Raw genomic sequence first — 144,179 nt, forward strand, 5'->3', positions numbered from 1 at the left:
CAGTGGACACTTCGCACTGTGAAATAGTTACTAAAGTCGTTCAGTCAAAATACATGGGATAAGCCTGTCCATTTGAGTCTCTTCTTCATGCCGTTGGTAACCAAGACAACTCTGTTTATAAGCACTAAAAAGACACACGACATGCTGCAAGTTCATTGACCTGTTTAAAATTCTCATTACGATCAGTGATCAAAAGTGAGGAAACCTTGGTTAACACGGAAATTTCACCCATATTCAAGTATAGTTCTTTGTTATTTTATGTGTTTCTCGAAAACATTGGCTAGAGCTGATGATTGCGAACACTGTATGCATGGTCTCAGTGGACACTTCGCACTGTGAAATAGTTACTAAAGTCGTTCAGTCAAAATACATGGGATAAGCCTGTCCATTTTGAGTCTCTTCTTCATGCCGTCGGTAACCAAGACAAACTCTGTTTATGAAGCACTAAAAAGCAACACGGCATGCTGCAAGTTCATTGCCCTGTGTAAAATTCTCATTACGATCAGTGATAAAAAGCTCGGAAACCTTGGTTAACATGGATGTTTCAACAATATTCAGGTATAGTTCTTTGTTATTTGATGTGTTCCTCGCAAACATTGGCTAGAGCTGATGATTGCGAACACTGTATGCATGGTCTCAGTGGACACTTCGCACTGTGAAATAGTTACTAAAGTCGTTCAGTCAAATTACATGGGATAAGCCTGTCCATTTTGAGTCTCTTCTTCATGCCGTCGGTAACCAAGACAAACTCTGTTTATGAAGCACTAAAAAGACATACGGCATGCTGCAAGTTCATTAACCTGATTAAAATTCTCATTACGATCAGTGATCAAAAGCGAGGAAACCTTGGTTAACACGGAAATTTCACCAATATTCAGGTATAGTTATTTGTTACTTGATGTGTTTCTCGCAAACATTGGCTAGAGTTGATGATTGCGAACACTGTATGCATGGTATCAGTGGACACTTCGCACTGTGAAATAGTTACTAAAGTCGTTCAGTCAAAATACATGGGATAAGCCTGTCCATTTGAGTCTCTTCTTCATGCCGTCGGTAACCAAGACAAACTCTGTTTATGAAGCACTAAAAAGACATACGGCATGCTGCAAGTTCATTGACCTGTTTAAAATTCTCATTACGATCAGTGATCAAAAGTGAGGAAACCTTGGTTAACACGGAAATTTCACCCATATTCAAGTATAGTTCTTTGTTATTTTATGTGTTTCTCGAAAACATTGGCTAGAGCTGATGATTGCGAACACTGTATGCATGGTATCAGTGGACACTTCGCACTGTGAAATAGTTACTAAAGTCGTTCAGTCAAATTACATGGGATAAGCCTGTCCATTTTGAGTCTCTTCTTCATGCCGTCGGTAACCAAGACAAACTCTGTTTATGAAGCACTAAAAAGACATACGGCATGCTGCAAGTTCATTAACCTGATTAAAATTCTCATTACGATCAGTGATCAAAAGTGAGGAAACCTTGGTTAACACGGAAATTTCACCAATATTCAGGTATAGTTATTTGTTACTTGATGTGTTTCTCGCAAACATTGGCTAGAGTTGATGATTGCGAACACTGTATGCATGGTATCAGTGGACACTTCGCACTGTGAAATAGTTACTAAAGTCGTTCAGTCAAAATACATGGGATAAGCCTGTCCATTTGAGTCTCTTCTTCATGCCGTCGGTAACCAAGACAAACTCTGTTTATGAAGCACTAAAAAGACATACGGCATGCTGCAAGTTCATTGACCTGTTTAAAATTCTCATTACGATCAGTGATCAAAAGTGAGGAAACCTTGGTTAACACGGAAATTTCACCCATATTCAAGTATAGTTCTTTGTTATTTTATGTGTTTCTCGAAAACATTGGCTAGAGCTGATGATTGCGAACACTGTATGCATGGTCTCAGTGGACACTTCGCACTGTGAAATAGTTACTAAAGTCGTTCAGTCAAAATACATGGGATAAGCCTGTCCATTTTGAGTCTCTTCTTCATGCCGTCGGTAACCAAGACAAACTCTGTTTATGAAGCACTAAAAAGCAACACGGCATGCTGCAAGTTCATTGCCCTGTGTAAAATTCTCATTACGATCAGTGATAAAAAGCTCGGAAACCTTGGTTAACATGGATGTTTCAACAATATTCAGGTATAGTTCTTTGTTATTTGATGTGTTCCTCGCAAACATTGGCTAGAGCTGATGATTGCGAACACTGTATGCATGGTCTCAGTGGACACTTCGCACTGTGAAATAGTTACTAAAGTCGTTCAGTCAAATTACATGGGATAAGCCTGTCCATTTTGAGTCTCTTCTTCATGCCGTCGGTAACCAAGACAAACTCTGTTTATGAAGCACTAAAAAGACATACGGCATGCTGCAAATTTCATTGACCTGTTTAAAATTCTCATTACGATCAGTGATCAAAAGTGAGGAAACCTCGGTTAACAGGGAAATTTCACCAATATTCAGGTATAGTTCTTTGTTATTTGATGTGTTTCTCGCAAACATTGGCTAGAGCTGATGATTGCGAACACTGTATGCATGGTCTCAGTAGACACCTCGCACTGTGAAATGGTTACTAAAGTCGTTCAGTCGACATACATGGGATAAGTTAATGCCTGTCCATTTTGAGTCTCTTCTTCCTGCCGTTGGTAACCAAGACAACTCTGTTTATGAAGCACTAAAAAGACACATGGCATGCTGCAAGTTCATTGACCTGTTTAAAATTCTCATTACGACCAGTTATAAAAAGCGCGGACACCTTGGTTAACACGGAAATTTCACCAATATGAGTACACGTTAAATACTTTATACTGCAATTTCGCAAAAGATTAAGATTTCCGAGCCCTCTTTTTCTAAAGAGGACAACCTGAACACTTTAAAGTTGTATTTATGTGACAAGTACAGAATCGATCACACTTGTCTAAAGAGCGCTCGAGTGGAACGCAGCTGCTATAGGGACGATGCGCTTGGGTCTGTGTGGTTCGCATGACTTCGCAGCTGCACTACAAGCATTATCGTTAAGAGTCAGTACCTGCTTTATACTTTTACTATACTTCCGCCGCACAGCACCGCTCGAGCATATTTTGCAAATATATTTTCCAGGTCGATCATAAAACGTTCTGTTGCAATTGGACAAATGCGCAACTCTCTGTAGCATTCTGGCTTTCAAACCATCGTATCTAGCACGTTTTGACACGAAGGAAAACGGCCTAAGACACTAGCTATTAGCTGACACCTTAAGTTTTTTTTTTTTTTACGACATGCTAATCACAGCGATGACTCCTACAGTAATGGTGCAAGCAACATTGGCATGTATTTGCCAGAATTTGCAGGAAGCCAACCGCATTTTACTGTATAAACAGTATATGCAGTGTCACAAGGCGATGAAGTCTGTCCGTTCATACCCCTGCAGCTGTCCTCCGGAAGCACCACTCACCACCCATATCCTCCAAGCACTCTCCCCACAATCCCCACCCACCGCCATCTTTAATCCGCTTTCCAACCCTTCCCGTGCTTACATTCAGCCTCCAAAACCCTTATTCGGAGCCAGCACTTTTACCAAGTCACGTCGCGAATCACAGTGCTGCAATCACTGCGTATTCGGGCGCATAGAGCACGCTGTGACGTAGTAATTTTTAAATTTAGAGAAGATGCATATCTACCGATTAAAAAAAGCCGCGCTAAATTTTCTTCGTCGGAAACATCCGGGTCGCGCCTTTTTCATCACGCTCAACAACTTTCCTATATTTGCACCCGGATGTTTCAACCGGTATTTAAAAAAAAAAAAACGTTAATTATTGTCGAATAACTGTTAAAACAGGCGGAAAGAAAAATAATATTAGCCGGTACTCTACATAACTCCTAAACGCAATACATTGATTCAAATAGGAAGAATGATTTGGTCGTTTTAATTTTTAAATGTTAATCTATTTTAGTTGTGACGCCCTGTATGTGTCTTCTTTGTGCATGAGTACATTTCGCGAATTGCGGTGATCCAATTGGCCAATAATTTGCAGATCACAGCTTCTTTGGAGTCTCCACAGCTCAATAAGCGATGAAAATGTCCGGACAACAGCTACCCAGAAAAGAAATTTTTCGCTCGAAAAGAGTTTCATGGCGCCTAGCATGTCGATGTTTCCCTTCGGATAACTGGCGTCATGGAGGCTGTTGCTTAATTAATATTATTAAAAACTCTCCTCTGACGTTTCGCAATGAATTGTCGCTGCAATAACAAGTATCTAGTTTCACGATTGGCGGCAAATAAAAGGTGTTAACAAGAATTTTGCGGCAGCGTTTTCTTTGATCCAAAGCGTCACTCGTTTCTGCGAAGCGTTTTTACTCAGAGGGTCGCTATTTTCAAAAAGAACATGAATGGCGTCTCTGAAGGAGATAAAATATGTTGACTGCAAATGCGATAATAATGTAACTGTATCGCAGAAACTGCGGCAGTTGGAAGAAAGTCTCTGCTCATACTCATGTGTTATTCTAGTGCATGCCTTCGCTGAATGGTTCTCACTACGGCCTTTAATGAGGTACTTTCTTCAAGCCGCTATAAAAGAAGTCTCTTTCTTTACGGTCAGTGATATCAACGGCAAACGTGTTTTGCGATAGATGCAGGTCACAGGTGACAATGCTAGAAACGAATTAAGTCACCCTTTTCCGGCTTCTTTTGCCCGCGGAAAAGTTGTGCAGGCAATTCCACTCTCTTCCGAAGGAGGCATTGCACTTCTCAATAAATTTAGACCATTAATAGGTGCTGGAGAAAGTACACCAGCCTGTTTACTCTTTTTGAGAGAGTGCCAGTTTTTAAAGTGTATAACTATACCCTCAACGCATTGGCTCTGATCTGCCGACAACGCCGTCTATACCCATCCTTCCTTCCCAACTTTTTCGACTGGCATGCGTGAAGCGCCCTCCCCGTATCACTGTAATGTGCAACCTAACTCCTGCTGGTTCAAGCGCTGGCCTGGAGCCCCGTATCTCCGAACGCAAGAATGAATGTTCTGTTTTCATCCCAATCAGCGTTCATGGGGTTATTGGGTGCCCACCTTTCACTTTCTTGCAGCCAGCTTCCGTTCGACATATTGTTCGACGTTGCGCGTTGCAGAGAGACGTACTTTGCCATTTTTCTAGCTGTGCCGATATATGGAAGCACAATTCACGTACATGCCTAAATGATGACAAAATCGTCATTGCAGTTTCCTGTCTTTCCTCGCACGTGTGCTCGCGCGTTTCCCCGCTTCCTAACTCACCTGCCTCCACAACGTGCTCTCGACAAGCGAGGGTTCTGCCTGCTACATGCCGGTCACACATTTGAGGTATATTGCTCAACCTTGCGTGTGTGCCATGCACGCGTGACTCAAGGTCGCTACGAGTTACGTGGAACTTAGCCGCTGCCATTCCGCGACATCGGCCGCGCTAAATAATACAGCAACCTAAACGGAAACAGAGGCGCCGCAGTAAAAGACTCGCAAGACGGTGCAAATTAAGAGCCCGTGCGCATGGCGAAGTTTCGTAACTTGAAGGCTGAAACTTGAAAACTTGAAAATTTCGTAACTTGAAAGTTCCGAATACAAGAAAAATTGTTGTACTTTAAGTCCCTCGCCTCCTTATTGCTTTGTCAAAATTCGTTGAAATCGATATAGAGGCCGAGTTCGGAGGAGGCTGTGAGAACCTAAGCGTCGCTTGTCATGGCTCTGATCAACAGTTACACTATATCGGTCATTGTTTGCAGCTGCACGAGTTTCGTCACTATGGTTACAAAAAAAAAATAAAAACCTGTCCCCTCGCTTTGGATCGGTTGTTAGCGGGCCTTTTGTGTTTCGCGGCGGGAACGATTTTGTCTGCGTGTAACTCGGCAGCGACATGGTGCTGCAACATTAAAACGACTTCGATCACGAACTCGAAGCAGGCGTGTAGCGCAAGCTCCTCGTTCCGTCCCTTTCGCCATTCGCTCAGAGCATAGGGCCGGCGAGGCAGTGGGCAGACGCCGCGCATGCGTCCGTGGACCGCCTTTCCGCGAAGTCTCTCCCTCTCGCAAGCTCTTGCTCAAGTCGATTTCCGCATCGCGCATAATTACACTCTTTCCAACGTCCGTCCAAGTCGATTTGTACTGCTGCTTCACGCAAGGGACGCGCGCGTCCTTGAGCCAGAGCCAAAAAAAGAACTCGCTACCAGAAAAGTCCACGCTCCGCGGACTATCGCGGCGGACACGCGTCAAGAGTTGCGGGGCACGCGGACGCTGTATGACATATTGCGGGTTCCGCAGTGAATAGACGGCACTCCAGCTTCGATCTCTGTCCGCGCTCAGGCACTCGTTTCCTCACGCGGCAGAAGGTAGAACAGCGGCTACTGTCCGGGCAGATCTTTGGAGACGTTTCTAGACACGACCGTCACACCGCATCGACAGGTACGTCTGCATATATGAGAGAATGAGATTTTTTTTTCTTTTTTGCATGTGGCCCTTGTCCTGTTTTTCTTCTTTGCACACAGTTCCGTCATCTGTTGTTTTAAGGTATTACTGAAGAATTTGTCACTTATGCAATTACTATAGACCTACGCTGTAAATCTGAGCTTTCACGTGAACGATTTGCGTTCACTTCTGCGTTTTTATAAGCGAACCTTGCATGTCTTGCCCGGACAAAGAGAATCCATGAAAGGATTTGAGACAAACAACGTTCGAGGGCTTTAGCGTTGGAGGACAATACAGGCTTGGTGCAAGTAGAGGAACTGACTCGCACAAGCGGCAAAAGTTATTAAGGAAGCAGCACACGCTGTTAAAGAAATGCCACGAGGAAGAAAAGGCACAAAACTAAACGACGTTGCTTTCGCGTCTGTCCGAGGGGGAGTTTTCCGAAAATATAGGCTTTTCAATTGTTTGGTACGTCTGTTTTAATGGCTATTATGGACGTCTCGAACGGCCGAAGCGCATGAACGCGTAGTTAGTTGGAGGCGTGACGCGTTTTTGACGTCTGTGAAATAGTTTTCTGTCGCGCACTCTTATGCATGCAGGAGTGATTCGATGTAACCAAGAAAAGCTTGCGAGCTACAACGCACTGTTGCAGGTGAAATTGTGGTCAAGTTAGCAGAAATTGTGTAGCGACTTCAACGGTTTCCAGCGAAGGAACCCTTAGCTTTTCTGCCTGAAAATAGGTACCATTTCCACGCTTGTTAGCAAGACATCGTAATGTTCAGTTCATGGTGTTGTAGCTGCATGGAAGAAAAATATAGCAGTATAGAAATCTCGACAGCGATGTCGATGCTGCTGGGGCATCGCATCGACGTTGCTGATGTGTTTTAAGCGAGTGCTACATTTCTTACACATCACTTTAAATCCTGGGACGACATTTCAATGCTCTAAGATACTGCTATAACACAGTCATGAAAATAGTGTAATGATCCGATGCGATGCGAAGTATTGCTTTTAAAGTCTATCCCGAGCTCTCATCGAGTAGAAACTGCCATAGAAAACCGATTGGATGTGTTTTTTGCATTAAATAGCACAAAAACTACAAGCGTCCGGAGGGAGGGAGAGGGGGGAAATCTGCGGATATATTGATTTCTATATTGGAATCTTAATGTATACTAAGAGCAGGGCCGGCTTGCACGATAAAGTTGGAGCTAAGTCCAGGGCCGACTTGCACGATAAAGTCCGAGCTAAGTCCAGACTTAGATGGTGTCTTTAGAAAGACCAAGCTTATTTAAGACGGCTCGTGTTCCGAACGTCGAACGCTTCGGGTTCATGTTCACCAGAGTGGCTTCCCAGAACGGCCTCAGCAACCACTTGGGGCATTTTTCCTCGTAACACAACCTTGAGCCGCAAAAAGCAATGGCACGGATTTTACACAACGCAAAATTGACGGAATGTGTACATCTTACAGCAGGGACAGTGCCAGCGCATCCCTGTATTTTCCTAATTTCTCTACTTAGACACCTGGCGTCCTTGTGTCTTAACCAAGACAGCACTAGAGTCGTAATCATACAAGCGACTTATTCAAGTCAGGACTGAAGCCCAGTCTTGACTCCAGTCTTAAGCGGCCATGCTAGTGGCCTATTCTTTAGACTCCAGTTAAGTCTGGACTTAGCTAAGACAGTCTTAAGATTGTTTTGTGCAAGCGGGCCCAGACTTAAACAAGCCGCACGCTTCGGTTCGGCTCGTGTTCACCAGAGTGACTTCCCTGAACGCCCTCAGCAACCACGTGGAGCATTTATCCTTGTAACACAATCTTAAGCCGCAAAAAGCAATGGCACGGATTTTACACAGTGCAAGATTGACCGAATGTTTACATCTTACCGCCAGGACAGGGCCAGCGCATCCCTGTATTTTCCTAATTTCTCGACTTAGTTACCGGGCGTCCTTGTGTCTTAACTAAGATGGCCTAGAGTCGTAATCGCACAAGCGACTTATTCAAGTCAGGACAAAGCCCAGTCTTGACTTCAGTCTTAAGCGGCCATGCTAGCGGCCTAATCCTTTAGACTCCAGTTAAGTCTGGACTTAGCTAAGACAGTCTTAAGATCGTTTCGTGCAAGCGGGCCCTGGTCTCACGAACAACTTCCAATTGTAAAACGCTCTTGTCTAGAATTTTCTGGCATGTTACCTACCAATTACTAATACTTATACCTACTAATTAACTACCTTTCGCGAACGAACCAAATGCTGCAGAGTAGGGCAGGCGACTCTCAATAACTCAGTTGGTGTGAGTGCGGGAGAGAACGCTGTGCGTTTTTTTTTTTTTTTTAATCATTGGTTACACATTTAACTGAGACCTGGCATATAGTTTGATCTGAGCCCACATTTGATTTCTCACTTGAGAGGACGTGTAGTGAGACAGTATCGATAAGGTTCCGAATTATAACGCCGTTAATATTATTGCCACTGTCGGCGTGGCCGGACGTTTAACCTCATGTTTCTGCTGCTTTATATACCGCGGTTAGCCCAAAATATTTAAAAGGTATCTTGCCTCAGATATATTTCAGCCCTGGGGTTGTTTTGGGGGCTATGGAGGGCACCATGCATGATGTAGTATGCTTCAATTATTTCGCTTAATCCCGAAATGTACTAGCTTTACATTTAAAATTTGTGTTTTAGGGGCATGTTTTGTTCGCAGAATTGAAGCTCGTCCTTCAAATAGAAAAACAAAAAGTCGTAAAAATACTGTAGCACGCGTTACGAGGCGCACGGATGTTACCCTGAAAAATGCCTTCACACCGTAACACAGAGGCCGCGCACGCGCTTCGTCCAGAGTTTTCATTACTGGCGTCACTTGAGGCCCAGACAGGCCTCGCGGCGATTCGTCGCCATCGTCGCTTTGCCCACGGCTTCGCTGATTGCGGCCGCGTTGGTACTCATTGCGCCCCATTTCTCGCCTCAAAGGGACCGGATGGAGCGATCTGCGCCAGACACGCTCGCTGGCGCATGTGTTAAGGTGCGAAGCCTTCACTTAGGGGGACATTTATGCACCCTGTACCGCGCGCGGCAAATTTTGAATTTTTTTCCCGGCTGTACTATTTCGATAACGAGTCCCAATTCTGCAAATACAGTATAACCCCAAGAACTAAAATTAGGAAAATTAATAATTATTTATTCAATTCAGTTAATTCGCGAACTAATCAGGTTCCTACCTGACATCCGCCGTAGCCCTCAACAGAGCCCCGGGGCAAAAATAAATTTAACACAAGTTCTCTTTTTATAAATATGTTGGACCTTCTTAAAGAAATAAACACTCTGTGTGTGTTTATATATATATATATATATATATATATATATATATATATATAAGCAGATCAATTAAGGGGAAATGAGGGTACTTGTTATAGTACATGAAGGAAAGAAGCCAACAGTCGGCGAGGCCAAGGAAAGCGTTGGGTATGGTTTACCAAGATACTTTCTTTGTTGGGCGAGTTGGTACTTATTCATTATTAATATAAACAGCGCGAACACGAAGACAAAGGACAAGATAAAAAAACCACAGTACAAGCGCTGACTCACAACTATGCCTAAGCCCTTTACTCCAAGGCCCAGAAAAAAACAAACATGAAGTAAACGAAACAGTCACGTGAAACAACCCCTGGGTTCACCTGCTGCATAAAAAATTACTTAAATAAGACACCTCTTTGCTTGAAAGAGCAAGAGAAGTCTTGCTGACACACTTACTGTCCGTTGAAATATGTTGGGTGTGGTACTTTATGTCTTTTTTTTTTAATGTTTACTTGGATAATCGCAGAAATTAGTAATGTAATCTGTTTAGGGGAAAGATATTTAAACACAAAGTAGAAGAAAAAACAACGTGCCGATGGTTTTTCGGCACGTTGTTTTTTTGGAGCGGGCACCTGCCACAGTTGGCTTTCTGTGTAAATGGATCATGGTAGCGCGTACCGTTCAACGCTAAAGGTTTGTTTATATATTTGAAAACTGACGGTACTGAAGGACTCATATGTGACGTAGTATAGTAGCATATGGTGAATTCATTTCAAGAAATATTTGCATCTTGTGTCCAGTAGTAAAGTAGTGATGAAGGGTGTATTCTTAACCTTGAGGCTGATTGTTTGCGCTAGTATTACCTTATTAAACATGTGAGCCTGCTCTCCGTATTCGGACAAGCGCACTTTTCAAATGAAAATTATATTCAGCCTCTGAACCAGCTTTTTTTTTTTTTTTCTCAAATCTTAAAAATGCTCCCTAACTCTCAATATGCCCGCCAATTTCAATCCACGACGCTTGTAGTTTTGTGCTATTAAAAATCAAAAACACGTCTGTATTCCATGGCAGTCTTAAGTCGATGCAAGCGCAGGATAAATATTAAAAGCAAGAATTTGCTCCGCATATGAAGTTTGAACCATGCCCATCAATATGCTCACAACAAAATCTTACAATATTGCAGAGTTGCATCACAAAATTAAAGGGATGTCCGCGCGAAAGCAGCGTAAACATGAATTTGCTTCGCAGCCAAGCGAAACATCGTTCCCTCGTAACGGGACGTTAAGCCCCTCATGCCCTCGACATGTCAAGCGCACTTCCGCGGCGTTAGTTAAACGCTGCTACGGTACTTCTGGCACATCTCGCATATGCTGCTATTCCTCGATTTAAAGCCGAATGAGTGTACAGTTTTTTTTCTCTCTCTTTCTTTTTTTATCTTTTTGGCGATCTTTCTCGCAGTGACTTTTCATAGCGCCAACAACGAAGTGCGGCGCTTCATAGGGGATATTTGGTCTTGGTTTGAATTGTGAGGCTTCTAAGATCAGACAACCCCGCCCGTGTCTTAAGGATGCACTGTTTTCTTTTTTTCTTTTTTTTTTTTTTTCATATATAGATTACCACCTCCTCCGTTCTACCGCTCTTGGGAGGTTTAATGTCCAAAAACAAATCAAGCAGAGAGACGCCGTGGAGGGCTCTGGAAATTTCAACCACCTGATATTCTTGATATTCTTTAATGTGCACTGACATCGTGCAGTAGACGGACGCCTTGCTTTTTGCCTGCATCGGAAAGAGGCCGCCACGGCCGAGGTTCGATCCTTCCTTGAGTCCTGGACTAGGGACCCCACCTACACATCCCCCTCCTTTATCTCTACTCAATAAAGTTTTTCACTCACTCACTCACTCCTTGGGTTCAGCAGTCGAGCGCCCTAACCACTGAGCCACCGCGGCGGGTAATAGAGGATGCACAAACAGCATTGGGCCACTCCGGAAGCGGTTGTACAAGGTGTTCGTACGATATAGCACCGCCATACCCTCTAACGTTTGCATGTAAAGAGTGTACAGTGTCGGGACTGATGTCTTTATAAAGAAGCTTTGCAAAATCAGTGACGACAATTCTGAGAAACGTTGAAAATGTAAAGAAAAGCTGAGCAAGCCGCAGTACCTTATTACAGCTAACCGAGTTTGTTTTATGGCAGTAAAATTTGGAGAAAAGTAACACAATTATAATCGATGGCTCTACTGTAATTGGCAGTTACTTTACTTGGGCTATAATTGCGCTGTATTAAGTTATATTTGAAATGGAGAGATTGTAATTGTAATTGGTTACTTATTTTCTGTAACGCGTATAAGATCGGCGCGTATCAAGTGCGATCAAGTAAAACGTGTCGACCATCCAGTGATTTTTTTTAATCAATTATAGAGCACTTGTTTCAACTATCTCTCAAATTAAAGGAAGGGCCCGCTTCTCGACTCAAAAAATGTTGTACGGGCTGAGGCCTCACATCGGCGAAAGTTCATCTTATTTTCGCGAATAAAACTATACTCATGGCTTTCATAAAAGTATATGCGACAACCTCATTGATCATATGCCGTAGCGTTGTGAGCACTCAAATTATCGTCAGGCGACAAAATTTAATCCCCAATGGAAAATAGTTAATATTTAACTGGAGGGTTCAGCAAGAAGGGCATCTGGAAGCTGGCACGCGTATTACACATACTTTATTTTTTCTTCTTCTACCTCCTCTATCTTTTTCGAGCTACGAGGAGGAAGAAGAAGATTTATTTCCGCCGAATATGGCGTGGCAGCCACCTCCGGGTCCGCACGCAGGTGTCCGGGTAGGCAGTCTGTCGCACCGCGGCCAGAGGACACCCGGCCCCGTTTAGGAGAAGAGGTCTTCAGCCTCGGCCGCCAAGCGGACGGCGAATCGCTGAGTTTTTTCGTCGGAGCTTCTTAGCGTGGTCTCCCATTCATCACTAGTTTTAATCGCGTTGCGCCCTGGGGCACGAACGCATCTCCATATTATGTGATCTAATGTTGCCACGTGGCCGCAAAATTTACAAATTTCGGTCTCTGCACCGTCCCTCTTCCGCCCACTGGCACCCGTCCAACTCCTCCACAGGGGCGAAAAGAAATTTCGAGCTTGGAGTCTTATCCAGTCATATGATTCCTTTTTACTCAGGGATCTATCCGGTGGCGGTTATATCCTCCGATCTTTCTTCAGGTTGTCGGTTACATCCCTAAACGTACCAATACATTCTTTGCTTTTAGATGTTGTGGAGGCGTCCGCAGCAACCCGAGGTAGCAAGGAGCGGGCGAGCATGTGGGCAGCCTCATTGCCGGCGAGACCGACGAATTCTTTCCGAGAACCTACTGTTTCCGTCATGCTGACCTTGGCGCGCGCCGAGCAAGGTTTTCCTGCTCTACGTGAGAGAGCAGCGGCCGGGAACAAGGAAGCGAGGTGGCATACATGCTCAAAAATCCTGGACAGGTTCTGGAAACGAAGTTTTTTTGAACGTTTTTTTTTTTTCACATATTGTATAACAGCACCATACAATCAATATATCTCCAGATCTTCGCTCAGTAGGGTCGCATTCTTTTTCTTTTTTTTTTTTAGATTTATTTTCACGAACACTCCCAACTGCATGGTTTTCTATGGCAGTTTTAATTACTCGGTGCAAGCGCATGAGGAGCTCCAGAAGCAAAAATTGGCTACACTTCGGAAGCTTAGACATTTTCTAACAATATGTTCAGAAAGGTATCTTAGAATATTCCACAGCTACTTCACAATTATTTTCATAAAAGCAGCCCACTGCTTTTCTATGGCAGCTGTATACTAGCTGCTGCGTAGTGTATAACTCTCCGCGAGCGCAGGAAAGACATTTAAAAGCAATTTTTTGCTATATACGCATCTTGAGCTTAGACCATTCTCATCAATGTATGCATAACAGTATTTTACAATATTCATCAAATGCCTAGCAGTTAAAAGGTGTGCCAGAAAGCTAGATACGTATGTAACAACTGAGAAATGGCAAGTCCGAGTTGAGGCGCTCAAGCAACAAGTCGTGAAAAAATTCATGTGTCCTTAGCTCGGACGTCCAAACTTAGGCGACGCGGCACGCATGACCGTATAGAAGCGACCTCGAACCACACCGGCTATAAAAGAGAGAGAAAGAGAGAGATTTCACTTGCCGGAGGCATAGTGACGTAGGCTGTCTACCGGACGTCTCCAGCGCACGCCATTAGAGAGATTTAACTTGCCGGAGACATACTAGACGCATAGAGTTTCTTATACGTGTACATTAGTACGTCACCGACAAGCTCTAGTTAGCATAGCGGAGACATGCTAGTATAGACGTATACTGCACACGTCCACTGGCATAGGTGTGGCATGGTGCAGCTACTGCGCGTGCGCATCCGGCGTCGGGCAAACCGGCATACGTCTATCACTATTACGTTTCCGCTTCTGTAGGCTAAAGGCTTTCTGGAGGGCTGAGCAAAGTACTTAAAAAAAGTATATTCGATACCGATACTCCATACCCTGAAAAATTGTATTTCCGATACCGATACAAGATGCAGAATCGAAATCGATTTTCGATACAGATATTCGCTACTGTATCGTCGTTACTTCGATACATCACAGAAATCCCAGCATAATAAAGGTGGTAATGTGATTAGCGACGTTAGGAAATTTTACCGTGCTTTCTGCAATATTAAGTGCGTTCCTATAGCGTCGTTTTTCAGAAAGGGCTTAAACGAATCTGACAGCACGGAGGTACTGAACCTCCTCTTTCTGGACAGCTGGCCTTGTCAGACCTTCACATTGGATTGAAGACATGGTAAAAGTGAAGCGATCGCTTCTACGAGCAGCCAAGCGAAAAATTTCTTTAAACTAATGCTCTTCATAGGAACCGACCTGTGGGCACCTGGCTATGCATACAAAAATACATCTGAAACTTTTTCTGTTGCTTTTCATTTCATAAGACACGAAGGAAAGAAGCCTACAGTCGGCGAAGCCAAGGAAAGCGTTGGGGATGGTACTTTGTCTTTTCTTTTTTAAGTTTACTTGGATAATCACAGAAATTAGTAATGTAATCTGTATAGGGGAAATATAATTAAACACAAAGTAGAAGAAAAAACAACGTGCCGATGGTGGGAACCGAACCCACGACCTCCGAATAACGCGTCCGGTGCTCTTCGAACTGAGCTACATCGGCCGCTGTCCCCCCTGCTACTTTCTTGGGTATTTATGTTGTTTGTATACGAACCTTGAGAGTGTTCACCAGCGCCACCCTCAGCCATAGCGGCTGAGGGTGGCGTTACTTACACGTTACTTACCAGTGGCCCCTGTGTTTTCCCTGTGCTAAAAGGTGCAAACTCTTGCTTTTGGAGTACTGGGCAGTTATTTATCATTAGCGTGATAACGAACTTTTAAAGCTGTGTATATTTTTAAAAGCAAGAAGGAAAGCAACAAAACTAAAATGGCTGAACGCTGGTATTAGTCCGGAAAGAGCCCAATCTGAGCGTGCTAAAAGCGAGAGGAATGAGAAATGCCTCTCTACACACGCACACAAGCACGCCGAAGTGTTATATTGGGTGAAGATGCCTTTTATCGGTGCGTAAGAGTGAACGACTTAGGAAAGTCTTACTGGCGTCACCTGAAAACTACGGCCAGTTGTATGCAGATAAAATATATAGAACTCTTCTTTTTTAAAGAGTGGCTAACAATCTTGTGGGTCAATCAATTTGCATGTTTTTTTAATTATAACAGTTCTTTCCTTTAAGGTGCACAGACATCATTACAATTTTTATTCAAATTTTGCTAAAATGATTTTGGCAAAAAAAAATTGTTTTACAACGAATAATTTGTTATTCAAACTTATTTATTGAAAAAGTGCATTCATAGCTTTCATGATGTGTACTTCATAGCATTTTAGACGCAAGAAACAAAGTCTTCTGGAAGCCTCTTCCCTACGCAGTTACAAAGAATAGATTTGTTTTCAATCAAATGGTGGAAACAACATGAGCGGTGGTTAGCCGACTGCATTGTGCCTGTCTGAGGCCTTCTCGTGTTCTTGTCACCAATCAGCGCCGACACGCGGAGCCCAGAGGTTTTGAAAAGGGTCGGGCCTATACTGCATTCGAGAGTACACTGAGCACGCTGCTTGACAAGAATCAGATGCCGCAGAGATGGACGGACGGACGGACGGGGAAGGGGGGGGGGGGGGGGGGGGTTAGGGGTATAGCAGTGTGTCTAGTCCCTACTGCGTGTTCGCCTTCCTTGCGTTTTCTGGTATACACTCGGTGCTCACAAGTAAAGAACCTCGTGAGCACCTACTTAACATTGGCTCCCTTAGTTTTAAAGAAAGGAAATCTGGAATGTGGTTGACGCCGGGAGGACGGGACATTTGGAGGGATCTCAGAGCAGAAGGGCACTCAAACGGTTCAACAAGCCGAGCTGTCTCTGGGAAAACAAGCGTCTGAGCGAGCGCTGTCAACTCAAACTCTCGCAACGGCTTCAATAATTGCAGCTTTCTTCAGTATAGAGTATCGTTAAAATACACGATACACTGAAGGTGCATTTTCGATACCGATACTCCGATACTTTCATTTTCAGCACACGATGCTTAATACCAATACACAAATGTATCTAAAGATATTGTCGAAGATACATGACTCTTCGATACTGCCCATGAATGGAGGAGAGACACATCTTTCAGCATTATTCCACGGACATACTTCCCCTCATCCTAATCGTCTAAACAACAGGCCACGCTTCTCATCCTGGCTAAAAGCGCTCCCAGCGCTCGCCCACCAGCTCGCCCGAGGCCTGTCTCGCCGAGTCCATTAGCGGCGTTTGCATGAGTCCGACAGGAGCAGGTTGAGCTAAGTTATGGGATCGAAAATCGGTTACGAGTTTGTGTAAATGCTGTCGGGTCGGGTCGAGAAGTCGAGGAATCCAGTCGAGTCGACATGGGCGCAGGGGGTTGGTTGACTGGACTCAATCCCGCTGCATGAAGCATGAGGTTGCCCACCTCTGATACTAAGTCTCACAAGCTGTTTGCAGCACTGCTAAAGGCAGGGGCGCCTCGGCCCAGTCAGGATGTTGCGCACTATAATTAATAGGTAATTGTGCTTCCACGCGGCTCTCGCGCCCCGAATCGGCGGGGACGACAATGGAGCACAATTATCTATTGTGTGCCGGGACGACTGGCACGCAAGAGCACAAATATATAATTGCGAATGATCCTGAATGGGGCAGGGCCGGGCTGACAGCGTGCCTCACATAGTAGTGACATGTGAACACGTGCGCACTGGCGGTCCATCGTGTGATCGGCCTTTAAAGAACCCCAGGTGGTCGAAATTTTCGGAGCCCTCCACTACGGCCTCTTTCGATCGAGTCACTGTGGGACGTTAAACTCCATAAACCAAACACACACACACACACACACACACACACACACACACACACACACACACACACACACACACACACACACACACACACACACACACACACACACACACACACACACACACACACACACACACACACACACACACACACACACACACGCACGCACGCACACACACACACACACGCGCACGCAAGCAAGCACACGCACACATGCGCTTTACACTGCAAGGCTTGTGAAAGACAGCACTCCGACCAAACTTCCACTCCAAATAAAATTAAGGAATCAGTAGGAAGCATTTCACTTGTATATAACCCCTAGCGACCAAGTACGTGCGTCTACCTTCGTATATACTCTCTCTCTCTCTCTCTCTATATATATATATATATACATGTGTGTGTGTGTGTGTGTGTGTGTGTGTGTGTGTGTGTGTGTGTGTGTGTGTGTGTGTGTGTGTGTGTGTGTGTGTGTGTGTGTGTGTGTGTGTGTGTGTGTGTGTGTGTGTGTGTGTGTGTGTGTGTGTGTGTGTGTGTGTGTGTGTGTGTGTGTGTGTGTGTGTGTGTGTGTGTGTGTGTGTGTGTGTGTGTGTGTGTGTGTGTGTGTGTGTGTGTGTGTGTGTGTGTGTGTGTGTGTGTGTGTGTGTGTGTGTGCGTGTGTGTGTGTGTGTGAAGAAATGAATATATGAAGTGAAGAAATGCTTCATACTTATTCCTTAGTTTTATTTTGACTCGACGTTTCGACCAGAAGCATGAAGAGAAAAGAAGTATGAAGAGAGAGAAAAAAAAATTAGCTGTAGCTTAGCCCTGGTTAGGCCTGAGTGATTGCGAAAGCAATACCCCCCTGCCTGCGCTTGGCTCTGCTGGTGGTTTGGCATGACTTCGCTTTTTGTGCAACTAAAGGATTTACTCTGGCTCCATGAAACTACTCTCGCTCACTGAAATTGTAGAAAGCCGCCGGGCACGCCATTCTGCGGCATAGGCGCATTGCTTAGCCAACCGCTCTTGCCTTTCTTCGGCAAGGCGCCGGCGTTTGCGCGCAGCACATCGCTCCAACGGCGCCTTGTAAAACTCCTCAGACATGACTTAAAGCCCCTTGATTATCGAGGGGCTTTAACCTGACTAAGCGAAGCTAGAGTTACTGGAAAATTTTCAGAGTACCGCAAAGGTGCCCGCGGGCGCCATTTCCCTTCCAGACCACCGGGCCCGGCCGCAGTCTGAACGGCGATTGACCGCATCCGTAGGCTTGGAGCGCGTATTTAAGCTCAGCAAAACGGGAAGGCTCTGGCACGTTTATTCAGAACAGCGAAAACACTGATTGGGCGGTCACTAACTTTAATACCGTAGTCAGCAATCGAGGGGAAAAAATAAGTGCGTGGGTGGATCGGCGAAAACTGCAGGTCGCCTGCTATTGCAAATCCCCTGCCCTTTGAATCGACTTTTCTACGCGCAGTGCTGGGGTGTTACAACATTATAAAATGACCGAGTGTGAAATAGCATGTCAGCGAAGGTCGCAGGAACGTGTGTGTATATTGTTAAGTCGTGGAGAATGCCGTCCGTCGGCGCCGCGGGGCCGGACATGGTAAAACACGGAGCGATATGCGGATCGTGCACGCTCTGAAACGATGAATCGCTTAGTATAAGCAACGTAAAGTGAAACAGAAGGTTCTCCGAGACCCCCCTCCCCCCCCCCCCCCCTCATCGTAAACAAACTAAAATACAATTTATTATCGCCGTCGCTGCGCCAAGAACGCCAAGCATGCAGGCTTTGTTTGAAGCATATTGTTTTGGGCGAACTTATTTTTTTTTTCGACGCTATCATTAAACGAAGGAAAACTAAAGCACTGGTTTCGCCCATTTTCAGCGTGAAAAAAATATGGCTTACTATATCGCTATCACCGCGCGGTTGTAAATATTGTACTTTTCCTTGTTTCATATGGTATCGCCTGACGCTGTTTCATCGCCGTACGCCTTGTGCCGCCAATTTACCAGAACGTCGCTCATTAACTGCCGTCAGAAAATGAAATGACATCAACATCGTACATTGATGGTTGACACACAATGTCCAGAAGTCGCCAGCTGCGAACACACAACAAATATGGTTGGTTGGTTTAGTTTATTAGTGTTAACATCCCGAAGCGAATCATACTATGAAACACCGTTGTGGAGAGCTCCGGAAATTTCCACAACCTTGGTCTCTTTATCGTGCCACTAGAAATAAATAACTAATAAATATGTGCATAAAGCTTTATGTACGTTTACATTAGCAATAAAAGTAAAAAGGAAGAGGTGCGCGCGGTCATCGATCCGCCTACGAACACGCGCCCATACGCTTTCGTGCACGAGTAGAGTGTGTGATATCGCACAATTGAATATAGATGTATCTGCTGCCAGTTGGCTAGATATTTACCCTACTGTGAGGGTAGCTTTGGCAAAATTCCGCAAGTAAAGCGGATGCTGCATATTCTTGTGCTGGAAGGTAAACACATGTTGTGATCAGGCACACAATGTTCACGTTGAGTATTTCCTACGCTTATTTCGCGGCTAAACGAAAATAATATAAAAGTAATCAACCAGCGTATCTAGCACAAGAGGGTGTTCCTTGAGGCACGAATTTTCGCCGGTCGGTTCTGTGAAGCCACACTGATCACCAGTGCAGATAACTTTTTTCGTTCAGGCACGGAGATCACACCTTTCCTAACTCAGGCCTGGTGCAGCACCCAAAAGCCCAACATAATCTCTCACGTGTACACTGCAAGAAACAATCGAAAAAAGAGGAACTCCATCACAAGACACGTATTCCGCGCGCGCACTTGGAAGGGATATGGCGACGCGAGGTCACGTGACGCGCATCAGCCAGTAGGCAAGCCGGCGACGCACGGAAAACGAATGCGGAAGTTCATGCTTTATATGACAAACTTGGAACGGAGGATACAAGACAGTAACCTAGGCTTTAACCTGTCATATAGATTAGGTGGAAAGGTGGTAGAGCAGTGCCTCCCCGGTTTGATGTATGCAGACGATATTGTGCTGCTAGCTGAGAGTCTGGAAGAATTGCAAACTCTAGTTAAGTATTGCGGAGACGAAGGGGACGCTCTATGCTTCAGTTTCAGCGCGGTTAAGTCGGGTCTGATGATTTTCAACGGCTCAACTGATCAGGGTCTTAAAATACAAGGCCATGAAATACCTTGAGTAGCAGAATATAAATATTTGGGGGTATGGGTAAACGAAGGATAGGCATACATTGGAAAGCATGAGCAATCAGTTAAGGTCAAAGGGCGAAGGAATGCCGGGATAATGAAGCATAAGGCATTGTGGGTATACAATAGTTATTACGTTTTGAGGGGTACTTGGAAAGGAATTATGGTGCCCGGACGTACTTTCGGAAATGCGGTTTCGTGCCTAAAATCAGAGGTACAGTCGACATTAGAAATAAATCGGAGATCCGTTGGACAATTAGCACTAGGTGCTCACGGCAAAACTACAAATGAGGCGGTACAGGGAGATATGGGCTGGGCTTCTTTCGAAGTACGGGAAGCTCAGAGTAAAATATTATATGAGGAACGCCTGAGGAAATTGGACAGTAACAGATGGGCAGCTAAAGTATTTAAATACCTGTACTTAAAAAGCGTTGACTCACAATGGAGGAAAAGAACTAGGAAACCAACTAGTAAGTATGCTAGTCACAAGGACGGAGAAATAAAGAGCATTAAGCAACAGGTGAAAAACACAGAAGGTAAAAATTGGATAAATTCGATAGAAAAGAAACAGAGTGTGGAATTATACCGAAAGTGGAAAATGCAGATCAGGAAGGAAGATTTCTTTGATAACTCAAGAGGCAGTGCCCTACTTTTTGAAGCTAGATCAGGGTGCCTTAAACCACGCAGCTACAAAAAGAAATTTAACAATGGAGATGACGCATGTGCTGTATGTGGTAACTCCAGTGAAACAATTGACCATATTATACTCGAATGTAATGGTATCCATCCGGAAGTTGATGCAGGCGCAATCACTGTTCCTGAAGCTCTGGGGTTTAGAGATACCAGTGGCCGGGTGAATAAATCGGCGGTGGAAACTAGCAAAAAACGACTGGAAGATTGGTGGCTTAAAAGCAGAGAAGTGACATAATGCTAGTAATGTAGAAACAAAAATTTAATAAATAGAATGATGGTTTAGTTAACCAATCTAAATCAATAATTAAGGAATAGGGAGAAAAATGAGCATGATAGCTACTGCTACCACCCCGTTTCAAAGGGGACGCTCCTATATTCCATCCGTCCATCCATCCATCCGGTACTCTGAAATTTTCCAGTGACTCTAAGCGAAGCGCGCCTGCGGCGCCCCGTTTATCATCTACTAGTGAGCGCCCTCACGCGGCGGGCCGAGGAGGCCGTCACGTGGTAGCACGGCCGGTCTCGAGGGAGAGCGCGTTTCTCTCTTCTATTACGGCCTCTCCAATGGGGTCTGTTTCCACCGCCCGCCGCGCCTCGGTGGGGTCGCCACCGCCCCACTGCTGCTCCTCCGCTACAGCCGTTCACGCGCAAAGGAAACGCGCGCTCGCTCTTCGCTCCGCCCGCATCGGTTGCAACCGGCAGGTCCTGATATTTCACCCCTTATGGCTTATAGGAAGAAGACGTAATCAGCGTCTGATTTATCATGTATGAGCAATAAAATAGTCAATAATGCGCGTGCACGCGAGAGCGCGCGCGCCTTCGTCAGTGCTGTCGCGCACGGTCGAATGAAGTTTCGGGTGCACTTACATCAACAATTTTTGCCCCTAAATTTTTCACAAAACTATATGTACCATTTTATGCACTGTGCCTTTGAAAGCTGTAAGCAGGTATAGCGCGACCTGACGCTAGTCTGCATGGCAAACTGTTCGGTGGATATTCAAAGTATTCTGTCAACCGCTGCCGTTTTCGTTTAGAGCAAAGCAGGCACTGACGAAAATTCATAGCACGTCTCAGATTCAGAGTAAGGAACAAAAATTTACGCATACAGTTAAAATTTCAGTTCTCTAAGCGAAGTGGGCTGTTCTAGCTTCGTTTAAAACAAATCAGTAGGTTGAAAGACAGCAGATGTATACGTAGTCTCGCGACTGACGCACACGTAGACAGTCGTAGTCAGTTTAATACCAGTAATAAAAAAAATATTTAATCGAGGAAATATGGGCATAAACAGATATGCATAATTGAAAAGAGCAGCAAGCAATAAAAAAAATATCCTTCAAAGTTACCACATTGCACTCATTCATCAAAACGGTGCATGCGGCTAGAAAATTAAAGACTCAAAATCTTTTTGGGCGGTTTGTGCACATAAGGAGCTGGCCTTTCGTTCCTGTCTGTCACCTTCTTAGCATAATTGACAAGAAGGAGTCTGAGAAATTTCTCACATATTAAAGAAGCGGACCTTGGCTATTGTCAATGCCTTCCGGGCAACTCAGCAAAGGTGAGTTCTCATGTGCTGGCTGGTTTAAGATTTGAAGGACTTCAAGGACATTTGTGTGTGGTAGGTGCACGACAGCTTTTTCAAAAAAAGACACAACCTTGTCCAAGAGGGCTATACTCTGGTTTTGGATAATGCAGTCCGCTAGAATCTTGTCCTCGCAGAATAGTGTACATGGGGCTGCTTCTTTCGCTGGTTTCAAGAAGGATAGCACAAGCGTCACACCCGAAGTCACTGATTAACTTCACAATGTATCCAGCGACGTAAGCTAAACCAGAATACGTGACAGTGGGTAATGGGATGTCAGGAGATACCATCACTTCTTTCAGTTCCTCGGTTACTGATTGCGGTAGAGCTGAAATGATTTCGTCGGTGTCGACACTAGGTGCCTAGGCGCGCAATACGGCACGACATACAACTCCTATAGTCACCTCTGAATAAATAGCACAGAGAAAAGCTTTTATATCCATTATTGAGGAGTGTCCCTTGAGTAACAGTGGCGAATGTGTAATAAGCAACGCATTCTACCAAAATAATGGGGCAGCGATTGCTCTCTAAGGCAGGCATTACTGCACAGATAGTTATAAGGAACTATTAGTTCAAAAACATACTAGAAAAAGAAAGAAAATGTTGCTAGGAATTAGTGCTTGAAATAGATTTCCTTTTTTTTTATGAAATAATCATGATATCATGCAAACATTTCATCAAACCAACGTTTATCTGCAAAATTAAAATAATGTTTATAATACAACATAAAACATTTGCTGGTCTATAAATTATAGCAAAATTGATAACAAAACTTAAAATCGTTTACTCTGACGTTATACTACTAACACTTTATGTCATGTAAGCATTGTGCAACTTACATTACATTTTTATAAAATTATTTTCATCTTCGGTGTTACCTCGATGGTTTCTCATCTAGCGCTGAAAGACGGTTTTGCCATTGTTGCTGTTATGTTTGCCTTGAAGAAGCTTCGATGTGATCACTGCTCATTCACTTTTTTTATTCATCTTCTTGTACAGGCTTGGGCAAAAATTCAGATTAACATGAACAAAAGTAGATACAATGCCGCAATACATGTCATATGCTTGTCGAGCGTTTGCTGAGCGACAGTGGTTTTTAATATAAAGACTCCATTCACGTGTGTAGCACGCTGACAGGATGCCGCTGCAGCATCTACCTTCTGTAATCTCACAAAACCCGCGGGCGACAGCGCGAAACCAGGCAAAAGCTACCCGCCGCCACTGAAGTAGATGCGGAGCGAACAGTGAGCAGGTCGCGCCCCTTGCGGCGGCGGAGAGCGTGACTCAAGGAGAAAAGTTCCCATTGTTCACGCGGCGATTGAGAAGGCCGTAAGAACGAGCGCGCGCTCTCTCCCCCGAGACCGGCCGTGGTGGTAGCCGTCGCGCCGAGCGAAGGAACGACTACGGCTGAAGAGACGAGTTGGGTCCCCTGCTCTCCTCTGGTCCTGACGTCACGCTGTCACGTGGTCGCGCGCCGCAGCTGCGCCGGAGCGAAGGAACGACCTCCACCGACGGCAGAAAAGTGCTAGCAGTATTGCTTTCGCAATAAAAACTTTATTGTCGGGAGTAGTCTCACTTCCTCCCAGGATTCAAGTGAGGGGGCTTCTATGAGAGCCTTGGGAGGCGGGTCCTCTGAGCAGTCCCACAGGATATGAATAAGGTCGGCTTTCTCTCCGCACTTGGTGCATGATGAGCTTATGCTGTCCGGATGTGTGAGTAAACCGCAATGTTGGGAAAGGAATTCGTTTGTAGTTTCCTCCAAACAATTTCTTATTGTCTTGTTAGCGATTGTTAGCGAGAGAGTTTGAAATGTTTTGTAAGGCCGCTGTATGTGAGCAATCCTTCTATTTCAAGTTCCTCGGCATTAGGTCTCACCGCTCGGCCGACAAAACCTCGAGCGTGTTGATGAGCAGCCTCATTGCCTCGGTTCCCTGAGCGGGCGGGTGTCCTTACGAGTTCTATCTCTCTGTCGAGTCTGATATCCGCGAGGATGTTTCTGGCAGTATTTGATATTCTGACACGCGAGAAGTTACGTATGGTAGTTTTTTAATCACTGACAATTATGTCCGCATCTGTTGTAGCGATGGCTAAAGCGACTGCAGCCTTTTCCGCCTGGTCTGAGTCGCGGATCAGTATGAAGCATTTCTTTACTTAAATATTACTTCTAGCAACCAAATACTTTTAGCTCCGTGTTCTACATATATAGTCAAAGGTGTTCCACAGGGCATCATTATTGGTCCGCTTCTTTTTAACATTTCTACTAAGCCTAAATATGTTTTATATGCCGAAGACGCTAGCGTATTTCTATCTGCTCCAGATTGCCATATCACACAGCTATGCAAATTTTATCCTTACCAAGCTTAAAACGTGGTCAATAGTGAACCATTTAAGCATAAAGGTTAATAAGACGAAAGCTGTAATATTTAGACCTAAATCGAGGCAGTTAAATTCTCATGTAACTTAATTTATGGTGAAGCACCAATAGAAATCACGAATAATCTTAAAATTCTGGGTATTACATTTTCTCAAAGCATGCTATGGGATAGTCACATTAATGCTGTTTTAACTAAGTTATCCCGAGCAGTTGGCATCATTTCCCGTTACAGAGCGTATATCCCGTATCAAGTAAATATCCTGCTTTATAATTCTCTTTTTTTACTAGCTCTCATCCTAATTACTGTTTCCTGATCTGGGACACTACCACGCATACAAATTTTCAAATGATCTTCATACTTCAAAAAACGTTTATCACAATACTTTTCAATATACCATACAACAGTCACTCGCAAGGTATTTTCCCCAAAGCAAACATAATACCAGTATTCAATCTTTACAATTATAAGCTAGCACTTGCTTTCCAGCGCAAATTAAAATGTCATCTTGAATTTCTGCATGAGTTGTCGTTACTGGGAAAAAGCACTGTGTGTTACCCTACCCGTCATAAAGAGGAGTGAATTGTACCAACTCCTAGAACCAACTACGCAATAGAAACATTATCCTTCACCCTTCCAACACTATTAAACAACTATACAAAATCCGGGACTTACCTGTTTAAAATATCTAAACACGAATTACGACAGCTTCACTGCACGCATCCTTAAAAACTGCCCCTGTGTTCCTATGATATGTATATTTAATCCTGTGTTTATTGTACTGCTTTGTAACCCTTGTAATTTTCTATTGCTTTATTTTTTTGTATCTACTTTATTTTATTTTGGTTCTACTAATTTGGGAAGGGCTTATGTGTATACTTGTGTGTGTCTTTTCGTGCTTTGTTGTTGTTGTTGCCCTGTAGAGGGGAGCTATGGGCTTTGTCAAGCTGCCGTTTACGAGCAGCTTTTACCCACAACCTCCTCCATCAACCCGATGGAAATGATTATTATTATTATTATTATTATTATTATTATTATTATTATTATTATTATTATTATTATTATTATTATTATTATTATTATTATTATTACAACGAGCTTTATTGCTAGGGCTAGGTCAAGGTAGGCGCTGTCTCGAGCAGCTGGGGCTCGCGTCTCGTGCCGGCGCGCTGGCGCCAGGTCATCTTTACAATCACCACTCAGGAGAAGAGGGAGTCATCCTGGCGACTTAAGGGGACAACAATACGTCTGGGTCGTAGTAAGGTTTTAACCGAGAAACATGGACGGTCTCACGCTCACGTCGTCGAAGGTCTGGCGAAAGCGTGACGGGCTCAAAAATGTAATTGACGGGTGAGGTGCACTCAAGAACGCGGTAGGGTCCTTGGTATTTCGGCAGTAGCTTGGAGTAGAGACCAGGTGATGTACAAGCCACAAGTAACCAGACACGGGCTTGCGGAAGAAAGCTATCGGCGGCGTGAGTGGAGTCAAAACGATTTTTCTGTCGGCCCTGGCCGGACGCGAGTGAACGGGCGAGCTTCCTACACTCCTAAGCGTATCTAGAGGCTTCAGACACGGTGGTGGCTTCAGAAGAATCAGACTGGTAAGGAAGTATGGTATAGAGTGGTGAAGATATGGTTCACGTTCATATATAATAGGAAACATGGTGAGAATCCCGTAGTAGTCTGCGAAGCGGTGTTGTATGCATACGCGACGAAGGGTAGCAATGTGCCCCAGCTGGAATGGTCGGCAGCCACGTACATCGACAACATGTCGCCTAGGGTTCGGTTGAATCTTTCAGTCAGACCGTTAGCCTGCGGATGGTAGGCCGTAGTAGTGCGATGAGTGATGTTACATTGCTGCAGGAGAGATTAAACCACTTTAGATAAAGATACCCGACCACGGTCGCTCAGCAGTTCCCGTGGCGCTCCGTGACGAAGGATGAAGTGGTGTAAGATGAAGGCAGCAACATCGCGTGCCGTAGCAGCAGCTAGAGCGGCGGTTTCGGCGTAGCGGGTGAGATGATCTACCGCTACAATGACTCAGCGGTTTCCGGTTGCAGTGTAGGGAAGCAGAGGCGAATGCCTACTCAGTTGAAAGATGATGGGCAAGGAAGAGGCTGCATGGGGCCGGCGGAACGGCGATGGCCGACCTTGCGGCGTTGACAATTAAGGCATGAGCGAACGAGCTTGCCGACGTAGATGTACTTACATTCCGCGTGCGCCAGTAGAAACGCAAGCGAAGCCGAGTATAAGTCTTGAATGCGCCAGCGTGAGTGGCTTGCGGGTCAGTGTGAAATGAAACGCAGATTTCGGAACACAAGTGTCGAGGAATGACGAGCAGCCATTTGCGGCCGGAAGAAAGATAATTTCGGCGGCATAACAGGCCTTCGCGAATTGTAAAATGAGCAGCTTGGCGGTGAATTGCAAGATCCGTCGACGTGGGCGAAGGGGCCGAAAGGAAAGCGAGAAGGGAGGCGATCCATAGATCTCTGCTGGTCGACTGCCATGTGGGTCAAAGACAAGGAACTGCAGTCAATGGGGAAATCGGAAACACTTTCAGAGGGTAGCGGAGAGCGATACAGTGCGTCGGCGTCGTTATGCTTCTTTCCAGATCAACACACAACAAGAATATCATATTCTTGAAGTCGTAATGCACAGCGAGCGAGGCGGCCAGTGGGATCTTTAAGGAAGGACAGCCAACACAGAGAATTATGGTCCGTAACGACTACGAAGGGTCAGCCGTACACGTAAGGGCGGAATTTCCCTCTCGCCCAAACTATGTCTAGACACTCCTTCTCAGTAACTGAGTAGTTTAGCTGCGGCTTCGTCAAGGCGCAGCTCGCGTAGGCGACAACTTAGCACACCCGGGTTTGCGTAGCGCTAGAATAGCACCGATATCTGTGCCGCTTGCATCAGTGTGGGTCTCAGTAGGAGCATCAGGATCAAAATGCCGCAATATGCGCGGCGAGGTAAGCAATCGGCGCAGTGTACTAAACTTTTCGTCACAGGCAGAACACCAGCTTCCACGAAGTGGCTCTCAATGGCGCGATGATGCATGGAAGCAAAATTGTGGATGAAGCGTCGGAAATAAGAACAGAGGCATATGAAACTTCGGAGTTCCTTCATCGTGGATGATTTTTGGAACGCAGTGACAGCACGAAGTTTAGCTGGGTCGGGGAGCACACCATCCTTAGAAACAATATGACTCAAAATTGTCAATTGGCGTGCGGCGAAGTGACATTTCTTTAAATTTAGTTGGAGGCCAGCTGCAGTAATGCATTCCAAGACATGTTTCCATCGAGCGAGATGTGTCCGGAAATCCGGCGAGAAAACAATGTCGTCCAAATAGCAAAAGCAGGTCTTCCACTTGAGGTTGCGCAATATAGTGTGCATATGCGCTCGAACGTGGCAGGTGCATTACACAGTCCGAACGGCATGACGTTGAATTCGTACAGTCCGTCTGGCGTCACGAAAGCTGTCTTGGTACGGTCTGCATCGGCCAGTGGGACTTGCCAGTATCCAGAACGGAGGTCCAAAGATGAGAAAAGTTCTTCGCCTTGTAAACAGTCAAGAACGTCGTCAATACGAGTCAAGGGATAGACGCCCTTACGGGTGATTTTGTTCAAGCGCCGATAGTCAACGCAAAAACGGATGGAGCCGTCTTTTTTGGTGACAAGAACGACGGGAGAGGCCCAAGGACTGTGCGAAGGTTGAATGCCGCCACGCTTAGGCATGTCGGCCACTTGTTCGTCGATGATTTCACGTTCGGTCGCGGAAACGCGGTAAGATCACTGGCGCAGGGGCGAATGGGTACCGGTGTCAGTCCGATGTATCACAACCGATGTCCGGCCTAAACTATGATGCGACAAATCAAAGGAGGAAACTGCTCAAGCAGAGCACGAAGCTGGGTCTGTTGAGTCGGCGTGAGCTTATTGGCAATAGAGCTGGCGAAGATGTCTACTGGAGATGAATCAGCAGAAGTAGCAGTAAGCGCAGCAACCGGTATATGGCAATTGTTATCATCACAGTTGTCACATTCCAGCATCGAGGCAAAAAGCTGGACGTGTCCCAGACACTTGCCACAAAGAAAAGAGAATGGGCAGTTGAATGGATTGACGATGGCCATGGCGCTGCAGCCAGCTTCAACAGTAAGCACGGCAAACGGCAGGGGTAGACAGTGGCGACGCGTGAAGCCGTCGGAAGACGTCAAGATGACAGATCCGTCGGGAAGAGAGTCGGATAAAACAGAAAGAAGAACGGCAGAGCATTGCGGGATTGAAACATTGTCAGCCACAGTGAGTTTGGCGCAGGTAGTAGCGGTGTCGGTCATCGTGGCATCACAGAGGGGAAACAGCGCTTATTCAGCACGAGTGCAGTCGATAAAGGCCTGATGTTGGGATAGAAGGTCCCAGCCCAAGATGACGTCGTGAGAGCATGATGAAAGGACGATGAATTCAATGATGTAGAGAGTGCCCTGAATACGAACTCTCGCTGTACAGGTGGCCGCAGGATAGATGAGCTGGGAATTGGCGGCACGAAGCGAAAAACCATATCGGCGTCGTTACTTTGCGCATCTGACCGCACAATTTTTCGCTTAGCACGCACACAGCAGCACCGGCGTCAACAAGTGCAAGAACCGATGCCCTCCACGGAAACATTTATTAAATTCGGCAGCGAAAAACGAGGACTTAGATCTTTTTTAATAACGTTGTTTATTGCCTCATGGCTTAATGGAATATGTAAAAAAAAATAAAGGGTGCATTAAATGAAAGAAAAAAGGGTTAGCTGTTCTAATAAAGTTCAAGAGAGAGCGATGATAAGGCCCTTGAGTCCATGCAATGTATGAAGATGAGTTGTTCAGCGAAAGGCTCACTGCCGTCAGGTGCCGACTGCTCGTCGGCTTCAGTGCCGGGAAAACCCACAAGTGGTGAATATCTGCCTCGTGATCTGGTGACTTGCAGACAGGACATCCTGGACGTTGATATAAATATCGATATTGCGGCCATGTTCGTGTCACCGCAGGTGTGAGGGCAACACCGACCCGGATCCTCCGTAGCGCAACCCCCTCAGCGCGGGTAAGACCGCTGGGGAGGGTTACCGCACACGGTGGGACAAGAGCACGTGTGCGGCGCCGGAGGTGCTCCTTTCTTGTGAGAAGCAGATTGGCATCATCCATAGTGAGGAAGCGTGTCATTGATGAAGTTAGAGTTGCCTGGTGGGGTTGCAGAATCTGCAGAGGTTTGCGAACTGAGTAGGTCACGTGGGGCCCACTCAATTCGAATTGTTTGCGAGATGCGAGCCGCCAGACGATGTATATTCTGGCAGATTTCTGTGCTGCGACTGACGCGTCGGAGCAGATGTATTACTTGTAGGGCGTCGGTGCTGATGACAATTTTGGTGTAGGTAGTAAGGTCGTGACGGAGAGAGAGCGAAGAGCCTCTTGGACAGCAACCAGCTCAGCACAGAAAGAAGGAGGTTCTGCAAATTGGTATCTGGATGTGCTGTTAAGAGCCGGCTTACAAGGACAATGAATTGCAGTTGTCGTTTCACATCCGTCAATGCTGGCATCTACATATGCAATTATTGAGCCTTGGAGCAGCTTGGTGTCTTGCTCTGCGATCCTTTCATGAAGGGATGATGCCGCATAAGATGTCGTTGGTCTTTGAAGGCCAGTACGTTTGTTTTAGCTCAGCTGAACAAAATTGCATGGGGAAAGAACTGGCGATGTCGGCGGCAATATGGTGTGCGATGTACCATAGGCCCGGAGTGCTCGCGGTGAGTGCAAAAGGGTCGCCTTAAGGCTACGAGCATCACGGCGTTTCTATACTAGCCCATCTAATGTGTTGAGCTGAGCGTTCTCTTGTAATGCTACGACCGGTGTGATGCGGGGGAGACAAGTAATGGTTCTCATAGTCTCTATATTTACTACTTCTAGACGATCTCATTGAGCTCTTGTCAAGTACTTAAACTGTGCTTGATAAATGAAGCGTGGCTGCAGAACCGTTGTCACCAAATGCCGTGCGACGTGGGAGCGAGCGCCGCCGGATTTAGGAGAAATACGTCTTATTAGGCTCAAGGTCTGCATCGCCTGCTTTTTAGCCTGAGAAAGTCAGGTGGTTCCCTTTCCCGACTGATGAATCGATAATCCCAAAATTTTCAATGTCTCACTTTCGTGAAGGGGGATTCCAGATAGTTGGAGACGGATCGGCGTCGCCACGAGTTTAAGGCGACCCCAGCGGTTGGCGACCGACGTGAACATAGTTTTTCTCGTGGAAAGCTCTAGGCCGACAGATTTAGGTGGCAGTAATATCCAAGGCTGGCTGCAAGGCTGCCGCTTGTGTAAACATGTCATGGTGTGTACTCCACACCGTAATATCATCAACATAGATCAAAAAGTTGACCTCAGGGACATTATAAGCGCCAAGCAAGGAGAATGAAGGCAATAATAAACACCGTTGGTGACAGTACCGAACCCTGGGGTACACCGCGAACGGGGACAAATGATCTGATGGAATCGCCATTAAGCCGTATTGCAAATCTTCGGTTTTCAAGGAAGGATTTTACGAAACTCCGTACCCTAAGAGGGAAATGCAGCGTGTCGATACAAGTCAAAATGGCGTCGTGGCTAATGTTATCATACGCCTTATAGACATCCATCGCGAGAATGGTGCGCACATTGTGGCTGCGGGTTGCCGACAGAACTTGCGAGGCAAAACAGCCAGCCCATCTTCAGTGCCTATGGATGGACGGAAGCCAGTTTGTGCGGGGTGGTAGAAACCGTGCTGCTCCAGCCACCAGGACAGTCGTGTGGCTAACATTTTTCTGGCAGCTTACACAGTGTTGGTGTTAGAGAAATAGGCTGAAAGTTGCTGAGATCCGTCGGTGGCTTCCCTTGTTTTGGAACTGGGATCACAATGGCTGATTTCCGGGTCTCGGGTACAGAGCCGCCTAGCCATACCTTGTTAATGGTGTCCAGAAGCTGACGTAGTACAGCGTTACTCAGGTTCTTGTACACTTCGTATGGGATGGCATCCGGACCGGGTGATGTCTTCCATTTGGCCTCGTCTATTGCCGCAAGCAACTCAGGCATGGAGAAAGGACTGGCAATATCATCGGTGTCGTCTGCTATTGGCAGTCTGCCTATGTGTGCTGGAATCCCTACAACGTTAGAAATGATAGTTGAGGGAGGCAACACATCATATTTTGGAAAACACTTCCGTGCCGCTTCTCTGGCAAAATCGTCCGGAGACAAGTTAGCTGCGAAGCATGTGGTAGTCGCTGCGTCGGGACGACGGCGACCTTGTTCCATTGCCCGGAAAATTCGCCAGAGAGATACATTTGATGATTGGTATTAAACTGCTCACACCAAGTATACCACTGCCGTCGTGCTAGATCCCGTTCATACTTGCGAGCCTTAGCAGTAATATGGTTCACCCTTGTACGTGCCTGAGGGTCTCGTGAAGTCGCCAGCTCAGCTTGTCGGCGAGCAGCCCACAAGTTGAGCAGACCGATATGTCAGGAACCGCTCGATCGACATCTGTCCATGTACTAGTTGTAGCCTTGTCTAATGCGCATTTTATGCGGTCAACAAGCAGTGGTGACGACTCCACAGGCAGATCTTGCAGAATAGTGCGGAAACTATCCCAGTTGACCACCGTGCATTTACGGCGTAACCAGTGGGCTCGTGATGGATGAACACCAAAGATGATTGGGTGATGGTCACTCCCCCAGCAATCAGGGTCAATGCGCCACGAGGGAGTGCCAGGGCCAGACCACCACGTCAGATCAGGAGCATATGTGGCAGTGCTGCTGTTGCAAACAGTCCGCGTTGCTGTGCCGGGATTGTTCAGATGAGTAAATAACGCATCAGCGAAGGCGTCCCGCACACGCCTACCACAAGGGCTTGAAGTAGGATACCCTCAATCTTGGTGTGGAGCATTGAAATCTCCTCCCACTAGAATCGGGCAACTGGGGTATTTCCTACGCACAATCCACAACCAGCCCAGATTAATACGTGAGGGAGAGCCACCTGCTGGCCTGACGTAAAAAGACACTACCACAACAGTTGCCTTTGGCAATTAACAGCAACTGCAACAACCTCCTGGTATGAGTTGCAGTTTTCCAAAGAGAGGCACACGTGAGGGAAACGTGTCTCAACATACACCGCCGCCTTTCCTGGAGGGGAAGCAGTGTGCACACGACGGTCAATCATCGATGGGGACGCGTAACCACTAAAGCCTGGAATTGTTGGCAATGCGTTGGTCTCCTGAAGTAACAGGGCCCACACCTTAAGCTTGTGCAAACGAAGACGGGTTTTGAGCTCCCTCACTTTAGTGGAGATGCCTCTGCAGTTCCATTAGAGCACACCAGGAAAGCTTTTAGAAGCCATCCTTCGTTAGCAGTCCAAGCGTTGCAACAGAACAGGACTTAGATCTTCAGTAGAAAACGCAGTTCTTGCCTCCGGAACTGCAATCACTAGTTTTCCTGCGGCGGGGTTGAACGACGGTGCATGGGCGACACCGAGTGGCGACGCGGAGATGGAGAGCGGCGACGAACAGATGGATGGTATTCGGGGTCGATGGGCTCGGAAGTCGGGGTTTTGGTAAAATGCCGAGGAGGTTCGTAAGCGTATGCTCGGTGGTCGCCTTCGTCAAAAGGGGTGATGACGCAGCGGCGGCAGTGACGCATCACGTGCCCCACGATGCCACATGCATAGCAAAAAGGCAAGTTGTCTGGTGTATCGCATTGGTTGGAAACGTTGGGGGCGCGGCCGAACAGCCGGAGCGGGAATGACTCGAGGGGCAGATCGAAAAGGAGGAAACACTGGCGGCGGCTGTCGGGCTATTTCAGCGTAAAGTAAGTGGCGCTGCAAGAGGATGCGCAGCAGTAGGTTGTGGCACGGCCGGTCTCGAGGGAGAGAGCGCGCTAGAAACGCTCTCTCCCTCGAGACCGGCCGTGGTTGTGGGTGGCGAAGCGGTTGGTTGGATGGCGTCACCTGGCATCGCGGTACCGAGGGTACGACTGCGTAGCTCCAGGATCAGTCCTTGCAGACTTCACCAAAATTATAACGAGAGAGAGAGAGAGAGAAAACTTTCATTTGTCCAACAGAGTGACTATCCCGCTCTTCGGGGGTTAGACCGGAAGGTGGGACAGTCGCCCTAGTTGCAAGCCAGTAGTTCTTGGACTCCGGCGGCATCTTTGGCCAGTCGAACAATTTCTCTTTGGGCTCTTGGGTCTGAGCTTCGTAGAAGGGTCTCCCAGGTGTCTTTAGTTGTATTTTTAGCCCGGTGACTTCGCACATTCCCATATTATGTGACTTAGTGATCCCCTTTCCTTACATAATGAACATAGGTCTGATCGTATTTCTGGTCATATATGGTTGACATAAACTGGGTTCGGGTATGTATTTGTCTGTAGCTTTCTCCATGCTACTGCTTCCTCTTTGCCTAACGTGGGGTCTGGTGGTGGTAGGAACCTCCTGCTCAGTCTGTAGTGCATTGTTATTTCGCTATAGTTAATCAGGTCCTCTTGTTTGCCTTGCTCCGGTGTCACTCCTCCAGCCCGGTGTGTGAAATCTCGGGCTCGTTTGTGTGCCGCCTCGTTTCCAGGTACACCTGCGTGGGCTGGCGTCCAAACTAGGGTGACGCGTCTCTTTCTATTCGCTTTTGATCGAGGATTCTACCCGCGATTTTTGCTATTACTCCAGCAGTTTACTCCTGATTGCGCTTTTGCTGTCAGTGACTGTATTTTGCCTCGGTCTGAGCAAGAGCCAGTGCTATTGCAGCCTAACTCTTCTGCTGTCTGTATCGATTTTGTTTTTATAGACACTGCTGTAACCATTTCTCGCTTGCCATTGAGTACGACTGCATTCATTTTTCCTTTGCCGCAGTATGCAGCGTCTACATATGCAATTCTACCTGAATTTTCCGTCTCGAATCTCCGTGTCTGTGTTCCGGCCCTTTTCTCTCGTCTTTGCTTATTATATTCAGGGTGCATGTTCTTTGGTAATGGGGGGATATGGATCCGTTTCCGGACCTCCGCTCTCATTTCCTCTATCGTGTCCCAGTATTCCTTCGGTTGTATACCTATTTCCCTCAATATGTTCATTCCACCCTTAGTTTTCTCTAGCCTTCTTTGTTGTGTAGCTAGTGTTGCCTCAATTGTTTCATCTAAGGTGTTATTCCCAGCATCATTAGCCTGTCCGTGGAGGTACCTGCCGGGAGGTGCAGTGCTCTTTTCGGCAGGTACCTCCACAGACAGGCTAATGATGCTGGGAATTATAACGAGCTTTATTGTAAGGCGAGCTCGTTTGCTAGGGCTAGGTCAAGGTAGGCGCCTGCAGGTAGGCGCTGGCTCGACCAGCTGGTGCTCGCGTCTCGCACCGGCGCGCTGGCGCCAGGTCATCTTCTTTACATTATTATTATTATTATTATTATTATTATTATTATTATTATTATTATTATTATTATTATTATTATTATTATTATTATTATTATTATTGAGTCTTAAGTGTCTGAGACTATCTTTGCCTCCTGGACCTGTTGGCATCCAGCGGCAATAATAAAAGCCTCAGTTGTATCTTTGTACCAGTACTGACTGCTATATTTAATAACTGTTTGAAAAATGCAGCCTTTCCTCGCGTGTGGAAAATAGCACGCGTGTTTCCTGTCTTCAAGTCAGGAAGCAAATCTCATGTTTCTAATTATCGTCCGATTTTTCTTCTATGAGCAACCTCTAAGCTTTTCGAATTTGCTTTGCATAATGTTCCTTCCATCTCAAACATGTCATCATACCGAATCAACATGGTTTCATATCGGGTCGCTCTACTTCAACCAACCTAGTCTCTCTGCGCCGTGACTGCGACCGCGCTACGTCGACGCTTGAGTTGGCAGCCCAACTCTCATGTCACGTGGGGTATGACGTCACAGCGTCACGTAGGTGCGGCCGCGCTACGCCGATCGGTTGAGTTGGTAGTCCAGCTCTCACCCTAGTGTCACGCGTGGTATGACGTCACAGAGTCACGTAGGTGCGGCCGCGCTACGCCGACCGGTTGAGTTGGTAGCCTAGCTCTCACCATAGTGTCACGTGGGGTGAGACGTCACAGCGTCACGTGGATGCTGCCGCGCCACGCTGAAGGCTCGAAACCTAGAGTAGTATTGCTTTCGCAATAAAAAGATAGTCTTATCTACGCTTTCCTTCACCTCGCCGATTATTGGCTCCTTTCATTATTGTATCGTAACGAGCCCCCTCATTATACACACTAGAGTTACTGTAACTCTAATATACACGTGTATGCGTGCGTGCGTGCCTGCGTGCGTGCGTGTGTGTGTGTGTGTGTGTGTGTGTGTGTGTGTGTGTGTGTGTGTGTGTGTGTGTGTGTGTGTGTGTGTGTGTGTGTGTGTGTGTGTGTGTGTGTGTGTGTGTGTGTGTGTGTGTGTGTGTGTGTGTGTGTGTGTGTGTGTGTGTGCGTGCGTGCGTGCGTGCGTGCGTGCGTGCGTGCGAGAGAGAGACAGATGTCTTAAGGCATGAGCCTACTGCGATGTCTGTCAACAATCGACTGGATACATCGGATGTGTCTTTAGACACTTGAAAAAAATATTGGTGCGCTTCGGAATATATCGTTGGCCAGTAAACCATTATTTAGTTTGTTACTCACGTAGGCACCTTTAATCACTAATTTTGGTCGTTTTAGCCACTACAGATTCTAATACGTTACCTAGCTGGGATGTTTCAATGTTTGTGTCGATAAATAAGACCCAATGAAAAGAATCGCATAGAAACTAGCTTTTAGCGCTTCATTATTTTGGCTTTAAAAAAGGCGCGCTGCGTGTGGAGGGTCCCGCGAGGGGTTGGCCAAACAAAAATTTTGGATTTTAGATACATTTTTGCCTGATATCTGCATTTAGAGATGGCAAGTGAGACATTTCTTTATTTTGTGCAATAACGGGGACCGTCCACTGCCATCTCAGTGACCGATTTGAGACTACGCTATATTTGACGAGAACCAGAGAACTTTACCAACCACATTGAGTGAGACCGTATTTTGTTTAGTTTTTTTGTGTGCTATTTGCGCTGCGTGCGCGCATGTTTGAATGAAAACCATGCCTGGGCAAATTTAGTTTGATGTTATGTAATGCAGTTTAATGCAAATGTTGTCGAAGTGTAGGGAACTGTCAGCCTGAGGTATTGTGGTCAGAATGCTAGGGTACAGTCGTTGTGGCGGTTCAGGTGTGAATCGACATAGGCAAGAATGGGCTGTGAATGTTTCGGCACACTCGCGAAGGGTTGATTTCAGCGGCGGACAACGAAAACAAGCGTTGGTTTCATTAGCGTTGACTCAGACTACAGTCCTGTACTCATGCCATGCCGATGGAAGTTTCAAGCTATCCGGCGTCAGTGGTCCTAATCGTGAAATGCAAATTTTCAAAGGGTATGGTGTGCCTTCGATGGCTTCGCTGTTTCGTGATGACTTGTGTTTGTTTTGAAATTGATACTACAGCGGCTTATTCTTGAAGGCCTTGTTCACATCAGTTTTGTTCACGTAGTTTACTGTGTATTGTTTCACGTTTGTGCGAGTGGCGTAGCCAAAATATTTGTTTGGGATCGGACTTTGGACGAACGATTTGGGGGAGGGAGAGGCATGCTCAAAAACATAATAATAATAATAATAATAATAATAATAATAATAATAATAATAATAATAATAATAATAATAATAATAATAATGAATTTTGATGTGCACGTAGTATTTATGTATTACAAGATGCATGTGAAGCTCCTGGCTTTATATGTGAATTAAGTGATTGGCAAATCAGTATAGTACCGCAGAAGTCAAATGCCTGCGTAGCAATGGAATGCACATTTATTACAGCATGAAATTTATTCATCGTAACACTTTTGCGAAGTGATCAATGACTTCTCGATCTCTTGACATTTGTGTGCTAAATAAATAAATTGGTTCACAGGAAGGGAAAGGCGCAGTAACTGTCACACTTGCTCTGTGGACACCCGAACCGCGCCGTAAGGGAAGGGAGGAAGGTGGGAATGAAAGTGGACAGAGAGAAAGAGGAGCCGTAGTGGAGGGCTACGGAGTAATTTCGACCACCTGGGGATCTTTAACGTGCGCTGACATCGCACAGCACACGACGCCTCTTCGTTTCGCCTCCATCGAAACGCAGCCGCCGCGGTCGGGTTCGAACCCGGGAACTCCGGCACAGTAGTCGGGCGTCTTACCACTGCGCCACCCCGGCGGGGCACATTTGTGTTACTACTGCTTTTCTTCAACCCTTATAAAAATTGCTAGGTGGCTTCTGTCAGTCCACGAAATAAATTTTCGTAAACTGCTTCCTGTTTCAAAGTGTTTTAATCTTCGAAGATCCTCAGAAGATCTCAACTTTCTTGAAATATGCCAGTTTTGGTGTTAGGGGCCCTATACTTTTTTCCCTGAGAGTTCCTTGGCAATTTTTAAAATCATTGTCAGTGTACCAAGAAATGTTGCTTTTATGATGCAATGAAATGTGCTGGAAGTATATTTTCATTTGGCAGGACATTTTATCATACCTTGTTTTGTTGGTTGGACTTACTGTAGGCGGAGTAAGATTTCAGTCTTTGTTTATGTGCGCACCACATTGAATATTATAATCACATGACTGGTGCCGTAGGTTCTGTCTTTTTCTTACCTTTCCTTATTTCGCTATATATAGCATCAAAACGTGCCATATTATTATGCGAATGTTTAATAGGCTATCCGTTCTCTCCGTGTTTCATATTGCCTTCATTGCTGTTGTGCAGGATAAATTATGACTGTGGATTCTGTTCCTACCGTAACACTTTCAACGGGGTACAAGGTTCCAATTATCGGCCTTGGAACATGGAAGGTGAGTTGTTCCTCTGGCTTTGTCTTATTAAGGCGAAAGCCTTTAATGGCTCATACTCACGGCCATGACCCTGTCTATCTGGTCACGAGAAGTGTCACACACTCTTTGCGAGATTCCGCGGGATACCGCGAGAGTGTGACGTCATCACCTGGTGATGTCATCGGCCAGTCTACCGTGAGAAAGATAGTTAAGTAAAAAAGGGTTACGAACATAGGCTAACATAATTGTGAGACATTCTTCCAGTGCACACAAAAACACAGACAAAGGTAGAAGAGATACATTTGTGCTAGAAACCAACTAGCCCAGCTTTCTACGCTTAGGCTAACATTCATGGGAGGAATAGGGCCTACCCTATTTAAAGGTCCTCAGGTGGTCGAAATTACTCTGAGGCCCTCCCCTACTGCATTTCTTTCCGCTTCTACTCCCAACTTGCTCCCTTCCCTTACTGTGTGGTTCAAGTGTCCACAGAGTTGCGTGAAAGATATTGCGACTTTCCATTCCCATAAACCAATTTGCAATCGAACTGCTGCACAGATCATAAAACTGTTCATACATCTGCTGTGAAATGTAAAAATCGGTCAAGAGGAGAATGGCGAAAGCCTACCCTTCCTCACCTATCATTTGTCTCTCATCGTTTGCCTCTTATCAGTGTTCAATGCAGTGCTGCATATACTTATAATTGTTTTACAAGGCACAGTATCCATCACACTTTCTCCAGCAAGTGTGAGTTTGGACGGTAGATCATTGCTCCTGTCATAAGGCGTTCCTTGGCGCGCATTCAAGTGTGGGATTGCAGATGGCAGGAATGCTATACAAGGAGAACACATCTCGCAAAATCTCACACACAGATCCAATGCCTCCTGGAGGCGTTGGGGGCACAACTCTTACACACGGAATTTCGTTTCATGAGCCTAGAAAAGTCTCCTCCGGGCTCAGCTGAGCGCTTTAACCAGCTGCGCCATGCCTGGGATTGTGAAACACACATTCCTTGTCTACCTAGAGGATGATTGTAGCGATGGCAGTGACACTGCAATTAGTAATAATGACAATGATGAAATTAGCAATGATTATGACGGTGCATTTAGTTGATAATGAGAGCAAACGTGATGCACCATGTGCACCAGCAACACTTAGGCTTTCATATTTCTGCAGTGTAGATTCCACAGTGCTCTCGGAATTTTCTTTTAGCTAACCTTAATCTATGCAGGGTGACTTGCTAGGTTTTTAGACTGCTGGCCTCTTATCATAGCTGGTAGATGCAAGGTGCAAGAGTGGACAGGAGGAAGGAACACTGAGAGGGGGCTTATCATAAATTGCTTTGTTGAGTGATTCTACCTTGCTTTTACGTGCATTGTGTATAGCAGTGAGGTATGTCTAAGAAAATCAACACCATCTGTCGGAACTTTTTAACAGACATTGGTAACAAATTAGATCATTAGGTTGCATTGTGTCGTAGTGTGCTGGAGCTAATTGACCCAACCTGTTCCCTTATGGGTCTGATAACATCTACATGATGCATGCCATGTGCCTCATGTGTTAAGGGTTACTGTGCTGCATGCAAAACATCAAGTGCGGGAAGGTTATTCGAACTGCCATTTTGGGAATAGTTTGATTTGTGCTGTATTCCTGATACCCCAAATATGATTATGTATGCAGATGACATCAACCTCTTTTTATCCAGCCATTCACTCCTGGAAATAGAACATGCTGTTAATAGTTATTTGTCCCACCTGTCTGTCTGGTTAAACATAAACAAGCTGCAGTTGAATGTTGACAAAACAAAATATGTACTGTTCACGCCAATAAATAAGCCTAGGAGTATTGGCATAGAGATGTTGTTCGATGGCAAAATAATAGCTCAAACCAATGCGCAAAAATTTTTGGGTGTGTGGTTCGAACAAAACTTATCCTGGAATACTCATGTAAATTGCCTTGTCGCTGACTTCAGGAAAACAGTTGGCTGCCTCTTTAGGATATGTACTCTAGTTCCTCCATGGTTGCGAAGTGGCCTTTACTACTCACTGTTCTTTTCGAAGCTTTGTTACTGTGTCTTACTCTGGGGCACTACATCCAGTCAAAACTACAATAAACTGATAATTTTGCAGAAAAAAAGTGCTTAGAATATTTTAGCCCTATCACGGGCCACCAGAACGACTGCGAACAAAGCCACTGTTCATGAAACATCAAATGTTAAAAGCCAATCAACTTTATTATTTTAAACTGCTACAGCATATTAGGAAAGAACACCTTTACTACAACGCGCATACCTCGAATGTGAATACTCCCTACACATTCCATAAAGAATACATCCGACCACCAAAAACAAGAACAAATTATGGACAACAACATACTGAATATTAGATACCTACCCTTTTAAATCAAGTACGAGAATTAATCGACTTCAGTGTAAATATCTCCAAAAAGCTCTTAAAGCCATTTTCATTAAAAATAACAGCATTACCTTAGGGTGCTCATACTTGTGTCTCTGTGTATTGTGAGTCTTTATTATCTCGTCGGTATCTTGTCTTACATATTGCTGTTATATTGTTATTACTTCTCACATAAACTTTGATAATTATGTGCAGACTGCATTTTTTTGTTTTGCTGATGTGTCTTTCGTGCCAGTGTCTGTTCTTGAGCGCTGTGTCGCATCCACTTGTAATCACTCTTCTGGAAGCTGGCAATGTGAAAAATATTGTTATCAGTGCAATGACTGTCATGTCAAACTGTGTATGGGGCAAGAGCCCTTGTCAGGCATTATTCTGCCTTTTGCTCCTGCTCCTATTTCTTTCTGAGAAATAAATAAATAAATCAAATAAAAAAAATAATTCAGTGGGAAAGTGAAGTTTGGTTCTGCATCATGCTACCTGAATAAGTTAGTTAAAAAGGACCTTGACGAAAATGGGCTCATTATTAATTGCCTAGTAATCCTGCTTGGCATATCAGTCACTGCTATGGTTAAGGTAATGAAATTGCTGCATTTTAACCATTGTATGGACTGGACTGTATATGGATAGGGCCCCTTACTATCATGTAGAAACCACCTTTACGCAATTCTTCCACTGCAAACAGATTTGTTACACATTGGATTAAACGCAGTTTCAACCAGGAAATGTGCTGTCTGTGTGAAGCGCCGAATTCACAGCATGAAAAATAATAGTTATCTTATACTCCTTCTCAAGTGGTGTTTCAGTTGATGTTGGTAATTTTAAACATTTTTAACGCTTGCTATTGTGTAGCTTAACCTAGGGGTAAGGAGGTAAGTTCGTTTTGAAGATAGAGATAACACTGACTGGATGTCCTATTTGGTGTTGTTTTGTGTATGTTACCCACACAACCAGCTTCTTGCTTGAACTCTGCTATCAGAATAAAATGGCTGCAGTGTCAGAACAACAAATAGATGGTATAGGAAAATGACAGAAATACCTTATTTGTTTGAATTTTTAGTGCAACATGCCATTTCTATATGGTATATAAAATGATGCCCAAAAATAATGCAAAAGATTCATTGCTAGTGCATTATTTTTGCTGAAGTATGTAGCACGAAAAAAAAAAAAAGAAATATGGAACTTTTCTACTTAATGATTTGATTTTTGCCCAAATTCGAAAAATAAATGGAATTTTTGCCCCCCTCCCATCCACCAAAAAATGGAGGACCTTACATATATGGGACAAAGAGCCTTCACAGTGCTATACATGTTCAAGATGCTGTATCAGCCACTCGTTGCTGTTAGGCAGTTAGGAGATCTACTCATTTTGCTAGTGTACCTGTAGGAAACAAAAACATTTAAGTGATGTGATGTTGATGTGTGTTTAGATGTAGGTGCTAGGTACTATGTTCAAGTTATTCATGCTTCTCTTATATTTGGATATTTGGGGCTTCTCTTTGTATGGTTGTGCAGTCTGAGCCCGGCAAGGTGGAGCAAGCAGTCAAGATCGCCATCGATGCAGGCTACCGGCACATTGATTGCGCCCTTGTCTATGAGAATGAGAATGAAGTGGGAAGGGCCATCGATGCAAAAATCAGTGATGGCACTGTATGCCGTGAAGACCTCTGGATCACTAGCAAGGTGGTTTCCAATATATGTTTGCTTGTTGAGCTGTTTATTTTTCAGTCCAGACAACTACACATGAAACCCTTTCATTTTTCACCTGAAGCAATGTGTTAGACTAAAGCAAACTGCATCTAGAGTATATGAGGCCCTGCTATTGGCAAGAACAAACAAAAGTGAATTCAGAAAACTATAAATTGATAGGTTGTTATGCCATGATGCATTCTTACTTACCAAAAACTTTTGTCACTTTCTTCCTTCAACGATGGTGTATTGATGTGTGGTCATTCATAAGTACTGTAGGTATTGAATAGATTTCTCTGAAGGACACTGGCTTTATGGTAAAGATGGTATTATTTCTTTTTTTTTTTTTCTCCACCTACATACTTATGAAGTTTCAGAAGCAAAAGACTGTGAAGCTACTAGGCGCATTCACAGAGTGAATTACAGTTGTCTGTAAGTAACAAAGGTCTGAGCAAAGCTGTGCTTAATGCTGTAAATATAACGATACTGTGCTTATTTAATCATTCATCTTCTTTGTGTACTAAAGTTTTGTATGCCCCCGTCATACGAATCTTTCATGAAAGGGCAGCATTGCTATCACAGTGTTGTCCTGCAATAAGCCACTTTAGGGAAAATTAATGAGTACAAGGTGCCGGTATGCTGTCTGCAGCTTACAGCAGTGTGGTGTCTGATCTCAACTTTCCACACACCTTGTTCTGCATCATCTTCCATGGGCACAGCAAAGTGCCAAGGTCAGTATTGACTATGTGTCCCCGAAGCACAAACCTGAAACTTCACACAGCTACCACTTGATAATAATCAGCCTTGTCTCCTTAGTGGGAGAAACCTGTTTGACTTAACCCCTCCGTCATTGAGTGACTGCATTGGAGGGGCTATCTTTGTCACGTCACTGTGCTACAGAGATGGACTCTGTGGCTACGAAAGCACTTCCAACTGACGGCACCTCATAGTTCCTTGCCGATTTCAGAACTTACGAATGTGCCTCACATTTTGTAGAACCACTGAAGATATGCAGTGGCCTGCAGGTTGTTTCAACATATCTCAAAATGTTTTTTTTCTTTATGCCTGATTTTTGCTTGTTCAAATTTGAAATAGAAATTGCATTATGGGGTCCATGTAATTTAGTAATACATATGGCATTTTTATTTACCTGGCTTGTGCAGTAGTACTGGAGAACAGCTGTGTGTAATCGAGGCCCTTAGTAAACATGTTTAAGCCAGCTAAATTGGCTGATGCTGCTGTTTTTCAGGAAACTGGACGAAAATAGTGCTATGGCTGGGCTTTCTGCATTCTGTCCTTTCCCACAAAAAATATCTTTAAACATGACCACGTCGCTGCTTTAATGTGCTGTTCCAGAGGATGAAAAAATTATACATATTCTGGATACAAGAGCTGTTACGTTAATGTTTCTCATTGAGGGCCTGAATGCAGACTTTTGCTTATGTTGACATGCCTTCCATGATCATTGTTTTAATGTTATTTTTAAATATTTAATGCAATGCACGTTGCAGTAAAACTTTCAATAGAAGTGTTTTCTCATATGTGGCCTTAGTGTTGGCTGTCAATAAACATTTTTGCATGAACAAGACCTTTACCTTATGCGGGTTAAGTGGAGAAATATGGGAGAGGCCTTCGCCCTGCAGTGGGTATAGTCAGGCTGGTGACGATGATGATGATGATATGGGTATTCAGTTATAATTTTGCTCTTTTTTTGCGTCTTCCATGTTCTGTACAGCTGTGGTGCACTTACTACAGCCGTGCTAGAGCTGTTGAAGGTTGTCAACTGTCTCTGAAACTGCTGGGATTGAAGTACCTTGACCTTTACCTTATGCACTGGCCCTTTGGTTACAAGGTGAGATGATGTTCTTGAAGTGCGTGCACACTGACCACATATAAGTTAATGCAACTTTCAATGTAAGCAATTTTTCTTTTCTAAGATTTTTGCAACATTTGAGCTGCACATGTGCACTTTTTATTCTGAAAGCATGCCACAGAAGTAGCAATTTTTGCGCATTTTGGTTAAATACGTATGTAAAACCTCACGTTATTTCGAAGGTGCAGTTTAACTTCGTTGTTACATTTTAACATTACATTTTCAAAACTGTTTTTTATGTTCAGCATAATAAATGATGCTTTGATGAAAAAATGTTTAAAATTTTCACACATTAAAACTTTCCTTGGTCTTGAATTAGCAAGCTGCACAGCAGTCCTTTTCGCTACTTGTAAAAAAAAGGTTTTGGTGATAAATTTTTGTTTTTAACTTGCTCTTTGTGTTTAGGAAGGCAGCGAATTGTTTCCTCGTGATGCTGCTGGGGAGATTATTGACAGTGATGCTGATTACGTTGAAGTATGGAAGGTAAGAGCTCTACTGTTACTCTGTTTTCAGTGATGACATATATCTGGCAGATTTTAAGCCATATATCTAAAATAGCACTACCACCTTTGTGACAGGCAGTGAGAAAGGAAGTTTGTTGTACCACTGCGATGCTATATATGTATACTGTATATTTTAGTGCTATTGCTGTGGAGCTGTTCTGGTGTGCCAACTAAGCTTGAAAGCTGCATATTTTTTACCATATGAAGACATTGTTTGCAAACTCAAAAAATGCATCCCTTCTTTTTCTCATTTATTGGCATTTTTAATATAATGTTACTACTGAGTTACACAGACACTACTGGAGCATTCTCATACATGCCAAAGCTCTGTTTAGTTTACTTTGCATGTGAGCATTACGCATGCTGTTTATTGTTTCAAAATATTTGCTGCCCTGTAGTGGGGCTGAATGTTAGTTCACGGACAAAAACTGTTGTGCTGCTTTTTGCTGATAATTGATTTTTTCTTGTTCTGTGCTCGCTTCACATGGAAAATTTTGCAACTTTTGGGCTTGTATAACGATGTTTGCCAGGGTCTTTTTGGCTTGCTGTATTGTATAAATAAATGAATAAAATAAAGAAGTTAAGCTCGCTTAATTATACCTTATGGATTACTCTGACTTAGCATTTAATCTCAATACCACTGCATATGCATTAAGAGGAGCCTGGCTTAACTTTCCTCAATTAAAGGTTGCTGTAAATCAAACACAAACTTTTGGCCCCCTTCAGGTTCATATGATTGAGGTTCGACTGCAGTAAGCCCTTAAAATGGCTTCAAGTAATTTGTCAGTATTTCTTTGCATTAATATTTCGGTTCTTTCCCTCTCAACTAAATATCTGGTGGCTCATTCTTGATAGGTTGGTTCACAAGGTGGTAACAAGAAATAATTTACATTTGGAGGATTGAAATGCTGGGATCCTTTGCATCTATTTCTAGACACTTTCAGTCCTACTGTGATTTAATTCCAATGAAAGGTTACCAAGCAAGCTTTGCAGTCTTGCCTGAATGAATGGCTATTACTGCCAGCTTTATCAAGCTATTGACCCATGGATTTTACATATTCATGGTTCATGCTTTTAACTTCTGACTAGATAAGTACCCCGCCGTGATGGTGCAGTGGTTAGTGCGCTCGACTACTGTACTCAAGGGTGCGGGATGGGACGGGGCATGGAATAGTAAGCACTGCCTACATGCAGGATATGCAGTCTGAAAAGGGACTGTGGCGCAGCTTGCAGAGTTGGATTTGTATGGTGCTTGTGTGTGTTTTCTTTGCCCCCTACGCTACCTTCTTAGGTTGGTTGTTCTGTTTCCAATTATATGTAGTGTGCTTCTGAGGGGTGTATTGGAGCTAAGAGCTTAGCACTGATTTACACTGCCTGATTTTTCCAAAACTCCTTATGGCTGAATTCATGAGCTTTGGTAATATTTAATTTCATTGCGTTGAAAGAAACGTTTTCATTGTCATTAAAGCGCAAAAATCGAAAGTTGTACGTAATTGTAGTTTCCCAACCATGTAAATTTCCTTGGAACAGTATTGATTGCTTGTTCTCTGGGCTTTGCAATGAATACTGGAGTAAAGATACGACGGGCTTCCCAGCAGTGGATCCGTCCGAGACAAATGACACTTGGTGGAGCAGCTTCTTAATGAACCGGAGAACTTTATACAGACTATATACAAGAGATGATACAAGAGTCAAGCCGGATTTGCTTCCCCAAGGGAGCAACAATCAGAGACCAACGGCAACTGGCCGCGCCGGCCGTACAGACTGCTCAAGCAGAGCGACAAGGGACTCCGCGTCCCCGCAGTTGAGCTGGCGCCTCTTGCCCCAGCTCCAAAGCAACCACTACTCCCAGGCGAGCGTCCTATCCTGGGGAGTAGCTCCGGCCAAAAAGACACCCGGGCGCAGTCCCGCGCTCCTGAGATGAGCCGGGAGCATGCCCCCTTTCCACAAGTAAAAAAAAAAAAAATAAAAACACATTTACTGCAAACTTTCTCCTCGGCAACCTTCGCAAAGCGCACCAGATGCACGCTACACATCGCAGTGCAGCGCGACAAAAGCCTGACCCCCCTTCGCGGGTTTTATGGCCTCCGGTCACTCCCACTCGTGCGACGGCACAGCGGGAACCGCGCTAATGAGGTCCGAGGAGAGGCAAAAGAGACGCTTCTCCCATCTCCAATAGCAAAGGGAAAATAAACTCAGAGGGGGGTCCGAAGGAAGCGCTCGCATTTTAGAGCTAATGCTCTCCTTCTAGGAACTAGAACGCGACACGCAGTTCAACACTAGGTCACCCAGCTGAGAAATTCTCCCAAAGCACAAGTACAGATATACATCAACACATACACGAGGGTCTGGCATAGAAACTTACACAGACAACCCAACAACCACTGAGGCCGAACAGAGCACGGGCCTTACAACTGGTGATTGTGGCACTGTTTCTACATAGTACTCAGTCCATATTTTTGTCACTCTAATGTGCCCTCTGCGAAAGGACATAGCAGCCCTTACACCTGCCACGCATCTTGGAGTGTTTTGGTGATACTTTTCTCAAAATCTACTCTAGTCTTATTTTTTCTGTTCACTGTTCTCATTTTAGGAAACGTAGCGCAAAGAAGACAAGGACAAAAGTGAGGGATACACACACGAGCGCTCATGTGTGTATCCCTCACTTTTGTCCTTGTCTTCTTTGCGCTACGTTTTCTAAAATGCAAATGCACCAACTCGCCCAATTCAGCATTCTTGCACTGTTCTCATACTTTGGCGTTTAGCACCCCGCCACAGTGGCGCAGTGGTTGAGATGCCCGACTACTGCTCCAAAGTACCTGGGTTTGAATCCAATCGCCACCAGCTATGTTTTGATGGAGACGAAACAGAGAGCATCTATGTACTGTGCGGTGTTAGTGCACATAAAAGAACCCCAGGTGGTCAAGATTTCCAGAGCCCTCCACTATGGTGTCTCTCATAGCACGTTAAACCCCACAAACCATAAGCCAACCTTTGATGCTTAGCAGTGGTAGTACGTAGCTTGTTATTCTACAACGCTTTTAGACATCATATTGATACCTTGGAGAAAGAGAGCGAAAGGTAGACATGCTGGGGGGAACAAGAGATGATGCACAACTAGCTACCCTGCATGTTGAAAAAGTGGTGAGGATGTGCAAAGAAAAAGGAGAAAAGAGAGCACAGTTAAAATTAAGTAAGGTAGATATAGATGTGTTTCAAAACTGACTGTAATTTTGTGAGGCGCGTTTGATCTCTTTTCGAAACATTTGAAACTTATGTGCTGCACTGATTTATAGAAATATCGTTCAGTGCGCAAAAATTGTAATTATGCCCAGATAAGACAGCCTCGTTCGTGCGGTGATGTCCTGCAGCGCTTCAGTTTCCTGGTAGCCATTGGTAGACAATAATGTGTCCATTATTATTGACATACTGATGTAGTTCTTGGAATTTTTTAGCAGTTGAAGAGCTGCTTGTAGGCCTTGGAAGGCTATTTTTGAGCCTGAGAAAATGGACCATTTTTGATGGCTTTTTTAGCTAGTGTATTCAGTGGCAACATGAACAAGGAGCTCTGCCCCCATTGGAAGAACCTGAGATGGTGTTGTTACTTTGATTATGGTCGGCCTTATGGGGATAACCACAGAGCCCAGACAACTAGCTGGTAGTGCTTACTTAACTGTTTTTGTAGATGGGGCGGGGAAGAGGTGCAGCTGTTGTTTGTGCTTATTATGGAAATAAATATTGTTGAGGGTCAACAGGTTTACTTTATTCCTGATGCTGTGTATAGTTTCTAGCTTTACATTGTTTTTTGGCTACATTATGCATAGGATGTTTACACAAAATGAGTGGTTTATATAAATATAGCGATTGTAAGTTTTCAGCTGAGAAACTTCTTATCCGACATTATTGCGGCTCAACCCTTTCACTGCTTTGACAGAGCTTGGTTCTTTACATCACAGGGTATGGAGGACTGTGTTGCAAAGGGTCTGGTCCGAAGTATAGGTGTGTGCAACTTTAACAAGCAGCAAATGGCCCGACTGCTTGAATCAGCTACAGTGAAGCCATCGGTTCTGCAGGTAAGAGATCTGTTGGATAAACAGAAGATAGCCGTCTCTCATAGTGGATGTCACATTGGGACATTAAACCCCATATGGCAGAGCAGAATATAGGGATGCCGTCTTTCAAAAATACCTTCCTAGCATCAAAATGCATTGTGCAGTGTGCTGTCATTTGCATGACTCATATCAGCATTCATTGCCTCAGTGAGTAAGGCCTGCAAAAACAAATTCCTCTTTATTTGGAGGTGGTTTAGAACTGGGTGGACATAATGTATAAATATGGTAGCATCTGCATGCAGCTTCTTTTTATGCAGTATTGTTTTATATCCTGTTAGTGATGGACATAATCTCTTTACTTTCCCAGTGGCAGGGGCGGCAGGAATGTAAATTGGCAAACAGTTGGTCTGCCCTAACTTGTGGCTTGAAAATAGAAAGCTTTACCCGAGGCTTCATTTGAGAGTGAAAATTACTTCACTAAAAAGAAAATTCACCTAGCAGAAGCTAAATTCTTAACCCAGGCTCAAGAATCTCTAGAACTGCTTGAACTTTGCATTATACTGGCAGTCATGTTTTTCGCATGCTATCTGTGCAAAGTGCAGTTAAAAAGAATTTATTGGAAGTTAGGCTGCCTGTCCTACCAATCCTTTTGCACTTAAAAGTTGAAAGGCAATCTACAAGGCATCCACATCAAGATATCTTACACTAGTTGTGAACTACTTCCTTTTTCTCATAATATGTCATCGATTATCACATGCGGGTGCTGTGTGGCACAGAGTTGAGTTCCTTCAATTCCTTTCTTGTAAATTTGATTTTTGGCTTGCTGTGATCATGTTGCATAATTGCAGTCGGCACTCACACATTGCTGTGCAGGAAAAGGTCTTTAATTTGACATTGTAATTTTAAATGCCATTAAATTGGCCCTAACGCATCCACCTTTGCCTTTATTTGTACATTTTTTTTTTATTGCACCTCATGTTGTCTTCAACATCTGTTGCCTTAGATTCATAAGAGAGTCCCGTTCCTTGCGCTGTTCCTTCACCATACGAAGCTTTTGTCTTTTCACCAGACGTGAAACTCCAGAATGAATTGGACTGTTTACCACTAACACTTAAAGTGAACTGTGTGTGTATCATGGGAAAAAAAAAAAAAAGAAAGTTGTTGCACACAGAGTAATGATATGCCAAGTATTGGGAGCATTACATATGTGCCGCCTGTCTAATTGCTATGCGTAACGTCTGTGCTTTGAGCATGCGCTAGCCCTTTACTTTCCAGTTTACCGAGAAAGCTGAGGAGATATCACCAGCATAAAACTAAAGTTGAAGAGAATGGTATTTTGCTTTTTAAATTTGAACTTTTGAAAAGTATCTGCAGGTAGAATGTGAGTGCATCAGTTATGCCAAGTTCATGAGGACCTTGTTTTAACTTTGTCAGAATCAGGGTGAAATAAGAATGTGTGTAATACATGCAGGTTGATATTTCATTGCCGGGATGAGTCATACTTCCTGCGCACAAAAAAACAAAAGTGAACAAAAGAGGATTGCACACCACGGACACCAGACTTCAGCTTAATTTCATTCCAGAAAACAGGCCTTTGTAGTATGCTAGGCGGTGCCGCTGATGACTGCTTTTCTTTCAACCGTGAAAAATTCTTCATCGACCAGACTGGGTGCTTTATCAGTAAATGCTTTCAAGAGCAGTGGAGGATACGTAGTTCGTTCCTTGAGTGGCGTGGGTCATTTTGCTGACCACATTTGCTGTTGTTTGCACCAGCCAGGATACAAGGCATTTTCTAAATGAATGCAGTGTTGCACACCATTCAGCACTCAGAAAAGCCAGGAAGGTTTTCAAGCTTCTGTAGTTCTAATTTCTTTCTTATTTATTCAGAATACCTTACAGGACCATGTACAAAGAATTGAATAAGGGGAGTAACAGCAGTGTAAATATGCATATTGCAAGTAAATGTTGCAATGAATAACATAAATGCATTAGTGTTCCTTTAGTTGCTGAATAAAAATGAAATAAATTTGTCATGTCAGGCCAGGTGAAAAAAGAAAAGTATGCGCATATGTATGTAAGGATGGCAGTGAGTTTGCTAAAGCATATGCTTCTTTTTTTTTTTTTCTTCCTTAAGAAGTCAAACATTTGGTGTCACCGGCTGCGCCACTAGTGTACATGGAGGCCTGTTTCGTCCAATAAGATTCAGTTGAAATCCTGCATGCATGGTGTCTACTCTTCCTTTGTCTGCGGATTTTTCCTTCTTTTTTTTCTTTGGTACTTGAAAGATGATTTATGATACTATTAACGACACACGAACGCAGCTCTTTGTGCCTGCAACATCAGAGCAGATGACCTATGTACTGTGCTCGTGACAGCACCTTATTCTCACTTTCCTTCAATGAATTCATGTCAGACATCTACATTCTTGCTCTCTTAAAGCTACTTTAACTGCCGTTGCTGAAACAGAAAACCTACTTTAAAAAATGCTAGCAGTGTATAGTGTAGCATCTCAGTCTTGCTAGATGATTTGGGCAAGGCAATGTTTTTTTGTATGCTTAAAAGCAGAGCTTGCACAATGTTTGAAGAGACCTTTAATTCCACCATGAAATAATTTTAAGCAGTCCAATGAAATGTGCCACATTAATTGGCTAACTATGCCTCATAATTTCTAGTTTTTGTTAAAGAAGTCAAAATATGATAGAATGGATGACTGGAGATTGGATCCTTCTGAATGGGTTGGTGCCGCTAATTGTGTGTGATTTTAAGAAAGTAAACACTGAGCACATCTGCCCGCTAAAGTGGCTCAGTGATTAAAGGGGTTAAGACGTTTGGCTACTGAACCGGAGCACTCGGGCTTGAACCCGACCGCAGCGGCCACATCTGGAACACAAAGGCATCTGTATGCCTGTGTGATATCAGTGCATGTTAAAGATCTCCAGGTGGTCGAAATTATTCTGCTTCCTTCTCCTTTCCCTTACAGCGCCGTTCAGGTGTCCACCAAGAGCTATGACTGATACTGCGCCTTTCCTATAAACCAGTTCATTTTACACTTCATTTTACTTTAGCATCAGGTATATCCTGCAGTTCTTTTGGAGCAGTTCTTGCATTTTTTTCCTTTAGTAGTTGTATTTGTTTTGATGTGCTCCCTTGTGTGCTTTTGCTATGTTCACAGTGCATGGAGGTGCCTACTTCATTTTTTAATTGTACTAACTCTTATCATCATGAGTGGTATATGAGCTAGAGTGCAACCATTGTTTGTTAACATGTGCTTCTCTCATGTTGTTTATTTTTAAATGGTAACCTCCACTTTTACTGACTTTTTGTGTTTCGTGAATAATAATTGCAGGTGGAATGCCACCCTTATCTGAACCAAGTTCAGCTGCTTAGTTTCTGCCAGAAGCACAACATTGTTCTGACTGCTTACAGTCCACTTGGCTCTCCTGACCGACCATGGTAAGACAGAACTCATAGGCAGTGCGATAACTGTGAGCATGAACAGTAAAGCCAGTGTGAATATGAAAACTGCCCGAAACCTAAAGAAATAATCTTTGCTGAAATGTTTCTTTAGCTCATGATGATGGCGTCATATGAAAGTCTGTTTATTGTCTAGCTTCTATTGCTTAGGCAGTGCTGCTCTTGTGTGGCACATTCTTATTCCTTTATGGCATTAATTCACTCAGCTTACTTTCTGTAGCACTGAGGATAGATAAACGAATCAAAGCAAACTATTAAAGCTTTAGCAGATTGCTAAGGATCTGCAGAGTCGTATGGGTCAATGTAGCTGGCATGTCTCCTCTCACTCGTGTCTGCGCTTTGTCTCGTCCGCACTCCGAATGCCACACTTCCATAACTCAAGCCTTTGTGTTGTTCTGCAAAGCATGTAGAGTTCGAGGTGGGGTGGTGCACATAACTTAGGCATAGTCTGCAAGCTGCGGAGTCTCTGCGCAAGCCGAGCCATAATGGTGATGGGGGAAAGAACGGAGCGAGCGCATGTCCTTTTCATGCGGTTCATCGCATAATATACGCTGTCTCGGGCCATGGAGATTCTGGGAAAGCCGGGTTGTACGTTTCAGAATGAATGGTCTGCTGACACTTAATGCTTAAAAAGTGCCGAGCACCTTCAGAAGGCATTTCTCTGCAATTGAAAACAGAGGTGCTTTCATATATAGCCGCGAGATAGGAATAGAATATGGTACTAGTTCTGGTGTACTATGCAATCAATAAAAATCTGAAGTGTGTATTCATTTCTGATGGAGCTAAGGTGCGGATATATATTGCCAGGGGGCATTAAGATGAAAAAGACTCCGCTGGTGGCTGTGCGCCCGCAGGATGTGTTGTCAACTTAGTTCACGTGTTGTCAGTGGTCCCTGCCTCCTGTGTTGTCATTTCTGCTCACCAACACCGTGATGATATAGGTTGTATTCACTGTCGGCTGCCGCGTGGAGGACGACGGGAAAAATGAAGCCTTTCCGCTTCCGGTCCGCCATAGCCTTGGCCATCGTCGTCGTCTGTTGAGGTTTCGTTTGGGTAGTTCGGAAGATCAAGATGCTGTGAACTCTGTTTGATTCAGTAAGGGTCAATGCACTGTCTACGGATGCGGCAATAGGTCCTGCAGGTGTAAAGCTCCGAGAACAGCACAGCTGTCAACTTTTTAGGGTAGACGCCTGCTGTGGTGGGTCTTGCATTATTGCTTCTGCTGCGTCATTTTGCTAAAGTATTGCTGTGCTAACTGTCCCGGTGCTGACTGTCCCGCTCGATGTGATATAAACACGGTGGTGTGTGTGCAAGTGATCACGCATACTCAATGACAACTTCATAAACATAAACATGTATTTTCAAACCTTGGAGGAGAACTTTTCGGACTGCTGCCCTTGTGCTCCCGGTATGTGTATGCAGCGTAACCGCAAGCACGCTAAAGCGCTAGAGGAAAGCGAGGATTACCTTCAAGCCGTTGCACGTTACTAATTAGCTCTTGCTAGCTTTTCCCTGTGACTGGGGGTACCAGACCAGGCGCTGACCGGACATACCGCTGCGCGCACTACAAGCGTCGGGCTAAGATGATCGGGATACAGAACAGTGCGACGCCCATTCGTGCCTGCTTTGCGGCTGTACTAGTCACTCCCTCAAAGTCCGCTTTCCTCCGGCGTTTTAGTAGAATACATGTTACGCTGTACATGCTTGGGCACCAGGGTGTGGCTGGAATGCTTTCCGCCACAAAAAATAAAAGCAAAAGGAAAGTGTCATTCGTGCATGAATCCGAACTGCGAAAACGCTGCTCTCGGACGGAAGCAAAGCGGTGGAAATCGCTGACTTAAGGGTCACGTCTACAGTATACTAGAATGTTCTAGCTCACTATAGTCACTCAATGCCAGATCGCGATAGTGCTTCACGATTTTGTCCGTCGTGTGACTCCACCACACGTTAACTTTGGTATGCGACGACCGGGCAGCGTCGCGCCCGTGACCAAAAAAATAGCGGACGGCGCTCATGCGATGACGTCATGTGAAATTAATCTATACAGAACAAGCATGTGTTGGCTGATTCCTTTGTGCGCAGTCACTGGGCTTTTATTTATTTATTTATTTAAGAAGTGCTAACAGTCTTTGCAGGGGACCTCAGGCATGAGTGCAGCGTACTGTAATGATCACAATATTGGGGGACATAGGAGCACTTTGTAAAACTGCATTCCATGCCACTTAATGTCACAAGCCTGCTTTGCAAGCAGCTGTGTACTCTCGCGCACCCTTACATGTGCTGTGCATAAATAGGAACAAACATTAGGTGTCACTTTGATAGCTTGTGCGCCAAGGCATCTAATGATGAGCACCTGCTCTAGTAGCTGGGTAGTAGTACAGTTTCGTGAGACATTAGCAATGCATTCACCTGCTGTGTCCACCTGTGCTTGGCAGTTATTTTTTTTTCTTTCTTTGGCAAGACCTATGAATTACTTCACTCTATTTTGCTCTGCTCCTGGCATAACCTTTAGATGCATTTAAATGCAATATACTGCTTTTTGCATGGGCTCGGCCTCGCCATGTTTAGCCTACTTCCATTTCCTTCAAAGCACCCACAACCAGTGAATGCCATGAAATCAATGCCTACTTTGTGAACACAAATGACGGATCCACTGCCAACCAGTACTTTTGCTTTTTTTTTTTTTTTTATGCGTAAAATGAATTGCACATTATCTTTCTTTGTTGCTTTGCTCTTTTCAGTAGTCCGGCCGTGTTTGCGATGCAGATCAGTTTACTAGCTTGGCATGAAAAATGAAGTTCTTGTGCATGATGCACTCGCTTTGGCCCAGGCTCTCTCACTCAGTGTGCTGGGCTTGTGTGCCATGCCTTGTGCCCTGGACGTTTTGGCATCTGGCCCTGGACCAAGTGCATACCAAGATTTTCATCATGCGTTCCCACGTCCCCCAATATTGGGATCGCAATAGCGTCTGCTTAAAATGAGGAAAAACGAAAGCGAAAACTGTGTTGCTGTATATTCTTGTTACAACAGATCGGGATAGTGTCCGAGATACTGGTATTGCGTACAAGAAATCTGCGGAATCCAAATACTGGTACAACCATGCATCACTCTCTTATAATCAGAATGATCTACAAGCCGTCCATATTTAGACAAGAACTGGCTGATTCAATCCTATCACCTCTGTAAAAAGCTACGAAGCGTAGTGCCGGAACCCGAAACCACCTGGCTATTTTCAGTGGTTGTCACTTTTGGCGTGAAGCCTTATAAAGCCGCATTAAAAAGAAAACCGGTTCTGTGCCACCTAATTCCTTTGGCTGGCAGATGGTTTGATGCAACGCACCACATGATCGGCAGAGGCGGCAATCAGAAGCTGTACTTGGAGACATGCAGGTATGTGTAGGCAGATCTGCATATCCATTTGGCATGGAGCAAGAAGCAGGGCTTGGCCATAGTGGGTTTTTCTGTGGACATGGACAAAGATCTGTGTTGTTGCATTGACACACTTATGTAATTAAGTGTCCCGCCAAGTTTTAAGACTATCACGTTAAAGGCTCCGTTCTCCAGAAGATGGGGCATTGGCATTGTCAGCACTGTTGGCACCAGCATTGTAGTGAAAATACATGCGAGTGCCCTTGGCAGGTGGTAGTTGAGAAGGGAAAATGTTTGGGTGTGTTGGCTCATCGTCAACAAAGCAAAGCACAAAAAAACTACAAAAGGTGAGGTGAGGACAGGACAAGCGCTATACAGTCGAACCCGGTTATATCGAATTTTGGTTATATCGAACTCACGGAATATCCCCTTGAAAATCCCGCCACATATCGCCACAGAAAATCCCGCCACAGTCACATATCGAACTTAATTTCACCGGTCATTCGATATATCGAACTCCGCACCACGCACTGTAAAGTGTGCCTTCCCCAAAGACGATCGCATCACCCTTGGCCGTTTTCCGCGTGACGTTTTCGAGCCACGCGCGGAAGGAATGAGAGGGGACAGTTCAGCGGCGGCTGGTCTGGGAAGCGCCGCGCCCATTCCCCGAAGGCGCGCGCATCTGCAGTTATCTTTTCCCGCGTGCCAACACATGACGTTTGCAAGCTGCAAGCCATGTGCGTGGGTGTGCCCATCCTTTTGCCGAGCTATCTCTCTCCTTCAGCACGCGCTACCCATGCGCCAAGCCAGCTCAGCCCGTTTTCAGACAGGCGTCGGACGCTTTCTCCAGCGTGTGTTGCGAACCCTCTATGGCGCCTGCGGACGTTAAAAAGCGGCAGCTTTCTTTTTTCTTTTTTTGTTTGCGAGTCATCCTTTCTTAACGTTGTGCTGTTCGGAGGCTAAAAAAGAACAGGTTTTTTTTTTATATATATTTTTATTGTTTTTTGCGGGAGTCGTTTATTCCTGCATGTATGAATCAACAAAAGCACATGGTCAGCTGCTGCGATCATGACGCCCGCCCCAAGCGCGGCGTGATAAATGGAACCAGGCTTGTGCAATCAAGCCATCACGGGCACTCTGCCAAGTTCGCTCCCCGCCACCGCAGGAGCTATCAAAAGATAAAACACGCGGTGACGTTATCGCTGCGCAGCATCTTGGCTCACTGCCAAGAAATGAGCTGTGGATGAGACGACCAAAGTGACGCGCGCCATCGACATGCAAGCGAAAACGCTCGCGATTTCTGCCGCGGCGACACGGAAACCTTGTTTTGAGCTGCCGCGGTGGCTCGAGCAGCGAGAGGGACGCAGTTCCAACAAGTTTGAAATTTTTCGCTCTGTCGCTCGTCGCTGAGATTGCTTGCATGTGAGCGAGCTGGCCTTAACGCATTTTTTTTTTTCAAATTCTCGGTGCAGAAGTGGAGGGTGGGTTCATTATGCGAGTGGGTTGATTACGCGACAAATACAGTATCGTTTTTTCGCATCGTAAGTGCCGTCACAAGCCGATATCTGTGTATCGAATTATCGATATATCGAACTATTTTGCGATCCCCTCCAAGTTCGATATATCCGGGTTCGACTGTACTATCAAGTTGGCCAGTGACATGGCCATGCACAGACTGGTTGTCGAGTTGTGTAACGTCACAGTATGTCATAGCATGGCCAATTTGCCAAACGCTGCCGGTTCGCCCTTTGAGATGGGCGGGTATTATCGGAATGCAGCCTTTAATACCTTTGGATCCCTAGTTGGACACGCTGCCCCAAGGCCATGCAGATACGCTCACATAGCTTGGTTAAAGTTGGGCTTTATATCTTCATTGGATAGTCTTTCATTAGCTTATGATCATGTGCTATTTTATATGTATGATAATACAGCCAAAAATTAAAGTGTAAGTGGGATATGAATAGCAAAGTGCATGTGTGTGAAAGAGGGTTCGCAAGGGGAGCAGGCAAATTTGGGCACGCATTCACTGTTCTTTTAGCAGGTAACACTACCAAAGATTAAAAAAAAGTAACTGGCATCTGGAGCTCTACACTATCAAAACACTTCTAAACATAAAGAAATTTCATATGGTTGGCTTGACAGCTAGAGGGGAGACAGCCTGGGCCAGGGGACGCTGCGCCGCTCTGTGCGTCAGCACCCTCTGTGGAGACCTCAGCAAAACCTCTGCGAAGCGTGGCCGCGTCATCTGCTCCACGCTGCGTTCCAGCGCGTTTCCGTGTGCACGCGCAGTTGTTGCTCTCCTCCTCCTGCTGCATCCTGGCCACCGTCATGTTTCATGAAAGGGGCCAAAACAAAGTACAATGATAAAATTAAGGCACACTTTTTCTTACTTGTTTGGTAAACGGTAACGGGGTGGTTGTTGGCCCTTTATTTTAAAGTACCTTGTACCAATCGTATCTCGCACCACTGTTTGTCCCTGGCAGGGCCTCAGCGGCCATCGCGGAACCGAGTTGGCCTCAAATAACAAATATGTCAATCATTCTATCCTCATACGCGATCCTGTTTTGGGAGCTCAAAACTGTAACTGAACTAGGGATTGCACAGAGTAACTGTAGAACTACGAAGACAAAGGTCTTCCTGGAGAACTGTCCCCCCCTCGTCACGCATTTCCTTGATGTTCGTCTCATGGAGAGAGAAAACTGCTGTAAAAATGGCATGCCTCGGCTTCTCTTCAGTGACCTGGGTCATTTGAAACCCCTCATTGTTAAAGGTAGATAGGTAATTGATTTCGGATGGCAAAGCCACAGTAGCGAACTTCCCCTGGCCGCTGTCGGCATGAACCAAAGGGTATGGCAGTATGCTTTGTGCCTTTGTAGGGAACTCGTCCAAAACGCGCCAAAAACAGGCACCACGACGCCGGTAGCATCCTGTGTAGTCGTCACCGTGCTGAAGCAAATGGTGTCATAAGGGTGGCAATGTTTACTTTCATTGACCTTGTTGGGGGGTTGCCTAAAACTTCAGTCTCCAAAGAGTTCAATGGGACCTTTTTAAGTGAGCAGTCACAAAGGGAAGGGAAGCTCCCCAACTGGTGCCTGGAGCATTCGTCACTATGTACACACGTATCAGTGATTCTCCATGAGAAGTCTGGACCCTTCATTCTCTGAACAACATGGACAGAGACATCGGGGCTTCCGCATTTTTCTTTACTCTCCCACACCTTAACAACACAAGAAGTGTCGCTTCGGGTCCCTCAAAATACCGGTCGCTTGCCTCTCGCCTTTAAGTAGTAAATCCGCGTACATGTCTTTTTTTTTTTTTTTTCTCAGAGCCTGCCAACAAGCGCTCTTTGAAAGCAATGTTCGCGGCAATCGTTTTTCAGGACCTGAAGTAGAGCGCAGTGACGACATTCTATCTGTTAATTCTCTCTTTCGAAAGCACCGATAAAAAACACGTTTCCAACCAGCCTTTTTGTCAGCCAGGAAACTGAGAAAAGCAAGAATGAGAAACCCCACTGGCAAAGAGCGCCATCTTTGTGTGTGTCTGTATGCTACTGTGCCCCCTCCTCATTCTCCATCTCCTGCTCCGTGCGCACGCGCGGCTGCGCCTGGCACGCGCTCCCACGCAGGCAGGCTGCACAGACTCCATAGACAGCCGTGCGCTGCGCGGCCGCAGCTGCGCATAGATTTTGTAGTTCCTCTCCACTTCGCCAGAAACCGAGTGCTGGCAGGCGGAACGCGCGCACACCGACATCTCTTTCTTTTCCATGAAAGTCGTTCTCTAAATTCTTAGCAAAGATCAAACGCGTTCAAAAAAGTGACCGTTCTGCACAAACTCCATAGACAGCCGTGCACTGCGCGGCCGCAGCTGCGCATAGGTTTTGTAGTTCCTCTCCGCTTCATCAGAAACCGAGTGCTGGCGTCGCGGAGCAAATACCAGCTTGGGTTCCTTAGTGGGACATTTTGTAGCACTAGCAGAAAGCCTATTCCACTCGGGCACTTTCCTTTGCTGCTGTTCAGTGCAGGTATCCCAGCTTCCAAGTTGACAGCATGTGCTGCACCCCGCAGTACAGCATATGCAAATGACAGCAAATCGGGAATCTTTTAAATTGAACTCTATGCAGCAGTTTTTGTGGGCATGCCAAGTTTTTACAGGGCTTGTCAGTATTCCTTTCCATGCATTTAATCTGGTTATAATGTTACCTTGAGCTCTAGTAGTGCAATGGTACTGTGAATACTGTAGTACTGAAGTAGAGTAGAGTAGAGCACGTGCACAGCAGCCCAGTCTTGATGTGTTATGAACTTGCGGTGTTTGCTTGCTAGCTCCTTGTGGCATTTTGAGTTGATGGTTGGGGCTTGCTGAAGGAGCCCCATGTTACCTGCATATGGCAGGTCTCTTAAATGTGTATCATATCTTCTTTTTTTCTAACCTGCCCTTGATTGTCTTGTGCACCCCTTTTCTTTAGTCTGGAAAAAAAAGAGTACAATACCTTCGATTGTGATGCACACCAGATTTTCACATTTCGGCGAAAAAATGCAATCTTCTTCTTGCTTCGAACAACCAATCTTTATTGTGACCGCTCTAATGGCACAAAAGCAAAATAAGTAAACGGTGCTACAGCTACAGTGGCTTTTCTGGCAGATGCCTGCTTGCACTCAGTGCAAATCCATGCCTTTTCACAAAGTTCGTAATAAAGCGCTTATTGGCTTTGAACTGCTTCCAGCTTAGTCTTTTTCATCTTGCCAGCTGCATAAACGTAACTTCTAAGACTTGGAACCATGGTCACAGACCTGTGGTCAGCTTGCTGTTGTTGCATAAAGTCAACAAGTACTCTTAATTTCCGGAAACCAGCTAGCCTATCTTCAGCCTGTTGTAACCCTTCTGAGTGAAATTGCTTAAGGAAATTTCATCCCTTTGCTTTCTCGATACATGCCCATACATTTCTGGAACACCAAGCGCATGTGAGGCCAGCAAATGGCTATTTTCCTTCGTACACAATAGTATCACCTTTTCTTTCAACCCGGCATCGTAGTGAACTCGCTGCACCTTCACAATCATTTTTTAGGTGATTTTTCTTTTTCGGGGAAAAGGGCACGTTAGAATCGAGTAAATACAAGTACTAAATACAACATTCTGCTATGCTAAAGAAAAACCATGGTCGATGCATGTTGCTTGTTGCTCATTGTTTTCACTCACACTGATGCTATATGTGAAGGGCAAATGTATTAACGGTGCTCCGATAGTCTCTGCAGAGGCGTATGGTTCCGTTCTTGTGAACTACAACCAGTGGTGTGGCACATTGTGAATTTCGGGTCAGCTCAATGACACCTTGCTGCTCCAGTTTGTTTAACTCCCGTTCAACTGAAGCTCGGAGAGCAAATGGCACTGGCCTGGCCTTCAAAAACTTAGTTATGCGCTGCTCAACAACTACAATGTGACTGAGGGCCCTTCGTTTCCTGGAATTTCTGTGAGAATACTCTTTCGTATTTCTCTTGCAGTTGCTCAGTCACGTTGGAGCTAGGCGTCTGGTGTGTGCCGCATATCGTCACCCCTAATGGAGAAAAACCAATTCCTCCTTAGAAGGCTTGATCCCGAGTCCTTTACAAGTAAAGGTAGCGTGTGGGTCTGGCCATTGTAACTAATGAGCATGTTGGCAGAGCCAAGGACTGGCAGGTTCTGTTCTGACCACGTTCGCAGGTGCGTGTCATCTTGTTGCAAGGGTAGTGCATCTGATGGCCACAAAGTTCGGAACGTGTCCTCACTGATCAGAGTACAGGCTGCGCCTGTGTCCACCAACTTAATCAGTTTATGATGTACAGTAACTTTGAACGTGTGCCGAGATTCACGGTGTTTAGATCATACAACACTGATGATACTGCGGATGTTGCTACATGGACATCAGATAGCGGCATATTCTCTGAGGCATCAACGCTGTGATTAGGCTGAGAAGGCGACTGTATCTTGACAAGCTTCACATCGTAATGCACGCTTTCTCAATATGTCCTCGCTTGTGGCAAATATTACACGTAGCTGACTGGTATCGGCATCCCTGGGCATTGTGTTGGCCGTCACACCGCCAGCAGCGCTGTGCATTTTTGACCAATTTTGCAATAACAGAAGGTTTTCGTACCTGGTTGCTTGTTTGGTGTACCGGCTCAGTGTTCCAACGAATCTCTCTCTGCTGGTGACCTGCGCTCTCTGCTTGTACACCGATGTCGTAAGCTTTGTTGAATGTGAGATTCTCAGTGAACAGGTACTGCTGTAGTAACTCGTCACTCAGTCTGCACACAAATGTGTCATTAACATGACGTCCAAAGGAAGCATGGTGGTGTTAGCAGAAGCTGCGTTTCTTTCCTGCCCGGTTGCTGTTCTTGTTGAGGTCAGCGTCCCAAAATTGCAGTTAACTGCAAGCTTTTGAGCACTGCTACATAGGCGCTCACAGTTTCGCCTTCCAGTTGATCTTGTCACTGAAAACGGGCTCGGCTGTAAACCACTGACAACCTTGGGTCATGCTTTTGTAGTGGTGCAACGCTGCCATCGTCAGGCACTTCTGCTGGTGTGCTTGGCTGAATAAAGGCTCAGACAATGTCGTAGATCTGCTGCCCGCACAGTGTTGACAGGTTGGCCCTCTTCAAGGCTGGGTCTCTTATGTTAGCTTCAAAGTAGAACTGGAGGCGTCCAACTCACGGTGACCATGATGAGCCGTTGAATTCTGGTATTTCATCCAGAAACCCTCGTCTAGCTATGGCTTGTAAATAGCATTGTGTAGCGCGGGTCAAATTCACTCTCTGTTCGCCACTGTTGTGTTTGCGCGTCGTCAATGCAGTGAAGACATACGCAGTATCTTTAACTGTGTTTATTAAACACACCAGCGTCGGTCGAGGCGAAATCTGAAGTGGCCAGCCGAAGAACGGAGGGAACACATGTCCACAAATGGGACTTGTTTCCCAGAACGCCGTGGGGGGCATTCTGCTGGGCACGGAGAGAGGGCGAGTTCTTGCGGTGACACGTGGATAGGGCTGCCAGGGTCTGTCCATTAAGGCACACTGCTCTAGTCACAGAATGGACAAATACGAGAACACAGCACTTTGAACACAGCAGTAAGGCAGGATGGAGTCCCATGTCTTAAGTTTGGCATCAATGTACATGGCAATCATGTCCGCAATCATTTTGTTTAGATGCTCCGTAAGTCTGTTTGTCTGGGGATGGTACGCTGTTGTACATCAGTGGCTTGTATAACTGTAGGTCAAGATAGCTTACGCGAGCTTCGCTGTAAATGATGTTCCCCTGTCCATGATGAGCACTTCAGGGGCGCCATGTCGCGGGAGAATATGTTCGACAAAGAACTTGGTGAATTCTGCCTCGGTACTACTAGGCAGTGCTTTCGCTTCGGTGTAGTGGGTAAGGTAGTGAGTGGCCATGATAATGCACTTGTTATCCACAGATGAAGTTGGAAAGGGTTCAAGGAGATAAGATCCATCCCAGTTTGCTGAAAGGACATAGTTGGGGGATGGTATCGGGTTCAGTAGCCCAGCTGGTCTGATCGGTGGAGTTTTGCGGTGCTGACACTCGCAACACGTTTTCACATAATAGGCAACGTCGGAAAGCAGTCGCGGCCAGTAGTATACTTCTGCTGCTGCAACGTGCGCGCAAAGCCCAGATGCCCTACTGTTGGCTCATCGTGCAATGCATGAAGAACTTCCTGCCTGAGGCTTTTAGGCACAAGAAGCGGTGCGGCCCTGTTAGGCGCAACATTCTTCTTCGCAAGGATATCATTGCTTAAGGCGAACGACGACAAATGGCACCTGAACAAAGCAGGAGGAGAAGTGGTCTTTCCTTCTGGGTACATAATCAGCTAGGTCTTTCAACTCAGGGTCTGATCGCTGCTATTTTGCGAAACTGCTGGTACTTACCAGTCCCAGAAAAGCGTCTGTGTTTTTTTTTGGGAAGCTTCGACAGGAGCTTGGGATAAGCAGTCTGCGTCAGAATGCTTACGGCCAGACTTGCCGATTACAGTCACATCAAATTCTTGAAGACGTAGGTTCCAATGGGAAAGGCGGCCGGAGGGGTCTTTCAAATTTGCCAGCCAGCAGAGCACGTGGTGATCGCTTACACCTTGGATGGTCAACCATATAGGTATGGACGGAACTTTGAAGTGGCCCAGATGATCACAGGTACGGACGGAACTTTGAAGTGGCCCAGATATGCTCCTTCTCGGTCATTGAGTAATTGGCTTCGGGTTTTGAGAGCAACCTTCTAGCATAAATGATAACTTTTTCCTGTCCAGCGCTCTTCTGAATGAGAACAGTGCCTAGGCCTACACTGCTTGAGTCAGTGTGATTTTCAGTTTCGGCGTTTTCATCAAAGTGACCTAAGACAGGAGGGGACTGTAGGTGGTGCTTAAGTTCGTTGAAGGCTTCTGCTTGCGACGCTTCCCATTTAAAAGGTACGTCATTCTTTGTAAGCTGCGTCAATGGTTCACCGATGTGCGCAAATTTCCTGACAAATCGGTGATAGGAAACACACAGCCCAAGGAATCTGAGCACAGTTTTCTTGTCGGCAGGAGATGGAAACTGTGTGATCGCAGCTGTTTTCTCTGGGTCTGGGCGAACACTATCCTTGGTAACGATGTGACCTAGAAGCCGCAGTTCCTCGTCGGCGAAGTAGCACTTCTCCGCTTTCAACTTTAGCCCTGAAGACTTGATTGCGTCGAGCACTATGCGAAACCTTTTCAGGTGGGCTTCAAAGTTCGCAGCGAAGACAACGACATCGTCTAGATATACCAGACAAATCTGCCACTTCAAGCCTGCCAGTACCATATCCATTACTCGCTGGAACGTGGCTGCTGCGGAACAGAGGCCAAAGGGCATCATCTTGGAAGTCATCTGGTGTGATGAACGCAGTCTTCTCGTGGTCTCTTTTGTCGACCTCGATTTGCCATAGCCGCTTTTCAAGACCATCGATGAGAAGTACCTTGCATTGCAGAGCCGGTCCAGTGTGTCGTCAATGCGAAACAGAGAGTAGACATCCTACTTTGTTGCACTGTTCAAACGGCGATAATCAATGCAGAAGCAAAATGTGCCTTCTTCACTAGAAGACTGGAGCCGCCCAGGAGCTCTGCGATGGTTGGATGACATCGTCATGAAGCATTTCCTCTTTTGATCACATATGGCCTGGCGTTCTCAGAGCGATATACACGGTAGGGACTCTGACGAAGCGGTCAGGCATGTTTGTCTGTGATAATGCGGTGCTTTGCCAATGGAGTCTGTCATGCCTTTGACGCTGAAGAAAAGCACTTGCTGTAATTTTCAAGAAGATTGCGAATCCGGTCTTGTCTATCTCAGGGTAGTGCTGCGTTGATGGCGAACGTGAGCTGCTTGGATAGGTTGGGTGCATCATCTTCGGCTTGGCTGGTAAGGGCGACGACATCTACGCTGTCTGCTAGCTCATTGAGAAAAGCAATCGTGCCCTTGTTGAGATGCCGGTATTCTTCGTTGAAGTTCGTGACCAGCACCTGCGCCTATTCATATGGGCGATACCTTTTGCGATGCTGAGCTCTCTTTCCCTTCAGTAGTTTCAATTTGTGCATTGCCCACTAAGGCGGCGACGCTTGATCGGGGCGGCACGGTCAAGTCTCTGTCGAGGACATTCAGAGCGATGCAAAGCGTCGAGGTCATCGTGGAAGGTATGGCATCCGTCGAGAGCATGATGAGCTTTAGTCGATGATCACCCAGTGTTCACTGAGAAAATCCATACCCGCAGTAATGTCTCACGAGCAGTTCTGTAGGACCACGAAGCTTGTCGGATAATTACGCCCATTCACCGTCACTGTTGTAGGGCATTAGCTGAATGGCGTAATAAGGTTACTACTAGTGGTGCGGATTAGCAAGGTATTCTAGGGGGGGGGGGGTCACTTTCTTGAGCTTGGCGGCAAACGCAGAATAGTGGGCTCCGGTACCGAGTAAGATGGTAACCGTGTGGCTGTCGGCAGCAACTTCGAGGTCACTTGTTCACGTCCTCGTATCGCACATTGGCTTCAGTGTTCGATCTCTACTTCGTCATGTGTTAAGGTCATGGCCGGGGGACACCGTTGTCACTTCGCCGGGTGGCGGTGTCAGCATGGACTCTGTTCGTGGTGTCATCAATGTTATCGTCATGCGTAGTGGCGGTGTCTTTTTGAAGCCTGGGTGCATGATCATTGAGGGCGTCTTCAAGAGGAGCATCAGCGTAATGGCGAGGTCTTCGTCATCCATCGGCGATAGCAAAGGATCTTAGTCCGCCGTATAACAACCTCACCTCCAAAGGTAATTACACCTTTAGTTTCTCTTTTAGGGGCTTGGAGACCTACCCTCTACATAACTGTGGCCTGGTGACGCAAATCGGGCATTGTCCTGCTGCATAACAATGGGAACTGTAGACTGGGCCATTGTCACTGCAAGATCTTCTTTCCAGGTCCAGGTGGGGTCTGTTAGTAATCCGTATTGAGGTTGGAGCCCTTGAAGTCGGTGGCTGACTTGGGCTGTGGGCAGGTCTCCTGGGATGACACGAACAGGGCTATTGTCTCAGCTTGTAGGAAGAGTCCAGAACATGAAGGCCAGCACCTCCACCAGATGTCACATAGTGGTGAAGAGTCCGTTGGCGACAACTGAGGAGGCTTGAAATTCTCAAAATAAACTCTTTATTAGGCTGACTTGCACCCGCAAAAGAGCTAAGCAGTCGACAGCGACGATAGCAGCAAGCGTGCTCGGCGGTTGTCGATCAACGAATGCCTGTCGCACCCGTCAACGCTCAGTTTTAAGGCGGCAAAGAAACATCTAGATATAGCCGCTAGCAATGACTAGCATAACCTGGAACATTATAGAAACATACACAAGTGACCGGAATCTTCGAGATACATCTCGCTACATCTGGAGTGGCAAAGAAAGTGATAAGACTGCGTCTCACCACAACGGGCATGAATAAACAAACAACACAGAATTGATTTGCGCACTGGGATCACGATGACAAGGCTACATGCTGGCAGCTGATGGAAAAGAATAATGATTTGACCAGTTCATGGCAATATAAACGAACTTCTTGCAGCCTAGATTAGCTGAATATAATTGTTTCTGCATAGGTTGAAACAGTCACATTTTACAGTTAGCACTATTACTGGCTCTGTGCTTGAGTTCAACCCTGATATCCTGTTTTTGTATGCATGTTTTTGTCAAGTTTTCACACTTGAGCGTGCCACTTGCAATCTCTCTGTCCATCCACTGCAGTGCATTTGTGGTTATTGCATTCGGCCACTGACCCCAAGGTCATGGGTTCAAACTGCAACAATTACGTATTGTTTTGTTTACGTTTTCTTTGCAGGGCAAAACCTGATGAGCCTGTTCTTTTGGAAGACCCTGCAATCAAGTCCATTGCTGAGGCACATGGGAAGACAGCAGCTCAGGTTATACAATAAGACTCAATATACAGCCGTCAATTTGTTGACATGCCAGTGCACAATTCCTTTTTTGTAGAGAATTGTCTCTGTAAGCGACTTTTTGCGGTGTAAATGACGTCAGTGTTTATGTCAGGGTGTCTAGCAACCTGCAAAATGTAGAAAATTTGGTGTTAAGAAAATTGAGTGCACCTGGAGAAATCGGGCTATGGTCCAGGGGATACCACTAAAAAATTGGCAATGTCAGAGAAAAGGACCGGTTAAAAATAACATAATGGTCTTCCTGCAATTGCGAAGGTACATGGTTGCCCATTGAACAGTCTGTGGACATTGTCATGACATGTTTTCACTTAGCACACATGTAGTGTATAAGCTCGTGTAAGGGCCACACTTTTTTAAAGATTCGGGTACGAGTTTTAACCCATATATATGAATTGAGAAGGGATGCGGGGCTAAGGGGTCAACTTTTGAACTTTTGCACCAATTTTGATAACATTTTCAGGGTTGGCTTATCTTCCTCTTATTAGAATACATTATAAGTTTCATCATCTTAGCACAAATGGGAAAAAATTGTAGCTAGCTGTCATAATGAGTAAGTGTGTTAGCTTAGGGAAACTATAATTTCAAAAATCATGAAAATGGACTGTTTGTGCTTAGATAAGTTCTAGGCAGTTCCTTGTCCAAGATGAAGCCAATTGCGGGCTCTTATGGTGTTTTTGTAAAATTCTGAGCATGTTAAAAACTCCTTTCATTTTTTCCGCTGTCATTACATGTCAAATGTTTGATACTTTTTTTTTTCTTAGAAAATAATTAGGAACCCAAAAAGTACCTTATCTTTTTCCTGACAATTTTTAGTCCAAAGACCACCTTGAAAGCAGTCCTTGGCGAATGAGTTTGCAAATACTAGTTTTCTTAACAGCTGCGCTCTTGCAATAAGTGCAAACTGAAAAAAAAAAAAATGAGTTCAAAGGTTTCAGAAAATGCTATTCAAATTTAGACCCTAATCTAATAAATCAAAGTGGCCTGCTGCATATGTTGAGTCGTCCTTTTCAACACAACACTGCTCTGTAGTAATTGCTTCGAGTTGCTTCTTTTTCTTTTCGGCTTTATAGTTCTTTAGCACCCTTGTCTGCGCTCAGAAATGTTTTCCTTGGTTGCTTGCTGGGCGTGCCACTTCGTCTGCACTCCATGTACTGTCTCCAGCTTGTCGAGCACTTTGGTCAGGCAGGCCCCAGTGGTGCAAAAACAGCGTTCGAAGGTTACACATGCTGAGTTTTAGTCAATCCAAGCTTCTATTTCTATTTACTAGCCAATCAGCTGTCGCCAGGCCTCAAGATTTTCCTTTTCTTTGTTTTTCTTTTCAGCTGTCTGCTGTACTCTCGATAGCAGGTCTTTTTTTGCTAGAGGGCATAAAAACAAGCATTCTAACTTAGGGATAAACTCCACTTTCAGTTTCTTGCCAGCTATGCTGCTGCATCTTGAAATCAGTGTTAAAAGATAATATTAATAGTTGGTGCGCCCTATATTGCAAAAATATTAATTTAAATTTTTCTACTGCATAGATGTCAACCAAAGTTGATGAAAAGGTTCTTTAATAGATGCACAATCCAAAACCACAAAAATTTAAAAACATGTTTCTTTGGTGAAAAATGATTTTAGCCCCATAAACTTTTTGCTTGCAAAATAAAATTAATTGCAGCTATATATGCAAAAGTTTGAAAAAGGATTATTTTGACTTGAGGCTTGTTCTTAATCACTGTCAGTGTCCTCTGAGCTTGAGGCCGGCTGATCCATTCCCTCAGATTCGAGCTCTTCAAAGGCAAGGTTCTCTGAAGGTTTCGCCAACTTTCTGAATGTTTCTCGAACTTTATCTGTATGTCGCTTCTGTCGAAGCATACATAATGCCATTGCACCTGACCACTACCCTTTTGAAGCCAGGAAAACAGCGTGAACATTTGTAAACATGGTAATTTAAAAAAATGAAGCTGCTAAATCTCAGACCTCAGATCATTCAAAAGCTTTGGTGCTGAGAAGAAAAAATTGCTGTCCCAACATCTTGCTTGGTTGCTGAACGAAATGCAACCGTATTTATGGGCCATTATGCCCAGGGCTTGCAGTGTAGTGAAACCGACATTCTATGGCCCTGCAGGGGGCACCTGTTAAAGCAGGTGTTTGTGTGTTTTGTGTGACACCACGGACCCCGAGTACCCACGCTTAGCCGTGTGTGGCATCGTTGTGTCTGGGGAAAAGGGATCGAGATGGATGATAGACTGGTTCACGCAGGGCTCAAAATTTGCTTCCTTCGCGTTGGACTGTACGGTGCGATGGCCACATTTTCGTTCAGAATATTGATGGACACTATCAGTTTGAGTCACCTAGACTGAACTGAACTCAGCTGACTAGACGCAGCTGAAGTGTACGCCACTTCTCCCTGGTGGTTGAGCTGATGCTGAGTATTTGGACCTTTAAGGCCCTTGGCAGAGGCAACACACCACTTTGGCCCACGCTTCCCATAGACAGCACCTCCGGCCAGACCCGACTGGGGTAAACCGGCAGTCGCTTTTCCTATCCTCCCCTACATCTTTCGCTGTCCTCTCTCCTCTTCCTTTCCTGCTTTTCCCATTTTTCCTGGCAGCTAGGGTTAACCTTGTGTGGCTAACCACCCTGTGTTATACCATATTTGGTTATAGTCGGGCTGATGTGGGCAGGGCTGCCTTGCACGTTCATATCCCGTCCCCTCGTTGGGCTCCGTGGTGGGTGGCCGCCACCCTGGCCGAACAACAAACTTACCTTTATGGCTTCCAAATCCTCTAAACCTGATCGCCTCGACAAACGGAGGCGGACTGAAGTTACAGCAGAATTCCTTGGAAAACCAAAGAAAAGCTATGCTAAGTTCTATGTCATTCACTCCGAACTTGAAGAAAAACCAGCCCGAACATTGTCCCCATTTTTAGTATCAAAATGTTTAACAAACACCTTAGGCCCAAAGTATAACATCCATCATATTCACGATCTTGTCTAGCCTGGAAGAAAGAAAAAGAAATTATCACGATAAAGACAAAAGAAAACTTATCGTTCACTGAAGCAAGAAAACGGCTAGAAAAAAACAATCCATTCATCTTCACCGCTAAGACACACTACGCGGACATGGCGTACAGGGGCGGAGCGCCAGACCACAACCTGGCACCTATCAAGGCGTCTTCGGACCCTATGGAAGGGCCATCCATGCCGCCCCAGGCAGATGCAGCCAAGGCTCCTCTGCCAGCTCCGAAAGAGTGTCTGCCAACCTCTGACTGAGTCGGGAACCCACAAGGTTTCCCAATCTAGAGGGAGGCTCCTAGCTAATTCATCCGTGGCATCGCCACGGGCCTCCAGCGCCTCCAGTGAGGCGATGGACGTCACCCCCAACACAGTTGTGTTGCAGGTGGAGGCGGAACTTGTTGGAAAAAAAGGGAAAACTGAGGGTAACTCCACCCGAACCTAAATAACTTTTATTCCCCAACACACCACAATATGGCCTACATAGTACAATGGAATTGTAGGGGTTTACTCTGAAATTATACAGACATCACAAATATACTTACATTAATGACACCTACAGCTTTGTGCTTCCGAGAGACAAACCTTGGTCCAAAGCACACAAATATCCTTAAAACCTTCTGAAGAGACCGAGAACAGGCAAACAGACTCTCAGGAGGCGTTGCGATCATAGCACAAAGCGACGTCCCGGCCACAGAAGTACCACAGAAAACTAAGTTTGAAGGAGTGGCAGTTAATATAATCAGCCACAAAACAATAACAATATGTTCTGTATACTTACCGCCACACCTAACCTTTACAGTAAATGACCTAGAAGAACTCATTCAACAGTTACCGGAGCCATTCGTGGTAGTTGGGGATTTTAATGGCACTCTTCTTTTGGGGGAGTGAACGAACCAACACAAGAGGACAAATTATAGAAGATTTTATTTTGTCTAATAACATATGTCGATTGAACACTAGAAAGCTGACATATTGCTGCCCCAACTAAGGCAACATGAGCTGCCTTGATTTAGCTATTTCACCTCATCATCCATGTTTAATGATTTTAACTGAGATGTTTTAGATGACCCTAGGAGGAGTGACCATTAACCTGCTATTTTAAAACTATCATCCTCTATACCCATCATCCCATCAAGGCCACGGCGTTGGAAGCTTCACCTCGCTGATTGGTCAGTTTTAAATCAAATGCCACATTAGAAAAACAGTACTCTGAAGAATTAACTACAGACGAAATAAATGAAAGGTTCTCCACATGCATAATAACAGCAGCATTATTAGCAATCCCACAAACATCCAAATACGCAAGGAGAAAGCACAAAATATGGTGGACGGAGGAGTGCAAAGCAGAAAAAAAGAAACAGAACAAAGCTTGGGGCATCCTTCGTCGATACCCAACTGCAAAGAGCTTGATAATCTTTAAAAAGGCAAAAGCCAGAGCATGATACGTCCGGCAAAATGCCGAGTAAACCTCTTGGCATAATTATGTATCATCCATTAATAGCTCAATCCCTGCAAAGAAAATGTGGGAACAGGTTCGAAAGTTCACCGACGATTATACCCCATTTACTCTTCCAATGTTGACGACACCTGAAACACAAACAACACTCGAAGAACAGGCGAACATTTTGGGCGAACATTTCTCTAAAGTTTCGAGCCCTTCAAACTATACAGACACATTTCAAAAACACAAGGCAATAAAAGAGAAACAAAAACTTCCCTTTCGTACAGGCACAAATGAAGAATATAACATACCAATCACATTACAAGAACTAAATACAGTTTTATCTCGCGGGAAAAGAACAACACCAGGCCCAGACAACATACATTATGCTATGCTTGCACACCACTGAAGCTGCCATAGAGGCCCTGCTGAAATTTTTTAATAAAATTTGGGACACTGGAATAATACCTGAAGCGTGGAAAAAAGCAGTAATAGTAGTACCGTTTTTAAAACCCAGAAAGCCCCTTACAAAACATGCCAGTTACAGACCAATAGCCTTGACCAGCTGTATCGCAAAATCTTTTGAAAGTATAATAAACGTCTGACTCACTTCTGTTCTCCAGTCCCGAAAACTATTAAATATACATCAGTGCGGGTTTAAAAAGTCATCTTCTACAACTGATCACCTGGTCCGCCTTGAAAACACAGTCAGGGAAGCATTCATCCACAAACAGCATTGTATTGGGGTCTTCTTGGACCTAGAGAAGGCCTACGATACAATGTGGAGGTTTGGCATCCTGCGTGACCTAGCCGAGCTAGGTATCCGTGGCAGAATGCTAAGCTGCTTGAGTGACTTCTTAACCAACCGTATATTCAAAGTCCGCTTAGGCTGAACTTTTTCAACTAACTTTGTGCAGGAAAATAGCGTTCTCCAGGGCTGTGTCTTAAGCACCACACTCTTCATAATTAAGATAAATTCGTTAGCAAAAGGGATCCCAAGGTCCATAATATTTTCTCTTTTTGTAGACGATGGCCAAATAGCATACACGTCCTCCAACTTGTCAATCTGCGAAAGACAAATACAAATCACTATAAACAAAATGTCCGCGTGGGCAGACAACAACGGATTTAAGTTCTCTTCACAAAAAACGGTAGCTGTTTTATCCTCGCTCAGACGAGGATTGCAAAGCAACCCTACACTTCACCTGAACCAGAATCCATTGCCCGTTAAACAAGAACATAAATTTTTAGGTGTCACCTTTGACAAAAAACTAACCTTTCTTCCACACATAAACAACTTAAAGAATAAAGCATCCCAAGCCCTCAATGTGATGAAAGTACTCTCAAGAAAACGCTGGGGGTCTGATAGGGCATGTCGTTTACATATTTACCGTTCTCTAATATGCTTACATATTTACCGTTCTCTAAAGTTAGACTATGGCTCAATAGTATACGGCTCGGCCAGGCCATCCTACTTAAAACGGCTAGATCCAGTTCACAATCTTGGTTTATGTTTATCATCCAGTGCTTATAGAACTTCTCCAATAGCTAGCCTCTATGTGGAAACTAATGAACCTGCTTTAAAAGGTCGAAGAACTGCACTAACTTGTACATACGTCCTCAAAATTCGTACTATGCCTAACCATCTCTGTTACTCTATTGTCACGAAATGCCCTTCCCAAATACTCTTCAACAACAAGCCTCAAGCAATTAAGCCTTTGTTCTTGCACTTCGAAGAAAAATGCCGAGAGCTGGACGTATTGAATGAAACTGAATGTATTGCACCAAGACACGAACCACTCCCTCCGTGGTACACTCTCCCTGCAGTTGTTGACCTCACGCTAACACAGTTTCAAAAAATGCACACTCCACATGAACACATATTGCAAGAATTCCTGGCACTAAAAGAAAAATATACGAATTACATTGCATTTTGCACAGATGGTTCAAAAACAAGTACTAACTGTGTTGGAAGTGCAGTAGTACAAGATGAAACAGAAGCAATAACAAGGCTACCTCCTTACACATCAGTTTTCACTGCAGAGTGCTATGCTGTTTGTACTGCTGTAAAAAAAAAAAGAAATGAAAACATTAAAAATAGCATCATTTACACTGACTCTTTAGGGGTCCTCACTGCATTAAACTCTAAAAATGCAGTTGAACCACTTATTGGCAACATAATACACACGATTTAGTACAGGTAATGTCCCCAAAACATAATGTAACATTCTGCTGGGTCCCCAGTCATGTTGGAATTAAGGGTAATGAGAGGGCAGACGCATGCGCTGCACTATAAAACGTGAGAACATACCACACAGGGATTGTATAAAGTTGGTGCACAGGAAACTAAGAGTTAGATGGCAAGCTGATTGGGAAAATGAAGAAAAGAACAAGCTACATTCTGTAAAGCCCTTTTTAAGAGAATGGAAATCATGCCGACATCAGGAACATTTTATTGAGTTTATTTTATGCTGTCTACGCATAGGACACACACACATCACTCATAATTTTCTCTACACAAATAAAGACAAACCAGTGTGTGAATTGTGCGGAGATGAACACACAGTCAATCACATTTTAATCTCATGCATGCAACTTGAGAACCTCAGACAAAAATATTTTACTTTATTTTATAGTAAACACATTTCATTTCATCCTGCAGGGAACAAGCATTCGTCGATTTCTCTCTAGTTTGTACATTTCTTAAGGAAGCCAATGTTTTCAATCGAATATAGAACCACTCTTAAGCACTTCACATGACAAATCATCTAACCTTGTGTTTGGCGCAATATAGCCATAGTTGCTCTTGCGCCATAAAACCTCATATAACTAGCATTCTATGGCTAACATGCTGTGGGCCGTGAAGATCACTACATTTGCAGCGCTGTTCCTTTAGGTGTTATGAGGGAGCTTGGAAGGGTGTATCTCTCTTGATGTCTCACTTGCATTGTAACCTAAGCTATCACTCTTCCATTTTGCAAGCCATCTTGTGTTTCACAGTAATACACTAAGCCATGCCTCTCTAATAGCAAGCTTCATCTTACTTCACCTGTGTGGGGATGGCAGCCATAACAGCCGCTGGAAGGAAATATACCTTTTTTGTATATAAACTGTGACGTGCATTCATAGGCAACACTGTGTTTACAAACAAAGTGAGCAGTGCTCGTCTCGTCACCACCTTAGCAGACTGGGTGTGAAAAGTAGACTTAGCTCCAATAGGAACACATAGAAACAAACACTTTCTAACTGCTTTCTGATTCACAGTGCACCTATGATGCTGTCCCTTGGTGAAGAGCAGTCATGAACATCCTAGAACAGATTGTAAAAATATGAAATGTCATTTCTAAGGTGGAGTATATTTAAAACACCGCGAAACATGAGGAATACGAGTCGAGGGCACAACCCATAAAATTGCATGTAAGCACATATACAAGCAAAACTTACCGAATTTTTTTTTTCTCATTTAACAAAGTATCAGTAAAGGCAGCAGGTTGTTAAAACTGGGTGTGTGCTCTGAAGTAGGGTGTGACAAAGTATGCTACATCATTTCAAAGGCAGCCTATTTTAAAACTGCTGTCATGAATGTGTATTGTGATGACAAAGTATGCTACATCATTTCAAAGGCAGCCTATTTTAAAACTGCTGTCATGAATGTGTATTGTGAAACCGGGCGTGGGCTCACTGTTCGCTCAGTGTTTTTGTGGCTTCACAGGCCGCATTTATTGAGGCATTTAAAAATAGATTGCCTTAAAAGTTACGTAGCATACTTCGTCACACTCTTAGAAGTGCTTAAAAAAGGGGAATTGCGCTAAAAAGAGACACGGACGAGGAGAGGACATGTATATGTGTCTTTTTTTTAGCGCAATTCCCCTTTTTTAAGTATGTATGACCGACTAGCCCAACAACGTGCTCTCTTAGAAGTGCTTAGAGTAGCCAAATTTTGCTGACAGACTGCTTCCTTTGGTGCTCTCTGAAACGAGAAAAATATTTTGGTAAGTTTTGCTTGCATATGTTTCCATGAGAACAATTTTCAACTTGTATGCCTATATGTTTCATGGTGTGTTAAGGAAAAATTAAATCGCCTTTAGAATGACTTTTGATATTTTCACAGTCTGTTCTAGGAAATGTTCATGACATCAGAGGTGCACAATAAAATTAGAAAACCACTTTGCGCACTTTTGTCTCCACGTATTTCTACGGGCACTAAGCCTACTCTTGTCGGTCCCTGTTGGCCCATCCGAGCAACAGCAGTGTTGGTCTGTGCTTACAGAACATATGTTGGACAGCTTACAATATTTCACAACAGTCAGTAGTTCCCTTTTCATGCTGTCATGACAGTTTTCAATTATATGTATACATGTATACTTTGTATGAACTGTAGTCATGCTACATAGTCTCCCCTTCTCTTTATGTGATGCTCGGTATATTTTAAGGGTATGAGAAATGAAGATCAGGAATATAATATTTGTTTAAATAGTCTGGTTCTTTATGCATCTATTTTGCAGAAACACATTTATAGATTAAATTACCTGTGCTGATATTCAAACTATTTGAGAATATTCAGTTTTATTAACCAGTCTTTTCAACTGTAGTCTGCTTCAAAACCCAATTTTATATTTGCCAATAATTTTTGGAAACACCAGATGCCCGATACATAGAGAAAAAAGTGGGTAGCCACCGTTATTGAAAATGTGGAGGAGGAGAAGCAACAGTTAATTCATAGTACACTGCTTGAAGCTGTGCTTCCTTTGAAAAAGTATGCTGTCTTGGAGCAGAAAGATTAAATACATTTTCAGTCTTGAATTCACTGTCTAGGTAAATAGTCACTGCTGTAAAAGGTTCATGTATACTATTCATTGTCACTGGCCAGACTATGTTTTTCTGCACCTTCAGTGAGCAGGGAATTTTGACTGTGAAAATCAGGGAAAACATGGAAAGGTTGGGGTTCTTTGCAAGACTTATTCCCTAGATGCCATGTCATAGCAGAAAAGGGCTGCGTTAACTTGCTGCCTAAAGAAGATATTAAGCAGGTAGGCCTGAGCCTAGAATGACATGTCAGCTAGGGTGTGTGTGCTCCAGAAAAATGTTCTCTCTTTGGTCTTGTGTCTGTGTCTAGGATTTCTCGTGAATTCAGGAATGTGGTGTAACAACACAGCTCTCGTTGCTATTCCTTAGCTGCCAGCAGAGGAAGAGTCTGGCCGAGGTTTGGCACTCTAATTGCAATGAAGTCAGTGAGAAAAATAAAGAGAGTCAGAGCTGTTACGCCCGGAAGTGGTCATTTGGGCATGTGAAAATATATGTATATGAGATGTGGAACAAAGGTGGATGTTACAGGAACATCACATTTATTTCCATCTTGCAATATCCACTACCCATTCCGTGCTTTGTATAGTATTAAATATGTCAGGTATATGACTCCACCTTGTGTGAAAGAAAATGTCTTGTGCCATGGCACTCTTTGGTCATATCTGCCCTTGTGCCATTAAAATTCGTCATCATTATCATTGCATATGTATATTGACTACCTTGGTTCATGTAAATAGGAATCTGCAAGGGTATGGCGCATGAGACTTCTTAATGAAGCATTCTGATAAGAAAAATGATGCAGTCTTGTGCCCGATCTCTTATTATTTAGAAATTACTACTTTAGTGATTTACTGAGTCAGTTAATAATGATATCTGTGCTGCAGCACTAAATGAGGCTTTTGTTAACTATTTTTCTTCCCAAATCAGGGCCTGTATTCAGAGCTTGCGGCGTTATCAAAGTGTCGCTATCTCACCTGACCTGGAGCCGATTGGTCGAAACACCGGAACCGGGTGTTGCCAATACGGTACCGGAAGAGGCAGTAACATCGTGTTCCGGCGTTTCCACCAATCAGATGACTCGAGGTCACGTGAGATAGCAGCACTTCGATAACGACGCAAGCTCTAGATACGGGCCCTGTACTAGTCTTCGTAGTATAACTCCTCATGATTACGGTTTTGTTAATGCAAAATTCTTAAAGAACACTTGTGCCTATAGCTCAGTTTTTTAGCCCATATCTTTTAATAGTCACTGGACACTGGCACACTTCCTGAACAGTGGAAAATTGGGAAGATCGTTTCACTTCACAAATCTGGGAGCAAGTCCTCTCCTACTATTTACTGTCCCATATCAATTACAAGTACATGCTGAAAATTACTTGAGCATATCATATTCGCCGCACTTGTGAACTTTCCTGGGAGTAATTCATTTTTCTCGTCCGCACAACATGGTTTCTGCGAAACATATTCATGTGAGACTCAACTAATTTCTTTTACAAGTAGCTTACATCATATATAAGATAAATCATCAATCGCTGATTGCATCATTTTAGACTTCTCGAAAGCCTTTGATAAGGTTTGCCATTATTTGTTTCTTTAAAAATTATGTCTCCTAAATATTGACACTAATTTGTTCAAATGGATCGAGTGGGTGCGTCCTCGGACCATTAATGTTCCTAATTTATATAAATGATCTTCCATCCTATGTGTCATCTAACATACATTTATTCGCTGATGACTGCATTATTTTTCATGAGATAAAAAACAATAATGATATTAACGTCCTACAGCGCGACCTCACGGCTATAGTTAATCAGTGGCTGATGGAACTAAACTCTAAAAAATGCAAGGTCATGCATGTCACCCATACTGCTAATCCGTCCCCTGTATACTGTCTGAATGACAGTGAACTTGATAGTGTCAATTCTTATAAATACTTAGGTATTCACATTTCATCCAACCTAACCTGGAGACTTCATATAGATTACGTTATCAACAATGTAACAAAGTGTTAGTTTATCTGCAACATAATTTTTCTCATGCACCGTCTGCTTTGAAATCAGTTCTTTATAAAACATTAATACTTCCAAAGTTAAAATACTCAGCAGCAGTCTGGGGTCCTAGCCATGACTACTTAATTACTGCACTTGAACATGTTCAGAATAACTCTGCTCGTTTCATTCTTTCCAACTATAACCAAAGAGCAAGCATCACAGAAATGAGAACTAATCTGAGTCTTCTATCATTGCCTTCAGGACGAAAAGCTTGCCGGCTAACCCTATTCCACAAATATTATCATTCCATCTTACACAACAATTTCTGTCACAGACACTGCTATTACATATCGAATTGCATTGATCATCTCTACAAAGCAGCCATCCCCTTATGCAAAACAGATTCTTTCTTACGCTCATTTGTTCCCCGTACTTCAAAGAATGGAAAGATCTTCCAAATGAAATTATATCTATTATGAACAAATAATTTTCGCAAAGTTCTAACTTGCACTGTATAAGCACTACCAGTTTTGTATTTACTAATAAAGTTATTCCGATTTCATAGCCAACATTGTATATATGTATAAGGTCTATTATTTATGTACCCGCATTTTACATTGTTTCCTCTGAATTTCTTTTTGCCCATTCCCCTCTAAAATGCCTGTACAGGCCTGAGGGTAAAAATAAATAAATAAATAAATAAAACTATTTTTGAATAGTGCAGTCTAGTCATGGATAGATGCTGTGGTGCTGGTAAGAGCTCAGTATTCATCACGGGACTTGAGGATAGTGGTGTTATTCGGCTTATGCTTTAGTATTTCACTATAATGTTCAGGTCGGAAATGTAGAGTATTCTTGTGGTCGTTCTGTTCCATCTCGAAAACATCCTTCTGTGTTCAGTAGTTCTCTGTTTCCTGTCTGACATTGTTTTAGACTAGACTGTGGATGCAGTCATATACAGTTTTCTGTTTTTCAGTGATAACACATTTCTAGTGAGAAGCATCCTGTTGCAGCCTTCAGTGTATTTATGCTCAATGCCACCGAAGCCTGGCTTTACCACTTTCCTTGTAATGCAAGATATGCCGGAAAATACCTCCAAGGATTGCATTTATGTCCTGACTGCTTCCACATCGGTTTAGACATCCTGTCCTTTGGTGAATTATGTTGTTAATATGCTCCGTTAGAAAGCAGTGCAATCTATCACAAAATAAATGTCCCTTCTAAGGAACTGGCGCTTGATCATTCATTGAAGCTGGCTATTGGTTCAGTGTTGCACAGTTAACACAAGTTCCTTAAATTATTGTCTGAACTCCTTTGTCATAGTATTACCGAGCTTTTCTTCATGGCTTAACTCGCACAAATCCACTGGTGGTGTTCTTCAAAACTGCTGGTTGTAATGGGGTCAGGATACTGAGTATTATTATTTTGTTCAAAGCATATTTCTTTGCTATTGACTTTAACTACCCAGAGGGAGCAGTCAGCTGGTGAAGGCAAACTAAGGATGTGCTTCACGACATGTTGTACTGTGTAGCTCAGTTGAAAAGCATGGTTTCATGTACCTGAAAAAAAGGAACAAAACATTTCATATTTGGTATTTGAACATGAACTCGAAATGCAGAGAATAAAACCTAATGCTGTATTAAATGGAATTTTAATAAATTGGCTGAGTAAAGAGTAGTTTGCACATAGTTTCACATTGTGGCCAAATACTTGTTTGGAATTAGTTTAAACATGTACTGTAAACTTTTACATTTTGATGTTTTAAGCTACACAATATCACCATGGGAAATTATAGTGCTCAAAGTAGTTGAATTAGCAAGTGCATTTTTTGTACCTGCTTTTGCGATTAAATGAAGTTATAGTGTCGAAATAGTCTAGCATTACAGTTACAAGGGCGAAACAGCCATGTTGGAAAAGTGCACTGCTAAGATGGATTTTCTTTTCTCTTCTTTTTTTCACCAGGTTCTTCTGCGCTATCAAGTTGAACGAGGAGTCATCGTGATACCAAAAAGTGTCACAAAGGAAAGGATCATATCAAACTTTGATGTATGTTTTCCTGACAACTTGCGTCGCCTGACATGTTTTGTCCTTTCTGCTCTTTCTTCTGGTTCTTTTCCTTGGCCGTTGCAATGTTACACCGTAACCTTAAATCTATGTATACCAACAATATCTCTTCTCTCTAGATAGTTGATCAGAATATTTCTTGATGAGAGCAAGAGAGTAAATATCTGAACGGTAGATCTTTTGGCCAGTTTCTATGTAATGCTTGAAGGACCTGTACAAGTGCACCTTGTTCAATGTAATTCTGAATGTGGTATAGACTGGTCTTTCACCAGTCACCAGGCCCACTGCATAATTAACACTAGACATGCTACATGCAGCTTTTGTAAACATTTTCGAAATGGTAGAACAGTTTGCTGCAACCAATACCTTCCTTCACTTCATTTAGATGCGGTGCACTTATGTTTTCATTACCTAACACTTAATATAATTGTATGCATATGGGAGCTATCTGTGACACTCACATGAGAACCATGAACTTAATCACAGTTTTTATGAGGCTGCTTCTGAAAACCTTGGGTTCCAGTGCTCAACTACCAATTGATTGCATATCACTGTAGCAGAATATGTATTGCCTGGTTAATTTGGGCGCATTAGTTCATATGTGTAGTTGTGAGACTTGTCTGCTGTCTGCAGCTTGCGGCAAGGCAAAGCAGGGCTGTTGATTGCATACTTACACATCTTTACCCTGTGGAAGATGTGTTGATTCATAAGCATGTGCCGTAATGATAGAAACTCACTACCAGCCGTGGTTTGTCCTGATCTTGCAGAGCACTTAGCCAGGACTTTTTTTTTCTTTAAGGGGGGGGGACATCATGTAGTGGTGTGACATCTAGGTAGTTCACTGCATTATTACCAAGGTGCCAGGTGGCTCATGACCAGCAGTGTGAGCACTCCTATAAGATTTGAATGCAAGCCTAATTTTAGGGGGCAGGTTGCACTTCTTTACTGCCCCCTTTTGGCCATGTGCCTGTCCCATTGCTGAAATCTTTATTTTAGTGCAAGGGCATTGGAATTCACATTCCACTTCTAACTCCTGTCAGTGGCTCCCCCTGTAGATGCAGTGCACTTTGCTACTTTTTAAATTTTTTAAGGTAAAGGTCAATGACTCCAACCAGGTTCTTTAATAAAAAATCACAACGTTTCGGAGCCGACTCGACTCCATCATGGTGTGACTCCAAGCGAGATGCAGCTTGTCTCTTTAAGGCCTTGTGTCGACGACCTCCGGGTCAATGGCCGCAATCCATGAATGTATGAAGAGGGAAGGGTGCCCAAAGAGCGATTAACATTACCGGGTGTTTGCTGAATATGCCATGACTCGAGTAAAAGCCTCCTGCATGGATTAGCTTCAGTATTCAGTATAATTGTTCTGTCAAAGTCAATGTTATGGTTGCATGTCTCGCAGTGTTTGACCACTGTGCTGCGCTGACTGTGCATTTGTTGGACGTACCGAGAAATGCAAGTCTCCTTTGTTTCTTGTGAGTAGGACGTCGAGATAAGGCAAACTACCCTGCTGTTCACGTTCAACTGTAAATTTTATGACAGTTTGTACAGCTTATCTCCGCGAGTTCCGCGCTTATCTTCTTTGCTGTTTGGCCAACTTTGGTTATTAATTACACAAAATATAATAATGTTAGGTAGCTGAAAACTGTCTGGCTAAATACACGCTTGTTTTTATCTATGTTCAATTTGTTTTGACTTTTCTGGGTAGTGTAGATGTTTCTATAAAATTTCTCAAAATCAGCCTGGGAAACAAAAATTTACCTACTTTGCAGGCCTTTATCTCAAAAACGGTTAAAGCAGAGCAGCAATAATTCTGCACTATGTTCTCAGCATACTTGTCTATCAAGCTACTAAAGCTTAAATTGTAAGCACTGTGAATGAATGTCATCTTCATCTCTAATATTCATCATTGGTCATCTCGTCTGGAGAAGACACAAGTGTGGATGAACTGCTGCTTGTTGATAGCTGCTGCATCGGCTTGCCTGGGAATAGAAAAGTGAACCTTCTGGTGCTTCCTCCTGTCTCACAACTGGTGGAGGTGTCTCTTGATCTCATAGTCCTCTACGCGGCACTCAATGGAGCTTCGTTCCGGTGATATTGTTGGCTCCACGTCGACCATCATCATCATCAGCCAGACTATACCCACTGCAGAAAGAAATCCTCTCCCATTTTCTTCCAATTACCCGGTCCTGTGCTAGCTGCATCCACTTGACCCCTGCAGATTTCTTAATCTCATCCACCCACCTAATTTTCTGCCGCCCCCTGCTACGCTTACCTTCACTTGGAATCCAATGTTACACCTACCATTTTCCGTTCCATGGCCCTCTGTGTTGTCCTCAACTTAAGTAGAACCCTTTTCGTTAACCTCTTTGTTTCAGCTCCATAGGTCAGTACTGGTAGGATGCAACTGTTATACAGTTTTCTCTTGAGTGATACCGGTAAGCTGCTAGTCATAATGTTTGAGTGCCTTCCAAATGCACTCCGTCCCAGTCTTATACTCCTAGTTATTTCCCTTTCATGGTCCGGATCTACGATCACTACCTGTCCTAAGTAGACATACTCGCCTGCCATTTCCAATGCTTCACTACCTATTTTAAATTGCTGTTCTTTTCCCAGGCTGTTAGTCTTCTGGCCTACCTTTCTGCTTCTCCTGTCTAGGTCATTTATCATTAGTTGCAGTTGGTCCCTGAGCTATTTAATAAGGCAATGTTATCAGCAAATCGCAGATTACTGAGATATTCATTGACCCTGATGCCTAATTGGTCCCATTCCATGCCTTTGAATACTTTCTCTAAGCAAGCTATAAATAGCACTGGGGAGATTCTGTCTCCTTACCTAACAGCTTTCTTAATTGGAATTTTATCACTTTCGATATGCAGGACTATGGTTCCTGTGCAGCCACTATAAATATCTCCAGTACTTTCACATATTGCGCACCTACACTCTGATCTCGCAAGGCCTGCATGACCGCTGAGGTTTCGACCGAGTCAAATGCTTTCTCATAGTCAATGAATTCTATGTAACCATCATGGCCCATGCCGATTCACCTCACCCTGCTGTAACTGCCGTTCCGGCACCTGCCGCTACTGACGTGCATCCTCCAGGTACCCGTGTTACCTCTGTGAACCTGACGTCCCATGGTGTCCTTGTTCCTCAACCCTTAGGCCAGCCTACTTGGTCAATAAGCTCCCGTCAGCACAACCCTCCTGTTTTTACCGGTCTCCAAGGTGACGACATGGACGACTGGCTCCAACAGTACGATTGCATGAGTGGATTTAATTGCTGGAATGCTTTTATGAAGCTCATCAACATCGCATTCTGTCTCAATGACGTGGCCAAGACATGGGACGCCATTCCTGACTGGTTTCATTTCACCTCACAGATCCAACAGATCTTTGGCACTGTTGGTGCTGATCTCACAGCTTCCCAAAAGATGCTTGACACCCGTATGCAGCTTCCTGGTAAGACCACATCATACATCGAAGATGCCCTTGTTTTTTGTCGGCACGTCAACACCGCAGTAATTGAAGGCGACCATGTTTGCCATATTTTGAAGGACACTGGATTTTTGCATTCGCAGCTCTAGAAACCCCCAAAATTCTCTACTGTAGCTGACATTCGCGCCACTTGCCAATGACTTGACCACCTATAGTTGCTGCGGCTCAACAACACCTGGAATCCAAGCCAAACTCCTGAGGCTGCTCCATTATGAGCTGCTCTATTATACCATCGCTACAATTCCTCCTCTGCCCCCATCGAACATGTTGACTGTAGTCGTTGCAGGCCATATACGAGAAGTTTTAATGGGTATCGGTGCCGCAATTTCCGTCATGCAGCTTGACTTGTGCTTACAACTACGAAAAGTGCGCACCCTTATACCGGTCTTCCATTACCTTCTGCCAATGGTGAGCCTATCAACCCTTGTGGACTGTGTGCAGCCCGCATCACCATTGACGGCATCTTGCACTACATTGAGTTCACTGTGCTATCATCCTGTGTCCATCAACTAATCCTTGGCTGGGATTTCCTCTGCAACGCATCAACAGTCATTACGTGTTCCCCTCCTACTCTTCAAATCACTGAATGCAACACTACTGCAGATTCAGAACCCTCTTGCTTCCACTTGATTATGGTTGCCAATCACATACTCTATCCTGGCTGTGAAGATATTCTTTCTGTAACTTCTGATGCCGTGGCTGATGAGGACATCTTGATTACACCCAGCCTCATCTCCTGTCAAGGGGTATTATAATCATGTCACTTATTCGCTTCTACAATGGTTCTTCTCTTCTCGCCGCCTTCAACAACACATCGGAGCCCATTCTTCTGCACTGCGGCTCTGCTGTTGCTGCTGTTGCTCCCACCCAGCCTGTCATCCTTCTCTCCATTTCCACCTCAGGTCACTCTGATTCATCCCCTGTTTCACTCAGTGCAGAACTGTGCAACACGATCAGCACCAGCCTCACATCACACCAGACACAAGAATTGCTCGTTGTATTGATCAAGCACGCAGCCTCATTCAACGTGAGTTCTGGAGCATTGGGTCAAACTGATGCAGCAACGCATCGCATTCACGGATCGGGCATTGTTCGATGCCAGCCATATCGTTTGTCTTGAACCGAGCACAAGATTATCCAGGAAAATGTTGCTGGCAGGCTCGCCCGCAACATAATACGCCCTTTGTCCAGTTCCTGGTCATCACATATTTATTGTGTTAGTGGAAACAAAGGATGGTTCGGTTCGATTTTGTGTGGATTATCATGCTCTCAATAAAATCACAAGGATGTGTATCCCTTCCCCGAATTGACGATGCACTCTACTGTTTGCAAGGTGCCCAATTTTTCTCCAGCCTTGACTTAAGATCAGGTTACTGGCGAATTCCGATGCATGAAGATGACAAAGGGAAGGCCGTCTTTGCCAAACTAGATGGTTTATAGGAATTTAATGTAATGCCCTTTGGGCTCTGCGACACTCGTGCAACATCTGGGCGTATTATTGACACAGTTCTACGAGGCCTCAAATAGAAAACATGTCTGTTATTTGGACGACATCATCATTTTCCTTTGACATGTTCTGATCATCTCACTCGTCTCGATGAAATTTTAACAGCATTTCTCAATGCTGGCCTTCAGCTAAACATAAAGAAATGTTGCTTTGTGTTCAAACCTATTAAAGTTCTCGGCCACGCTGTAAGCAGCGAGGTAATTAAGCCTGATCCTAAGAAAATCGCTGCTGCGTTGCACTTTCCACATCAGATTCAGGTCAAAGATCTCCGCACTTTCCTGGAATCGGCATCATACTTCCGTCGCTTCATCTGTCTGCAATTTGTCTCTATTGCCTCACCTTTACATGCGCTCCTCCAAACCGACATGCCCCTTCGTCTGGTCTCCTGCTTGTGAGTTGGCATTTGAAACTCTAAAGCGTGCTCTGACTTCGGGTCCCATCCTCTGCCATTTTGATGATAAAGCTCCGACTATTTTGCACACTGGCGGCAGTGGACATGGCATTGGCGCTGTTCTTCTGCAACGACAAGACTGCTTTACCAAAAAAAGTTGTTGCCTACGCAAGCCATACGCTGAGTCCTCCAGCACAAAACTACGCTATTACTGAGAAAGAATGTCTCGCCGTTGTCTGGGCTGTTCAAAAATTCCATCTCTACCTGTACAGCCGTCACTTCACGGTCGTCACTGACCACCACGCTCTATGATGGTTATCATCTGTGAAAAACTTGTCATGTCGGGTGCTGGATTCTCCACCTTCAAGTGTGCGACTGCACAGTAACTTACAAATCAGGCCAGCAGCACAAGGAAGCCGGGACTCTCGCTCATCCTATTGCTTCGCCATCACAATATCACCCCTCCCCATCTTGCCCGCACCTTCGGAGCCTCACCGTTCAGAGCCTACACTCATGACCGCCGCCTCCATTGCTCCCGCACCAGAAATAGTCTGGGATCTTGCTCACTACCAGCGTGCTGACCCATACTGTCGAAAGCTGATAGATCGTATTAGTGGTGTTACTAGACCACCAAATGCCTGTCTCCATTGTCAACTCAACAATTTCAAGTTACGGGATGGCACGCTATTTTGGCACAGCTACAGCCTGCTGGGCCATGCCTGGGTTCCTGTAATTCCCCATTCTCTGCGCCCTCAAATTGTGCAAGCTTTTCACGACAACCCCACCGCTGGCCACCCTGGCTACCAGAAAACCTACGACCACATCAAAAGCCGTTTCTTCTGGCCTAGCCTCACAACCTTTGTTCTGAAATACGTTGCATCTTGCATCCCTTGCCAGCGACGCAAGCGGCCTACGTCACCTCCAGCCAGTCTCCTGCAACCTCTCCCTTATCCTTTCCTAATCCCGTATCCCATCTCTCCCATATCCTTTCACGCCTTTCAAAGTCGTCGGCATTGACTTGTATGAACCCCTGCCCTTGACTCCAGTGGGCAACTAATTGGTCATTACTGCAGTCGACCACCACCCAATACGCTGAAACCATAGCTCTTCATTCTGGCGCCGCTCTTGAAATCGCCAACTTCTTTCTCCACATCATACTTCTTCACCAAGCTGCACCTCGTGTCATTCCCAGCGATCATGGAAAGTCATCCCTCTCCTCCGTACTCACAGCAGTGCTTCATGCTTCGGGCACGATGCACAAAACTGTCCGCTTACTACCCTCAAACCAATGGCCTCACATAACGCTTTCATCACACCCTTTCTGATATGCTGTCCACCTACATCCGCCTTCAACCCATCTGGAACTCTACTTCCCTTTGTCACCTCTGCCTACAACACTGCCGTTCAACAAAACCACCACCTACTCTCCGTTTATTTTCATGTTCATAGCCACCCCCCTACCTTTTCACTTGAAGCATCTTTCTTCTCAGCTTCCCCACCTTCTGCCGCACCTTTCCACAAACAATTCATTTCTCTTATCACTTACAGCTGTGAGCTTGCCCGCCTACAAACTGAAGCCACTCAAGCTTCCAGAAAAAGCAGCTATAACTCGACCCACCGCTCAGTGTCTTTCTGCCCTGGTGATGAAGTACTGCTCTGGACACCCACTCGCATCCCCTGCTTGTGTGAAAAATGTTTGAGCTGCTTCATTGGCCCGTACACAATCCTGGAACAAACTTCCCCAGTGAACTATCGAATCACCCCTGCATCGCCTGTTCGTGACTGTTGTTGTTGCGGCACCAAGGTAGTGCACGTGCTGCGTTTGAAACACTTTACCCGTCGGTCTTCCGTTCTGGAGGGGGAAGAGTGTAAGCACTGTGAATGAACGTCAGCTTCATCTGTACATATCCATCATCATCGGTCATCTCGTCCGGAGAAGACGAAGTGTGGACAAATTGCTGCTGGTTGATAGCTGCTGCATCCGCTTGTCTGTGTAAAAGTGAACCTGTCAGTGCTTCCATCTGTCTCAAAATATTTACATAACGTTTCAATACAGAGATATGATCGTGCTAATTTCAAGAAAACAGCAAACAATGAAAATTTCTGAGGACAATAAAAAAAAAAAGCCCATTTTTTATATTTTTTAAACTTTGTCCACATATTCTCCTCCACTTCAACATTAAAAATAATTAAAAACATGTTTCGTAATATTGATGCACTAGTAGTTGCGGCCATTTGAATAAGACCCTTGCACAAGAATTAGCAACTGTTGTAGGCCCGACTTCTTGCCCTCTAAGTGTATAAAATGCAAGCAGGATTAGATTTCAAGTTCTTAAATAAATCCCAGCAGTACAGAAAAGATGTTGATGGAACTGAGGATGTTCATTTTAAGATGATTTGGCCACCGGAGCGGCCATGAGCGCGGTGTGCGCACCTGAGACATTCATTTTAACAAGTGGTGCAGTGAGTGCTCGTCTTCCCTTCCTCAGACTGACAGAGTTCGAAACAGTAGTGCCTCTCGGGTAGCTGTTCGACGCATATGCACTGGAGCTTCGCTATTCTATTCTCCATTTGTTCGCACTGAAACAAGACACTGATAACACAGGTGTGAAGGAAGTGAGATCAAAGCACTGTTGGGGAGCTTTGAGCACCCGCTTCACCAGCACGGGTGACAGCCGCTGCTGCATGAGAAACTTCACTGCACCAGATGTGATCAGTGGAAAGCATGAACGGTATGCTCCAGTGGCAAAGCAAGGTATCGAGCCCCCCCCCCCCCAAAAAAAAAAGAAAAAGGAAAAAAGCTATTGGTAATTAGATGTGTGCGCCTATCTCAGTTGATGACAGCCAGACGGCCTGAACTGGGTCTTTTGCCACATGTTCAATCTGCTGTTCACACTTCATGCCAGCACGCATAGCCGGGATTGCATGGAAGAAATTGTGTATACAGGAATGAAGGTAATCTGCACTGTTGAATCACTTGAGTAAACGATTGCAGCCCAGAAACACTGTTCTTTAATGAGGCAGTTCTCCATGACCATCACAATTTCTACATGTCACTAAAAATTATTTGGAATGCTTGCTCATTGAACTTTATCTTCTTTTTGGGTAATCTGCGTTATGGTGAAAGTGAATTGCAAAAAATATTTGTATGCTGCCCGGTGCCACAACACATCAGGAACTTCACGTGTACAAAACTGATTCTGAATAATTCATTGCTGTGTCTCTCACAGCTAATTTGCAACATTAAGACAAAAATTACTAGGTACAATATTGTTACGAGTGGAGAACGATGAGGACAAAATGGTGCGCTCTTGCATGAAAGGTGAAGAGAAAGACGTGCGTCGAATGCTAAGCTCTCATTGCCTGGCTCCTGGCTGTCTTGTCTCTCAATGTCTATCTTTAATCCTCTTTTATAAACATATTTATACCTGTCACAATATTATGCCAAAATTTAAAAACCATACGCGATTCAGAAATGTCATAGAATCTTCAAACCTGCTTGGTGCGCTGTGCCTTGCCCAAGGGCCTTAAGTGGCCGTAATTACTAGTGCAACAAAATTATGCAATATGTTTTTTAATGATTTTGAAAGCTGAAGTACAGGACAAAATATCAAAGAATTTTTTGTTTTTAATTGAGTTAAAACATTTTTATTCACTGTTTTTATGAAATTAGCGCAATCATATCTTTATATTGAAACATTACATAAATATAAGCTTTAGCAATTTGATAGACAAGTATGTTGAGAACATAGTGTGTAACAATTGCTGCTGTTCCATAAACCTTTTTTTTTTTTAGATAAAGGCCTGCAATATAGATAAAATTTCGTTTCGTGGGCCAATTTTGAGAAATTTTATGAAAACATCTACACTACCCGAAAAAGCGAAAATTAACTGAATACAACTAAAAACATGCATATATTTAGTCAGGCAATCTTCAGCTACCTAACATTATCACATTTTGTGTAATTCATAACCAAAGTTGCCCAAAACAGCAAAGAAAGTAAGCGCGGCACTCCACACCTGTTTGTCATTATTTTCTGTACCTCGAAAAATTTTTGGCAGCAAAATCAATTGCAGATCTCTTTTTTCCAGTTATCAGGCAACAATGTGTCAAATTTTGGTATAAATATAAAAGGTCAACCAACCATGCTTTGTTTGACCTTACGTAGAAACTCCCATGGAAAGGTTCTGCAGTGTTGTGGCATCATCTGCTAGGCTGCAGCTTCAACCAAAGTACCTCTGAAGAAAAAAAAAGTACTTGTTCGGAAAAAAAAATAAAAAGCTTTTTTCTTTAAATTAAGAAAGAATTTTGGAAATGGCTACAAAATCTGGTTGTAGGCAGTTGAGGGTGAGAAGACACTCGCAGCAAATTTCTTGGCAGGAAGGAAGAAAATCTGAAGAAATAGGTATGTTAGCGGCATCACCAAAGTGTAAAAAAATGATACAGAAACACCAAAGCAGCTATAGGTATGGTTTGTGATGCTATCACATTCCACTCTTAAAGTGCCCTAGGTGTGCCTCCAAGTTTTTTTTATGTTGCCAGCAACAAGCAGTACTGCCTAGGTGTTCGACACAGTAAGATGAAAGTAAGAGAGATTTTTAATAGCTGCACAGATGACATGAGGCAGTGTGTATTTGCAAGTTCCACATATTGTGTCGACGCCATGAGGCTACCTCTGAAAACGTCCAAAAGGTGGTAGCGGCAGAGGATGCCCTGCTTACAGAAGCGCCTCCTACCCAACATTTATGCTTCCTATCGCATCGCATGCTGCTTTTAGCGTGCCATTCTGTTTCAGTTGCTGTTTTTTTATATAATCACATTTTATTATAACGTCCACGCATACAAAGAAATTCAGTTGCTGAGTTTCAATTTTCTTTCTTTCACACAGCACTCGACCTGTGTGACCAAAGACGGCATGAACATATACATGAACCTGCATAATAATGAACGTTTAAAGCAGTGTGAGAAGAATGGATGCAAAGAATAAAAACGCTAGCGACATGACTAGAGCTGCTTGTTGTTTTTGTATTCCTTTAATTATCACTGTTAGTCTGCACTATCTCGGATTTCTTGCGTAATTGGCATTGAAAAACTTCGTATCAAGGCTATAACAGTTTTTGGAGAGCATTTCGCATTGTTATTTTATATAGTGCATCACCATGGAGCAGTGACCTGGACTGTGCGTAAAATGTGAATTGCCTTTGAGTGGACTACCCTTGAGCGCAGCATTTCTTGTAAAAAATAAGTCTGTCTTCCACGCGATTCCTTGTGTGCAATGCTTGCAGCCTGAAAATACCGCATGCACACTAAATTTGGAGTATGCACTGAATTTTGCGACGACATCGGGCAACAGTAGCCTTTGTAGTACCCAGGAAGTTGTAGCCATTCATGCTATAAAGCCGAAATTATGCTGATTATCTAGCGGCCACTGCTGAAAAATTATTTCGTTCAAAATCGATATCTACCAGTGGTGCTCGAAAAGAAATGAGCCCTGTAGGCCATCATTGCCACTTTTCAGCGCCATCATTATATGCATTTTGCTTTCTAGGCAGCAAGGTGAAATCGGGTAAAAAGCGAGGCCACTGAATGCAGGGTCCGCGTACACCTACAATGGCGTTTATATGCGCTTCCTGTTGAAATGAGTACCATGAATAGGATAAGAGTCATAGAATTTCTGGGTATCCCTCTTGCTCTCGACGCACGTTTGTCTGCCACCTTCCTTGTTGCGACTAAAGCCACCTCAATACAAGCAACACCTACCACTCCACGCCTCCATAGTCGAATGCTTTGCATACCAGACCAGTCACCTCTACGTTGGGTGGTTTCTACTGCACTTGAAATGCACACGCACAAAATGCTTCTACGGTAACAGCATTACAGAGCCTATATTGAGAGCTTTTTCGACAAAGCTTGCGAATAATGTGTAGTCAGGCCATGAGATAGCTAAATATTTTCAAGGCCTTCAAGCATAGCCTACGATTGAGAGGTGCACTCCATTAGAAGCATATAGGCTGCATATCAGTGCACTTGGTCCCTTTGCAAACAGCTGCTAAAACCCCTCCCTTTGCCCTGCACACACCTGCCAAGCAGTGTCTTCACACAGCTGCACTTTGCCTCTCCTTCCCTACTTTGTGACTTTTCTATTACTTGCAATGTTTGTAATTCCCCTGCAATATGATGCCAGGGGCAGTGTAAGTATATGAAAAAAAAAAAGTTGTGGAACTTCAAGCTTGACTTGAACCTAGTGATATGAGCAAAACGCTGTGTTACTCATGGTTGTTCGTGGTTTAACAAGGTTAGGCATGGTTTGATGGCTTGAATTAGGGGGACATTCTAAGTTTGCCTTTAGAACAGATGCGATAGCCCCTGTAACGCTGCCTTTAATTCCGTAATTGTGTTTATATTTCTTCAAGTTAGTTTTTGTAGAAAGGAAAGCACAGTATCTGTCCCACGTGGACACCTGGTGGTCAAGGTCACATCACCTTTTTATGCCGCAATTTTTTTAATACGGGTAAACAAGCGGCACACATCTCCAGGACGGTCAGATTCGGCCTAGCGTCTTTGATTCACAGCCCAACGACTAGCACCTGCAACCAGTTCTTCCATAGCTTTGTGACGCCTCGAACAGTGCCTGCACTTGTATCGGAAGAATGGCGAGTCACGTGGTTAGGTGCACCTGCTGAGCGATAGGAGTCAATCGGTTAGGCTCATGTTTTCATGGTTACTGGTACGAAACAACATGACCTTCTTGAGCTTTGCATGCAAGAAATGGAGCTTCCGCCCCCCTCCCCCCCCCCCCCCCCTCAAAAAAAAAAAAAGAAAGAGAGACTAACTGCTGCACACAGCAGATGTGTTGGATGTGCCCAGCATTAGCCTGGCAGAGCATTTCTTCACAACTGAAACACTTGGCAGAAGCATGCATGAAGGATACATGTCTTTATTCAGGTTCTGGAAGTCACTCGCTCTGCACCTAATTTCTGCCTCCAAAACAGGATGTGCCACTCTTGTGAAAGGGTTTTGGCACTGCAGGAAAGCTGACTCCTAGAGTTTTGTGCAGGGTCCATTAGGAAATTGTGTTTTTGCACCTATGATCGTCACTGTGCATCTCAAGTGGCTGCATTGAATTCTTGTTCAGGTTACTTTTTAATGGCCATTATTTCAAAATGTGTGGCATGCCATTTTCTTGCCATTTACTCGTACTAGGTTTGTTACCAACATGTTCAGCATTCCAATCAAAATGTTTGGCATCACTGTGAAGAAGCTGCATGAAGAAAGAGAGGGCACAAATGTGGGACTTCTAGCCAGCATTCAACAGCTGCTCATCTCTAATTCTTAACTAATGTTGCGGGAAAAATAGGAGATTTGTTGACAGAAAATTTTCTACCATCCTTGAGCTTTCAAGTTGAAAGTCTTTGATTTGGTCTGTCACATAACTCTGACTAGCTGCACACAGTGGTCAAAATACTATGCCAGTGTGCTAGTTCGTCATACCTTAAGAATGATGACAAACTTTTAATGTTGTCTTTTGTATATGGGTGCATTAGTTATAATGTAAACATATTTTTTTTTATTTATTCATAATGCTGGCAGTATTAAATGTTTACTTCAGACAACTTGTGAAGTGTTTTGTACCCTGCTGTTCATTTTCATTCATCCCATTACACAGTTTTCACTTGATTCAGGCCCTTTGCTTCCATGCATAGTGTGTCTGCCTAGGCAAAACTGTTTTCATTTATTGGCTACCAACCAGATGTCTGCAGAATTCTGGAAAAATGAAATATGGTGGTTTGAGATATTATAAAAAGTGGTCAGAGAGTACAGGACTACTTTTATTTTACAATTGTATGGCTCTTTTTTGCTCCTAGTTGCAATAAATAATTTTGTGTTCACACATTTCCAACTGTGGTTTCAAAGAGCTTTAAAAATCTGCTTTGTTTAATATGAGCAACATGGGCTGCTGTAATATTGATGAAAGGTTTTGATGATATTTATTCAAATTTTTGACAGGTCAAATAGAAATCAAAAGCTGTCTCAAATGTAGGTAGATAAGTAAGCACCAAAAGATTTTCAGCAGTTTGTCCTTTATTTTTCTGCACAGATCTTTGACTTCAAACTTTCTCCTGAAGAGATGAAGACCATAGATGGCTTCAACAGAAACTTCAGATTTGTTACTGTGCCCTGGTAAGAAAAAACAAATAGTATGTCATGGTATTCAGGTAGAGCTGTCTATCAGTGGCCAGGCTTTGATTGCATTGTTGCTGTAGTTGTGGAGCATTTTCTGGACTGAACAGGGGTTTTGCTGGGTTATGCCGAGTTATGCCTTGAGTAAGCGAGCAATCTGGGCACGGCAGGTTGTTTTGTTGTTCTACTTTCCAGGTAGATGTTAAAGTTGGTTGCTACGATATTCATTTATATTATCCCTGTTGCAGAACTTACCTTCACTGCATAGATATAGTTGGTGTAAGACAGAAAACATCAATAATTATATTTGTAAGTTAGAATATACATTTTTTTTTATTAAGCAAACATGCTCTAGGTTAATTGTGCATGGAACTAGACAAGAAATTTGGCAGTGCAGGCAGGTTCCAAAAAATGTTATGTAAATAGCATGTGGGCTTCAAAATGAAAGCTGCAGTCAATAGAAGTAAATAAAAGACAAAAGTTCAGTACTGTTCTTTCAACAACACTGGATAAAAATGGATAGCAATGGTTATAATTTAAACATTACCTTTCTGATGCTTCTGGAAATCATGTTTCATTCGCTGGAATGGCTAATTTGAGCAGCAAGTTCCATGATCATATAGTGTGTGGGAAAAAAAATTAATGAAAAAATGTGTATTACGTTTTTTTTTTTTTATGTATTGTTATAGGTGCCTTGATGTGGGTGTCGAGTGATGGCACTCTGATCGCTTAACAAAACAGCAGTGAAGGCTATGGGGGTCACATGAAATCAATTTTTTTAAGCTGTAAGCTTACACAATGGCATTGTGTGCAAGTGACAATTTAGATATTTTTCATGACCTCTAGCTGGCATAATCATGTCAGGTTTCCACACTGCTGCTGGACAATTAACAATTGATGAGATATATTAGTGTGAAGTTTTTAATATATTAAGCAGCTAATTAAAGCTTCTTTCTTGATGCCAAATATAGACACACTTTGATTACTGATTATTCTAATATCCTTGTTCCACTTTGAACTTGAAGGAAAGAGAAGCCTAGACTTTTGAACCTCCCTTCGTGGGAACTGACACAGTTCCCACGACATGCTCTGTAACAGTATTAGTGCATCTCATACTAAAGCAGCTATGTGATATAAATTTGCATCTTATGGCTCATTTAATCCAGTTTACAATTTCTCTAACTACTGTATAAAATTTAAAATGGGGGAGCTTCACAGTCTTTTAATTTTGGATAAATCACACAGTTCTCTTTTTGATGTACTGCTTGAATATATAATATATTGGAAAATTTTAACATCCGTACAGCTGATACAGTAGCGTGTTGCTAATGCTACCATTGCCATGCTTGTTTATCAATATTTACCATACAGATTTGGTCACCATAGTTTGTGTGTTTTCAGCACAGTGACGCTAAAATTTATTAACAATGTATTAAGAAGCCAGGATCCTGAAAGAACCGTGTACAATTTCTCTGTAGTATCTGTTTCTTGCCACCAGTCTTGCTTTTCTGCTCTTTTAGGGGTCCCAGAGTAAGATGTTTTGGCATTGGTTTTACTCTTCCAGGTCACTGAAGCACAAGTACTACCCTTTCCATGATGCAGCATAAACTGGCAGCTATGCTGTGTGCTCTTCCTCGTGCTGCCGTATCAATTACACTGCTGCTTCGCATATTGAAAACCATTTTAGCATGCTTATACTGAACATATATGCTTGTAGCACTAAAGAAGCACAAACATTGTGACCAATGCAGTGAAGACAGTGACAGTTACTTTGTCCTCTTCTTTTAAACCTAAGTAGCACAAAACTGCGCTTCCTTTTTTTTTTTCTTCTTTTTTTCACATCAGAGATGTTGTGATTAGACCAGCACTGCCAACTTAACTTTCCACACTTAGATGTTGGCCTTGTCTTGATAAATACCAGTACTAAATATGAGTTTTCTGTATTGGAGGTATTGTCTCCTGCTTTAGCGGGAGGCATTGCTGCCTGCTGTCATTCTGCATTTTCGAAGGCTGTGTACACAGAATCATTTCTAAAGAAGTGTTGCTCCTGAAAGTTACTACAGAATTTGTGAGGTGAAAGCCACTTGTGCACCGCTTTAGTCACGGCCTTTTTAACCCACAAGTAGCAGGTTTTTGCTTGTCATAAGAAAATAAACTAGTACATCAAGCTCATGTGGCTGTTCATTTTGTTTAACTCTGAAGCAATCATGAACCAAATGAGTTTTATTACAGTTTGAACTGCACGGTGAAAAAGTAAAGCATATACCGTATATAATTAATTTCGACAAGTTGGAATTCGTAACTTGCATACTACATCCATATTTTGTTACATACTTACATATGCAACATACCATTTCTTTTTTTTTTCCAATGTACAGTGTTTTGCAAGATTGTCTGAACCATATTGAAAAATTATCCCGCTTCGACCAGAGGATCGTTTGCTGTGAAACCATGCAGAAAGCTTCCAGATTATTGGTCCTTTTGTTGCATAGCAAGTTTGACAATGGTGCTTACTTGATTCGGGCACACATGGTGAAAAAACATAACCATCTGCGGCGAGATTGAGGGAGCGAAAACGCCAGTACAGAGTTTCCGGTGAATGGCAGTGGTAGCGCCAGCTACCATCGCTACGAAAACTTACTATATTTGCTTCAGCACTTTAGGGTTGTGGTGCCTTCCTCCAGCTATTCCAGATGGCGCCACCACATTTTGTCAGAACTTGTCATTGGCAACTTTCGCGGTCTCAATTTCATCGCAAAGGGTTCTGGTTCAACATATGCACTCAAACCAGGTAAGCACCATTGTCAAACTTTCTACACAACAAAAGGGTCAACAATGCGTAAGCTTTCTGCATGGCTTCGCCCGGTTCAGATCAAGTTGCTCAACACTGTAGGAGACTTTTTTCTTTTTACAATTTGCAAGTACGTCTTGTAAACGGTGAGACATACATGCGTTTTTTTACATGGCCGTTAATACTTCCGCAATTACGATACTTGTAGTCATGCAGGCTCCAAGCATCGATAATTTGAAATGGCAAAAAGTGGCGGCATTCGCACTTATCACCTGTCTACAGTGCCAAGGCAAGCCAACTAACTAGTTGCCATTTGTAGCCTTGTTTACTGGCTACCACATGCATGGTTTAGGCAGTGCTTAAAGTATGGCTCCAACGAAGGGGGGTCTCTAGTTATTTGAGCTCTGAAGGAGAGGAACATATGGGAGAGAAAATGCCTGGTGGCCTGTTTTACGTAGTTTTATACAAAAGAGAACTATTTTTAAATATTTTTTTGTTTGTTCAGTTTATGACAAAGTTTTATACAAGGAGAAGAAGTCATTTTTTAAGTTATTTTTTGTTCAGTTTACGACGCAAACCTGAAACAAGCTATTCGTGCACACTCTGCCAGTGTGCTTGACGATTTCTGAAGTAAAATGTTAACAGTGATATGAAGCGTCGGTGATTGTAATGTATGCTATATTATGTGCGATACTGTTTTAAAGCATTCTTGTCGCCCTGGAGGTAAAACAGTATTTACAGCAGCAGTATGATATCGAACGAAGGACTGACAGGGGACCGCACGGATACAGAATAAAAAGAGAAAAAAAGTTATACAAACTAAAACATCACTAATTTAGTACTGGACGTGGTGAACAAAGCTTCTAAAAGGCTTAGAACCGTTGTGTATATTTGTAGAAGCTAGAAGGTTTGTTTAGCCGTGAAGACTGCCGAGTGGAGACTGTGCATTACATTTGCCATTGTTGCCGCGTAGCCTAGTAGTTTATTCGTGTTGTGAAGGCATGCCTCCCAGAGTTCTTCCAGACAGTGTGTAGCTCACTCAACATTTATTCTTGCGTCTCGGATTTTCGAAAATGAGTTGCGAACCTTCCTGAACATCACACTAAAATTTTCGAAACGATTGAAGCCAAATTTCTCGACTATTACTGACAAGAAAACAAATGTTCAACATTCAGAAATAATGCCACCTTTCCGTCCTCATGAAGGAAGGCCTCAGACCCTTTTTCAATATTGGAGGAGGGTCTCAAACCTCCCCCCTCACCCCTGAGACTCCCCTGACTTTAAGCCCGGACCAAAATTCTTGACCGTAGGATTCCCTCCCAGTTGCCTTTGAATAAACGCTGCATCGCTTTAAAAGCACTAAACTTTTTGTTCTTTGCTTATTTAGTTGGAGTTTTGTTACTTCAGTATCACTGAAAACATTCATGTAATATGTCTTAACTTACATACAAATGAATCTGTGAGTGATGAAATTTCTTGAATCGGAACAACCTGCCTATCGTAAATATGCTGTAAGCTAATTGCTTCACAATGCTCACCTGCTTTAACGCACATATGCAGCTAAACAAGTCATCGCCTTATGTTTTTTTTTTTTTCTTTAGAGGGAACAGGTCGTAAAATTCTTTCAGCCAATTTTTGCCGTAGTGCGCAAAAGGTCTGAAGGAGGAGGGGGTACATCAGTCGCATAGCTAAAATGATGCCTCTCCCAGGTTTCATCCTGTGCATCCATCGATTACCATAAGAGCTAATGCGGGAAACCTTTCGGCAATGAAACAAGCCAACCTGGCCAGCCTCTTTCACTGCAGTTCTACTGACGAACAGCCAAGGCACGGTCGTGTCCCCCTGGACCGAACAGCTGGTGCAGGTACAAACTAGTTGAAGCACTTGGCCAAGTGAAATATGTCCAAAAAGGAGGGCTTCCACATGATCTGCTGGACAGGGTGAAAGCTATGTGCAGCGATCTATGTTCAGAGGAGCTCCTATCAAAGTGTCTACATGGGGAAACACAAATGAGTGTTTCAATGGGTTAATATGGGCTCCCAAGGAGGTGTATGTAAGCCCTTCTGTTTGCCTTATATGATGCTATAGCACACTGAATTCATAGTGTACAAGTTCGCATACATGCACTTTGCTACATGTTTAAGCAGTAATCCCACAATTTGGGTCTTTATTATCTCACGCATACTCATTTGCATGCACTCATAAGCTACCACATAATGTGAAAGCCAAGTCTACATAGATTTAAAGCCTCGCTCTAACCAAGCGATACGAACATGCTCGCATGGCTTAGGAGTGGCCTGTCTGATTCAAGATTCAAGGGTCCTGGAGGGTTCTATTCCCATATGAAAGGAGCAGCCTAAGCTGGCACTTCCTGCCAGCTCACTCTGATCACGTCGTCTCCTCTCAGAGCCTGGCCATGTCACCTCCCAATGGTAACTACCACCTGCCAGAGGTGTGATCGTTACTTTTGGTTCACAACATGGATTGCGGACTTTCTGGATAACAGGGCCTTTAATGCCAGTCGTCACGCACCCAGGTCATGTGACCTTGTGATGTCATCAACATCTCAAACAGTTGGAATTTCATAGCAGATTCGGCAGGTTGTCTAGAAGACTGGAGTCAACAGGTTACATGGCAAGGTTGTGTAGGGTTGTGGCATCATCCACTGGGTCGCAGCTTCAACCAGTGTACGTCTGAAGAAGAAAAAGGACTGTTTTATTTAATTTAAGAAAGATGTTTAAAAATGACTACAAAATTTAATTGCAGCCAGTTAGGGTGAGAAAACACTTGCAGCAGATTTCTTGGTAAAAGGAAAAAAATTTGAAGAAATAATATGTTAGCAACATCACCAAAGTGTAAAAAAATGGCACAGACACACCAAAGCAGATACAGATGTGGTTTGTGATGCTATGACATTCCAGTGTGCCTTCAAGTTTTTTATGTTGCCAGCTACAAGCAGTTTTGCTTAGGTGTTTGACACAGTAAGGTGAAAGTAAGTGATATTTTTGATAGCTACGTAGATAACTTGAGGCAGTGTGTATGTTTACTGAGGCCATGAGATAGCTAAATTTTTCTTAAGGCTTTCAAGCATAGCATACGATTGAGAGGTGCACTCCATTTGAAGCATACAGTAGTGCTGAATGTATATTTAAACTCCAGGCTGCATATCAGTGCACATGGTCCCTTTGCAAACAGCTGCTAAAACCCCTCTGCCATGCCAGTGCAGGATGATCTGAATCTGAGCTGGTTCGTGCATATTAAAGGTGGAACTACTGCCTAACATGAAAACATGCACAAGGGAGACAACAGAGCCTCGTGTCCTATTGCCTCCCTTGTGAGTGTTTTCACGTTAGGCTGTAGTTCCACCTTTAATATGCTAGTGCAGTTTGTCATCAGGACATAAGTTGGGGTGCAGCCGCAAAGACATCCGTCTAAAGTTTTGCCCTGCACACACCTGCCAAGCAGTGTCTTCACACAGTTGCACTTTCCCTCTCCTTCCCTACTTTGAGACTTTTTTTTTTCTATTACTTGCAATGTTTGTAATTCCCCTGCAATATGACGCCAGGGGCAGTGTAAGTATATGAAAAAAAAAAAATTGTGGATCTTCAATCTTGACTTGAAGCTAGTGATATGAGCAAAACGCTGTGTTACTCATGGTTATTCGTGCTTTAACAAGGTTGGGTATGGTTTGATAACTTAAATTAGGGGGACATTCAAAGTTTGGCTTTAGAACAGATGCGATAGCCCCTGTAACGGTGCCTTTTCAATCCGTAATTGTGATATTTCTTCAAGTTAGTGTTTGGAAAAAGGAAAGCACAGTATCTGTCCCACGTTTGCGTGGACACCTTGTGGTCGAGGTCACATCACCTTTTTAAGCCACAATTTCTTTAATACGGGTAAACAGGCGGCACAAATCTCCAGGACGGTCAGATTCGGCCTGGCGTATTTGATTCACAGCCCGACTAGCACCTGCAACCAGTTCTTCCACAGCTTTGTGACGCATCGAGCAGTGCCTGCACTTGTATCGTAAAATTGGCGAGTCACGTGGTTAGGTGCACCTGGTTAGGCTGATGTTTTCATGATTACTGGTACGAAACAACATGATCTTCTTGAGCTTTGCATGTTTTCGGAAAGCATTCAATTATGCGTAGTTCTGCATGCTGCAGCATGTGTTACGGTATTATTTGTGCTGGCCTAAATATATATTCAGAGAGCTATGAAAAACTGCCATTTTCTCGCTGTAACGAAAGAGTTAATCCTCCACTGTGCCGTCCCCTATCCTCAATGTTTTTTTAGGGCATTGATCTTTAAAATCAAACCAAATATTTTCAGACCCTTAGCTCAGATTTTAAAGGTATGGACGACAGAGTTGATGGCTCCTGTCTGCAGCTGTACTTGTGGATCCTTCCTTGTGTACATGTATTTTGCTGCTCGCGTAATCACTAATTGCCTAATTCGTGCCTCTATTTTCTTCCACATACTCACCCAGCATAGAGTCGTAAGCTGTAATGGAAGAGCACCCACCATTAAAGCCCTGCTTCAGCAAAGTCATATGAAAGTATATGCGTGGCGCGAGTGTGTGAGGCCTTGCAAAGCATTCTTATTGTCATTTTGTTTATGTGTATTTATGTTGCCATTATTTATTTGAGAGTTTTAGTTTACCGGGATCCACGATCCGCCACCGTGACCCTTTACCGCGCATGGGCAGGGCGCACAAGCTGATTGGTCCCGACGCGGCAGCTCAATGTGCCGCCATCCGGTATGTGGCGCCATCTAACGGCGTCAAGGAGATCTGGGCATGCGCAGTTGAACACGCAGTGGCAGATCACGGTAAACTAAAATACTCTATTATGAGATTTTTCCTCCCGTGGTCGCAAATAAGCAGTAGCTTGCTCCTCCAATTTCACGCAGTCTGAATTCAGCATGATGTCTGTGTACATGCCACGGACAACAGTTGTGCAATTATAGATGATGATCACGATCATGATCACGAAAGTCTGTGTCTTCGAGTTGACTGCCATGGAGATTCGTTTATAATGTTTGCAACGTACCGCCCTCCTTCCGCCAGCATTGATTTTTTTAATTAAAAAGCATGATATTCTTATGATGTACAGCAGAAAGTGTTTAAAGGGCCACTGTCCAGGGAAGGGCCTTTTAAGCGAAGGAGCCCAGTGTTTCAATCGGGTACCGGAGATCTAGTCTGTGCAAAATGCTAGAGTGACGCGTGCTGCAAAGCAACGAAAATACAAATCAAAGCTCTCTTATGCTCTCCTTTGGGAAGCCAGCTTTCTCATTCCCTGCGCTGGCCCGTCGAACCGCAGCTATGATGTATTTGTCGAGAATGACGTCCGTTGGTCCGTCTCGCTGTCTGAGGGTGAAGGATGGGTGTCTACCGGTGGCTGCGCGCTTTTCCTTTGCCACGGCCAGACTGAATCCAGCGGCGCACGCTCCCTTGCCCGATGTTTTTTTTTTTCTCACGCACGCGAAGTGCCACGCCCCACCTCCCGCCAAATGCGGAGGAGGAAGGGGAATTTGTCTTGCAGAGGCTAGACGACCTCGGGCAGGAGAGTGAAAAACATTTGCGAGAGAAAGGAAGGAGAGAAGTACGACAGAATCGGGTGATTGCAGTGGCTGTAACTGCGTTATTAGTTACTCTTTTCAAAAACATTTTGTGGCCTTGCGTTCTGGGGACGAAGCCTCACAGTCACCGGGGAAGAAAATAAAAATTTCGACCGGAGGTGGGACAGTGGGCCTTTAATGATTGCTGGAGATCTTAACTTACCTGAATTCCCTTGACCCAACCTGTTATCGAACTCACCTCATGAAAGCGTTGTCTTGGACATTATGTTGTCTTGTGATCTCACACAAGCTGTTAATATTCCAACTAGAGTACAGGGCACAACATCCTCAGTATTAGATCTGAGTTTCCACAGCCGATCACAGAGTGATGTTAGTGTTGAAGCAGCAGATGGCATCTCCGATCACAAGTTGGTACTGTTTACATGCAATATGCCTATAGCCAAATGCCCACTAGTTTGGTGCAGGAAGATCATAATGGATTTTACCAGGGCTAACTGTGAATCTGTTCTTCGTTACCTTGAAATGGCCCTAGATAATTTTTCTGAGGGCGACGTGAATGACCCATGGAACAAACTTAATAAAAACTCCGTGGATTACCTGCAAAATAATTCATTTAATTCGCAAAGTCAAACGGCTTAAAAAACCCAAGACTAGTAATTGTGCACTTCAACACCTAAGGCGCGCATTGGCAGAAAAACTGTGTCTGCAAACATTATTTTTATTCCAATACATTAGCCGAATTTATCAAAAGTAACCCTGCCAAATTTTGGCGCCACCTTAATCATGAAGGGCGCAGAACCGTCGATCATGTCTAGGTCGGCGAAAACGTTTTTCGCGACAGGTCACAAATATCCAAGGAGTTCAATCATTTCTTTCAGTCAGTTTTTTCGAATCCTTGTCCCCACCATAGTTTTTAAATTAACACGACCAGCGTTAGCCCGGAATTCATAACATATGAAGGAATTTTTTCAATGCTTCTCAATTTGAAGCCGAAATCATCTTGTGGCCCTGATGGCATCCCAAACGTATTCCTGCGACATTACGCTGAATCTCTAGCACACTTTCTTGTTATTATATTTCGTTTATTACTTTCTACTGGCGATGTTCCATCTGACTGGAGGCTTGCCCGTGTTGTGCCTGTTTTCAAGAAAGGCAACCGCGATCAGTTAACAAACTACCGCCCGATATCTCTCACCAGCACTACATGCAAACTTATGGAACATAATTTCGAACTACATATCTGACTTCAGAGATAAGAACAATGTTCTCTCCCCCTTTCAGCATGGTTTTCGCAAAGGGCTGTCGACAACTACACAACCGGTGTCCACAATACATTTCTTTTCTTCGGTGCTCGATAATGCCGGCCAAATTGATTTCTCGGTTTTAGCTAAGCATTCGACATCGTTACACATTTCGGTCTATTATATAAACTTTTCGAGCTGGGTATGCTTCAAACTGTGCCTAATTTGATTTCATCATATCTAGACATGCGCCAGCAATTTGTTGATCTTGAAGGCCATTATTCAGACTGCCTTTCCGTAACCTCCGGTGTTCCACAAGGAAGCGTGTTAGGTCCTCTTCTTTTTTTAATTTATGTGAATGACTTGACTGCCTCTATCACGATGAAAGTGTGAATATTCGTTTATTTGCGGACGACTGCCTGCTCTTCAAGGCTATTAATAATCCAAGCGATTAAGAGGTTTTAAATTAAAGTATTAACGCTGTTTCGTACTGGTGTGAAATGAAACTTAACATCAATAAAACCGTGTTCATGCGCATCATGACCAAAAAAACCTACCATTCTTACCGATACACTATCAAGGACAGCCTTATAACTGAAACCGACAGCTTCAAATATTTAGGAGTTACAATTAGCAATCACTTGAACTGGTCCTTCCATATTCAGGACATCTACTCATCTGCGCGTTGCAAACTAGGCCAACTGAGACATAAGCTCAAGCGCTGCACTTCCGATGTAAAGCATCTAGCATACAATTGTTTAGTCCGTTTCAAGGTAGAATATGCCTGGCGGAGTCTGGGATCCTTATACAAAGCAGGATATTAATAAGTTAGAGCAAGTACAAAGATCAGCGGTACACTTCATATATAACCGCTTCCACAGACAAGATTCACCATCACAGTTGATAAGAATAAATGAAATCGAATCTTTAGCATCTCGGAGAAGGCTAGCAAGAATAAAATTTCTTTTCAACCTCTATTATCATGAATCCTTTGTTGTATTTTCAACCCTCATTGTCTAGACTTGCTAGTGGACGGAAAGAAAAATCCCGGGTGACTACATTCGTGAAAAGGAACGTAGCGGTGATCGAACATGAAATTAGTTCTCGCGACATTAAGGCGGTTTTCGTTGAAATCATCACGGGCAGGAAGAAGGACGAGGCGTCACCATCCTCATAAACTAACTCTTGTATTTGCCCGCACAAACCAATTCAAATATTCATGTTTCCCAAGGACTTTAACAGAGTGGAATGGTTTGCTTTCGCATGAGTTTGAAGGTACAAATGTCCTCTCCGCAATTCAACAATTGTTGAAGCAGTAACGTCTATTTTTTGTTATTTCCCAAAATGTGTTCTTGTTCTTTCCTTCTGCTCTCTTCTTTCCACGGAAAATGTACTATACATAGGTGTGCATAACAATGCTCGATTATGCCCCATTCCTGCCAAGGCCTTTTTTTGGCCTGCAGTATTGTATAAATATAAATAAATAACCTTTTCGATAACTAAGCAAAGGGCAATCCGAGATCAGGTGTTGAGAAATGGTTGTACCGCGTTTTGGAGGCACAACCACAGTGCGCAGAATGCTGGCTGACATGTAATATTAAATAAAACCAAACAACCATCCAAAGATGTTTAACACTTTGGCAAACTTTGTGTCAGCCTCTGAATGCCAAACTGGCAAGCAAAACAATGAAAAACCAATAGCTTAAGCAGAGTTAAACCTCGCGTAATTTTACGCTATAGCCAGAGGTGGAAGTGCTGCTCCATTCTGCTCCAAACTCGCTTCCTCGATGTTCTGCCATCAAATTTAGAACAAGACGGGAAGAATGTCACAGCACCAGGTGCAAAGATATAACGCATCTTGCACTGGACTTAATGGAAGTAAAAATTTTGTATTGAAGGGACGCATGGAGTATAATAAATATTCGTTGGCAAGTAAATTTAGTATGAACCACCGGTAATTGAAGGGAAACAATTGTGAAAAAATGGACTGTGCGTGTGACATAACACCACCTTTCAGCCGTTTGAATCGCCAGTGGAGAGAGAAGAGAGAGCAGTAAGCGAAGTAGATAGTGCAAACTACTGTGAGCCATTAGAAAACTTGTCCGATTGCAAAAACTGCGGGAGTTATTCTAATAGTTCTGATGTGAGAACAAGGAGGCACTCATCGAGCCTCTTTGTCAGTGACAGGCTTGTTAGGCCTATGGCTTATGGCTGACAAAATCATACTTGAATCGTTATGGGTTGGTATTCCAAAGGTGTCAATCACTAGGAAGCTTCTCAAGAGTGTTGGAAAGCCATATAGACCTATTGCCAAGACCAGTGTTGCTCAAGCAAAGAATGATAGAACTATAGACAGCAGGCAGTGAAGTAAAAATGCTAAGGACAAAAAGGCTACCCTTCAGTGCTATCTATATTTCCTGAAGGCACTTTTGTTCACGAATTTATCAGTGCAGGCATAGGATCAAAAAGGATATACACAAGATAGCAGAAATGTCATGCCTAATGATCTGAGCTCCAAATTAGTGGCACTGCTTGAGTGCATTGAAGTGGTAAACTTGACATTTGAATCTGTCATTAGGCAAATGCTTTAGGTCACACTAGGTGTTCAGTTATGAAGCGCACCAGCAAGCGTGCACACTGCTAATCTGTTCCAAGTTGTTGGCAGCTTGTCTTGTCAGAGATGAGTGCGAAGTTGGAGAGGCACTGAACTTGCATAAAAAGGAATCAGATTGGAGATTTCATATTTTTTTGTTAGAAAGAGAAAACTATGATTATCAGAGGCATTTGACGTTAGAAACTGGCTCCAAAACCTGACTCAAATGCTCCAAAATGGTTTTGCTACTGCTCCCAAAGCTACACCAAAATGCTTGAGCCTGCTTCCACCCCTGTATTGCGGATACGGCTCATTCTGCGAAAAAGGCTGCCGTTACCATGACCTGGCATCGCGCCAACAGTTGCCAGATGTGACAAGCACGCTATCGCGTCAACCCTTCGGCAATGCCTAAGCATCTCACACGCTGCTTTGCTCCCATACGCAGAGAACATTCACCTCAGCTTTTAAAAAGCTGAGGCGAATATGAAAGCTGAGCCGTTAGATGAAACCAGTATGTACATAATACAATTTTTTATTACTGTACATAAGCGCACAGTTACGCTAAATTAAAAATGTCATATTACAAATTGTTACAAAATACAACAGCTGTGGCGTCGCTCGCAGATCACCAAAGGTCCCGGGAGCTCTGTCTCAAGCCTCCTCCTCTCCCGCAGCACCGATGAAGAGACCGACCACAGTTGCTCAGGCACAGGCATAGTTCTCAACTCAAGGTAATCGAGTCCAGAGAAGTTCCCTTGACTGAACTTCCATCCTGCTAGCTCTTGCTCAAGCTGCTCTCATACAGGCCTTCGTCATCCCCATCTAAGTGAAGTAAACAAAAGCAGCTGGTGTAAGCGACCGTTTCATTTCCTGTTAAGTAAGTGGAAACCCCACAATGTTCACTGATTTCCGTAAAACCATCATCGGATGTATGCTCATTTTTGGGTGAATGCCATCTCTTACCTGCAATAAAATCTGTTCAGCACGTTGTGCGGCCACTCTATCCCCACAGATGTACTCCTCCACACAAGTGTGTCACATCCAATTGCATTTATCTCGGGGACCATCGGTTTATTGCTTTCCACACTGCACACCTTACCCTTGTGAATTTCTTCTTTACCTCAGCGAAGGTACCTTGAATTCGCACTTGTTGCATAGCCCACTATTTCTTGCATTTTTTCAACTAATATTTTCTTTATCATTTTTAGATCCACAGATCGCTGTACTCCCCTGTGCTAAATGCTTCAGATGGGAATTGGTGTTTCCACCAGAATAAATAATATCCCGCTTGAATAGGTTATTCAGCCCTTTAGGAGAACCATTTTATGCATTTTCACTTCAAAATAATAAAAATATTGCCAGGTAATTTCTGCAGGGATGTGCAAAATTTTGTAATAATCAGACAACTAATGAAAACATTAGCATCGAAGTGCTTATTAAGAACCCCTGAACAATTGCAGCAGTAACTTTATTTCCAAGGAACATGTTGCACTTGAAATAGCGGACAAAATTTTACTCCTGATGGAAGTCTGTATCTGCACAGAAATGGCTGAAGACATGCTATTTTGCGCACTGTTTCGAGAAATATCATTTACTTCGTTCACTATATATCATAATAAATAGCCTTAATTGCGAATGAAAGGATGCGGAATTCGCCGTGAACAAAAATATCATGCTAGGTGAAATCCTTCTCAAAGGATATATGGCAAGCCATTTTGTTAGCCTCCAAATTTATATAGAAGGCAAAAGATACTTGTTGGGGTATCTAGCACATGCAGTCAAGCCCCTTATTTCCACTTTTTCCCTTTTGCGGTCCACACCTGATGCTCTATACTTGCTTTAGAGCAACAATTTCAGCAGTTGCTAGTAAAAGGTATGGACACTGCGCTCTAATTTTTGTTAGCTCACGGATAAACGTCCTCAATTTGCTTCATTTAAATGAAGGAAATTGAACTGCCATCTCTAGCCAGTCGTCAGTCAGAATCGCAATCGGCTGTCTTTTCATTTGCATGCTGTTTAACTAAAACCGAGAGCTGTTTCCGAGCAGAAGGCATGAATACAAAACTTTACATTGCCCACCAATGGACAACCATCTCGATTCTTAGCGCAGCAGCTGGTGAATACATCTGAATAGGCGCACAGACCGAAAGCCTTGCATAAAGGCTTCGAACTAACAACTTGCAGAAGGAATCGACCTCTGCACCAAACCAAGTAAGCAGAAATGATATGGGAGCAAACTCACCCGCCTGCAGTTCGCAGGAAGTACAGTGCAGACGGTTCTGCGGCGCAAACGCATCTCGAATTGTTTAAGCGACCGTAGGGCTTGACCGCGTTGGAAGTGGTAGCCAGCAGGGTAGCGTCTTCCCGTGGTCCTGGTGCCTCGTGGAAGTCAGCGGAGCGGTAATTTTATACCGGCACTCGGCACCTTCAACACGATGGTTCTGCACCGCGAGCTGGAGCCAGGAGCCGCACCGATGGAGTTGGGCAAGCGGCAAGTCAGGGCGGCCTGGGCCGACTCGCATACCTTGGCTATAGTGCTCTAGAATATTGGGCAGTGTGACGACCGGCGCCGGAGAGCGGGCCGCTTTTGCGATGACAGGAGCCGACTACCGCGAGAGGGCGCGACGTGCAACAGGGGTGCCACGTTCGCCGCTCGGCGCGTAGCGGCCGCAGGGATAGCGGGGGTACAGAGGAGGGGCGCAGTTCTCTTTGGAGCTATTTTGACACGCTACGCAAATGGTGCGATATTTAATAAAGGGGCTACTCATTACAAGTGCTTAAACTCATCCCTGCCATTCCATTTCGATAATCTAGAGATGCCGTGCTCGCTTGGGCAGTCCTACGGAGCAGCGCGCGATGTTTGAATCGCTATTTCAAACTCTTTCAACATTTCTTCCCGCGGACAGCCATAAATCATTCAAATGAGCTTGTACTTAATGTTTTCAACAAAGCGTGATGTTTTGCATTCGTTCTTCCAGTATGGGAATAAAGGCTATTGCCGAGGAGCGCTATTAACACGTGGAGAATAACAGTATACATGCGAATCAAAGCTTGTGCTTCGTAAGGTCTCTTAGGAACAGCTTATTTTTTACGAACCTTATTTACGAACACCTGATTACATTTTGCTGCTTGTGCTTATTAATACATAACAACGTTTATCTTAAATCGTCAGTAATTTGTAATATATCTCTTTAATAGGTGTTCTTTATGTGCCCTATAATCACCGCTTATAGAAATTACAAATACAGTGTGCGAGCAAAACACATTTATTTATTACCGTTCTAATGTAAAGCACTGCGGTATTTAGCAGCAAAAAGAAAAAAAAAAAGGAAAATATACGTGACTCAAAAATTTATTCTCTGTTCGTGATTAACAAATACATATATCGCGGACATTTGTTTACGTGCCGCTGACCAAAGGGTGAACCAGCTGTTTAGATTTAAAAAATGTCAAGTACAGCTATAGGACAATACCTCAGATAAAATATGAAAAATTAAACCTGTCGCATACGTATACGAGGGAATACGTTCATAGTGGGCACTTGAGAGCAGACGCTTTATTGGCATCAAATGGTACAGAGCAAAAAAAAAAAAAGAACACTTATAATTGCGCGTCGTATTGGCAGATATGATGCAGTTCTTGGCGCGCACCGCAAGAAAACGAAAAATGCGAAAACGGTGACGGGCACCAAATGCATGATGCAATTAGTATAAGGCCGAATTCAGATGCGGACACTAATGCGTGTTTATTCTTCGAGTGTGTGGTATGGGAAATGTGAGTAATCGACTGGATAAACTCGCTAACTACTGCTTGCGGGACTATAATCGGGCTATTTGCCGCGGGTACTCTTTGCAGAACTAATCAGGCTATAAGTGTTAACAAGGTTGATATTACACGTGGAATACTCCAAGGGAATTCAATTATTTTCGCTTGGTCGTGGTTCGCTTACTTCGCAAAGAGCGAAGCCGCAAAAACACATGAACTTTCATTATTTCAAGTGTGAGCTTCCTGGTGCTCTAATAGGTAACATTTTTGAACCTCCACATTTTAGATGAAGGTTGCAAAATCTCAAGTGCAAAGGCGTCCAAAAGGATCGTACACCCGAGCCAAATTTTTGGGTAAATTGCGACTATAGCTTAGAGCCTATGGCGCTGATTTTGTTGTGGCGAAAAACCGAGCCGACCTCACAACCTCTCTTTCGCTGAAGAATTATGTAGCGGAAGCGAATTAGGCGTACACTACAGCCTCTGCGTCCTCTATTTTTTATCGTTCTTTTTTTTTTTTCTTCAAAGCTATTCTTTTTTTTTTTTTCTTTTTTTATGTGCACCGAAACAGGACTAGAGCTATCTTTTGGGGTCGATGACTTACATATTACCGGTTGCTTGAGCACGCAGAATAAAAACTACCTAGAATGAAAACATTTTCTGGAACAATTAGGACATTGTCAAACTATAATGCATTGAGATTAAATGTCTTAAGTATAGCGCGCATCTCTGGGTACTTAAAGCTACCCATTACAGCAATGTTCCAATTTATGGAAAGAAAATAAAATGGTTTGTTCTTATATTAGTGTACAGTTTTACGAAGCTGTTGACTTAAATTTCGACGCTTATATCTACGCGTTCGATTGCAGCCTTTTTGTGTGCAGCCTTTTTGCAGCCTTTTTCTTCTTGATTCCCAGGCCTCCATTTAGTTCTTAAGCTCGATTGTTTCCCTTTTTTTATTGCCTGTCATATTTCTCCATTTTTCTTCGTCTTTAGCTGCCTGCTTTCTTCTCCGTCGTGCGTTTGCTGCGCCGCACGACAATTCCAAACGTTTGTTCACATTCGCGGTCGCTCTTTTCACGGCGCTGCGTGCCTCCTTTCTCCCTCCCTTGTAGGCGACACGTCTATTTTCTTTTTTTTTTTTCTGTGCATTACTTCCCACTTCTTCCACCTTTCCTGACCCACTGTGTTTAGTTATTTAGTAGCCGTTTACCTAGTGTCGTTCGTTTTTCATGTCTCTACCTCTATGCGGGGTAGTCCATATTTAATTCATTCGAACTGAATGCCGACTTTTCTTGTGGCTTCAGGTAACTTACTGTAGTCAGCATAGTCGGCGCGTGAAACAACGGACTATACTATTTTTGACTGTTTTGATAATGGGGTTACTGTGGCCAGCTTTAGTCAGCGCTCGAACGCACATGTTGCATGTTTGACTTCTTCATACATCCTGTCTCCACACTGCCCTCTTTTCAAAACGAGTGCATTTCTGGACGTCAATTAGGTGCTTCAGGAAGGCTAAAGCAAGCTGTACGGCGAGTGAAGCGTGGTGTGCGAGTCTGAATTTGTACGCCCTCTCCAAGCTGTTTTCTTCGGAGCCCAGCTCCTGTACATGTTGCTTCCGCGAGGTGTTGCCGACGGCCAAAAGGAAAAATAAATTAGTTGATTGCTAACAGTACTGAGCCCCATTAACCGGCATATTTATAAAATCTTGTCACGAACAGCTCGAGACGACGCACAAGCAAACAAGAACGTACAGTGCGCGCGGTATCCACCCTGCTGCACAGCGCGCATGCGGGCGCCCGGACGGCTGACACACCAGTTGCTGGTGGCGCCCTCTGCGCTGCGGCGCTTCTCCGTCATCGCAAAAGCGGCCCTCCGCTCCCATGCATTTCGCGGCGCGGTCGACACACTGCCCAATCTTCTAGAGCACTATACCTTGGCGTTGCATCGTCGACGCTTAGGCCTAGAAGAACAATGACGTGCACTTGCGTTCGATATGGGCCTGGTGGCTGGTGCGCTGCAGCTTTGGCCGAACATGTGGCGCCGTCTGGGAGGCGCCGCTGTAAAACGCGGCTGTCTGGATCCGCAACCGTGGGTAGCACCGACGCTGTGTTCCGATTTCTTTTTGGGTCCCCGTAAGAATAAAAAAAATATACACCGACTGAAACAAGGGCCTGTACTTACTTAGTCATTTCGAATCTCATATCGCACCCATTGCTTGTCGTTAAGGCTGCGCATTTCCCACGTTTTTTGTTTTGTACAGTACTTCACGCTAGGTTTTTTCAAGCATGCACGAGCAATCGCTAGCACGCGAAAAACACAAAATAAACGGGTCTTTTTTTTTTTTTTTTACTTCTGGACCCAACTTGAGCTCTAAAAGTTGTGACAACTACTAAAAGTTGTTGTAACCAGAACTGGCAGGCCTTCGGACACGGCCTGTGTTGTAGAGAGTGCGGAGCCTTCCTGCCCAACGGGAACTTTTTTTTTTTTCCAACGACTTCCTAATGATAGTTTCCAGCTGTTCTCGGCGCTCGCTTTTGGGAAGCTTAGCCTGACGTAGAAGACGTAGAAGCACGACATGGAGAGCGAAGCACGTTGCAGGAGTGCGCGCTTTCTGACTTGTCGCACGTTTATGGTTCCCCGCAAAGAGAAAACGTCCTTTTAAACTAACAGCTCGATCTGCTCTTGTGTTTATGGGTGTCATAATAGTTATAAAAAAAAAAAAAAACATCGGGAAGCAATCGAAAATCAAGTTGTTTTTGCGGTTTTCTTGGAAATCATACGAGAGCAATGTGTCGTATCGTTAACAGTGGCACCCGGCCTTGCAGACGTAACTGGCATCCGTGATATTGCGTGGGTTCGCCAACAACTACATACAAAAAGAAAGAATTACATATGTGGTGAAGAGATGCCGAAAGGGCCGAATAAAACTTACCTCCAAGCTGACGTCGTAGAAGGCGGTTTTCATTTCGGCAGCGCATTTTCTGAAGATATCCGAGGGCCCTTCTGCACTGTGAAGTTCCCCGCGCACTCCATGCACGTGCTGGCTGCGTACAGTTTCTTACCGCGCACCAAGCAGTTATTCTTAAATTAAGTCTCAACATTCCCGATCGCCCGAAATCCCCCGAACAGCACGCGCTGTGGAGCTTGCTCAGCCATGGCTGTTTTTCCGCGCACTGTACCGTCACCACTCGTTTCGACGCATCGAATAGAAAATAAAAACTACCGTAGAAATGCCGAGTGCCGAAAAAGCACGTGCACGTAAGGCCCGACGCCTTAGGGTACATCTCCATATACAGCCTGCTTGTCCCGTCTTGGGGAAAATGGTTTTTTTTTTTTTTTTTTTTTCAAGGAGCCTTTCTATTGACTAATGGAGCTCAGCTCTCGGCTCTCGCTTCTGGGGGTCTAGCATGCCGTCTACACATACACCGCTACCGAGGGGAAAAGCCAGTGCTGCGCATTGCACACTGGCTTAGTTTTTGTATTATTTATGTCTTTACTTTCAAAGTACCATATTGTTCGGGTTCCGAATTCCTATTTTAAAGAAGAAAAAAACCCGTAGAGCCGCCAGTAGAAGTGCTCCCGCGCCGACGATGCGCTGCGCCCGAAGCGCCGGCGGCCTTCTACCAGCCGGGTCTGGCATGAATGGGTAGCGGCTTTCTTCGCTTTGCTTTTGGTTTATTTTTCAACACACACACATGGTACATGTGTCTGTTATGTACGCGTGCGGCAGGAGGCAGGAAATGACCGACAAACGTTTTCTTCTAACAAGGTTTCTGCCGAGAAGAGTAGACTTCGCGTTCACTCCGCCGCCTCTCTCCGACGAGCAGACATACCACATATGGGTGCGCCGGCGGGAGGTGGCGCTACTTGTTCCGGAGCAGTGGCGCCTCCATACCAGCGCACTAGGCCCATGGCTCGCCAAGCTCGCGCAGCAGACAAGGAAAGTGGAGACCTCGAGGTACGTCGGTCGGACCCGATCAATGGTCTTAAAGGTACGTCCGACGAACCCGGTGCGTTTTTCTTCAGGATACGTCGAACGGATCCGGGAAATATTGTTCAGGGGTACGGCGGACGGACCCGATCTGCGGGGTTCATCCGACGGACTCGACGCATTTTTCTCCAATATGGGCCTTGGGACTGGGATCCGTCCGTCGGGAAAGCCGGACTGATCCGAGACATCGTAGAAGAACCAAGACCGACTGAAATACAGACCTGCACAGATAGCACTGCTCCAGCGCGCACCTTCTAGTTCATAGCCTTCGCCGCTAGGGAACGAACACTACGGGTAACCTGGCGCTACGGTAAACCTGTTAATAAGAAGCGTCTATTAGTTCTGTCATTTTTCTTCGTCGTTATAGTTTATTTATCTGTCCACGCTGTAATGCACAAGCACCTGTTCTGCGCATGTGCAGCGAGTAACTGTATTGCCGTCGCACAAAGCGGAATCGCGGTATGTCCATGGTATGTCTTCTAGCGAGAGAAAAACATTATAAAAATAAACACTCTCCGCTAAAATACAAAAAGGCAAAATTTTAGAAGTATAACTTGGGCAAAGATCTTTTTTTTTTTTAATTTGGGTACAGTTTGTTTATATTCATTTGTGATTTGATGATGATGAAAATGACAGACGAACAGGTCAACCGAGCGCCCTCAACGACGAGAAAGGTAACGAAAGTTGGCGCACGAGGTCCCATAGGACCCTGTTTTTTGTGCAGGTCTGTATTTCAGTCGGTCTTGAGAAGAACAAAAGCCTCGTGTCGACTCTGAGCGAGGATGGATGGATGGATGGATGGAATATAGGAGCGTCCCCTTTGAAACGGGGTGGTAGCAGTAGCTATCATGCTCATTTTTCTTCATATATCTTAATTATTGATTTAGAATGGTTAATTAAACCATCATTCTATTTATTAAATTTTGCTCCTACATTACTAACATTATGTCACTTCTCTGCTTTTAAGCCACCAATCTTTCAGCCGTTTTTTGCTAGTTTCCACCGCCGGTTTATTCACCCGGCCACTGGTATCTCTAAACCCCAGAGCTTCAGGAACAGTGATTGCGCCTGCATCAACTTCCGGATGGATACCATTGCATTCGAGTATAATATGGTCAATTGTTTCACTGGAGTTTCCACATACAGCACATGCGTCATCTCCATTGTTAAACTTCTTTTTGTAGCTGCGTGTTCTAAGGCACCCTGATCTAGCTTCAAAAAGTAGGGCACTGCCTCTTGAGTTATCAAAGAAATCTTCCTTCCTGATCTGCATTTTCCACTTTCGGTATAATTCCACACTCTGATTTTTTTTTTCATCGAATTTATCCAATTTTTACCTTCTGTGTTTTTCACCTGTTGCTTAATGCTCTTTATTTCTCCGTCCTTGTTACTAGCATACTTACTAGTTAGTTTCCTAGTTCTTTTCCTCCATTGTGAGTCAACGCTTTTTAGGTACAGGTATTTAAATACCTTAGCTGCCCATCTTTACTCTCCAATTTCCTCAGGCGTTCCTCATATAATATTTTACTCTGAGCTTCCCGTACTTCGAAAGATGCCCAGCCCATATCTCCCTGTACCGCCTCATTTGTAGTTTTGCCGTGGGCACCTAGTGCTAATCGTCCAACGGATCTCTGATTTGTTTCTAATGTCGACTGTACCTCTGATTTTAGGCACAAAACCGCATTTCCGAAAGTAAGTCCGGGCACCATAATTCCTTTCCAAATACCCCTCAATACCTCATACCTATTGTATCCCCACAATGCCTTATGCTTCATTATCCCGGCATTCCTTCGCCCATTGGCCTTAAGTGATTGCTCATGCTTTCCAATGTATGCCAATCCTTCGTTTACCCATACCCCCAAATATTTATATTCTGCTACTCTAGGTATTTCAAGGCCTTGAATTTTAAGACCCTGATCAGTTGAGCCGTTGAAAATCATCAGACCCGACTTAACTGCGCTAAAACTGAAGCGTAGAGCGTCCCCTTCGTCTCCGCAATACTTAACTAGAGTTTGCAATTCTTCCAGACTCTCAGCTAGCAGCACAATATCGTCTGCATACATCAAACCGGGGAGGCGCTGCTCTACCGCCTTTCCAGCTAATCTAGGCTTTAATGTCCCGGCGCCCCCTGCGAACTGTGAGGCAAAACAAACACGTGACGTTGCTTGTGACGTCACAGTGATGTACTTTTGGCGGTGAATTTGTCTTTTTACTTACGAACGAAAAACAAGGCCAACAACGACAGAGGCAGAACGATGCTCGGATAAGGCAGAAAAATGGACACCGTAACTGTTCAGCCAACTTTACTTGACATGGATTTCTACTGTCAAGTTTTACGTTAACTGAAATGTTACGGCATCTTTAACCACCTTATCATAGCATCGTTCTGCCTCCGTCGTCGTTAGCCTAGTCTTTCGTCGCGCGTCATGTAAACGCATTCTGGGGCTTATTTCTTCAGGCACGTTTGTGAACAAGGGTCTTCCCGTGAATTCGGCAAGCACATGGATAGAATCACATGGCTTGAGGCATTTCACAAAGGGCATAAATGAGTGAAGCTGTGCTGCATTGAAAGCCAGGCTTTATTAATTCACGATTACTTACATAGACGCTTCACGACAATGAAATCTTTAAGTGTAGGATAGCGACCACCGCTCATTCGTCACGGTCTTCATGAAATCCTCGTGATAACAAAATGACCTCAGCGTAGGTCTCCTAACGAGACGCGGTGAGATTATAAAAGGGTAAAAAATCTTGCTAACAAAAAAGTACATATCAGTGTCAAAGAACAACAAAAACAAACGAACGGAATAACTAACGCTAGCGCTAGAACGCCAACCTGTAAGAGCTTAGGTAAGCAATTCAAATTGGGATTACTAGTATTTAGAAGTTAATGCGTCTGAGAAGTCAAAATATCTACGATATAGCCTTGCTCCAATAAATCTCGCCCTGTTCATGACTCCATTATTTTACTCGCGCTTCATTTGCCACTGAGAGGAGTCAATGTGAGGTTACAAATTTACAACTTAAGCATTTAACATGTTCATGAGAAAGACCCCATTGACAATAGGAACATCACTGTGATAACAGCTAAAGCACGTTCAGCGATCGTTGGTGCGGTAATACGACGCAGCAAGCAAAACACGCAGCAAAGGGAGCGGAACGAAAGGCTTTGAGCAATGCGACACGCGTCTTGGGGGACAATAAAATCTCACCTCCACCGTTCAATTAAAACATGCAGCGATACGCCGCTTATGCAGACGTGTATCCGTAAAACAAGCCACTACTTTTGCGACGTGCCTGGGAGGCCGAGCCGAGCCGCCGAGCTGTGACGCAGCGGCAATCAGTTTTTCATCGAGCACACACAGTCTTCGCCTTGCTGTAAAGCTCTACCACAACCAGCAGAATGAAATACTGACCGTTTGGTGCAGATAACCCACTCTGTACGCAGCACGCAACGATGAACGTTGAACCATGATTGAACCGGGGCCGATGACTCACCCATTTCGCGGATGAAAAATGCTTTGGTCTGAGCCATTTCTGAGCTTTGGGCATAGCGGATAATAAATGGCCGAGAGAGGCCATTAGAAACAAGTTAATTACAAATGTGACACGTTTTTTCTTACGCAAGAAACAAAAACTGCATTCATTCCTGAGCGCGAATATTATGTTTACTTTCTACTTCTTTGGAGTTCTGGCAGATCTTATTTTCTGTGCGCTAGTAATTTGCCTCACAGTTCGCAGGCGCCATAGAGTTCCTTACACTACCTGTGGTCATACCAGCTCAGAAAACGACTCTGCATTTCCTTTTGGGACATACCTCTACATCAACCGCTGCCGAACTTGTAGCCATTCGGGAATCTATTCGCTATATATGTGGGGAACCAACTCAAAAATGGTGTATATTCACGGACTCGAAGACTGCATTACAAATTTTGGAAAACTTCTTACGCCACACTGCCTATCAGTCACTAGCACTAAACATTATGGAGCTCATCACATCTGCCCAGCTGCAAGGCCACATGATAATGTTTCAATGGATCCCTGCCCACTGCGGCCTCCATGAGAATGAGCAGGCCGATGTTGAAGCGAAAAGCGCACTCATCAATGGCTTCCAAACAGCTGTGCCTTTTTCAAGAGCGGATACGACGTGTCTTCTAAAGAGTTGTATGAATATTGCTACAGCAGCTTACTGGGCTCAACCAGACGCCCGACACATCCGTCTAAGAAGGCTCGATCGAAGATTTAAATTTAATGTTCCGCGTGATATTCCGCGTCATCAGGCATGCTTGATACATAGACTTCGTTTAAATGTGGCTTTCACGCGCAAGTACTTACATTTAATTGGACAGATGGACTCACCGGAATGTTCAACTTGTGGCTTCCCAGAGACTGTGGACCATGTATTATTGGTGTGCCCAGAGTATGCGTACGAAAGAAATGTGCTAGCTGCTTCCTTGAAGCGTTTAGACAAGAGGCCTCTGTCGGAGGAACTGCTGCTGGGCGTTTGGCAGGACAAGGGGAAGGGCGTCCAGGCAGTGCGTGCTCTTTGCCGTTATTTGAGCACCAGCGGACTTGATTCGCGCTTGTAAAGCAAAATGCTGTGTCTGTATATATATACATATGCCTTCTCCCACATCGTCACCCATCATGACAGACCTTCTTTCTTCTCTCCTTCCCCTTCCCCAGTGCAGAGTAGCAGGCCAGATTTGAATTATTCGGGCCAACCTCTCTGCCTTTTCCTTTCAATAAATCCATCTATCTAGAGGGAAAGCTGAGGGCGCTGCACTTCAGCCACCATGGGCGCGCTAAGAATCATGGGCCGGTGTGCTACTTGTTGCGGGACAGTCGGTTTTTCTCGGATGCATAAAGTGGCGTTACTATGATTATAGTGCTCTAGAATATTGGGCAGTGTGACGACAGGCGCCGGAGAGCGGGCTGCTTTTGCGATGACAGCAACCGGCTTCCGCGAGAGGGCGCGACGTGCAACAGGGGTGCCAGGATCGCCGCTCGGCGCGAAGCGGCCGCGGGGATAGCGACGGGTAAAGAGGAGGGGCGCGTTTCTCTATGCAGCTATTTTCACACGCTACGCAATTAATGCGATATTTATTAAAGAAGCTAGTTATTCCAGATGCTTAAATAATCACTGAAATTCCTTTACGTCTCTTGGAGACGCCGTGCACGCTTTGGTTTCTCTTTGGTGCAGCGCGCGATGTTTGAATCGCTATTTGAAACTATTTCAACGTTTCTTCGTCCTGCGGACAGTCATAAATCGTCCAGATGAGACACTTGTACTCAACGTTTCCAACGGAGCGTGTGTTTTTTATTCGTTCTTTCCGTGAGGGAATAAAGGCTGCTGCCGAGGAGCGCTACTAACACGCGGAGAAAAACAGTATACATGTGAATCAAAGCTTGTGCTTTGTAAGGCCGCTTTAGGAATACCTTATTTTTTACGAACCTTATTTATGAACACCTGCTTACATTTTGTAGCTTAACAACGTTTATCCATAAATTGTCAGTAATCTGTAATATATCTTTATAATCGGTGTTCTTTCTGTGCCCCAATCACCGCTCATAGAAATGACAAATACAGTGTGCGAGGAAAACACATTTATTGATAGCCATAGTAATTTAAAGCACTGCGGTATTTACCGCAAAACAAAAAAGGACGTATACGCGACTCAAGCATGTATTCTTTGTTAGTGATTAACAGATACATATATCGCGGACGTTTATTTTTCAAGTGTCACTCACCAAGTGGTGAACCAGCTGTATTGTCAAGTACAGCTGGGCAATACTTCAGATAAAATATGAAAAATTAATCCTATCACATACGAGAGAATAGTTTCATAGTGGGCACTTGAGTGCGGACGCTTTACTAGCATAAATGGCAGATATGCGGAGCAAAAAAAAAAAATAATAAAAGCACTTATAGTTGCGCGTTGTCTATGATGCAGTTCTTGGCGTGCACCGAGAGAAAATGGAAAAACGCGAAAAAAGATAACGAGCACCTAATACGGAAGCTATTAATTTAAGGCCGAATTTAAATGCGGACTCTGATGCGTGTTTATTTTTCGAGTGTGTGGTACGAAATATGAGTAATCGATTACATATACTTGCCAACTACTGCTTACAGAACTATAATCGGACTGCTTGCCGGCTACTCTTTGCAGAACTAATCAGGCTATATTTGTTCCCCTAGGAAAACTGTAACAAGGTTGATATTACACGTGAAATACTTCCAAGGGAACCTAACTATTTTTCCCTTTGGGAATTCTTGTCGCAGTTCGCTGACTTTGCAAAGAGCGAAGCCTCAAAAGCACATGAAATTTCATTATTTCAAGTGTGAGCTTTCTGGTCCCGCTAAAATGTTTGAACTTCCGCACTTTACAGGAAGGTTGCAAAATCTGAAGTGCGAAGGCGTCGGACCACCCGAGTCAAATTTTTGGGTGAATTACTACCTGTAGCTTCGAGCCTATGGCTCAGTTTTTGTTCTTGGTGAGAAACCGAGCAACCTCTCAATCGCAGAATGTTAGGAGCTGCATATCCCGCCATATATAGTAAACTAAAAATTTTGACGTTATAAAGGATGATCTAGCGGAAGCGAATTATAAGCGCACACTATTGCCTCTGCGTCCTTTATCTTTACTTAGTTCTTTCTTTTTAAAGCTATCCTTTTTTTTTTTTTTTTCATTTTGTATTTGCACCAAAACAGGACTAGAGTGATTTTCTGGGGGCAATGATTGCATATCGGTTGCTCGAATTGAGATTAAATGTCTTTAGTACGGCGCACATCTCTGAGTATTTAAAGCTATCCGTTACAAGAACGTTCCAACTTCTCGAAAAAAAAAAAAAAAAGGTTTGTTTTTATATTAGTGTACATTTTCACAAAGTTGTTGGCTCTTAAATTTTGACACTTATATCTTTACACTCGTTCGATTGCACGCCCCGCTTGTAGCCTGTTTGTGCACTGCTTTCCTCTTCCCAGCTAGGCCTTCATTTTGTTCTTAAGCTCGGTTGTTTCCTTTTTTTATTGCCTTTCATATATCTCCATTTTCAGCGGCTTTGTTCACATTCGCAGTCGCTCTTTTCACGATGCCGCGTGCCTTCCGCCTCTTTATCCCTCCTTGGTAGGTGACACGTTTTTTTTACGTTTTTTTTTTTTTTTACCTTCACCTCTCACTTCTTCCACCTTTCCTGACCCACTGTGTTCCGTTATTCAATAGCCAGCTTACCTGGTGTGTCGGTCGTTTTTCGTGTCTTTGCTATATCTCTACCTCCATGCGGGGTAGTCCACATTTAATTCATTCGAACTGAATGCCGACTTTTCTTGTGACTTCAGGTGACGAACTGTAGTCGGCATGGTTGCATGTGAAAAAACGGAATATACCATTTTGGACTGTTTTAATTAATGGTTTACCGATGACCAGCTTTATTTAGTCAGCGCTCTAACGCACGTGTTGCACGTTCTGACCTCTTCATACATCCTGTCTCCACACTACCCTCTTTTCAAAATGAGTACATTCCAAAATGGGAATTAGGTGCTTTAGGAATACTAAAGAAAGCTGTACGGCGACTGAAGCGTGCTGTGCTGTCTGAATTCGTACGCCCCTCTCCAAGCTGTTTCCTTCGGATCACAACTGCTGTCATGTTGCTTCCCCGAGGTGTTGCCGACGGCCAAAATGGATAATAGATTAGATGATTGCTAACAGTACTGAGCCTCGTTAACCGGCATATTTGTAAAATCTTGACGCCAGCAGACCGAAACGAGGCACAAGCAAACGAGAACGTACAGTGTGCGCGGAATCCACCCCGTCGCACAGCACGCATACGCGGGCGCCCGGGCGGCTGACACACCATGTTGCTGGTGGCGCCCTCTGCGCTGCGGCGCCTCCGTCATCGCAAAAGCGGCCCCTCGCTCCCATGCATTTCGCGGCGCGGTCGACACACTGCCCAATGTTCTAGAGCACTATACTATGATGTTTCTTTTTCATCATCATCATCTCGACGGGAGGAAAAGGGAGCGCTCTAACCAGCGAAGCTAAGTGTGTGTGCGCGCTAGCTTTGGCGCGTGTTAACAAACAGTAGTGCATGACCGGGTATGTGGAGAGGAAGATCAATGGGGGGCATTCCAGCCTCCCGCAGAATCCATCGACCCTGTTGCGTGCCGGACAAGCGGGCTAGCTGGCGCTCCCGATGGAGGTTGATGAGCGCAGGAAGAGGCAGGCAAAGGCCTGTTGCGTAGAGTCGTTGGTTGGACGTGTGAACTGGGAGGTGTAGTGCGGCTTTGTATAGAGTGTTGAGTGCAGCACTGAGCTTGGTAAGGTGTTGCTGTGTAAGTTTAAGGTAAGGTATGTAGTAGAGGATTTTGTTTAGGGCCAAGGCGTGTACTAGCTGCGTGGCACGTGACTCGCTTAGTCCAGCATGACGCTTAACTACCCGCCGAACCAATTGAGTAACTTGATGACATGTGTTAATGGCCTGTTGAACGGAGAGCGTGCTGTGTTTCGTGTGAAGGTGCATACCGAGAACCCGGCATGCATTGACTCGGGGTATTGGTTGGTTATCGATGTGTAGTGATATGAGTGACTGGGTGGAGCGTTGATATTGTGTATGCGTGAGGAAAAGGAGTTCGGATTTTTCCGGTGCTGGTTGAAGTCCGGTGTGAGAAAGAAAAGAGGAGATGAGGTCAAGGCCTTGCCTTGCTGTAGAATGTTTTCGGCATCTCCGGGGGACCCGCGGGTGCACCAGAGTGTGATGTCATCAGCGTAAAATATATGATGCAGATCTGGGATGGAGGTGAGCTTTCTGGCTAGTGCGGTCATGCCGATGTTAAAGAGAGTCGAGGAGAGCACAGCACCTTGTGGAGTGCCACTTGTTACGGCGATTGGTTCAGTAAGAGTATCTTGTAGTCGAAATTGGGCCGTCTTCTTCTGAAAAAAGTTACGGAGATAAGTATATGTGTTATGCCCGCAGTTAGTGTGCTGAATGGAGTCGAGCATGTGATCATGACTGATGTTGTCGAATGCCTTGCGAACGTCAACTGTGACCAATGCATGTACCTGAGTTGAGGGGGGCTGGAGGAATATGTGTTCGAAGAGGAGGAAAGTGCCTTGCGTCGAGAGGTGAGAACGGAACCCGATTAGGGTGTGAGGAAAGAAGTCGATGGCGTCGAGATGCTCCTGAAAGCGGGTCAGAACCATCCGTTCCATAGTCTTTCCCACACATGAGGTAAGGGATATGGGACGAAGGCTTTGGAGAGTAGACGGTTTACCTGGTTTCGAAATAAGGACAATGGTCGAGGATTTCCACTCGTCGGGAAAAGTGCCCTCATACCAGTGTTCGTTGATGTAAGAAAGAAGAGTTTCTTTGTCGGTGTCAGGAAGGTTTCGAAGAAGAGTGTAGGTGACGAGGTCCTCACCTGGTGTCGAGGAGCGTGAATTTTGTGCGAGAGCAAAATCAAGCTCGTTGAGAAAGAAGGGTTTGTCGAGATCTGCTTGAGAGGCGCCTGTGTAAGCTGGATAGGTTAATAGAAGAGGTGGGGGAATGTAGAGGTTCGATAGAATTTGCTCTAGTTGAGCGGGACCTTGCAGGGATAGAAATTTATCGATAGTGGGAGTGGGGTGGGGTTGGGGACCGAGAAGGGAGCGGAGGAGATGCCAGGTGGATTTTTGGTGGAGGGTGCCATTGATGCGGTTACAAACTTTATTCCAGTTAGATGCCTCAAGGGTCGAACAGTAGTGTGTTATGTCAGAGTGTAGTCGGTCTAGTGTTTGTTTGAGTTGGAGGTTGTGTGGCTGTTGTCTGATTCTTTTAAGGAGTCGCTTGCGCCGCTTCCACAGGCGGATTAGGTGTGGGTCAGGAGTTACAGTGGGTACAGAAGACTTTTCTGTCGTAGTTGCAGATTGTCGTGCAGAATGAAGAGATTGGAGCCAATCTGGATATGGTGGAGCTTGGGATGAGGTGGAAGTGCGGATTTTGCGGAATGCTTCCCAGTTTGTGAGGTGTCGGGTACTTTTCCGGTGGCGTAGAGAGAGATCGAGAGATAACAGAATGATATAGTGATCGCTGAGGAGCTGTGCGTCCGTGCTTTGGCAGGTGATTTGTGTGGAGCCTAGGAAGAGCGCGAGGTCAGGGGTGGACGGTTTTTATGTGCTTGTGCCTGTGCGTGTGGGTGTGTCAGGAGTGTTGAGTACTGTGAAGTGATTCTGCACAATGTGTGTGTGAAGTATGCGGCCAGGCCGTAATGTAGTCGGGTAGCCCCAGCTTGCGTGCGGGGCATTGAAATCTCCTGCCAGTAGCAGCTCGTGGGTGCAGTGAAAGAGAAGAGTGGTTTGAAAAGGCAGTATTCGGTGGGTCTGTTGTAGAGATTGAGGAAGCATATAGGGCGCTGTTTTGGTGAGGGATAAAATACGAAAGCAATGAGATAGGGTTGTAGCACGGTCGGGACTTCAATGTGTTCAAACTCGAGGTCTCTACGGATGAAAGAGGAAACGAGGAGTTTGGTAGTGTTGGGGGTGTGCAGTCCACGGTATCCAGGGATGTTATGAGTGTGGCGTGTTTCTTGAAGTGGCGAATTCGTCGCTTTTTTCCAACAGGAGCGCTCGAACTCGTTGCGATGCGCTTCGCTCCTATGCCGCGAGGCGAAGCAGACGACCAACTTTTCTCCTCCGGATGGATGGATGGATGGATGGAATATAGGAGCGTCCCCTTTGAAACGGGGTGGTAGCAGTAGCTATCATGCTCATTTTTCTCCCTATATCTTAATTATTGATTTAGAATGGTTAACTAAACCATCATTCTATTTATTAAATTTTGTTCCTACATTACTAACATTATGTCACTGCTCTGCTTTTAAGCCACCAATCTTCCAGTCGTTTTTTGCTAGTTTCCACCGCCGGTTTATTCACCCGGCCACTGTTATCTCTAAACCCCAGAGCTTCAGGAACAGTGATTGCGCCTGCACCAACTTCCGGATGGATACCATTACATTCGAGTATAATATGGGCAATTGTTTCACTGGAGTTTCCACATATAGCACATGCGTCATCTCCATTGTTAAATTTCTTTTTGTAGCTGCGTGTTCTAAGGCACCCTGATCTTGCTTCAAAAAGTAGGGCACTGCCTCTTGAGTTATCAAAGAAATCTTCCTTCCTGGTCTGCATTTTCCACTTTCGGTATAATTCCACACTCTCTTTCTTTTCCATCGAATTTATCCAATTTTTACCTTCTGTGTTTTTCACCTGTTGCTTAATGCTCTTTATTTCTCCGTCCTTGTTACTAGCATACTTACTAGTTAGTTTCCTAGTTCTTTTCCTCCATTGTGAGTTAACGCTTTTTAGGTACAGGTATTTAGTATTTAGTAGTACAGTATCCTCCAGTATTCGACGGCAGCGCCGCGCGCGGCCAACCGCTTTTTTTTGCCTCAGCGCCTCCCAGCGAAACGCGCCCCGCTCTTGCCACTACAAAGCCTTCTAGAACACTGTAGCAGTGGGCTCACTGGCACCCGTTTCCTGACGCCGTTCATGTCAAGTTCGAGAGGTGGCGCCACAAATAACTTCACTGTAGCTTCTTGCTGATCCAGCCTACGGCGGCGCGTGGTGGCACGCAGTTATGTACGCATTGCTTAATATTCCTTGAATGTTCTTTTGGATAACAAAACTGAAATACGCGTCAAATAATCGAGTATGCAGCGAAACCTGAATATGTATGCTTTTATTTTACCTTCTTTCACGCCCTGCTAGCATTGGTTTAGCTGATGAATATATGCACTGTGAAAAGAGGGGCCTAGCAAAAGTAATGCTTTGCCAGACCTTGAAAATTATATTTCAACTATATGCACTTACAAGCACTTATTCATTCCCATCATGAGCAATGGGTCAGCTTAAGATGATTTGCTTATTCTCCCTTGCCTATCTTCTTCCCTTTAACATAAAAGCGCAGCCGAGTAATTACATAAAAGCTGATTATCCCGGCATAAAAATAGGTGCGCGCACGAGGGAGCTAAGCAGACAACTCTTGCCCCAATCTTGCTTTCACAAGTGTCAGCACATACTGGACATTGCCAGTCAGCGGCTAATGACAACTCAAGCATTTAGTGAACAGGTTTTACAGCCGAGAGCAGATTCGACGGGTACAGCAGTCTCCCCCACTCCCTTTTCAAGAAAATGTGTTAACCAAGCGAGTTGGAAGTCATCATCTGGAGGTGGCATTGTGAGGAGTGCCATACAACCTTTGCTTCCTATTTTCACACATCGGCGCCCAACATATCCTGCAATATCGAATAGTAACCAATATTAAATGCCTACGACATGGTATGGTCAGACACAAATGCTTGTGTTGACAAAGATTTGTCTTTGCTGCCGAGCTGGTTGCATGAAGGCTGGGAGGGTCAGGGTAACGTCAGCTTGTATATTGTTATCTGAGCTGATTTTTAGCAACTAGGACAGCGGTACATATTCTTCTTCCTTTCTTTCCGCAACTCTCCGTTTCTTGCCACTGCAAATAATATACTTAGGGCACCCTCGACGGGAACGCAACCCGTCCTCTTCCCTGATGAGTAGCAATGGTTTTGTCGACACTGAGGCATGCTAAACAAATTTACGTGAAATCTTCATCACACTCGCTACACGCGCCTTTTCTTCATTTTACTGAAAAACAAAATTGTACAGACAAAACGAGATCAGTAAGACGTTTAGGAAAACGCGATAACAGCAGCGCACTCAGGGGCCAAGCGCTACAGTGAACCAGTGATTTTGACATCAGCGACGTGGCCACTGGGAGAAACAAAATTCGTTGACATTTACGGCGCCACTGCTAGCGCGAGCTCGGCTGGGGATTAAGCCCACTACTCCGTTCTAGTACACCTTAACTGAGGCCATGAGATAGCTAAATTTTTCCAAGGCCTTCATGCATAGCCTACGATTAAGAGGTGCACTCCATTTGAAGCATACAGTAGTGCTGAATGTACATTTAAACTCCAGGCTGCATATCAGTGCACCTAGTCCCTTTGCAAACAGCTGCTAAAACTCCTTTGCCATGCCAGTGCAGGATGATCTGAATCTAAGCTGGTTTGTGCATATTAAAGGTGCAACTACTGCCTAACGTGAAAACATTCACAAGGGAGACAACACAGCCTCGTGTCCTATTGCCTCCCTTGGGAGTATTTTCATGTTAGCCTGTAGTTCCACCTTTAATATGCCAGTGCAGTTTGTCATCAGGACATAAGTTGGGTGAAGCCGCAAAGACATCTGTCTAAAGCCTTTTGCCCTGCACACATCTGCCAAGCAGTGTCTTCATACAGTTGCACTTTCCCTCTCCTTTCCTACTTTGTGACTTTTCTTTGTATTACTTGCAATGTTTGTAATTCCCCTTCAATATGACGCCAAGGGCAGTGTAAGTATATGAAAAAAAAAAATTGTGGATTTTCAAGCTTGACTTGAACCTAGTGATATGAGCAAAACGCTGTGTTATCATGGTTGTTCGTGGTTTAACAAGGTTGGGCATGGTTTGATGGCTTGAATTAGGGGGACATTCAAAGTTTGGCTTTAGAACAGATGCGATAGTTCCTGTAACGGTGCCTTTTCATTCTGTAATTGTGCTGATATTTCTTCCTCAAGTTTGTTTTTGGAGAAAGGAAAGCACAGTATCTGTCCCATGTTTGCGTGGACACCTGGTGGTAGAGGTCACATCACCTTTTTAAGCCACAATTTCTTTAATACGGGTAAACAAGCGGCACACATCTCCAGGACGGTCAGATTCGGCCTGGCGTAATTGATTCACAGCCCAACGACTAGCACCTGCAACCAGTTCTTCCACAGCTTTGTGACGCATCGAGCAGTGCCTGCACTTTTATCGTAAAATTGGCGAGTCACGTGGTTAGGTGCACCTGCTGAGCGATAGGAGTCAAGCGGTTAGGCTGATATTTTCATGGTTACTGGTACGAAACAACATGACCTTCTTGAGCGTTGCATGTTTTTGGAAAAAGCATTCGATTATGCGTAGTTCTGCATGCTGCAGCATGTGCTACGGTATTATTTGTGCTGGCCTAAAGATATCTTCAGAGACCTATGAAAAACTGCCATTTTCTCGCTGTAACGAAAGAGGTAATCCTCCGTTGTGCCGTCCCCCATTCTCAATGTTTTTTTAGGGCATTGATCTTTAAAATCAAACCAAATATTTTCAGACCCTTAGCTCAGCTTTTAAAGGTATGGACGACAGAGTTGATGGCTCCTGTCTGCAGCTCTATTTGTGGATCCTTCCTTGTGCACATGTACTTTGCTGCTCGCGTAATCACTAATTGCCTAACTCGTGCCTCTATTTTCTTGCACATACTCACCAGCATAGAGTCGTAAGCTATAATGGAAGAGCACCCGGCATTAAAGGCCCGCTTCAGTAAATTCATATGAATGTATAGGTGTGGCGCGAGTCTGTGAGGCCTTGCAAAGCAGTCTTATTGTCATTTTGTTTAATGTGTATTTATGTTGTCATTTTTTAAATAATAGAGAGATTTAGTTTACCGTGATCCACTATCCGCCGCCGTGACCCTCTACCGCGCGTGGGCAGGGCGCACAAGCTGATTGGTCCCGACACGGCAGCTCAATGTGCCGCCGTTCGGTATGTGGCGCCATCTATCGGCGTCAAGGAGATCTAGGCATGCGCAGTCACGGCCTCCGAGTTCACGCGCTTCTCCGGCCGTTCCAATCGGCGCGCGTCCAAATTACAGTGGCTAGAATAAGTGAAGTGTGTAGACCGCGCTGCCGACTCTGAAGCCCTTCCGCGATGCTCCGGAGCGGGAGATCCAGGGGGCGCTGACAAACGCTTACACGTCCGCTCACTGCGTGTCGTCTGCTCGCCGCGCGGTTAATCAGCCGCGTTTGAGACATCCCTTCAAGATCCGATGCATACTTTCTGCTCTTACTGCGACCTCCACTTCTACACGGCATCTTTATTTATTTGTCAACTATCTAAGTCATGCCGATGTAATTTTATTATTCTATGCAGCGGCCATTATTAAGCCGAAGAATTACAACCAGCATTCTAAGCGGGATTTCGCTGGGGTGGCTTTAAAATCTCCTTTGAGCAATCACTCCAAAAAAACTTGCCGCAGTAACTGCCACCAGACACGGGCTGAGGTAAAAAGATTAACTTTGTTGGCCACAGTGCTAGATAGACCACTCCGCAATTTCGGTACCCAGTTTTTTTTTTTTTTTTTCACGTATTAAGCTGCCAGTCTTTCAAGCTGCGCTTTGATCGAATGTCGTTGGCTTCATCGTATATGACACAGTGGCACTAAAGACGCTAAATAGGTTTCCTTAATCCTAATGTAAACCCAAGGAACTATTTAAATACTTAGCTAAACGTGGCAAGGCATGGCATAACAAAGCTACAGGAGGCAATAGTTTTCTGAACATGAGCTGTAAACATTGCATGTATATCAGTGCTAGTAAACCACCCCTGAAGTTTTTTTTCACCATTACTGTCTTGCTTCGCTACTGATTTTGCCTGGGCTGCTTAATTTGGCTGTTTTTCTTCTGTGAGACAAGAAGAAACACCTCTGCAGCACAACGAAATTTCATTCTATAATTGATTAGCATGCACTGAAGCATTGAAAAAATTTCTAAATTACCGCCATTTGTTTTTTTTTTTTTCAGTTCTTCAGCGGCGTTATTTAAATGACTGGCAGTTATCATTTTCGTATCAAGAGCTCTGAACTTCGCGACCGTATTGGGTGGAAGACTTTAGCAACCCGAAGAAAAATCTGCTGGCTGAAGTTCTTGTACAACATTTACAATGATTGTGCCGGTATTAATAAAAACGCTTATCTAAAGCAGCCATATTACATTTCGGAGAGACTAGACAACACGAAAAAGATTGAGTTATCAATGCCGCATTAATGTATTTAAGTATTCGTTTTTCCCTTAAACAATTCCGGACTGGAATAAGCCTCCGAATGATGTAGTTTGTGCACCTGGTTTCCAAAGTGCTGTTGAAATGATGTTGTGGTATATTTCTTCCAGACCTCGTGCGTTTAGCAGCGCTGCGTTTGATGTATGTTATGTTATCACTTATACTACTTGTGAATTCATTTAGTGTTCTATTAGTGTTTTGTGTTACCTTGCTAACAAGTTTCCCGATACCTTCTTTGCATGTGTTATTGCATGTGGTTATGTCCCCCCTACAATAATGCTTCATGGGCGCTGTGGGTACTTACAATAAATAAATAAGGAAAACACCGGGAGCCGTGAGGTTTGCAGGCTATGCTTAAATGAAATTCTATAGCTGCGTTCATTTCGTGTTCAGGTTCTATGCTGTCAAGCTAGATATCAGATATATCAAGCTAGACTTCAACAAAACATCTACCCCTGAACGCAGGTATATATATATATATATATATATATATATATATATATATATATATATATTTATATATTACCTACTTCAGAATTATTACCCACTCCAATAGCTTAAACTCGACCTGCCGCAAGCCGTGTCGAGCTGTTACATAGCCAACACGTACGTTCCTCGATCGGCGCCCAGGGGATCCAGATCAGCGGTTAGGCGCACACTGCACGCTACATTCAGTGACACCCCACTGATCTCACGAACCTTTATGACGTAACAGAAAAGTCCATGAGTGCATGGCATGTGATTAAAAGGCAGTTTGTGTTCAGAACTGGCCGTCAGGTCATCAGACTCCTAACATGGCAGTGGCCGCAGCCCCTTAATCGTTATATGTCGTCGCCTTTATGGCAGTGCTGAACGATGAGCACAGCCTCACCTTATGATTATTTTCACAAGTATATCAAGGCACAATCAGAAAAATGGTCCGGAACACGCCGTACAAAGGGGCCACCCACGATCGTTCTATCAATTAACATTAGCAGTTGTGCCGTAAATAACGTGCCAAAGCTGACGTAACAGTAATTATTTTCCAAAGCAGCTCGCAAACAGCAGCGTTGCGCCTTTCAATAATTTCGCACACAGAACAACTATTCCTAGTACGATTCGTACCCGCTTTTGTAACAAAGTGCAAAACAATGACTTTGTCGCCGGCTCATCATACACCGTGAGGCAGAATTTGCACCAAAAAACAACGCAAAGCGCCCACATCCCGTGCACACTCCAGGGTTCAAGCACGCGTTTCATGCGTCGACCTGACGTGTAAGCGAGAAGGCGCGGCGTCTAGCGGAAGCATCATCAGACGGCTTCAATGCTCCCCATAGGCGCCGCTTGGCGGTAATCACACTTTCTCATCCTAGCCACTGTCACGGTGGAAGAATATTTTAGTTATCAGTTCAGTCAGTTCAGTCAGTTCAGTCGTTCAGTCGTGTCCGACTCTTCGTGACCCTATGGACCATGTCACGCCACGCTTTCTGGTCTCTCACTATCTTCCTAACATCACATAACTTCATCTGCAGTGCCTCGAGGATGCCATCTAACCATCGCGTTCGCTGCCTACCCCTTCTCCGGCGACCCTCAACCTTTCCCAACATGAAATCTTTCTCCAGCAACTCCTCTCTTCTCATCAGATGACCAAAGTAGCTGAGTTTTAACTTTAGAATTTTACCCTCCAATGAGCAGTCAGGGTTTATGGTCGACAATATCGACTGATTTGGTCTTCTGGCAGTCCAAGGAACTCTCAAGAGTCTTGGCCAGCACCACAATTCAAACGCGTCAATTCTTCGGCGGTCAGCCTTTTTCACAGTCCAACTCTCGCATCCATACATCACAACTGGAAAGACCATAGCACGAGTTATACGAATCTTGGTTGGCAGAATAATGTCTCTGCTCTTTACTAGGTGGTCAAGGCTAACCATTGCTCTCTTTCCCAGAAGCAGGCGTCTCCTAATTTCATGGCTGCAGTCTCCTTCCGAGGTAATCTTGGAGCCCAAGAAGAGAAAATCTGTCACAGATTCCACTTGTCCATTGATGCTCCAGGACTTGATAGGGCAAGACGCCATGATATTTGTCTTTTTAATGTTCAGTTTAAGCCCAAACTTCTCACTCTCTTGTTGTACGCGCATCAGAAGTCTCTTGAGTTCCACTTCACTTTCTGCCATTAAAGTGGTACCATCCGCATATCTAAGATTGTTGATACGTTTTCCAGCAATCTTCACTCCAGCTGAAGACTCGTCCAGACCGGCCTTCCTCATGATGCACTCTGCATATAGGTTAAATAGGCAGGGCGACAGTATGCAGCCTTGCCTCACTTCTTTCTCAATCGGAAACCAATCAGTAAGACCATGCCCAGTTCTGACTGTGGCCTCTTGTCCTTCATACAGGTTCCTGAGGAGACAGATGAGGTGAATTGGAACTCCCATCTCTTGGAGAGCTTGCCACAATCTGCTGTGATCTACGCAGTCAAACGCTTTTGCATAATCAATAAAGCAGAAGTAGATGGGTTTCTGGAACTCTCTTGCTTTTTCCATGATCCAGCGAAGGTTGGCAATTTGGTCTCTAGTTCCTCTGCCCTTGCGAAACCCAGCTTGCATGTCCGGAAGCTCACGATCCACATACTGCTGTAGCCTTCCTTGGAGGATTTTCAACATCACCTTGCTAGCATGCGAAATAAGCGCGATCGTGCGGTAGTTGGAACAATCTTTGGCACTGCCTTTCTTTGGAATGGGGATGTAAACTGACCTCCTCCAATCCTGTGGCCACTGCAGGGTTGTCCAAATCTTCTGACATAATGTAGGCAGAATGTTAACAGTGTCATGGTCGAGGTTTTGAAGCAACTCAGCCGGATTGCCATCAATTCCGCTAGCTTTGTTCTTAGCAAGGCTGGCTAAGGCCCATTCATGCCCGGCTCGAGATCAGTAATCACAACCGTCTTATGTTGGGTTTGCACATTCGGGTCCTTCTTGTACAGTTCTTCTGTGTATTCCTGTCACCTCTTCTTTATCTCTGAGGCTTCAGTGAGGTACTTGCCTCGTTTGTCCTTTATCACGCCCAGCTTAGCACAGAAGCTTCCTTTGATATCTTTGATTGTCTTATACAGAGCTCTTGTGTTCCTTAATTGGCTGCTGTCCTTAACGGCTTGGTACTGTATGTTCAGGAAGGCATTCTTATCTCTCCTTGCTATTTTCTGAAAATCCGCATTGAGAACCTTGTATCTTTCTCTTTCCCCCATAACTTTTGCCATCCTCCTTTCCTCAGCTATTTGCAAAGCCTCTTCAGATAACCAGTTTGCTTTCTTGCATTTCTTTTGCTTTGGAACTACCTTAGTAGCAACTTCTTGTATTATATTACGAACATCAGTCCACATCTCTTCGGGCTCTCTGTCTTCTAGATCTAATTCTTGAAATCGATTCCTCACTTCCAGAGCATATTCTAATAGAATGCGATCCAGATCATACCTGAACGGCCTTCTAGTTTTCTGCGTTTTCCTCAATCGAAGCTTAATTTTGGCAACAAGAAGCTGATGATCGGTGCCACAATCGGCCCCAGGCCTTGTTTTTACTGCTTGTATAGCGCTTTTCCATCTCTGCCGGCAAAGATTATAATCGATCTGATTTCTGTACAGACCGTCCGGTGAAGTCCATGTGTACAGGCGCCTCTTGTGCTGTTGAAAATGAGTATTCGCTATGGTCAGGTTGTTTTCTTGACAAAACTCTACTAGCCTCTGCCCAGCTTCATTTGGCTCGCCAAGACCGAACTTGCCTATAATTCCGGATATTTCTTCACTCCCGACCTTAGCATTCCAGTCTCCTATGCGAAAAACGACGTCTGATAATGGGGTGCGGTCTAAAAGGCATTGTAGGTCAGCATAAAATCTCTCAACGTCAGCTTCTTCAGCAGTAGTGGTCGGTGCATAGACTTGTATAACTGTTATGTTGAAAGGGTGACCTTGGATCCGAAGTGAAATCATCATCATCATCATCAGCCTTATTATACCCACTGCAGGGCGAAGGCCTCTCCCATATTTCTCCACTTAACCCGGTGAAATCATTCGGTCGTTTTTGGGGTTGTACCCTAGCACTGCTTTGCCCATTGTTCTGTTTACTATAAAAGCGACCCCATTCCTTCTCTTGGATTCGTGCCCACAATAAAAGACATAATGGTCGCCGGAGTTAAATTCTCCCATTCCGGTCCACTTGAGCTCGCTGATACCCAAGATATCAATGTTCAATCTGTCCATTTCTCGCTTGACGACATCCAGTTTACCTTGCGTCATAGATCTTACATTCCATGTTGCTATGTGATATATCTCCTTGCAACATCGGACTTTCCGGTCGCTTCCTGACACATCCACAACTGAGCGTCCTTTTGGCTTTAGCCCAGCCGCTTCATTCGTCCTGGAGCTACTAGGAATCGCCCTTTGTTCATCCCCAGTAACATGTGGGACGCCTTCCAACCTGGGGGGCTCATCTTCCGGCGCCATATCTTTAATGGTATTGTGACTGGCCATAGGGATTTCTTGGCAGGAAATACTGGAGTGGGTTGCCATTACCTTCTCCAGTGAATCACATTTTGTCAGAACTCTCTGCCGTGACCTGTCTATCTTGGCTGGCCCTACACAGCAGAGCTCACGACTTCATCGAGTTTCGCAAGCCCCTCCGCCACGACAAGGCAGTGTTCCATGAAGGGGATTTTAGGTATAGTGAACTAGAATACTTTCTAGTGGTGCGACCTGCGGCGACTGGGGCCAGCTGAGTTGAAGCGAGTTGACACTGACGGCGAGTTGGGGCGCCGCTGCGCCTTGTCCTAGCCTCCGGCGCGCGCGTTGGCAGCACATAGCAATGCGGTGTGGAATTTTTCTCGCTTTGCGCGCGCGCTGTGTCGCAATTAATTGCACTTTAGCGTTCGTATATTGCTGTTAAGTAGTGATAGCAGTGAGCAGGAACTGGTACTATGTAGCACCAGTGACAGGGAATATAACGAAGTTGTGGCGAAAAGAACTGATTCCCACTGTTTTGCTTCAGGCTGCCGCACCGGCTACCCGGGTCCGGGCGCGCGAAAAGCATCGTTTTTTTCCGCACCAGGAGACGACGAGGTGGGAGGAAAGTTTGAGCGGAACTACGCGAAACATATTAAGGGACGATAAGAGACTCGTAGAACTATCAGCAGTGCGTGAGCACCGTTTTGAAGCACACCACATATTGCGCGACTACGTTCATGTAATCGACGGCGTTGAAGTCGTTAGCTCCCGGTGCCATACCGACGCGGCTTCCGGGGTGTCCAGCCCTGCTCTCTGTTAAAACACTTAAACGGAGGAACGAAAGGAAGAGATCTGCTTGTGAAACAATTCCACCGCAAAGCAAGAAGCCGTGTCAGGACGTGAACAGCGCTGACAATGACAACGAACATCAAGAGCCGAGATAGCTGGCTGCTACAGAATAATCGCCTTTCTCGCTTCAGGCGCTCCGTGGCATTCGCCGAGCTGGTGCCGCATCGAGCACGAACATTTCGGCTATTATTGCTACGTCTTCTTTGAAAATACAAGCAAGGCTTGTGTTTACGCATGAGCGAGCTGTGGTTTTCAAGCCTGTCGGAGGCAAAGCTGAGTGATATGCTTAGAAAAAAAAAAGAGTTGTCTTTGTTAGTGACGCTGCAGCTGTACTGCAGGATGCCGAAACAGCTTGTATTTGCAAATGATCAATGACGGATGAAAAATATAGGCAAATGTTGCCGAACTTGTGTAACTGCACTGGACTAATTGCAGGCATTAAGAATTAGCAATATTTACATAACTGTGAATAAAAATTCAACTTGCTACAGCATCGTCATGTAGTTTGTAATAGGTCGTGTCAAGTACAACTGCACTGGACAGATTTTAGGTTATAATTATTTACTGTTAATTAATAATTGTGAATAAAATAACTTTCTCCTATGTAATCAAGTCATATCATGGTATTAGTGCAGTTTTAATTCAAATACCTTTTCTTCGCTAATTAGGAATAAATACCCAATTTTACGCCCCAACATCGTCATATATGTTGGATGGCTTCTGTTAAGTATCACTGCTGCGGGCAAACTATAAGTCTTAATTAGTTGCCAATAAAAAGTTACTTGTGATTTGATATTGAACTTTATGCTGCAGTTTCACGTCATATATCGAGGTATAGCTTATATTAATTACAATTGAACTACGCTAATTGCAGGTCCTAATTAAGTGCCGTTAGTTAATTGTAACTAAAAAATAAAAAATAATACTACGAGCAAGTCATATCGTTTAAAAGGTCTCAGCGAGTAGAATCCAAAAACAAACGCTATACGGAGCTATCGCTCATCTAACTCGGTTGAACCACAATTAAACCACTTCCGCTTTGTATTTTAACTAGATGTTGTATTGGCGTAACACTTTGAAGGGTTCTTAGCAGTACGTCCATCTCATTGTAATATCTTTTGCAGGACCATATTCACGGTGTTATAGAAGTAATAAAATCACGATTCCCAGCTATAGCACTGCGTCCCAACCCTGAATTAGTCGACAAGGATTCTTTTCTGTCGTTTCTGTCAGAGTGGCAACGCCACGCTAATTGGCAACGGGGCTTTCTAAGTCCGTCCATAGTAACTGGACTGCGTGTAACACTATGCAATGCGTTGTCGCTGTTGTATAGCGGTAAATAGATCATAACTACAAGCGCATCAACTTCACTAAACAATTTATGAGCTCAAAATACGGCATACAATTTAGCTTAAACGCTTTACTTCTGAAAGTGTGTGAATATTAAATGGCCATGGGTACACACATGATATTGCTTGCGGGTCTTGACCTTCAAAGCACAGTAATAGTCGCACAGGTAATTTGCTCTGCATGTCACGCTGACGGGTTGTCGTCCTGCGATGGCGTTCCGCTCCAAAAAATTACTCTGCAAGTCGAAGTTTGGCCGACGACGCGACAGTAGGAATGTTGTATTTTTGCTTAGTTACTATAGGCGTGGTTTTGGACACGCATTTTTATCCTTAAGAAGGCTAGTCAATGTAACTGTCAGGCGGAGAGCAGCCAGAAGGAATAAATGTGCAATTATAATTAGTAAATGAGATAAAAACCCAAGAGAACAGACGAACGTTTCAAAATTCCGCGAATTCCTGTGACTATGAAAAGTTTGCAGTGGCGCCATCTCATGGCGTCAGTTAGAAAAGGGCTCGCCTGCGCCTCGCCGCTCGCGCCACTAGAGAGTATTCTAGTACACTAATTTTAGGGAGGGTATTTTTGCACATCGTGAACGCGCAGTCACGTACACAAAAGTGACGTGCGGCTACTACGTCACTTCTGCGTGTCCTGTCGACGTTTTTTTTTTTGTTTTGTTTTTTTATTCTACTGGGGCAGTGAGAAAAGCGCTTGGCCGTCGGAGCGCGGCTTCGAGCTGGCGGAGGGAGAGCATCTAGCCGTCCACACTTAACAGCACGCACGCTTTCTTCTGTATTATTTTCCTATTAGTGGGGAGAGGTTGAAAGGAGGGGCAGGTAAAGCCCCTCAATAAAGGGGCTTTAGGGGCGGGCAGGCTAGCCAACGTAGACTGCGTGGTTTCAAACGAGTGACGGCTTGGAGCTGCCCTCGGTAAAGCACTATGCACGCTTGCTTCCTTTCTTCTTTTTCCCTAGCTGTGATGTATGGGCTGGTTTGGCTTGAGAGGCATCGGAGGGAATGCTGAAGATTTGCTGTGTCGTTTACTTGGCTCAATCAGCCGCTTTTGCACCTTAAAAGTTACGCCTCACTTATGTACATACAACTATATATATATATATATATATATATATATATATATATATATATATATATATATATATATAGTGACGTATCCGTAAACTAAGTAACATCTTGTATAATTTCACAGTTTAATTCCAAACAACAACGTTTAAGCGCACGATGCTGTAAAGTTATTTGCTTTTTTGCCACTAAAAGACTGCATGTGTGTGGGCGCGCGTGTGTGCAAATAACTCATGCGCAGGTACTGAATATATTTGAGGCCCCGCATAAGATCAGTACTCTTGCACGTTTTCATTGTAGTGAGGAAGCAAACTCACAATCCCTGCAGCCCGCTGCGAAGAAGCAGACTCGCGACGGGAAGTCCCTGCGTCGCTTCGAATACCAGCTCTAACTGCTCTAACCCCGCCAGGCGCCAGACCACCGGAAGAAAGAGAACGAAAGCAAAAGACTGCGAACGCACAAAATCTGCGCTCACTCATTCCCCCGGGGGGAGGAAAATTCTGTTTATTGTTTGGAGCCCAAGGGGGAGGGGAGAAGACTGTGTTTTAGGTGAGCGAACGGCCGCCGCCAGCCGCCGAGCACCAATGCTCTGTCACGGCCGGTCTCGAGGGAGAGCGCGCTCTCTCCCTCGAGACCGGCCGTGGCTCTGTTTGCATAGCACGCGACAGATGGCGCAACGAACTTCCACCCGCTAAAGTCCCTTGATAATTTGAAAGTAGCGACACTCTCCTCCGCGCCGCGCTTTCCTCCTCGATTCTCCTCACGCGGCGGCGGCAAGCGCTGCGCACGACACGCTTTTTCTCCTTGTCGCCCGCCTGCCGGCCGCAGCAGTGAGTGAAGCGCGAGCTTTTGGGCCAGGTCTGCGCTCCAGGAGTGCACAAAATTTTTGAAAAATTGCGAGAAAAGCATTGAGAATGCCGAAAGTAAAGTTCATGAATTAATTGGTTTCTTCTTTGAACTGTTTGAATGGGGAATACTGATAAACAAAGCTTTCGGGCGATTTCTGTGGGGCAGACACTTTTTAAATCACATGATAAGGTTTTACTTTGTGCACCTAATCTAGTACTGCCTCTGACTGTTTTTTTATAGCGTGAAATCTTTCACCGCGGTAAACTTCGGAAAACGATCCAGGCTGGTGCTTTGAACTTCAAGATCAGAGAAGGTCAAAGCAGGACTTAGTCTATTTCGCTACTGTCAAGCTATCTCTAAGCATGGTATATGTCACGTGATCAACCATGAGATTTGATTATTGGTTAATTGTACATGTATTTTGATCAATTACTGGGCCAAATTAATTGATATTTAGTAAATTGCAATTAAAATCTAAATTTTAGCTGCAACATCGAACCGTATACCATTGGCAAGCTTAGGCCAAGTGTAATGGCATTGTGCTAGTTAGCGATCCGCGATAATCTGCGTTAATTAGTTAATTTTGTATAAAACCAAATTTTGAGCTGTTCCTTGCCGCTTCAAGGTAAGGAACAGGTTTGCCACGGCAATCTTGATATGATGCTGATGTAGGAATTAAATAATTTTGTTAGTACGCGGCCACTCACTGACTTCGCGTGTGGTTAAAAGACAGCAGGGTACACTGGGAGAAGTGGTGGGCCCTATTGCCGGCACACTGAAGTTCTGGGGCAAGCATGCTGCGGCCTCATGCGCTATGTAAAAGAGCGTGATTTCATTGAACGCAACAATCAAATAAAAAAATGCCAGGGTGCACATAGGTCTTCAACGTGCGGAAATGAGAAAGCATATAACTGCCAATTCATTAACTATCGCTATCCTATCTATCACTATATCTACTAATGCCAGTGACCTATCGTAACTGTCACTATCCGCAACGAACACTATCACCTCACTATCCGGGCCTATTACTATCATTTACTATTATTATCCGTAACAGCCACCATCATTACCTATCACTATTCATAACCATCACTATTTAATCTGATGCCGTCCCATGACCCATTGATATACTTCAATTTTCATTGACTTACGTTGTCAGTCATATCTCTATTATCTCATAATATCTGACGAGACAACTATACATTGACTTTTAATTCTTATATTTTCTTGTTTTCTCATAAATGGAGGTGGGGAAAGAGCAAGCCACTGAAATAACTGACTACTATCAGCGCGAGGTTCATGTCTCTGTCGAGGAGGCTTCCTTTACTTCAGGACAGGTCGGTGAGAGAAAATTGATGGAACTGCGTTGGGCCTCAGTTTTTTTTTCGAGTTCGTGTAATATTTGCGACTCAAACTGGTCTTCAGTGAAATGTAGCTAGAATATAGAGAGCGATGAGTTAATCACTCAGGCAAGGTGAAAAAAAAATCTTCTTGCATACAATTGAAATGAGTAATATGTTACAGTGCTAAGAATTGTTGCTCGCAAAATGTTCCCCTATTTTTTACATCATAACTATAATCATTATTGATTGTTTAAATTTCGTAAATACAGAAAATTGCTGCAATGATTACGGCTGATTTGACATCGATGGGAAAACATTTCTCGCAGTAAATGAATACGCGGAATCGCGTTTTTAGAGCTCCAGCTTTCAAAGCGAAGGTAACCTGCCAACGCCTAGTAGTCATGGTTAAAGTGAAGTGTGTGTGATCATATGAACACCTGCACATTGGCCGTATCCCTGATAAAATGAACGCATACTTTTTAACCCACGCGTGCGTCGAAGCATGGCAAGACACATTCAAGAATCGAAAAAAAATGCCGTACGACCTAACTAGTGCAGATTACCCGCAATACCTCGGGTTTACTTGCCAAACAGTTTTTCAGGGCCAGCATTCATTGCTCCAGACTAACCGACGCACACTACAAAGTACGAGCTGGAAAGACTCTACAAGCCCGAATTTTGATTTTTAGTGAAGGAGACCAGGGATCCTAGCATAATCGCGACAAATGAAATCGTGAGACTGTAATTTTCCAGTTATCTCTGACAGCAAAAAGCAGATTATAGTGCCCCATTTCTGACTGTACAGAAGTCGACAGCGTGTTAAAGGTTGGAGCTTTGGAGCCTCGCAGAATATTCAGCATGCTGCAGAGGACAACCTTATTTTTATACAATGAACATGTTGCCGCCGCAAAAATATTGAGGAGCAAGCAGGAATAAAAAACGCAGCGTCAGGTGACGCGTTATTACGGGGAGTGAGAAAGACACCTTACGTCGCAAACAACTCTGTTCTTCCTAGGAATAAACTTCTTTCGACTAATCTTGTGAATCCATTGACTCGTGCACTAGCCGTCACGCTTGCCTTGAGGTATCATGAGTACCGCATAACCATCTTCAGGCCGCTTGCTGCAATTGTACGCGCAACAGCACGGCATAGAGCTTGCAGGCTGCAATAAAAGTACAGCGCGCAATATTCGCTCGCCGAGACTAGGAGAAAAATGGCGCGAAGGAAAAAGAAAACACAAGGAAAACGCCGGACGCGCGTTGGTTTCCAACGGCAACGGCAGGGAGACCAATCGTCGCTCAGGAAATCGGGCGGAGAGCCGGCCTTCAGCGAAGGGGCGCGCAAGGGTCGAGGAGGAGGCGAGGAGGTAGCGCGGCGGCGGCAAAGTTCAATCGTTGGCGTAACTTTCAAAGTATCAAGGGGTTTTACCACCCGCTAAACCACCCGCTGCGATCGCCGATCGGCTGAGGTTCTGCTGTTGCGCCTGCTTGCGCACTCGATTATATTGTTGAACTCGTCGCCTTCCTGCCGAATTTCGCCGATCAACTTCTACCGGCCCTCATTTCGCGCATCAAAAATGTTATCCCGGGCGACTGCTGCAATCTGTTGGTATGAATTCCGTGGGTGGTTTAGTATTTATTTCTCGCCGCCGTTTTATATAGCTACTACGACGATGAGTAGCTTTAAAGATTGTATATTTTTTATTGCTAAGAGAATAACAATAAGAAGCATGCACGGATGACGAGTAGGTTTTATCAGCCAGCGTGACGCACCAGAGCGCGACTCGCGTCAGGCGACTTGCACCTCGGCCCACTCAATGTGTGTACTGCTTATAACAAAGCACATCCAACCGATACTCCGTATGTTTTGAGGCGAAAGCCTCTAATGCCTCATCGTTCGTGCCCGTGTTTAATTAAGTGTGCCCATGCAGCTGTTTTCCCTACCACGGCCGCCTGGTATGACTCCAGTGATTGCATGCACACATGAAGCATAAACAAACTTGGACAAACCATCTCGATGACGGCCCTTTTTCCTGATTCTGCATACAAGTACTCCAAGGTTGTATTTGCTTGATTCCAAACCCGCAAGCAACCACTTTTTTTTTTTTTGCTAAAATAGACTGTGCTGACAATAACACTAAAAGTTTAGAAAGCAATCTAATTCATTTATTTTTTGAAACACAGAAGCGCACGCTCACACAGATTTCAAATATATGACAAATACAAAGCAAAGTTGAAAACATTCACGGTTTAAACAGTGCGCTCGTCCCAGGTGCATCTGCTCACACAAGCTCCGACATTTTTCGCAAACCCTGGCTTTTCTTCTCATTCTTATTTTTTAATTGCCGACAGTACTGTCGCATGCGCATGCAAACAAAGTAGTGAATTAACTTGGCCAATATATCTTTTTTGTGCAACTCGCAAGGGAAGATAAAATGATAATCCGCCAACACAGCGTCAGTTGTCTTGTCATATGCATCCCTCTGGCTTGCATACTTCATGAACTCTTGCTCAGTCTGCTTAAAGAGCTGGAAAAGATGAGCGTTTGGATGTGTTAGCCTCCCTCTCGTTTTGCAGTTCACAAGGTCTGCTTCAGGGGCTCTTGATAAGCCTTTGCGTCCCACAAGAGCTTGTCTGCAAATGGTGCATGACGTCTGATTCACCAGCTTTCTTGTGACAAATCCGGTGACATAATAGATAATGCAGTCAACAACGGTTGCACTGCAGTAATCGTGTTCAAATACGTCATCGCACTCCCAGCTTCCCTCGTTGATTAGGCCGTCCAGCTTGTTTCAGATCTGCCACTTTTTTCGTGCGCTCCACAGCTGAACACTTGTATATGTATCTGAGGTCAGCCAATGTCACAAAAGCAGACTGGCTGTTTTCGGGGGCCATACAGTTCCCAAACTGCGGTGGCTTGAGCAATGAATAAAGGGAAAGCATACGATAAAGTTGCAAAAACGTTGGAAAAGTAGGATGCTCATTTTGTCCCCCTGCTTGCCTTATTATGCCAAAAAAGCATTCCAAGGGGTCTTGGTTCATCTTAGCTGAAAGGATGTACTTGAATCCGCATTCCGTCAACAGGTAAGCTGACAACTCTCGAACAGACTTCAACGTCAATCGCAGTCCCTCCGAAGTAGACTGAGTCAAAAAAAGGTCTTTAGGAATGACTCCATCCACAACCTCTTGTTGCCACTCGTCGAGCCACCTGGATTCACTGTCAATAATCAGAAAGTCCTTGTATCCAAGAGTGAGTCCTTCTGCAGGGAAGCGGCGGTTGAGGGCATCGAATAAGTTAAGAAAAAAGGTAAATTCAACAGTTGGCTGTTGTAGAGCCGAGGCGCACCTCTCTTCGTGTAAAACTGTATCCCTTTAGCTGCAGAGTTGCTGAAAAGCTGGGTCGCAAGTTTCACCCTCATTTTCAGCATGTTGGAGTGGTTGACGTGGTTACAAGTTAGCTTTGGGCAAACTCTCAGTTCTGCAGCATGTTTTGTGTCTTCCACGTACAGGGCATCATAGTGGGACCATTTTATAAACCGGCCTTGTCTTCTCAGAACCTTCTTTTCATACAGCCGATTGCGAATACATTTAAAAAGGTGAGGGGCACCTGACAAGACATACACTTTTCTAGAGGTATCTATATGATGCTCAAATGCATTCACAACATGGCCCAGTGCACCATTGACTCCAAGCTGTCTCCACATTGCTCAGTTGGTTGAGGCACCGTCGCACACAACCCCATCAACAAATATACCAGCATTCTCTAAGTGCACAATGCACTGCAGAAGTAGCTGAGCTAGAAGTGTGCCTTTCGTTAGTCCTTTTGATGCAAATACAGCTA

The 144,179-nt window shown here is 44.4% G+C and overlaps 1 protein-coding gene and 1 long non-coding RNA gene across 4 annotated transcripts; one reads left to right on the forward strand and one right to left on the reverse strand.

The window, feature by feature from the left end:
* The first annotated feature begins 6,116 nt into the window (after window positions 1-6,116).
* On the forward strand, window positions 6,117-96,364 carry LOC146202388 (aldo-keto reductase family 1 member B1-like). Of its 3 annotated transcripts, none has more exons than XM_084588144.1 (11): window positions 6,129-6,420; window positions 38,752-38,837; window positions 42,740-42,907; window positions 44,649-44,765; window positions 45,192-45,269; window positions 49,246-49,362; window positions 52,688-52,794; window positions 67,537-67,618; window positions 80,852-80,935; window positions 94,448-94,530; window positions 96,095-96,364. In XM_084588144.1, exons 2-11 carry the CDS (start codon window positions 38,760-38,762, stop codon window positions 96,135-96,137), a joined length of 957 nt encoding a protein of 318 aa, XP_084444270.1. In that variant the 5' UTR covers window positions 6,129-6,420; window positions 38,752-38,759; the 3' UTR covers window positions 96,138-96,364. The 3 variants fall into 3 exon arrangements, with proteins under 3 accessions (XP_084444272.1, XP_084444270.1, XP_084444271.1); XM_084588145.1 differs by lacking the exon at window positions 6,129-6,420 and adding an exon at window positions 37,009-37,390; XM_084588146.1 differs by lacking the exons at window positions 94,448-94,530; window positions 96,095-96,364 and adding an exon at window positions 91,238-91,350 and having other exon boundaries at window positions 6,117-6,420.
* Window positions 96,365-107,251: 10,887 nt separating this feature from the next.
* LOC146202389 (uncharacterized) lies at window positions 107,252-112,567 on the reverse strand. Its single transcript, XR_014702110.1, has 3 exons — window positions 112,435-112,567; window positions 108,978-109,259; window positions 107,252-107,557 (listed from the first exon to the last, which is right to left on the reverse strand). It is a non-coding gene; the product is annotated as an uncharacterized LOC146202389 (long non-coding RNA).
* Window positions 112,568-144,179: the final 31,612 nt, after the last annotated feature.

This window comes from Amblyomma maculatum, chromosome 1 (genome assembly GCF_055883805.1).
Source record: "Amblyomma maculatum isolate TAMU_Amacu chromosome 1, ASM5588380v1, whole genome shotgun sequence".
Lineage (NCBI taxonomy): Eukaryota > Metazoa > Arthropoda > Arachnida > Ixodida > Ixodidae > Amblyomma > Amblyomma maculatum.

Coding starts and splice junctions, on each gene's coding strand:
- LOC146202388 (XM_084588144.1), top strand. CDS start 38,760: ATGACTGTGGATTCTGTTCCTACCGTAACACTTTCAACGGGGTACAAG. Junction 45,270..49,245: donor ATTACGTTGAAGTATGGAAG/GTAAGAGCTCTA, acceptor TTTACATCACAG/GGTATGGAGGACTGTGTTGC. Junction 52,795..67,536: donor GGCTCTCCTGACCGACCATG/GTAAGACAGAAC, acceptor TTTTCTTTGCAG/GGCAAAACCTGATGAGCCTG.